Here is a 144,179-nt window from a genome sequence, read left to right as displayed (position 1 = left end):
GAACGCCACGTCACATCCGTTTCCCAATAAACTTTAACACTTTGACACCCCCGATAAAGTTGTATTGCTTAACGGGGATAAGAATTACGCAGGCCAATTTCACGGATAACAGGCGGCCCTTTCTGGATATTTGATGTTTATGCCCCGGTATTAAGGGAGACGGCCAACAAATTAAGAGAATAGGTGCCGAGTACCTTTGGTATTGTCTCGTAGAGGGAATATAGTGGATAGGGTTTCCTTATCCACTATATACTATACTACTACTGTATATAATAATGTATATATGTACTATGATTTACAACTATATACTATACTAAAAACAAAAGTATATTAAAATAAAAACATAATAATATGAAAACCATTTTGTAGGCTGTTGCCTCTTGTGGGTCCGCGCGGGTAGGTACCACCAACCTGCCTATTTCTGCCGTGAAGCGGTAATGGGTTTCGGTTTGAGGGGTGGGGCAGCCATTGTAACTATACTTGAGACCTTAGAACTTATATCTCAAGGTGGGTGGCGCATTTACGTTGTAGATGTCTATGGGCTAAGCAATAAAACAAAAGAAAAGGATCTTCAACTATACACACAAATTATAATTTACATAAAGACATATCTATGTTAGTCTATCAAGCGTTTATAGCGGAGTCGACCATTGCAGCTTAACACTCTATTCGGATCTTCGACCTTCTGATGCCTTGTATACGCTTTATATACATAAAATATTTATGTATATATAAAATATGTTTATACAACTTTATACGTCGTTTCTAATGTTTAATAATATAGTATTGCGAATGAAATTATTTAAAAAAAGCACTCGATTCATCTGTTTGTAATTTATTTCCTAAAGTGATTATTGTCCAGTTGATGGTTATCAGAAAGTGATTGGTCTTAACTATAAGCCCATTATTATTTTATTTTGTGTACTGTCACTTTTGTGATTTTAACTAATAATAAGAGCATATTTTATTGCTACACTTACATAGAAAATAGTTACTCTCCATAGATTATATATATCTATAGAATATATCTCTATATAGAATAAACCTTATAGGACTTATAAGACTTATTACTTATTTATTATCCTCCAAATCGTTATTTTCATGTATCACATTACTCGCTAAAACGTAAGTAAATGTCTAATAAATACTATTTAGATTTTTTTAGTTTACATTATAACAATATTATCACATAATATAACATAATATTAATTTGGTCCCAAAACTTTGTCACCCGTGGTGATGGAAAAGTTATAAAAATATCTACACGTGTAAGAGGTAACGCTCTCATTCTATTTGATGGATTCTGTACTTTTCCACAGGATGTCAAATTAGGGAGTATCATGTCGCTCAACACAAAAATAAGCATCTTACCCGTAACTTTTTGAGTGTTGGTAAATCATCTTAAGATTATTGTTTTCGCTTATATCTTATACCTTTAAACGAGCAATTCTTGTATATACCTATATATAGTTATATATATTATATATAATCTGAATCTCGGAAACGGCTCCAACGATTTTCATAAAATTTTGTATACAGGGGATTTCGGGGGCGATAAATTGATTTAGCTACGATTTATTTTCAGGAAATGTTGTTTTATTCGTGTTTTCAATAATCAACTTTATCGATAATGAACTTTATGACTCTTCCCGACATATATTGGCGAATAATAATACTAGTTTTAAAGACACAACAAAAGGCGTTATAAAAAAAAAACCGAGTAAAGCTCGGTCATCATCTAGTATTGTTATAATTACAACGGTTCCTGCTCATAGAATTTGTTAAAAAGGCTTTAATTCAACAATAAAGCTCAGGAATCTAGAATCATTTTGTAATGAAAACTATAATTCTCTACAAATTTTCTAATTCTGTAAGGCCTTGTTTCGTAAACGTAAAACACCTAGTTTATTCGTAAGAGAATTGCTAATAAAGTGTCAGTTATCTGACGGAGAAAATTATTTTCTAGATTGCTAATTAGCATGTCGGAACGGCCCTTTGAAATATGAGTTCTCGCAGCTTTACAATGATAATAGAGTTGCAATTAGGCGCCTTGTATTTACAGTTTTAACAGAAAAGGCGGTTGGTGGTAATATTTCTTGAGTGGTAATTCTTCAACCATCTAAGCTGGATGGATATAGACGACCTTGAACAAAAAAACGGGAATTAATTAATTTAACTAGCTGCCATTATTTGATTTACATTTATTTCCTTTGAAATTTAACGGCCGTCTGGTGTAGTGATAAGTGACATGGTCACTACACAAGGGGGTCGCAGGTTCGAATCCCGCCAAGAAAAGATATTTGTATGATAAATATAAATGTCTTTTCCAGGGTTATGGATGTATATTAAATATATGTATGTGTATAATAAAAATCTTACATTTATATCCGTTATCTGGTATCTGTAACACAAGTTCTTTACAAACTTATCACGGGACCAGTTAACGTGGCGGAAATCATTTTAACTTTATTTTATTTTATTATTGCTTAGATGGATGGACGAGCTCACAGCCCACCTGGTGGTAAGTTACTAGAGCCCATAGACATCTACATCATAAATGCGCCACCCACCTTGAGATATAAGTTCTAAGATCTCAGTATAGTTACGACGGCTGCCCCGCCCTACAAACTGAAAAGCATTACTGCTTCACGGCAGAAATAGGCGGGGTGGTGGTACCTATCGGTGCAGACTCACAAGAGGTACTACCACAAAACTAAAAGAAAGATTAGATTTTAGCTAAAAGACTAAAGCTAAAGACTTAGCTGTAGCCCCGGTATTTACTAATGAGCTATGGTGCCCTTCAATTTAGATAGGTTGCATGTCCGCCTGCTAAATCCTTATCGATTTTGCACTATATTTTTCTGACACAAATCATCCGGATTTGTTAAAACAGAGACAGGAGATTCAGTCAAAGTTCTCAGATAAAAATTACTAGATGATGACCGAGCTTTGCTCGTTTTTTTTTTGATAACACCATTTTGTTGTGTCTTTAAAGCGGTTAGTTGCCCTCAATTAAGAAAAATAGTATTATTATTCGCGAATAGATGTCGGGAAGAGTTGATTATTGAAAACACGAATAAAACAACGTTTTCTGAAAATAAATCGTAGCTAGATCGATTTATCGCCCCCGAAATCCCCTGTATACTAAATTTTATGAAAATCGTTGGAGCCGTTTCCGAGAATCAGATTATATATACATATATATTAATATACAGGAATTACTCGTTTAAAGGTATAAGATAATTAAGAAATTAACAAAAAGTTTTCTCAACAGTGACATAAATAAAACGTTTCTTTAATTCTTAAAAACAGATCTAAAATAGAGTTGTTTGAGCTCGTATAGCCTATTGTTGTTTTTTTTTCTACAAATCATCTTATCTAAAGGTTATCTTTCGAGTAAATCTTATTCCTTTTTCAAAACACTTACATTATCTGCCGCTATTCATCATAATCTCGCCGTAAAAAGAAGACTGATTCCACATTATCTTATTTTCGATTCCAATACTTTTCGTATCCTATCGGATTAAGCCTTTTCGACATCCATTAAAACAGAGGTTCCATTAAAGAGATTTATTGGATTATTCAACAAATGAACAATGTGTATTTTTTGGATATTTCCACGCTCTCTATGTTAAAGGCATATTGCGTGAATCGCCGTCTCTAAACGTGAAACGGACTTGACACTTTTGCGTTAAAAGAAGGCGAATTGAAATCAATCCCGAGTTATCTAATTATCGTTTTCAGGAATGCAGACCTTTTGGGGTGCAAATGAGGTTGAGATCCATAATTTGAATGATAAGGACACGAAAATTTTATTAAATTATATTAACTTTTAATATTTTTTATAACATCCACACACCCACTCATTACGCACAGAGATTATATTAATGCATTAACACATTAATTTAATTATTATACTTTTTTTAATTGTAATAATAAAAAAATATTGCCTAGATGGGTGGAAGAGCTCACAGCCCACCTGGTGTTAAGTAGTTACTGGAGCCTATAGACATCTACAGCGTAGATGCGCCACCCAGCTTGAGACGTAAATTCTAAGATCTCAGTTTAGTTACAACGGCTGCCCCACCCTTAAAACCGAAACGCATTACTGCTTCATTGCAAAAATATGTGGTACCTACTCGTGCAAACTCATAAGAGGTCCTACCACCGATAAGCTCACACGAATGGAGGAGCATAGTCTTAACAAAAGTGCTCGTAGTCCTTACAAAAGTGCGTAAAGGTCACGACCCTCAGCACTAAGGAACACGACGCATGGAAAAAGCTCACATATTGTCACTTTTAAGAATTTATGAAATTCGGTTTAATTTTTGGCGAAATTTTTGAACTTTTATACAAGTACTTAAATACTGTGCTAATAATAAATAAATAATAATAATAATTATAAGCATAGTCAGATTTTTTTATGATCCACGAATCAACTAGATGTGTCCAGAATACTCTTCATAGTTTAAAACAAACAATTTGACTATTATTTTATGCTTTTCTCTTTACACGATTATCCCAAACCTTTCTCTAGAATTACCATAAAGAATACTAATAAAAGTAGTTTCGATTCTCAACGAAAAACCAATTTCAGACAACGGCCGACCACAATGTAAGACTTCGATTAACCGCGTCCAATTCGCGCCGTCAAAGGTTAACGACCCGTGAAATTGTACCTAAATCAGTTCACCTAATGAACTACTATAAATTATTATTTATTATTGTGAAGGAACTTTAATTACGTAATAATTCTACTTAACAAGCTGAAAATGGAATTAGGCGAGCTTAATATAAAGTTACTGCGTTCAAATTAAATCTTCGAGGCTTTAAGTTATTAGTATTTAAGGTTGGTTTTTTTTTTTTGGTTTATGTTCAGTGATAAAAAGAATTTATAGGGTATGGTAGGTTTGGTTAGTGCAATGATCAAAACATAGGTAAACTCGAGCAAAACGATTTACATAATTTTCTATGCGTGTATTTCTGATGTTTTTTTTTATTGCTTAGATGTGTGAACGAGCTCACAGCCCACCTGGTGTTAAGTGGTTACTGGAGCCCATAGACATCCACAACGTAAATGCGCCACCCACTTGAGATATAAGTTCTAAGGTCTCAAGTTGCAACGGCTGCCCCACCCTTCAAACCGAAAGGCATTACTGCTCCACGGCAGAAATAGGCAGGGTGGTGGTACCCACCCGCGCGGACTCACAAGAGGTCCTACCACCAGTAATTAAGCAAATTATAATTTTGCGGGTTTTATTTTTATTACACGATGTTATTCCTTCACCGTGGAAGTCAATCGTAAACATTTGTTGAGTACGTATTTCATTAGAAAAATTGGTACCCGCCTGAGATTCGAACACCGGTGCATCGCTCAACACGAATGCACCGGGCGTCTTATCCGTTAGGCCACGACGACTTCAAGTGACATGGCGACGATAGGGTTCTTTCAGACACAAAGTAATTTAATAAATGCATATGTTTGTCTCTCTTTAATGTCACTTTGTCAGAGGAAGTGGGAAAGTAGCCCCAGTGATTGACAAATTAAAGTACGGACGGTTAGCTTGGTATGGACATGTGATGCTGCGTAGATAGGAGATGCATGTGACTAGGAGATGTATGGAAATGGTAGTGCAGGGGAAAGAGAAGAAGACATGGATGGAGTGTGTGAATGACGATATAAGAGAGAGAGGAGTGAGTGTCGAGGTAACGGCTGATAGAAGAGAAGGGAATAGAAAAAATCGCTGTGCCAACCCACCTAGTGGGATAAGTTGAGACAGAAGAAGAAAGTCACTTTTTTGTTTCATCGAATTTCAAATCAAAGGAAATTTTCGGCTTCAGAAATAATCAAAAGCCACTCTCGCATTCCGGACTATCGGCTATTGTGTTTCGAAATTCGAACACACATGCACACATGCCCGTATTCAAACAGACGGAGTTTACAGCACACACACGGACTGCGCCACACCAAATCCATGTTCCCGTCACAAACAATTCGCCCTCTGTATTGTAACTGCGCGATTAATTAGCGCAAGCCTTGTTTTTGTAGTTCAAAAATGAAACGGCAAAGGGTTTACGTGCTCACATGATTTTGGAGTTCAACTCCAGACTATTAAAACTACAGTGCGTCTTCTCGCATTAAAGCTGTATAATCTCAAAACTTACTAATTTTACAGGAGAGTGCTATAAAGGTTTAACTTGTGATATTTTTAATATTAATCATCTTTGCAACATTTATTGAAGCTATACTTCTTTAGGCGCGTTTAGAAAAATTTATGAGAGTGAAATTTTACGATGCGCGCGCACCGTGACACAAAATTAACAGAATGAAGTTGCTCACTAAATCGCTCATTACAATACGACCGACGTAACTTGGCGAGTCTGAATATAGCCGCAGGTGAACTTTCCGAACCGTACCGAGAATTACCGAATTTATACGATGTCAAAAAAAGGGATGTCCAATATGCGTGTTTGAGGATGTTGTTTAATCGTTTTTTTTTCAAATTGATTAAAATTTAAATAAAAAAAAGAAATAAATTTAATAAAAATAAAGTATAACTTCTTACGCGCGTACATAAGTACACGCACCCTTTTTTATTTTTTACCAGTTACATTATCTGTCTTTTAAAGTAAGAATAAAATTATGTATTAATTTTGTTATAGTAGTCAAAATGTAGGTAAACAAAAAAAAAGGAAAATAAGGAAAATACTGTTGATACCAAATGTTTACGCATATTAACTCAATTTCGATTTTTTTTGGAAATTGCACACTTTTAATGCGAAAAGACGCAGTGTTAGTTTTTCTGGTACATGAACTTTTTAAATGGCACATGCTTTTCCCTAATTTTAATTTTTTATTTATTGCCTTTGTAGACTGATGAGCATACGGCCCATCGTACGGCAAGTGGTTACCGTCGCCCAGGGACTTCAGGAATGCCAGAGCCAGAGCCAGTCCGCCGCCTACCGTTAATTTATTTATTTTTTCAACTTTATGCACAAAGGTACAATGGCAGACTTAGTGCCAGAGGCATTCTCTACCGGTCAACCAAAGGTTGTCTGGAAGAGATTGCTTTTAGCGATAAGACCGCCTATTGTACAAATGTATCTGCCTATCTAATTTGACTGTTTTTTGAACGTACATTGTGTTTTGGTGTGCAATAAAGTGTATTCTCTCTCTCTTTTTTTTTTATTGCCCTTGTAGGTAGACGAGCATACGGCCCACCTGATGGTGAGTGGTTACCGTCGCCCATGGACTTCAGCAATGCCAGGGGCAGAGCCAAGGCTCTCTCTCTCTCTCTCTCTCTATGTTGTACTGAGATGCGTGAAAAAGCCATCCTCATATCTCACGGTAAACGACACGCCTTTTCACTTTTTATGTATAGTTTTTTATTATTTTATTATTTAGAGCGCTGATTACTGGAGAGAAAATTAGGATGTTCTTTTCCAAGTTGGATCAGAGGACGTCTTGACGACAGTACTGATTGATAAGAGAATATCTTATGATGTTTCGATCAATAATGAACGTGCTTAAATCACGTATGTCGGTTTTAATCGAACGACTATTTTTTCAACCCGAAAATAATTACTTGTCATGTTGGATATGAGAAACGACAGCTGCTAAACTTAATCCTCGACTTTACATCTACAAGGTTGAACGTCTGTTGCTGAAAGTACTAAAATGAACCCTAAAGTATACGTTTAAAAGATTAAATTTCAGTTATATGCCAAATGTGCGTACGCCTTTTTAAATTTCTTTCAATTTCAACGTAATGACGATGTAAATAAAATTTTAATGTTTTTTAATCGTTATGTATTCTGTTAAAGCTGTTATAGTCTGTTTATTAGAAATAGGTTATTACAATTAAAGTCTATTAAGAATGTTTTGAATATTTACAACGGGTGATAAAAACGACCAGTAAAATAGAGGAAAAAAGGCCTAGGGGTAGAGGTCCCAAACGATGGTCGGACCAAATAGCGGAAAAACTGAGGGTACCTGTCAGCGACACACGCTACCAAGCTAGAAAACGGGATCTATGGAGACAGCTGGTTGACGGAATCGGACGGAGTTACGATCCTCAGCAGTGAGGGACCGATCGAAGAGAGAGAGAGAGATATAAAAACGATACAAAATAGAAAGGAAATGTAATAAAAATAGTCAGTAGATTGGATGATTAACTAAACTATAAATTATCTATAGTGAGCGTTTGAAGCTAGATGGCCTAAATGATTACCACATATCCGGTTGTTAGTCCAAGGTATCCGCGCCTAAGGAGTACGCTGGGTATGCGGGACTTGACGCTCTCCAGATGTTGGAAAAATATCGCAGGCCCAAGGATGTAGGAACTTTTTATTTATTGATTAGATGGGTGGACGAGCTCACAGCTCACCTGGTGTTAAGTAAGTGGTTACTGGACTCGGTGGTTAGTTGCCCATAGACATATAGAACGCAAATGCGCCACTCACCTTGAGACATAAGTTTTAAGGTCTCAGTATAGTTACAACGGCTGCCCCGTTCTTTAAACCAAAACGCATTACTGCTTCACAGCAGAAATAGGCAGGGTGGTGGTACCTACCCGTGCGGACTCACAAGAGGTCTTACCACCAGAAACCTACCCGTGCGGACTCACAAGAAGTCCTACCACCAAAACTAAAAGATAATTATGCTTACCCATTTCTGTCAAACGTCACTTTTGCTTTTAGCAACTTACATCCAATATTACTGATTTAATCGCCGTGCCCCTTCTAAGCCCCACGGCATGAACAAAAAGCGAGTTCGCTCACAAAAATACTTCCAACGAAACCGCATCCAATTTCTCAATTTCTAAAATACCAAGAGCGAAGTTACAGTGCGCAAACTTCCCTTGAAATTCAAATTAAATTTTCAAAAAGCCTTCGTAATCAAGCCGGGGCCAGATGTGTATATGTAAAGTAAATTGGGCTGTATTGTCAATGTTTTGCGAATTATTTATTAGCTCCGATACCCACAAGTTTGATTGGTATTATTTTGTTTGTTTAGATGAGCACAATAAAGATTCCAAGCACATTTACATTTTTATTGGACTTGAGAATAAAAATATAATAATATTTTCCGTTAAATTATAAAGATAATTATTTGAAGGATACTTAAGGAGTTGCGTACAGAGGATTTGCCGGTCTCACACCATTTTAAAAATTACTATGTTATATAATAATGCATCGACAACCAATGATTTAAACTTGCAATTTGAGTCTTATGCTTCTTTCATAATCAAGCGGACTAAAAGACAACATTTACCAGTTTTGCAGTGAATTAGCTCGATCAAGATGTTAAAGTATCGAAAAATAGGATAGCAGGAAGACTAAAGGTGCATTTGCCTAATGAGGCAAAAAAACAAGGTTTTAATCCACTAGAACTTCATTGGAAAATTTATCAACAATTAAATCACTACATAGTATAAAACAAAGTGGCTTTCTCTGTCCCTATATCCCTATATATGCTTAAATATTTAAAGTTACGCAACGGATTTCTATGCGGGTTTTTTTTAATAGATAAAGTTATTGAAGAGGAAGGTTTATATGTATAATAACATCCATTAAATAGTGGAGAAATCAATAATAAATTACAGTTTCCGAAGCGAAGCGAGGGCGGGTCGCTAGTTATAAATAAAACATAGATAAAAATTACATTTGAGCACTCGCGAAAAACAGCAACACGAAATACGCCAATGAGATGGGCGAAATTTCCCCCCTCCCCAACCCTACAGGCAGACACACAACTGAATTATGTAAAACTTTTAATTGTCCTGCTCGTCTCACCTTCATTAAAATACGAAATGTTTTGTTTGAACACAAAAACTTACGTGCTACCCCACTTCCCCCTCTCCCTATACGGCTAACTTTATTATGAGAGGTTAAAAAGGCGTTTTTGACAGATAAAGCTGTAAGTACGGATGTATAATTGTTTTAATTTGTCAACGTGTTTGTTTGTAATGTGCCGACTTTTGTAATTAACTTTGTTTGTTTTCGTCTCTGTGAGTTGTTCGAGTGAATTGCCCGTAGAAATTGTTACGATCGCTTTGACGCTTTCTGTTGCTGTATCGCTTTGTTTTTGTGATGATGAGCTTAAAATCAAAGAAGAAAGAAGTTTTGTTGTAAAACATTGTTAAGGAAGAATGCACTGATGTAATCTTCTTTAAGTAATGTAGATCGTCAATAGACTACACTGATTAAATGTTACTGTATTTTAAAACGTATACAGCAATCGACAGGAGACTTGTTATGGACTTTCTTCTCAGTTAACCTATTATTGATGCGATCATACATTCCGGCTTGAAAGGCGGGCAAGCCGCGATACACAATAATTGCGATTTTGGTCTCTGGTCTGAAGATTTTCTATACTAATATTATAAAGAGGAAAGATTTGTTTGTTTGTTTGTTTCGAATAGGCTCCGAAATTACTGGACCAATTTGAAAAATTCTTTTTCCATTAGAAGCCGACATTGTCCCTGATGAACATAGGCTACTTTTTTTAATTTTTTTTTTTTGGTTTCATGTGTGTTTTAATGTTTCCGAAGCGAAGCGAGGGCGGGTCGCTAGTAACCAATAAAAAAATACTCTTCGATTTTACCGGGAGTAAATAGATATCTGTTCTACACTACGATTTATGCTTTAAGTTGCAATGCAGAAAACTTTTGTGAAATTGTGACAAATATTATAATAAAAATATAAGTAAAAATATGTAGTGCATAAAATTTAATTTAAAAAGATTTTCGGGAGCCTGTGTGAACGCTGAATGTTCAAAAATTCATAGTCAACGTTAATCACAAAGCCAAAAGTCATAGTTTCATGAAAATTTCAGCAATACACAACCTGACGTTTGATCGGCTCTGTTCTCTCAATTATTAAACGTGTAAAATGGACTACGGGTTCGAGGTTCGGCATTGCGTATTCACGAGACTGTAAATGCATTAGCTTCCAAAATATACGTTGTGTGATGCGGATAAATCGAGCGGGTCAGCTTACATAAAGGCTTTATTGGACTTAGTAAAAAAATAAATTGCTCTGCTGACCTTTTGTTAGTCTATACGATGCAATTCAAACGTAATACGCCGCTTTCGATGAAATAAAATGTTAAATATTCTTGCTTATTTGCTTAAAAGTTCTAAAATCAATGGGTCCATAATTGATGCATTCTGAACTTGCACAAACAGCTACCTCAGCATCTGAGGTATGTTTTGGAATAAAGATAGCAGACAAATGCTCATATGAACCAGAGACTGCCACATGAAATTCAAAATTTGCCAATACTGTTGTTTGGTTTCTATAGTTCTGGATTAGCTTCTGAATTTTGAACTTACCTATACGTGTGTTGAGCTTTGACTCATGTTTCTTTTTCTCTTTCTCTTTCTGCTTCTTCGCTTTCTTTCATTTTTCTTCTTCACATTGGGTGGGTTTGGCTCAGCACGTCCTTTTCTCATGCTATATAAGGATTTGGCATAAGTTTTACGACTGGTCGCCTGCCTGAAATCAACTCTCCTTGGGTTATATCTTTAGTAGTATCAGGAACCCTTTCTGTTTCTTCTATGCTGTTTTTTACTGCATTAGTTCTTCTATTTACACATTACAACATTTACATAAAAATTAGGTTTGCAAATGCCAAAAAGATTATTTATTACACAATTAGTTAACACCAACCAAAAGTTAACTTTTTGAATCTATTCCAAATATTTTATGAATGATTGAAATAGAAGAAGAAACAGAAACATTCCAGAATTTTCATTTTAAACATCGCTAGAATTGATTTATGTAATTTGGTCTCTATTAAAAATTACGAAAAAAATAGTAAAGAATTCTTAAATAGAATGCACACTCAGCTACAAATTATTTATCATCTGTGTAAATAAAATGACCGAGACAGTGCTCTACGAGCATCGCACAAAAATTACTGGATAGATATTTATTATTTAATATAAACTTGTGAAGCTTTAGTAATCTAGCCGAGCTAGCACAGGCATTCGATAGAGAACTAAGAGCCTAATTCGAACGGTCGAATTCGCAGGCAGGTACGGCTAGTCACAAATAAAATTAAACCAATATTTTATATATACGATATTCTCACTCGAAAGCTGTATTGAAAGTGCACAACTATTCCCCAAGGCGAATATTAGAGGTATGAAACTCACTCGAAGTTTTGAGACTACAAAGAGATAAGCCATTTTCTATCAAGTTTGACGCTATTTATAAAAGGGGCCGCAAGGGCGACGGAACTATTGCGAAACTACTAGAAAGTTGCCTAAACCACATCTACGGTTGATAATGGAAAAGTATAACTTAGAATGTAACAAAATCTTCTAATATATGAAAATGAACTCCGTTCGTGTTTTCTGCATACGATTTACCAGAAGTAACTTTGCTTTTGGCACATAATAATGGTATTTAGCATAATACCCTTAACCGCGCGATAAGTAACACGTTAGTAATTTCAGCAAACCTTTGTTTATATTTCATTTAAATTGGCGGTAGTTATACAATAATAATTGCGGCCATGATCCATTATTCTATTTTAGGGTCGAGTATTTATATGTTGGCGTTCCATCACTATTTAAACTAAAATAGTTAAAGTTAACTGTTCAATTAATGTTACGCATGTCAAAAACCTGTTAAACTGTATTCAAGAGAATTCATGACTAAGCTACCCCCACTTTCTACTATAAATATGAGTGACTATTATCGCATCCAAACACCAATCTGGTGGTAGATTCTGCGAAGCATTGCTCTTGCTAGACTAGCTAGACTTGCTAGACTCTTGCTAGGCTTGCTTGCCAGTGTTAGCAACACTTCCGGTTTGAGCCCCGTGAGCTCATCTACACGTCAAGGAGAAGCTGAAATAACCTCTCAAGGCTATCAGCATATGTAGGGGAAAAAACACTCAAAACAGTCCAGCTCGAGCAGGCGAACGAAGCGGATCTCTCTGATGGCACCCCAGCCCCAATCCGTCATATAGGTAATATATGATTGTTTGAGTACTGTGTTGTGTCCGAGTGTTTTTTTATGTTTTTAAGTTCAAACCTTGTATAATTATTTTACGACGTCGTAGTCATACAATGAGAAATCAAGACTCACATGTAGATAACAAATTACCTAACCGTTGAATAGAATTTTACAAACAATTTTTTTATTTTTTATTAAACCTTTTCAAGATGTAGTCAATCTTCTATCGCCGCCATTCTATATGACAATGAGACTATTTGTAAGCATTCGTTTGCTCGTTCAATTTCGTAAAGAATTCTCAGGTTTTTCCAATTTGTTCAGAAGATATTATAAAAAATAATTTTAGTTTATCTTATTATAATTGTGATGATAAGTCACCAAATCAGGAATGAGAAGATTCGCTGGAGAACTACGGAATACTTCATAACACAAAGGATTGCGAAGTTGAAGTGGTAGTAGGCAGGCAAAAAAGTTTTCTAACGATGATTAGGCACCAAAATACATATAATGACATATAAAGACAAATAGATCTTCACAAGGTGGACCGATCTCTCGAAGATCGCCAGAGATCCATTGGGTGCGAGCAACGCAGCATTGGCTATTTTGGGGAATGGTTGTAAGTACCCAGCAGGGAATTTTTGTAGGCTGATGATGATGATGACAACGTCATGTTAGGTAAGTGTGATGTCATTGATTACTAAGGTATAAATACAAAAATGAAACTGATTATGGTCATTTATATACGAATCAACAGGGCCGTAGATGTATACGGCTATTTAATTTACCATGCCCATTAGAAGTCGTTGATCATTCTGCGAAGTAAAATTATAGGATTATGTTTATCAGGTGTTACTAAATGATTAACTTATATACTGACTATAGTGTAAGCGTTTTAAATTACTGTTACAGTTACCGTTACCGTTACCGTTACCGTTATATTACTGTATGTCAGAAGAATCAGCTACGCAAATCAGCCTACAAGTTTCTATGTTGACTTACAAATCGTGAGTCTAAATGCCCAAAGAAAGGTTTTTTATTGCTTAGACATGTGGAAGTGAATTCATTGACTCATTTAGAATTAAAATATTTCAGCATTTAAACTTAATATAGTTTCATTATCATTGCAAAATTAGAATTTGGAAACACGTAAAATCTATAAGGTGACAAAAAATAGCTTCATTAATATTCTAATTAAAATTCTATTAAAACTCTGTCTACTCCATGATAAAATAAGCAACTCTGATTCTGTTTTGACATTCAAATATCCAAAAAACAAACAAATATCGATAGGGTAAATTAGGTTTCTATTCAAGTCAAATCCGATTGATGGAATCGACTACGAACCGAGATGCTCTATAATCTTTGAGTCTCTTGTATTATATCAGACACTTTGCCGACTAAGAGTCTACACAAAGGCTTCTGCACAATACAAGCTAAAACGTATGTAGGGTATTCATGTGGAGCAATTTACTACGATTTTTCGATACAGTTTAATAACTGAATTAGTGGTAACAGCTCTGGAAAAAAAATTACAGTCATTTTGCCAACAAAGCAGCTTTTTAGGATTTAGACGATCATTGAGTTACTTCCTCAAACAGCTCCCGGAGATTACCAAGTCATGTAGTCCTTCTGACTAAATTATTTCGAGTTTTAAATCTCTAAGGTTTCTAGATCACGGTGAGGAGGCCCTGTATCTCCATGCTGTACTCTGGGTACTTTGAATACAATAACGAATGGTATCTTGGAATAGCTGCAGTAAATACAAGTGTGCAAATGTGACGGCCTACGTGGTAGCTTTTGCCATGAAGTATAATAGGATAGCAATACTAATAATCGAATGGCATCCTCAGACCCTTAACAGATCAAACAACTCTCTGACCTTCAAATTTGACAAGTTTCAGGAATTAAGAGAGTGCAGTATTTTAACTTCCACAAACGGACACGATGAGTCTAAAATAAAACGCAAGACAAACCAGACCAGTCTAACAGAGCCTTATTAAATTATAATCGTATGCGCATATTGAAGGAAGGTTTCACCTTAGCTATATCCGTGTCAATAGATTTCATATCTCGATCTTGTTTTACAGGGTTGAATAGTTTGGCCCATACGTTGATTTAAGTATTAAATCAATAAATTATGACTAGAAATATTTCCTGTTCAGACTTTCAGGCTTCAAGTAGATTGGGCTTTATTTTAATGAAATTAGAAATTTGTTTTCGTGTCTTACGTCCTCAATTGACATTCATATTGTAGTATTTATGAGGTCTGATAAGAGAGGGAAGAACCGCAAGTATATCTGCTAGGAAACTCCTCATCATAGTCAACGTACGTGACGTGAAGTGTTTTTGATTGTGGCCTAAAGTATATGATGCACGTTGTACTCGCATTGAGTGATACCGACGTTCTAATCACGCAGGCAGTTGCTAATATGTCCAATGTAATAAGTATTTAATGAGTGTTCTTCTTGAAAATCATATCTACAACAAATAGAATTTTCCCAATTATTGGTGGCAAGACGCATTGTGGGCCCACATGGGAGGGTAAAATAATATCCTTGCCTATTTCTGAAATGAGATCGTAATACTTTCGCTTTTAAAGTTAAGACAGTCGTTCTACCATATATGTGAGAAGCAGACCTCAGGTGGTTTGACTGTTGAAGCCTGAATTGAACGAATAAAATTTAGTGAACATTTTAGTGATTGCACCCATTTGAAGAACTTTGTGAGAACGTTAAGACATGAAGGTTTAAGACAAGAACGTGTGAAATTAAACTATGAATGTAAAATGGACAGGGATTTTGCAAGAATTTTAAAACAAATCAATTCCCAAGTCAACATTAAATTTATCCGACGATTTAATTGCATCGTAAAATCAATTTGTCTAACATCCCTCCATTGTATAATCGTATGTGCATATTAAATCAAGGGGGTGCCGTAGCTCCGGGTCTGATACTTGTCAATAGATCTTGAAGCTCGCTTCGGAGATTAATAGCGCGTCTAAGCTTGCTTTATTGTATCCACGTCTTAATATTGATACGTAAAATTAGATTCAGGTATTTTAGTGATACATATACCATAGTATGGTAACCATACAAAACATGGTGGTATTCTATTTGGTAGTATGTGAAAATACTAAGTGTCTTTCGCCACATTGGAGTTCGAACTAACTAAAACCTTTTATCGTTCAATAATCGGATTTCCTCCACACCGCCAGGGACAAGAATGGATGGAGAAAGATCGTGCGTGCGAAGGTGATACAAAAGGGTGGTCACGACCGTCAGCAATGAGGAATACGACGCAAGGAGGAGGATTTGAAGACAGATTTGGAAACTGTCACTGCAAAGAAGGACCTCTTTGCTATGGCGCCGCAATTCCAAGGAGTTCCCCTGAAACCTTCCAATTTTTCAGGCGATTTTCAGTTTCGGAGTCATTTAGAAGGTAAATTTAAATTAGCTTCTAAAATGACAGGACTACGTACTTTACTGTCTGTACTGTGATGTACTGTTCCCAAATATGACCGGGGCTTACAAATACCAGCTACTTCCAATTGAATCCATACAGCAGAAGGCCGCTCAGCCATCACTACCGGAGCTCTTGGATTTAGGACTTGTGCAAAAAGAAAAGAGAGATGGAGAGAGAGAGAGTATTCTTTATACAAAAAAGTACATTTGGCGGTATTATCGCTAAGACGATCTCTTCCAGACAACCATCAGGTGGACAAGAATCATTTGACAAATTTGACAAAGACCATCAACACTAGTGAGTGATTGAGCTCTTACAGTACCAAACAGTTTAAGTGTAGTGTAAACAATACAAGAACTGCGAATACTGTTATCAAAGAACATTCAATAAGCCATGATCGCTATTAAAGCAACCTAATCTATTCTTATCAAATTACTAACAACGTCAATTCATATAATTACAAGGCACAAAGGAGCGTGCTTTCGGATCGCGTGTTTCTGCTGATTAAACTATACTCGAAAAAGCTTCGTTCTTTTAACCGCAGGAAGACAGTTGAAAGAAATCGCGGTAGGGTCGAAAGTTGTCTAATTTATTTATGTATTACACTTAAGGATTTTGTTGAAAGTAATATTATCTAGACATTTCTCTATGCCTACTTTTTTCAATTCTTTTTCGTCGTCAGCAGCAGATCGTAGGACGTATGCGGCCTACGATCTGTTGGTAAGTAGACCCAAATCGCTGTCCGTTCCTTAGAGTGGTTTGTAAAGATTTGTGAGGTAAAATTAGCCTTATATATCGCGGGGATCTACTGAATGCAAGCAGCGCGGGAGCAATCGATGTGGCGAGGCTTGGGAGAGGCTTATCTCCAGCAGTGAATGTCTGTGGGCTGATAGAAGGAAATAGTATTGAGCCTAAGAGCATATTACTAAATAGTTATTAATCATCGAAGCGTCTGTGTCGTGTCTCGAAATAGCCAAAAAATGAGGTCAATCAAAATATAGTTGGAAGAGCCTCGTAAGCTACCAATGATTTGGGGAAAAAAATCAATATAAGTTTATTTTAACTACTTAGACATCAGAATATGAACACCAACATCAAGTTAAAATTTTAGTCAGGGTTTATTGTATGGTACTTAAAGACCTAAAGACTCTTCGACGAAGAGTTCTCAAATAGATAAAAGGGTTTAATACGCCATACCGTTGATAAATTTAGAGGTGGGAATCAGGCAGAATCTGGCCTTCACTAGCCCATTTGCAAAGCTAAGGAATGTGATAATAGATTCAGAGGCACATCTACTATTATTTCTTTACACTGTGGCAGCAATGAGTACGTCGTCGGAGCCTTTGGATCGCCCACTTTACTTCGCGTGATGTAGATGCTTCGTTAAACATGACCGTAAAATGACAACCTTATTAGTTTAATGCAGATTTTCAGCAGTTACTGTTGATCGAAAGAGATTTAGTTTCACACAAAAAAAAACTATTACTATCGAATGAAAACTGTAGATCGAGAATATGCGCTTAAAATTATGTCCGAGCTCTGATACAGGATCAATTAATTTGTGGTTATATTATTTTGATTGTATGTATATTAAAATTTATTTACAACCGAATATATAGGTAAAAGAATAGCCAGTACATGCACTAGTAAAATAATTAGTTAGGAAATAGTAATTTTAGATCCTTTTGGGATTGGCTAATTCAGCACTAGAATAATTCTGAAAATCACACATGAAAAAATATGAAGCTTGCTTTTTCCAAATAACTATTTTCCCTGCTCACAAACATCCGTTCCTGGATACAAGCTTTCCCCAAGCCTCACCACCATGACCAGTCCTGAGCTGCATATCCAACGGAGACCCAAAATCTTCAAAAGGTCGTAAGTCTACCTTATGAGAGGCCTACCCACGCTACACTTTTCGGTACGCGGTTGCACATTTTGAATATTAAATAATTCATGGTACGACTACTATGGACAGTCACATGAAATCAATCAATTGAGGAAGCCGAAGTCGAATGGCCGTATTCTGGTCAGTAGCCGGACAGGACATAATCGCAAAGACATGTACCATGTACAAGACATGTTTTTGCCACGTACCATCCGGCTATGGAATGAGCTCCCCTCCACGGTGTTTCCCGAGCGCTATGACATGTCCTTCTTCAAACGAGGCTTGTGGAGAGTATTAAGCGGTAGACAGCGACTTGGCTCTGCCTCTGGCATTGCTGAAGTCCATAGGCGACGGTAACCACTCACCATTAGGTGGGCCGTGTGCTCGTCTGCCTACAGGGGTAATAAAAAAAAACATGTACCTAAATCTGTGTAAAGGACAAATAAATATCTTCCAAACTTAGTAATTATAGGCGTATAATTTCATAGGAATATTTTTAGGTTTGCCCGGTTTCAGAAACCGCTGACGTATTACGCTCGTATTATATATTCACATATTCCATCTTAATCTGAACGCAAAGCGGCTTACTCGCCGAAAATCTTCGTAACAAGAACACATGAAATCCTTTTCTGTACGTAACTCGCTTTCCACAAATGGTACTTTTGCTACAGATTTACGTCAAATAAAATGGGCCGATAGACCTTGTTATTTTTAGATTTGCCGAGGTTTAGTTATTTCTTTGATGTTTCCGTTGATTTCTCGTTCGACTCTTTTAGGTCTACACTACACTTTTATGTAGAGGTCTCTACGTTTTTGACGGAAAAAAACCGTTGCCATAATTACATACAATAAATACACTATTCTTACAAATGCTATTCATTGATCCGTCAGTTTTACGACATTGATGAGAACACTTTTCATTCTTTTGTCGTATTACTTTTGTCAGAGCGGTCGTCATCGTCATTCAGTATCATTGCTGTGGGCAGATGCTATGCGCGTCACGAGCAATCATAAGCGAACACTTAGGGTGAATAATGTATATTTTTTATTGCTTATCTGGGTGGAAAAGCTCACCACAGCCCACCTGGTGTTCAGTGGTTACTGGAATCCATAGACATCTACAACGTAAATGCGCCACCCACCTTGAGATATTAGTTCTAAAGTCTCAGTATAGCTAACAACGGCTGCCCCACCCTTCAAACGGAAGTGCATTACTGCTTCACGGCAGAAATAGGCAGGGTGGTGGTACCTACCCGTGCGGACTCACAAGAGTCACTCACTGCCACTATTAATTACGCAAAATATAATTTTGCGGGTTTGGTTTTTATTACACAATGTTATTCCTTCACCGCGGAAGTCAATCGTGAACATTTGTTAAGTACGTATTTCGTTAGACAAATTGGTACCCGCCTGCGGGATTCGAATACCGGTGCATCGCTAGATTCGAATGCACCGAACGTCTTATCCTTTAGGCCACGACAATTTATAGTAATGATTTAATGCAAATTAAAGACGAATAATAATAATTTTAGTAAGATATCTAAAGCTTACTTGAAGAAACAAATTCTTATGGAATAAGATACATTTTAACCAGGATGAGGGCTGATTGTACTATGATATAGCTAAATCTAAACCAGTGTGCACAAAAAAGACATTGTTTTATTTATTGAGTTTTAGAATTATCTATACAATATCTTAAAACAAAATAAATATACCTCCCATTTTAAGAATTTAACATAATGGATTATTTTCAAAACGAAATAAGTGAAAAATTTGCCATCCAGCGTTAATAAGTGCAGCTCATATTTAGGTAGTAATTTGTGATTTAAATGTGCACATGAATTTTATAACTGTGCACTGATAGATACGGGTAGGCCACACTACACGTTTATACAAGACGCATCTATATTTCAGTTAACCTTAGAATTAACTAAAATATTTAACCGGCAGGTTTCCACAGCTTTAAGCACTAAAGTTATTAAACAACAAAAACTATTGGATGCTAAATGAATAAATAAAATACATATTTTCACAATATTCAAATACAAATATTTTTTCAAAAACACAATACCACAAAAACCCTTACATATCAAGCTCCATTCACAACCAGAATAAATTGAGCAAGTTGGAAATGCAATATCTTGTTTCGTGGTCTGCAGCACTGAGAATTTTCGTATAGAAAAATTACATAGTAAATAACTAAAGCCCTAGTTCGCTGAACGTGAAAATATGGCTGGCCATCGAACCCGCATTCATTTGAATCGAAACGATAGCCCTCAGACAGAATAAGTTATTTCTCCCGATCCTATTGTGATGATGGATCGCAGAGCAGATAAACATTCGCGCTTTTTTTTTTGTTCCCACAAGATAAATCCACACAAAAGGGCCAACAATAGCCTTTGGATGACCGTTTACGCCATTACGCTTCCAGTACCACGAATTTTATTCACTCGATTGTAAATTGAAAAGGCTTTTTGATGAAAAAAAAAATTGAAACCACGTTTCGACTTTTCCATTTTTGTTTTCGACTCACACCAGACGCGGGTTATGAACAGCGATGTTCCATAGGATAAAAGAGTACAGTGCGAGCGTCCATTAAATATTCAAGGTTCCGTACTGTGGCCTCGAAAATCGGGTTTTGTCATTTTGACGATTTGACACGGACGCCGCGAATACAAATGCTACATTGTTCGTAAAGGTTTTATGATGTGGCAGTTTGATAGCGCTCAATGCTGGGTAATATGAAGAGAAAGGTTTTATGTTTATTAAATGTATTTTCAGGCCACCTGATGCGTAATAGTTATTATGGCCCATAAAAGTCACAACGTATGTACCCCCACACAACTTGAGATAAAAGTCAAACTCTCAATGGTATTGTACCATCGCTACCTCACCCTTCACACCAGAATATATAACTGCTTCACGGCGTATATAGGCGGATAGTGGAGCCTATTTTTGAGCACTTACCAGCCCTTAGCACGGGTTAGTAATCGCAGTTTGCTAGTATAGTACTCAGAGAACGCTGTTAGCCTAGAGGTCGTCGCGGCCTAAAGGATAAGAAACCCGGTGCATTCGTATTGAGGGATGCGACTGTGCCGGTATTCGAACCCTACCGAAAAGTTTCTAATGAAATACGTACTTAAGAAATGTTAAAAAATGACTTTCAAGGTGAAGGAATAACATTGTGTAACAAAAATCAAATGGCGCAAAAAAAAAAAATCGTAATATCCAGCGATAGAGCCTCTTGTGACCCCGCATGGGTAGGTACCATCGCCTGCCTATTTCTGCCGTGAAGCCCCTTCGGTTTGAATTGTGAGGCAGCTGCTGTACTGTAGAACTGTAACGTAGAACTCAGGTTTCAAGGAGGGTGGCAGCTTTTACGTCGTGGATGTCTATGGGCTGCGGTAACCAATTGACTTCAAGTGGGCCATGAGCTCATCCATCAGATATAACAAAGCCATTCTCCGGTGAAACCCTTAGTTGTTTTTTAAGATAACCATGGGAAGAGATAGGGTAGTGCTATTACAGGTCGGAGACCAACATGCAGCTCACAGATTTAGCGTTACAGACAAGGATATAATAATATTATGACGAACGTTTCATTGTGGTTTCATTGGTTTTTTTTTATTGCTTAGATGGGTGGACGAGCTCACAGCCCACCTGTTCTTAAATGGTTACTGGAGCCCATAGACGTCTACGACGTAAATGCGCCACCCACCTTGAGATATCAGTTCTAAGGTCTCAAGTATAGTTACAACGGCTGCCCCGCCCTTTAAACCGAAACGCATTTCTGCTTCACGGCAGGGTGGTGGTGCCTATCCGCGCCGACTCACAAGAGTCCCTACCACCAGTAAAAAAAAAGGTTTCTACATAATTAACTGTGGAACAAGTAACGTGAGTAAAGTTTTAAGTCCATCACATCTTCCAGAAAGGTTTGTTTCGTACTGAAACAGATTTTTTCGTGTTTCTGTATTTTTATTAATATCGAGTATTAGGCAATACATCTTCAAGACAACACAAATCTTAACCTAGGTGCAGTAAGGTTCGATCTTGCCTGTAGACGGCCGTCTAGCTAACCAGAAGCTTGCTGAGCAACCCCTCCAAGCCTACGGGCAGAGATCGCCGTCGTATAGTAACTTAGCACACGCGTTCCGCGGCAGACATTCTTTATTAAAAACAACAAAAATTATCCAACGCAAGTCACGCGTAACCATTAGAACCAGCGACAATTGTTCATCGTGTACCAGTCAAGGGACAGACGGTCCCACCTCCGGAAACGACGCTGAGCCCAGGGAGCGCGAGGCAGTGGAAGGAAGGTGAATCGGTAAGTCTTCAGACTTATTTCGTTCCTTACTGTACAAGGTTTCTAGGTGAATTATGAATATTTAATTTGTTGAACCCTGAAATGAAAAAAAAAACCCGCTCGATGGCTTGGAAAGATTCAATTACACAGCTGTCTTGCGTTCGCATTCTAATGGACAACCTGGACTACTCGGTAACAAATCTAATCAAAGTTTACGGGACGGGCGGTTACTGACCTTTCCATATTGTTATAAATCTTACACGTTTTGTAGTTCATTGAACTTTAAATTTAATTCGTGTAGATTGGTGAGTTTTATTATGATTAATGAACTGAAATCTCGGGTGTTCCTGGACGACCGTAACCGATACGATCCGGTTGGTTGTTCGCTTATTTGACTACCGGATAAAACCGTCCCCAAAAGTGAAAACCATAGTAGAGCTAGCGATTCCCAGCACGAAAGCCACTCAGCCAACTCACTGCTGGTTCGCGAAACCTGAATGTGCTAGACGAAGAGGACTTATGCCTAGGTCGATTTTATTTCTTTCCAAACCTTGTCATTGTGGTTCATCTTGTCTACGTCTGGCGACTCCCTTTTAGACCTCATGTCTCAAGGTAATTAGTGGCATTCGCGTTGAGATATATCTGGGTTCCAGTGACGATTTTACACAAGGCAGGTCATAACTTAGTCACCCACCTACACAACAAATAAATAAACACATATTTCATACTGCTCAGAACCTGTATGTACATATTATTATGTACATTAGCGTTCTTCAAATTCATTCATTCAGCCTTTCTTGTGAATGAACTGCTCCTAAGTTAGTAAGGTCGGGTGTGTGTGGTAAGCTGTATAAGGAATTCACCACTTACGCATTTTAATAATGAAACAATTCGCAAAATAACAGTTTACGTGGAATATTAAATTTATTGTGGACATAAACTTACTAGAAGCGGTTTAGTTGGACGTCGATTATCAGTATTTCGAATTTTATTTTAATTACGTTACGCTTAAGGCTGAAACTTGTGAGGCAGCCAGGTTCGCGTGTGAACCTCGAATTTCGATAAGCTTCTGTCTAATGAGTAGACAGAATACAATAATTGTTTACGTAATATCAAATCAGCGTATGAATACACGAGGATGTATCCACTGGTGTTGGATCACAATATTTCCAGTTGTCGATTCTCTGGTGATTTCTATAAACATCCTTTACGACAATCACGGAAACAGATAAAGTGGTGCTAGTCCAGGCAGTCAAAATATACATTAAGTTAAAATTAAGTTTTTTTTTTATATTGCCATTGTAGGCAGACGAGCATACGGCCCACCTGATGGTAAGTGGTCGCCGTCGCTCATGGACGTCAGCAATGCCAGGGGCAGAGCCAAGCCGCTGCCAACCATTTTAGTTCATATAATTACTTTACGCGATATATGTGAGGATAAGGATGGAGATAATATGTATTTAAAAAAAAAGCCATCCAGATGAATTTACATCAATGCACGAAAGAGAACTAACATTATTTACAGCCCACTCCCGTCCACGGTACCACCACAAATGTATATTTTAACGTTCGCTCGAAAACGCTTCTGTTTTTGCATACAGAAGCGTTGAACGCCCTGATTTGCATTGCATGAGAGACCAAACTCAATATACAGAATGGACAAGGGATACAGGATACGCTGATGGGCCGTGCTCGCAATTACATTTGTATCGAATACCGAATAAAATACGAAGGTAATGCCAGCCCGAAATGTAACCTTTTGTAAGGTTTTATTTTCCTAATTTAATATTTTGAAGAAGGTGGCTTCGAGATGTGGCTTTTGAAATTTTATACGTTTTTTATTTTATTTTATTCATTACGATCTCACAGGCCACCTGGTGTTAAGTTACTGGAGCCCATAGACATTTACAACGCAAATGCGCCACCTACCTTGAGATATACGTTCTATGGTCTCAAAGTATAGTAACAACGGCTGCCCCACTCTCCAAACAGAAACGCATCGATACTTCACGGCAGAAATAGGCAGGGCGGTGGTACCTACTCGCGCGGACTCACAAGAGGTCCTACCACCAGTAATAAAAGCGTGGACGACTTCTCCATTTTTAAAACTAAATCGACAATATCTATTTCTAATGTAAACGGTAAACACCATTCACTTACTAAGCAATGCACAAATAAATATGTACTTCGAATCTTTGTGTTCAAGGCATCACTTTCCAAAAAGTTTTTTTAGTAAGCCTGAATAAACAGTAGCTTTCTTTAGGTATTCTATCAGCATACTGTGACCGCTAATAGGCATTTACTGGTGGCGTATTGCTAAACTGTTTCTCCTTTATTCGAGGGTTCCTCTGGGTACGTGGTGTGGTTAGAATGACAGTCTTTTGCAGGATGAATGCAGTTTCGGTATTGGTCCGAAAGCAGACTGTCTGAACCGAAAGTCCTTCTTAAAGTCCGATAAAACAATACACGCTTATATAAGTATGCACGAATTCACCATTTAATTTGATTCTTGTTTTGTTTTTAAAATTTTTATAATTTACTAATTTTACTAATTTAAACCATATTCTAAATATGTACACACGTACCTAGCCTTCATTCCCGCAAAGAACCAAAGGGAAACGGGGGTGACTGAAAATCAGCGCTGTTCGATTTATCGACCATGAACAGCAATAGCTGAGCCACCTCCTTTTGCCTTTTTCTCTTTTTTTTTCTTTTCTTTTATTTATATTTCATTTTTTTTTATTTTATTTGATGTGAAAGGCAATAAATGATTTTTATTATTATTATTAAATATATATTCTTTTATTTCATTTTTATCAAATACTTCATTTTTTTTAATTTTTTTTCCAATGAATTACCGTACCGTACACAAACAACAAATACTACTAGATAACCTTTTGGGATTATTATAAAACTTTAATCCCTAACGGTAGGAAGCTTTACACATAAACTTTATAATAGGAAAGTCGTGATACTTTGGCAAATTACACGGGAGCCATGAAATATTTTGGGCAAGTCAGTAAACGAGGGTCTTACGTAATTTGTCAAGTTACATAGTATACTGCGGGTAATAGTTGGATTGTGAATTTACATAATTACGCTTTGTTTATTGCTCATCGCTTCGTCAGTATAACTTTCGGTCCAGGCTGATTACAAAGGCAGTTGACGAACTTTGATATTGTACCGTGTCTGTGTTCGCAACGAGTCGTAGCTCTGAATATTTTACGCTACGGTATTCAGTTCGCTTTGTATCTCGTTACTGCTGATTTTATGAATAATGGTGACCTTTGTGACCATTTTGGTCTTACCGAACCCTTGGATATCAACAACGTAAATGCCGCCACCCACTTTGAGACTTGTAGTTCTAAATTCACACTTTTTAGTACAGTGGGTGCCGCACCCTTCAAATCGAAACGGATTACAGTTTCTGATATTATTGAAAAATTCTTCCCACAAAAACACAAGTAGGCGGATGTCTATCGTGTCAATAGTCTTATTAATTATTCTAGTCTTATTAACTTTAATTGAACTTAAATTATTGAGAATAGATATGATTATGTCTAACTTAACCGACCGTTGCTTATTAACTTTAATTGAACTTAAATTATTATTAATAGTTAAGATCATGTCTCACCTAACCCGCCGTTGCTTATACTGAGAAGCCTAAAGGCTGCGATGAGTCGAGGTAACATTTGAAATTGTAGAAACTCAACGCAGTCTATCGCAAATATAACATATGATTTGCTGTGGATTCTAGTATTGCAATAGATGTTATTATCAGCTGTTCGAATTGGAAATCTGTTGAGTCTAAAATCGATACTGCACGCTAAGCTAGAAATTGTAAATTTTTGTAAAAGAAATTCAACAGATTTTCAAAAAATCAAATTAAAATAGGTTCAAATTCATCGAACGAAGACTTAACAGAATCGGTGTAATTTTAACGAAGTATTTTCAAACATTAAGGAATCGCCCCGAATCGGGAACCTTCCTCATTTCTTTGAAGTCCGTAAATCTCGTGGCTTCCATTCTGTGTTGGCATTCGTGAATCGTAAAGAAAAATCTTAATCTTGAGCAACGATTCGCTAATTTAAACTCTCGAAAATCTTAAGGAAATTCTCGGGCTTTCCGTTTAAAAAACTTTATGTCGCCATAAATCAGAGAACGCTGTTCACTATTTCTTATTTTTCTCTCACTGGCCATACATCAAATTACAGGTGAAACAAATTGCCCCGTCCGCAATAAACGGGCCGTGTGTTTATTTATAAAGGTCGTTGCACGTGACAAGAATAGGTGGGAACTGTATTTGTGGTGTGCTCTGTGCTACTTGACTGTCTGTACATCGGCCTATTTCACGAACAATAAAACAAATAATTTTAAAACTAGATCGATTGATCTTACTTAACAGAGTCCATGGCTATACCAAATGTAATACATACAAGCGAAGCAGAAAGACGCGCATTGTGGAAAACACATCGACGCTTGAAAGGCAAACGTGACTAAGCGACAATGCGTGAATTTTACAGTAGACTAATTTAAAGTTGAAATACGTGAAAAACATTATATTTTAACGAATCTTGCTGTAGGATTGAAATGATTTGATTAGTGCATTTCCAGAGGTCTTTTTTGCCACGTACCATCCGGCTATGAAATGAGCTCCCCTCCACGGTGTTTCCCGAGCGCTATGACATGTCCTTCTTCAAACGAGGCTTGTGGAGAGTATTAAACGGTAGGCAGCGGCTTGGCTCTGCCCCTGGCATTGCTGAAGTCCATGGGTGACGGTAACCACTCACCATCAGGTGGGCCGTATGCGCGTCTGCCTACAAGGGCAATAAAAAAAAAAAGATTTTAATAGACCTAGAAATATATTTTTTTTGCGCATCGAATATGATTATTGCCTATCAATTATGTATAAAGCAGTTATTGTCGCTTAGTCACGTTTGCCTTTCAAGCGTCGATATATAAACATTTGAAAATATAGTAGGTCAACTCCAACTAAATGAGACATAGTCCACATAAAATAATGTGGTTTTCAAAAATAACAAGCATAGTCGCGATCTCAGGCTAGTGAACACATTATTTAATGACCTTATATTGTTTTTCGTAGGAAAAAATGTAGGACTCCTAGTGTATCTAGACTAGATATTATCTTTCACATCTTGTTTTATTATTTTCTGACAATGTTTGTGTTTAGTAACTGATTTACAGTTAAGCATTAGGCATGCTTTGGGTCTAAGAATTGTTCGTTATTTAGTGAGCATAACTATATTATAATTAAAATAAATAAACTAAATAAATAAACCATTAATTAAATATGTAGCCATATATTATATAAATTATACCTAGTCAGGTCATAAGTATTGTCACACAGTAAAAACTTTTCTGTTAGAATGCTGGCCACAAAAAGCTTTATTGAATTCGAATCTCGAATTGTTCATGAAAATAAAAATGTATACTTTTAGAATTTTACTCATTTTTAAATATGGAGTGGACGCTTAAAGAAGTCCGTGTTGCAGTTATTGCGTTGCATCGTTGCGGTTACGCGCCAATTCAAATTTTTAACATACTGAAAAATTTTAATATAACCAAAAGATTCGTTTATCGTACCATCAAACGATACAATTAAGACTCTAGTGTAGATGACAGGTCAAGAAGTGGTCGCCCTCGGTCTGTTAGGACTCCAGCAGTGATAAAAGCTGTGAAGGCGCGAATTCAAAGAAATCCCAAACGTAAGCAGAAACTGTTGGCCCTTCAGATGGGGTTAAGCAGAACCACGGTGAAAAGGGTGTTAAATGAAGACTTAGGGCTTCGGGCATATCGTAGAAAAACAGGACATCGTTTGAATGTTCGTCTAATGGACCTGAGACTGAAGAGATGCCGCGCTTTGTTGAAGCGGTACGCGGGAAAAAAATATCGGGAAATTCTTTTTTCGGATGAAAAAATTTTTACCGTAGAAGAGAGCCACAACAAAACAAATGATAAGGTGTACGCACACAGTAGTGAAGAAGCGAGCAACCGTATTCCGCGTGTCCAACGAACTCATTTTCCATCCTCGCTCATGGTATGGTTGGGAGTTTCTTATTGGGACTTAACAGAGGTAAATTTTTGTGAGAAAGGTGTAAAAACGAATGCAGTTGTGTATCAAAATACAGTCCTGACGAACCTTGTGGAACCTGTTTCTCATACCATGCTCAATAACAGGCACTGGGTATTCCAACAAGATTCGGCGCCAGCTCATAGAGCGAAGAGCACACAAGACTGGCTGGCGGCGCGTGAAATCGACTTCATTCGGCACGAAGACTGGCCCTCCTCCAGTCCAGATTTGAATCCGTTAGATTACAAGATATGGCAACACTTGGAGGAAAAGGCGTGCTCAAAGCCTCATCCCAATTTGGAGTCACTCAAGACATCCTTGATTAAGGCAGCCTCATGACATGGACCTCGTTCGTGCTGCGATAGACCACTGGCCGCGCAGATTGAAGGCCTGTATTCAAAATCACGGAGGTCATTTTGAATAAACTTTAGTGTCATAAGAATCTATGTTTTGTTAAGTTCATTTTGGTATATGAATGGTTACATAATGAATAAATTTGTTTCAATTATTTTACATTAAACATGTGACAGAATTTATGACCTGACTAGGTATATCCAATCAATCAAACAAAAATACATCTTTCTCGATCTTTTTCAGTGCCTTTTTAGATTTCAGTATTTGATAGTCTACATACGAATTTATTGAACAGTTTCAATTTTAGAACAATCTTGTATAAAACCTCAGAAACGATGCCATGAAATGACGTCACATCCTTCATTAATTTACCCGGCAACTCAACAAGCCCAATTTTCGTTCTGCGTCAATTTACGCTACCAATGCATGATACGGGGATTGCGCAAATCTCGTGCAATGACGTGAAAAATTCAATTACAGGGTGAGCACAATTCTGGCATTCTAATGTACGACACAGGGGCGCGTTACAAAATCTAATCAAAGTTTATGGTCGCCCTAGAGGTTTTTGCTGGTTTACCTTGCGTCTTGGGCTGTTGCTTTGTTACATGAGATAGCGTGCAGCGGGCCAGATATCTATCGCAACAACACGATTGATATCCATGAGGTCAGGTGGTAGTAGGACCCCTTGTGAGTCCGCAAGGGTAGGTACCACCGTTCTGCCTATTTCTGCCGTGAAGCAGTAATGCGTTTCGGTTTGAAGAGTGGGGCAGCCGTTGTAATTGTACCGAAACCTTAGAACTTATATCTCAAGGTGGGTGACGCATTTACGTTGTAGATGTCTATGGGCTCCAGTGACCACTTAACGCTAGGTGGGCTGTGAGATCATCCATCTATCTAAGCAATAAAAATAAAAATTAAAAGAACTAATTGTTACAGTTAATCCCATTTGCTTTATAGAAAGTACTTCGAAAATTACAGATATCATCTAGTTAACAGATCTAATACAAATTAAAAATTACATTGTTCAATCAACAGTTAAATTGAGGGTCACAAATCTTAAGTGTTGGAAGAATGAAACAGCAAAGACTCAGTTGCATTCATTCCGCTAATCTCATCACTAAAACCGAACCTTAGCAGTTTATGCTAAATCACCACAACCAATATAGCTCTGAATTACATTCTTTTGTACAACTTAAAATGTACATGCCGTTTTTATTTGTGGTTTTATACGTCTTAAAGGGGTTTCATTACCGTTTTTTATTTATTTAATTGACTTTTTATTGCTATCTTCTCTATTTTATCTGACTTAACATTGTAGAAATTTGTTTCGAAATTATTTTTAATGCTGTTAGATTGATCTTATTTGCAGGTAGCTATTTATGCTTTGTAAACAATGTAAGCCACAGCCCTTTATGCGGTCATTGATCGGAGGCGCTGGTGGGACATTACAAGGAGTAAAATCCTGTCGAAACCTGATGGTCACGATCCTCAGCAGTGAGGAAACAAGCAGGGGAATCCACTGTTATAGCCTCGTGCTGACGGGCGAGTAGTTAAAAAGTTAGAAGCAGAAGTTAAACGCAATATATTGCGCGGCCTCAGTAGATAGTAATCCGTTTTTTTTTTCAATGTTAAAATGGGGCTAAAGGCAAATCGTTTTCTCGCATTAAAATTCAAAACTTACTAATTTTACAGGAGAGTATTTTAAAGGTTTAACATGTGATATTTTTAAAATTAATCATCATTGCAACATTTTATTTTTTACATTTTAACACGTTCGCTGCGGCAAGTAAAATCTTAAACCTTTGTCTGGTGCGGCGGCGGGCCAAATTGTGCCCCCAATGATTTTTCCGCCAGTGCGTGGTAGGTCTTTTTCGACACGTCAGCACAAGGTTAGATTAAATTGCTATAACTTTGCGAAAACATGATGTAGGTGAACAGTTTTTGAACTGTTGGAAAAACCTTGAACCCAACTTCTTTAGATTTGATTCGCCCCGGGATCTGCCCTACAGAAAATGAGAAATAAACCAGGGAAAGTGGCGGGTCGATATCGACCAGAACCACACTAGAAAGTATTTTTAGTAGTGATGGGAAAGACAAAAATAAGGGGATATCGAAAATAAAACAGAATTAAAGTAAAGAAATAAAATTTTTTTATTTAATTATTTATTAATGGCTGTCTTTAAAACATTTCGCACAAAGATTTTGCTTGCACATTCTGCAGTATGTTTTAATTTTTTTTACTTTCCTTTTCACCTCGGAACTCTTCATGGTTTCCCGCAGTTTTTCATAGCACCCTACACAATTTCGCCGTTTACCGCTCATCTCAAGGATATGATCGGCCGTAGGTGTTACTTGATTTCCTGAAATGATTTTTTAAATTCTGTGATTCATTTACCTTATGAATTTGACTACAGGGCTCTCTGTGTATTAAATAGATTCTCAAATAAAATGAAAAAGTTAACATAGGTCTTGAAATAGTCAAATCTCATCACCATGCGTTGTCAAAGTGCACACTTTGATGGGTAAAATTAAACACAACATGCTACAAGATAAGGTGATACAACTTTGTTTTCTGCAATTTTCAGACCACTCTATTTGTTAAGCTTGTGAAAACAAAATATGTACATATAATACAGGGCCTTATATAGTAGACTTGAAGCGTTATTTTCATGTTAAATGCAGCCTTCTGACCCGAAACAACAACTCATGTGTTATTGAGTAAGTAAACAGAGTGTCATAACATACCTTAATACAAGGAGTAGTGCAATAAACGCCATACATTGCTCGCAGAAAAATAAACGGAGTCAAACCAAAGCTCATGCTCGAAGACCATGCACAGCCACCTAAGCACTCGTAATGTGTAAAAAATAATGACAATAGTTACCTGTTGCAGAGGTAGAACGTCGTCAACACGAAACAGAAGGAATCACCTTCAACATAAAAAGGAATAAAAAAAACGTGACGTACGTCAGTTCCGATAGCTTGCCCAACACTAACTGGCGAGGCGGGCGCTCTGTGCGGTATCGGGCCGCCAACAGCCTGTTGGGACGGCGGGCCACAATAGGCCTCCTCCCGCACCGAGTTGATATTTTTTACCGTCAGTGCGTGATAGGCCGATAAAGGCCTGCCGTGATGTTTTTATAGGGAACACCTATACTTTTGACCACAATCTCAAATATATATTTGTCTTTGTCGTACCTTTACAAACACCTGAGATAATCGTTCCGCACCAGCGAGAGGGACATAGTTTTCTTCGTCCGCACCAGGTGAAATTCCGCGGCAGGCTGATTTGGGCCTGTTCCGCAGTGAACGTGTTAACCAGTTACATTATCAGTCTTATAAAGTAAGATAAAATTATGTATTAATTTTGTTAATACTAGGCTGCACTAAAAGTATCGGGAATGGAATATTTCCACTGTTCCTGTCATATTAAAATCTTTTTAATTGAAAACTCCTTGGTTTTAAAAATCGAATACCATTTATTTATTTAAAAAAAGATTCTCGGTCTTGTCACGAGGTTTTGTCAAACTTGTTTAGTCGTTGAGAAAATGGAATTGACTCGAGAAAATTCAAGAGCGATGATTTATTATGACTTTCGGAGTGGTTTAACACAAAAACAGTGTGTTGACCGGATGATTTCTGCATTTGGTGATGAAGCCCCATCCAAAACCACAATGTATCGCTGGTTTGCTGAGTTTCAACGTGGACGTGTCAAGCTCAGTGATGATCCCCGTCAAGGTCGTCCAAAAACTGCAGTCACCCAAGAAAACGTTGATGCTGTGCGTAAGCTGATTGAGGAAGATCGACATGTGACATACCGCAAAATTCAAGCAACTTTAGACATTGGCATGAGTCAAATACAAATAATCTTGCATGAACAATTAGGTGTAAAAAAGTTGTTTTCCCGATGGATACCGCATTCGCTCTGTGAAGAGCAAAAAGCGGCTCGCGTTACTTGGTGCGTCAGAACTCTCGAAAGATTCCACGCAGGATCCTCAAATGCTGTATACAACATTGTATCAGGTGACGAATCCTGGATATACGCGTACAAACCCGAAACAAAAAACCAGTCACGAGTTTGGGTGTTCGAAAAGGAGTTAAAGCCAACAAAAATTTTTCGTTCACGGAGTATTGCAAAAAAATTGGTGGCCACGTTTGTCTCCAAAACCGGCCATGTTATGACTATTCCTCTTGAGGGACAAAGAACGGTTAATGCAGAATGGTATGCTAGCATTTGTTTGCCACAGGTCGTTTCTGAACTCCGTAAAAAGAACTGCAACCGCCGCATCATCCTCCATCACGACAATGCGAGTTCTCACACCGCGCACAGAACAAAAGAGTTTTTAGAGCAAGAAAACATAGAATTATTAGACCATCCGCCGTACAGACCCGACCTAAGCCCTAATGATTTCTATACTTTCCCTAAAATAAAGAATAAATTGCGTGGACAGAGATTTTCATCACCTGAAGAAGCTGTGGACGCCTACAAAACGGCCATTTTGGAGACCCCAACTTCCGAATGGAATGTTTGCTTCAATGATTGGTTCCATCGTATGGAAAAATGTGTCAAATTTCGCTTTCGCAAAGCAAATTTCGCAAAGAATACTTCGAAAAGCAATAAATAAAATTTGAAACAGTAATGTTGTGTCACTTCGTTAATTCCCGAAATTTTCAGTGCCGCCCTCGTAGTAGTTAAACATAGGTGAATTAAAAAAAAAAGAACTAAAAGTAAACTACGCTCTTTTGACAGTATATGAGAAAAATACTGGTGATACCAAATGATTCCGCATATGAACTCAATTTCGAATATTTTTGGAAATTGTACACTTTTAATGCGAAAAGACGAAATGACACGCGCACGCAAATCACTTTTGTTTTACCTCGCCATGGATAAAGTATGTATGTACATAAACTTGGGTCGAGAAACGTCTCTCATATACTTAAATCTTAAGAGACGCTTTGGGATTAAATGTAAGTCAGAACAAGAAGAGTTTCATAGTTGACTTTTCAGTAGAATAGCTTTTTGTAGTTGCGGTTGTAGCGTGGAACACTGGGTCGAACTCGGGCGTCATCGGATGCGATCGGAGTGCCCGAACGCGCATGTGTCCCGTGACGTCATGCAACGAGATTCGCGCGCGTCGATTTAAGTTTATTGTAAAAAAAAAAACGGTTGTCTGTAAAGTCGGTTTACTGACGATAGTTGAACGTGGCAACGTCATGAGAAAATACTGATGGAATGGTTTCATTTTTCAAAAGGAAATTTTAATTTTATTTGTTTGATAGATATTTTGTATGGACAATTGACACCACATTCACTTTTCACTAAACTCCATACTTGACGAAAACATGTAAATGTATTATTGTATAGCAACTATCCACGCGGATGCATCTCTCACTCAAGTAGGAGAGAGACAGATGTCGAACGCTGCCGAACGCGGAGGCCGATTGTGCCTCTTTGTCGCACGTTGCGCGCTCTCGCTTGCACTTCAAGCCTTAAATGGAACGCCTCAATGAGTCATGTTTTTTCGTGCGTGCAGCCGGCTCCATCGAATTACAAGACGTTGTCACGTCAAAAACGTAATTTTAGTTATAATTCGTATCTTGTAGTGCCTAGCGTTGTTTGCTCTTTTTAGTTTATATCTCAATATATCATAATACATTATAGATATTATGGAAATGGTGTGTTTGACTTTTATAATATGTTCGGAGTTAAATATCCCGCGAATACGAACAACAAATAACAAACCACACAGTCTATTTACGACCTTGGGCGAAGATAGCTTGGCTCGGGATTCTCACGCGGGGCAGTCTTGTTCAAGGAATCTTCTGGACAAGTTTGCTCCTTGTGTGGTAGTATGTATGTTTGTCAAATTTAGTATGAATGTTTTCGTTTCAAAGATCCAAATTCACACGCTTAAATTGTGTACACTGAAAATATTAGTAGGCAATAAAGAAAAAAAAAAATACCCATTTTTTTCTTATTTGGTCTTCTCCTGAAGTCTTTTGTATCTATGTTGAGAGTAGGTCACTTATTTTTTAGCTTTCTATATCTTTGGTTATGGGTATACAGTCTTATCTATGGCTCAGATCAAGTCATCTGTCTATTATTAGTTTGCTTAAAATTTCTAAGTTGAGCAATATTCAAAAGGTTAAATGAAAAATTGCAGTAGTTTTTTTTAATACATTCAAAAGGAAATCGCAAGAAATCGTGCTCATGCTAAAGGCGGTTTCGCGTTTAAATACCTAACGTTCCGTTAAATCTTTTCGGAGAACCTTTAAAAAGAGTTCTAGAAAATTCCAAACCGAAAATCTAGATAGAAACAGAAAGAATGTCGACAATGCGACCGTCGGTCAACCTGCCGCCGGAAGCGAGTTAAAGGCTTACCACACTTTAAATAGAATATAATAAATTTATTTTTTTTCAATTTGAAGTCAGTCACTAATATCACTTAATGGTTATCAATGGAGCTGCATCCATTGGAAGTTTGAGCACAATTTATTACTAAAATGTTAGCTACTGTTGTTACTTTAAGAGCATTTGTTGATAAATCAATTAAGCAGAAAGTTAACTTGAGGATTCGATTGCACAGATTTCCTTTCTTAATATCCTAAGTGTTCTATTTATTAATTAGTCTTAATTAAATGAGCTTTAAGACAAATTTTGATATTAATTAGAAGATAAGATCAGTAAGAAGTATTTATTTGTATTAACTACTTATTTTAATTTGAGCCTCGCATTTCTTCCAATACAATCGTTGGGTTCAATAAACTCAAACAAAATCACAAGCAATTTTTTTTTCTTCTACACCAAAAAAAAGTAAAGAGACATTCATTTATTTGTAATGATGAGAAAAAAAGACAATAAAAAATTAAAATAAATTCATAAAAATGCAATAAAATTAACTATTATATTTATGTCGGAGAAGCCACAATTATTAACACCATCGTCAGACATCGTAAGGGCAGATAGGGTGATCGAGCTAAGAGAAATATTGAGTACACAAATCACATTTGTTGTCTTAGAGCTATTTAGAAATCTTCTCTTGACGTTAGCAAACGAAAAGGAATGACAGTTCTTAGGACGGAGGCACCGCTCTTTAAGAAGGCTGGTTGGTAAGTGTGTAATGGCATCTATGCGCCTCGATCGGCTAGGCTATGTCGTAGCTCGAAGTTAGCCGAGTTCCGACGATACCGCAATCCTGCTGCCATCTCTCGGAAATCGTGCTGCGATTCGTTTACTTACCAAACTTATGACCGTGTCGGACATTTATATCCACGTTGCTATTCAGTCCACGTTGCTACGCACGAGGATAGGCAGGAATGGCGCAGGATAATCCAGGAGAAAGTAGCTAGAGGAGGCCACGACCCTCACCATTGAGGATTATTGACGCCAGGAGGAGGACCTTAAGAAAATAAAGTAAATGTGTTTCTTTGACTTTATTCAATGAAAATGCTTTGTTCAGATATGAGCATTTAAAATCGTAAACACATGCACATTTCTATGTAGTACATTAAGCACATTTTCTGAACTGTGTTCCGTCCTTAACGGCACCGGAAGTGCTGAATCGCGGCACATTGTTAATAAGGGGGCGGATCCCGCTTCCGGTGGGGGTCGTGTTTGTGAAGGAGTACGAAAGATATAATGCTTCCTTCTGGTCCCTTTAAACACGTGTTCGACGAGGTGACCTTTCGGGTAATAAGTAGACGAATTCTATTATTTAGGCCATTGCGTGGTCTACTTTGATTATATCCTTGGAATTTTTTAGGAGGATTTTTGTTGAAGCACATTCTCATGTTTGCAGCCAATGTATGATTTGATTCGTTTTGAGATTCACGGTCCCCTGGTGCTTATTGTGCATGACGGCTGTCCCATCCAACAAGTCAATACCTAGGTACTGTTAATTAGAAGTTCTCAATAAACCAAAAATTACCGGAACTCATAAAAATCTATAACGTAAATGCCAGCACCCACCTTGAGCTGTAAAGGGTTTTACTTTTAACAGTACAACAAGTGCTCCTCCCTTCAAACCGAAACGCAATACTGCTTCACGGCAGAAACAGGCGGGGTGGTGTTACGTACACGTGCGGACTCACAAGACGTCCTACCACCAGTAATTTTGCAAATTATAATTTTCCGGGTTTGATTTTTATTACATTTTTATTTTGTTTTTTAGCGTTCTTGTTTTTAAACAATCTTAGATACTATCTAGCTTTAGCTGCTTAGCTGCGCCCAGGACATACTATTGGAGTATTCATTGTAATGGCTGCCACATCCTATAAATCCGGAATTCAAGATTGCTTCGAGGCAAAAGTAGACAAGATGAATGTACCCACCCGCGGGAGCTTACAATGCGCCCTACCATCACTAAGATAGATAGTGTGACGCGCTGGGGTCCGGGATAAATAAAAATTCTACCGAAGTACAAATAGAAACTGTATTAATACTTAGAACACTTACAGAGCACTTAATAATTCGTAATTCACTTCTTTCGCTTCGCTTCAGGTGATCAGTTTGCTGTTTCGCTTCGATTACTAACTGCCTCCGTGTCATCACTGCAAAGCCTTTTAGTCGGTACGACATCCCTAGAGTTATCGAGAACGTTCTCGATAAGGCCAGATATGTGTTTCCGCTATTTGATAATAGATGGCGTTGTACTTTCCGAGCGTTCTCGATTTTACTAGTTCTTTTGATACTCGTTTCTGCTATTCGACGATAGAGGGCGCTGCTCTTACTGGCGTAACAATACCATCACTAAGTAAATACAGAAAGAAAGTTTTTAATTTATCATAGATAACGGTCTACATTGAAGTGGAGAGAGTAAGAAGAAAAGGCATAAAAAAAGTATTGATAGATATGCATTAATTTGTACTTAATGCTATTATATAATTAAGCACTTAATTTCAGGTACTTTATTTACAATACTTTATTATTAAGAATATTTACATAGTGCGATATAAATACAGCGTTGCGGCAGGAATAGGCATGATAGTAGTGTACAGTGATAATATTATGTCCTCGTTCAGTTTATAACATGCTTACTGTCGTTTTTAAGAAGCTGAAAAAATGGTGATGTACCGTATTTATTATGGATTTGATGGTGCTAAGTTCCGAAGTACTGTGAAAAATTATATTAACAAATAGTAGCTATCTTATGTAACCAAAATTCACAACCTCTGTGGGAAAAAAAAACTTAAATCACATAAATCACATCGTTTTTGTCAACACAACAAGCAAAACGATTGCATTTGTTATTCAAAATTTACAAAACTTTAAATCACCCCAAGTAAGTATTTACGGTTCATTATGAATCTAAAATAGATGCAAATTACAATGCATTCAAATGAAGACGATGATTACAAGGGCTTTGTAATTTTGGTAGCGTAAAGAATCTTGTGAACATTTATACTGGTTAGATAAAATGGAGGCAATAGTGTAAAAGCTTGGCACTCTTTAAGTTTGGTACTAGTATTAAATCTTGGCACTATTTATCTTTGGCACCGTGCGTCCAACTTTATTATTACTACCTACCTGTGATGCAGATCGCATAAGGTCCAATTAATATTGATTGTCGCTGCCGTACATTCAAATTGTAGTCGAGCAAAATCAAGCCACTAAGGAAACAATGAATGAAAGCTCACTCGTCAGCCAGATGATTCGTGGTAAAGTAGACCTATGGAATGTGGATGGACATGTGATGAACGCAGTGGTTTCAGACTGTGGAGATGCTCCAGTTGCGGGAGGTGATATTGTAAAAAAAAAATGACGGAATATTTCTTCAAACTTCCTATCGAAATATGGGTAAGGAACACAGAATGAATCTTGTCCTATGTCAGTACTGCAGTTCCAGCAGTTGGAAACAAATCTTGAATCAGGAAATCAAATGGAACTATTTGGCAATTAGGAGAACTCGTTAGAAGTTAGGTCACTCCACGCGAGACCAGACCTGCCCTATGTAGAACAAAATCATTAGTCCAAGCGTGAAGTTCATCTTCGTTTTGTTGCAGATTCCGAATATCCTCATTGGTTTCTCTACTTTACTACAGCACTACAAGAACAAAGTTCGTACCTACCATCAAAATCAGCTGAACTTCTCCACGGTGACCGAATATGACTGGACGATCACTATCCTGATTAGTCAAAGATACCACATAATTTTGATTTTGAATCACTCGAATACTTAACCGATCGTAGAACTCTCCTCTGCACTGTGGCAGAAATCGAGTAATATTCCAAACCAACAATACGGATATAATTTTACGGAAAACATCACGTTTCCAATTTAGTGAGGGGAAACTCCCGGGCTTCATATTGTTATTATGACTACAATCGTCAATTATTACTTTAGGCACTACGTCACGTAAACGTACCATTGTTCTCTTATGAGTTGAATTTTTCTCGAGTGTCGCAACTGAAGCATTGTTAGGATCTGGCGGATCAATGCAAATTATTTTTTTTATCATCGACGATGAAAAAAAATCAACCCTCTTCAGTTCAGTATAAGTAGCACTGCCCTGGTTATTTTTGTTATGAAACATTCATGTATTCTGGTCGGTAGGATATGGCTTCTGTGCGGCGCCCACGGTGTGTCTCCCGAGACGACGTCCTTCGGGATATTCGCGGAGATGAAATCCCGTCGTATCATCAAGACGTATACTGGCGAACGCAGACTTTCGACGCACACTGCGGTACCGTAGGTTTGGTGCAGCCGGTGTGGTTGGAGCTCGATGGGGTTTAGTCGGTAGTTGGTTTTCTGGGGCAAGCGCCACGCGCGCCTTTATCAAGGCGTAGTCTCCTGCGAGAAATTGGGGAGGTAGTGGACCTTGGCTTTCCTCGTCTCCTTCTCCCTCTCTGGTGGCGCCAGAGTCAGACATAACCCAGACCATTATCCGGTATTCCATTATCCGTAAATGGATTCCCCTGCGATGAAAAAAAAAACGGATAAAATTGCTGAATTTGTTATTCGTGATTCAGCCTACAATTTATCTAAGACGAGCAAGCAATATTTCACTACGTTTTGGCACTAATTAAACACTGGTTGGACTGAAACTGCTTGTATTGCGTTTGAATCTTTGAAATTACGTTCGGATTTTGTCAAATAAAAAATATTATTTCGATTTATAAGTTTCGTTCGACTGCCGCTAGTAAGAATGTCGCGTGACTGAATTGATTATCACACCATAAACATAGGGTAAGTACTCACTACATTTCACTGTATGCTTTTTACGTTTTTAATTTTTCCTGGTGGCTTGCTTTTTTATTTTATTTCTATTGTTATTTATTTCGTATTTTACGACTTGGAAATCGCCTTTTTTTGACACTTTTTACACTTTTTTTTGATCGTCGAATGCGATTTTCACATATATAAATTTCATTTCGCTAAGTAGCACATCACGCGAGTTAGTGTTAAAAGTGTAATTACTTGATTCTTGTATGTTTTAATGTGCTTGGTTTAGTTTCATGGATTTACAGAAAAGTGTTTGTGTTTTTCATATTAATGTTTTCCTCGTACAAACAAGTCGGAAGATTTTAAATTAATAATAATGTCATAGATCCAAGTATTTCCCAAAGTTTTATAAGGATAAAATTGATACCAAAGTACTTTCTAGTAAAAGGTAATAATATGCGTTGAAAAAAATTACATTGTAATTGAAGTAATTGAGTCTTCACAGTCCACCGAAGAGTACATGTGCAAAATAAATAAAAATGAAATGAATCCAGTTGGATCCAATACTGTACAAGTTTATGGACTTATCAAAGACCAGAATAATCAATCTGAAGAGCACTTTAGAAATCGAAAATGAAGACCAGGATATCTCTACACTCTTATTTCCAAAGACTGTAACAAAACTCATGTGAGAGGCATTTGGAGAAGCATGGTAAAGAATAGGGGAGAAGTAACACAAAAGAAGAACCCCAAGTTTCGAAGTGTCGGGCAATTATTTTCCAAGTAGTTTAGATGAGATGAGAGCCTGGAATGTGTATTTGTAGGATTAGCATTTGTATTTGTTGAAAGCTGACGATTAACCCGTAGGGTAATAAGCTGGCATGTGTATTTCGGTGGTCAGTCAACCGAGCCGGTCGTCAAAGAACTATTGCAGTAGCTTTTATTAAAAATATATCCTCGTATTTTTCTGTCAGCTTTCAAAAAATATATTTACACTTTCCGAGTGGATGAAGCACACAGCACGAATCACTGGAGTACATAGACATCAACAATTTAAATGCCGCGACCCAAATTAAGACAAAACTTTTACGCCTCAGTAAAAAAGACTTGTAATTTGCGAAGTCTGTTGTAACTCTAAATGGACGGTGCACTATAAAATGAATTATAATATTATGCTAAAAATAAGAGAATATTTCTCCCATACAGGACACTCTTATATATTAATTTAGTAGATAACGTCTTGACTATGCTCCTAGCATTGTTAACAGCGTCTTTAAGTAACGGTGATCACTAACCAAAGAATTGGTACATATATTTCAATTTTTTTTGAGATGTATTAATTACATTTTGTTGATAAATCTAGAAGGATAAAAACAGCAAGATCCGCTGTTTTTAATTATCTAGAAACGTCTAGTAATTATTGAAGTCTAGATGTACTTCGTAAATATACTACTAAATAATAATATACACTTAGTAACAGATAGAAGCTGAGCATATAAGCTCGTCGAGAGATACAAAAAGACATTCTAATTTCTATTTTTTTTTAACACTGCATAGCTAATGCTTATATTAAACTATTAAATACTAATAACTGCTCATAAATACATAATAATTACTTATGTGCCGTCAAATTTATCACCACCCTAAAACCTTGACCTTTATAAAATATCTAATAGCTTCCATGATGACTTGGCCTTTAAAACTTATGCTTTAATACAGGGGCAGGAGCTGTCAATCACTCTATAATTAATAGATTTAGAAGCTCGTTTACACGCAGATACAAAAATAGTCAGTTAAGTAGAAGGTGTCGGTTTTAATCTATCTATCTATCTAGCTATCTATCTATCTATCTATATATATAAAAATGAATTGCTGTTCGTTAGTCTCGCTAAAACTCGAGAACGGCTGAACCGATTTGGCTAATTTTGGTCTTTAATTATTTGTAGAAGTCCAGAGAAGGTTTAAAAGCTAGATAAATATGAAAATGCTCGGAATAAAAAAAAAATAACAATTTTGTTTTTCCTTTGACATGTCCCTCGTCGGACGGACTCCTGTTGTTTGTTTTAAGTTTATTTTATACAAAAGATTAGTTCTTTTATTTATCGATTGAGGCACTACGAAGTCTGCCGGGTCAGCTAGTTGTTAATAAAGTAAAAGTGTAAAATGAGACATTAAGAAAAAATCATATTTCATTTTTATTAGTATCTATCTCTATACTGTGATCTGGAAATGGAGCCTTATTTATTTTTGAGCTAACAACAATAATACAAATACGCTTTTCTCATATACATATTGTAACGATAATATGGAATACTTAATTGCGTTTTCTGTACAATTACTTCGTTCATACTAAGTTATCGAACTTCGCAGACAAAGGGAGAGATTGAAGTGAGAAAAATATTCAAAAATTGCCTTTTACTGTACCCCTGTGACCTTTGAATACGTGACGACCTATTTCAGTGATTGGATTCAATCGATAACTATCGGGCTTGATAATTGCGTCCCTTTTGACGCTACAAAACTTTGAAAGGCTATCGATCACGCGGAAAGTTAATTTCGTTCGATGTCAATCGAATTGTTAATACATTATTAACCATTCGAAATGTTTGTTGAGTGTTAGAATGTGTTTGTGATTGGATGGAGTTTGGTTTATGAGAATGCTATATATTGTTGATTCAAATCTTTTGGATATTTTAATGAAGATTTATAACAAAAAGACTGCATCGGTGGTGCAGTAGTTGCGCCGAAGGTCATGGGTTCAATTCCCACATCGGGCAAACTTTTTTTTTTTATTGCTTACATGGGTGGACGAGCTCATAGTCCACGTGGTCTTAAGTGGTTACTGGATCTTGTTACCTTGAGATAATATAATTTTTAAGGTCTCAGTATAGTTACAACGGCTGCCCTGCCCTTCAAACCGAAACGCATTACTGTTTAAGAAATAGGCAGGGTGGTGGTACCTACCCGCCCGAACTCACAAGAGGTCCTTGTGATGAAAGGCTTCGTTTGCTCTTTGTCTGGGTGTTTATTATCTATATTTTTATATATTTAAAACGTATATAAATAAATAACGTGTATAAAAACGTCCGTCTGGTGTAGTGGTAAGTGACATGGTCACTTCACTAGGTGGGCCGCGGGTTCGAATCCCGCCAAGGGAAGATATTTGTATGATAAATATAAATGTCTTTTCCAGGGCTATGGATGTATATTAAATATATGTATGTGTATAATAAAAATCTTACATTTATTTCCGATATCTGGTACCTGTAACACAAGTTCTTTACGAACTTATCACGGGACCAGTTAACGTGGCGTGATTGTTAGTAAAATATTTATATATATATTTATATTTACAAATATGTATGTCAGTATCTGCTGTCCCTAACACAGAGAATCCTAATTAAGGGTCGGACGACCGTGCGTGATTTGTTCCCACTTATTTATCATTTATAAGGTTTTTTACCTCACCACCGTAACGTCAGCACAAGGTTTTGAAAGATGAGTATCGGCTGTATGTGAGAATGCTGATTGGTTTCGAATCCCACTCCAAGGTTGACCACAATATAGCATGAGGTTCTATGATATAGATACACACTTCCGTTCCACAAATTCTGAAAAAAAAATCTGATTTTTTTTTCCGAAACTATGAAATTACAATGAACCTAGGTTGATCTTGAGGTTGATTTTTACGTCATTCACGTTGAGACACGAGATCTCAATTGTATAAGCATCCGTTATGCTATTAAATTTAATGCAATAGAAAGTTTCAAGGTGGCAGGCACGTCATGAGCTCATTTGGCTGCGGTACCTTCTTATGATCACGTGGGCAGTTACTACATCGATACTTCTTCTCTAAATTTTGGAGAATGCTGAACGACGAAAGGAAGATCTTCCACCGAGCGGATGATATTGCTCGGTAGACCGACGGTCCGAATGTTGTTGTTCGGAACTTGTATATATGCGCTTTATCTTGAAAATGTCGTAAGCGAGATTCAGGCATCTGTCAATTATCTTGCGTTGTATGATGGCTACCCGCCACAAAATAATGAGTTTTAAAATAAAATAATATAACAATAAGGAAGAAAATTTTGGATGAAAAATCTTTCCCCAATCTTACATTCAGTGATCAAAAACAAATGTTGGCGAAGTAATTACCTGTTACATCTTACGTACAATCTTTAATAAGGTTTCTTTAAAACATTTCCGAGAAAATGTTTCCGAATTTTACACGTGTAAACAGATTACTTATATGTAAATAATGGCTACTAAACTATTATAATTCTCTTCACTATATAAAAAAAAAAACATTGATAAAGTTAGTAGTATAGACTAAGATAGTTCCATGAACAAAAAATTATAAAAATCTAGAGGTAAATTCATACAATATAAATAATACTGGTGGTAGGACGTCTTGTGAGTCCGCACGGGTAGGTACCACCGCCCTGCCTATTTCTGCCGTAAAGCAGTAATGCATTTCGGCTTGAAGGGTACAGTAGCCGTTGTACTGTATAAGCTGAGACCTTAGACCTCATATCTCAAGGTAGGTGTTGGCATTTACGTTGTAGATGTCTATGGGCTCCGGTAACCACGGGTTACACAGGTGGGCCGTGAGCTCGTCCAACCGCCAAACAATAATAATTTAAAAAAAAACGTAGATGTTTTTAGATTGAGAAAATATATAAATAAACATTTAAGCAATCATCATAGAGAAAACCTATAATCATGTTTGTTGTCATAAAGAAAACAAACTCGTGTTTTGTCACCCTAGAAAAGTTTCAGGAGTAATATGTGTAATATTAGGATGGGCAATTTATGTAGTGGACTGTATGATTAGAATGGGCAACTTGATAAATAAACTCGCGAGGATTGTACGTATAAAATTTGTATATTTCAGAAATTTTATAATTCGCGTACAATAGCACGGAAAAAAGAGAATGACAAAACTAAGACATTCCAAAATTCAAATTCAAATGTAATGTCAAAAACCACAACAACAATAATAAAAAAGGTTTTATACCATTTTGTTGGGTTTCCAATAATATGATGAGAAAAAAAAAATACGAGAAATATTATAATAAGTATTAGTTTCGTGAACAAAGCATGAACTATTCGTTCGAGTCGTGCCGTAGACGGAGAGAAAATAATTGAAGTTGATAGGACAGTTCTAACAAGTTCGTCTTGTTTTGATTAAACGCAAGACCGCCGTGGCTTTGTTTGAAACTTATTTTAATATTAATGCACATTATGTATACTTTTCTTTGCTCAACTTGAATTCCGAAAAGTTCGTTTTTTTTATTTTTTATTGCTTAGATGGGTGGACGTGCTCACAGCCCACCTGGTGTTAAGTGATTACTGAAGCCCATAGACATCTACAACGTAAATGCGCCACCCACCTTGAGATATAAGTTCGAAGGTCTCAAGTATAGTTACAACGGCTGCCCCACCCTTCAAACCGAAACGCATTACTGCTTAGTAAGTCAAACATCCTGTTTATTTTTGTCACGATGCATTCAAGCTAGTCGAGTGACGACGGTTTCCAAGCTGTTTCCGTTGCAGCCAATAAAAACATTATTGCAAAATTTTTGTTCTGCCCGTAATAACTTCATTGAAGCAAACTCAGTTTTCTGTCAAAACGCAGACACAAAAACTAAATTAGCTAGGAACTACCGGGCGTAATTAATACTCCAACACCTATAAAACAAAAATTATCCAAACATAAATTAGTGTTCGGAAACTTTGATAAAATCTACATATAAATGACAAAACAGATCTGTACCTTTTTCTTTTCTCTTTATTAACAGATTACCTTAATTGTTTGTTTATTATGAAAAAAGGATCTTAAAAAAAAATCGTCAAGAAAACATGTCAGAACAAAATAAAAAATCGGTTGTCTGTAAAGTCGGTTTACTGACGATAGTTGAACGTGACAACGTCATAAGAAAATACTGATGGAATGGTTTCATTTTTCAAAATGTTTATTTTATTTGTTTGATAGATATTTTATATGGACAATTGACACCACATTCACTTTTCACTGAACTTCATACATGACGAAAACATGTAAATGTATTATTGTATAGCAGCTGTCCACGCGGATGCATCGCTCACTCAAATAGGAGAGAGACAGATGTCGAACGCTGCCGAACGCGGAGGCCGATTGTGCCTCTTTGTCGCTCGTTGCGCGCTCTCGCTTGCACTTCAAGCCTTAAATGGAACGCCTCAGAGCGAGGTGACGCCGCATGAATCATGTTTTTTCGTGCGTGCAGCCGGCTCCAACGAATTATAAAACGTTGTCACGTCAAAAATGCGATAGATAAAAATAAATCCAAGCCTTGAGTTGTCAGTCGTTATGGTCCAATTTCGACAACCTGGCCAAATAATTAATTGAAATGTACAACTAGTAACGACCGAGAAACCTTATAAAGATTCTGTATTGAGATTCCTAATTACCGAATTCAATTGAGAAGGTTAATTGAGTCACCGTTTGGTGTGTCCATAATGAAATATTTTAGAGGACATACTTCTGATCAGCGGCATTACTCTAATGATGACAAATTACTACGTTAGGCAACGGCTTGGCTTTGCCCCTGATATTGCTGACGTCCATGGGCGACAGTAACAACTCACCATCAGTTGGGCCGTGTGCAGGCCTGCACAAGAGCAATAAAAAAATCGATTGTTTTTTTTCACAGAAACTTTTCTTTTTAATACGAAGCATCATCTTCAAGACTAAGCCTTTTTGAATGAATGAGTAGTACGTAAGTATATAACTATATAATCTGTAAAGATTATGTTTTGTTAAATAACGGTGAAGATGGTCTTAGAAAAAAAAGAATCAACGAGATTTTCTGTTAACGAATCAACGTCGCGTCATACATTGATGGCCGTGATTGGCCTATGATGACGTCATATCGCACGAACCAATCACAAATCAGGAAAAGCAATAGTGGCACCAATTGTCAAAATTTAAAAAAAAATAACACGAAGAAAAAAGATGGACGTGCATGTCAATTCTAATTTGTAAAATAATTAAAAACTAGAGGTCCCGCAGTAGTCGAAATTCGACTATAATTAATTGGAATTGTAAGTTTGTATTTGTATGATTGTATTTTATACTTCTATAATCACAGATTTCGCCAAGACTACACTATAAAATTTATTAACAAAGACGAACAACAATATTTAATCTATTCTCAATTTGACAACAGATGTCAAAAACAAATTTTGACAATAAATAGTATGCATGCGTGTGTGCGTCAAATACATGATATGTAGTGTGTGTAATGTTTTCTTTGTTGATTTAATGTATCTTTTATGCATTATTTTAAAAAAATATTAGCATTGTGCACTTCTTCTCTATATTTTCTATAAGTGTGGAAAATTTCATAGTCCTCCGCCCGCGCAATTTTCGTAAAAAGGGATACAAAGTTTTTGCTTCACGTATAAATAATATATAGATAATATAATGAGTATTTGATAAAGTAAACGCATTTATTCATTTTCTTGGCCACCTCAAGATACCTATAAGAAATAGACGCAACATTCTCAACACATTAATCGGAAAAATATATAAGACTCGAGTGTTCTGTTCACTGTTAGCTTAAAGCTAATGAGCTGTTAACGGCTACAAAATGGCTTAGTTAGTTAGCTCTAAACGGCTTGGTTTCCGTCGAAAATGTTAACTACCTTATTATGTTCGCGTCCCGAATATTTTGAATGCAAAGTCATTGAATTTTTTTTATGTTGCCTACACTGAGAGTAAGTTAGCCACTTTGGTGCAATTTTACGTTACCTACATTAGGTTAGTTACAGATGCTGTATGTTCCAGTGCAGGGTACATCGTATAAATGTTTGTAACGTTTTCGCGTATGGGTAAGTTCATGATCCATCTTATATACAAGTAGGTAGGGCTGATAGGTAGGTAGGTAGGTAGGTAGGATATTGGTGGTAGGACCTCTTGTGAGTCCGCACGGGTAGGTACCATCACCCCGCGTATTTCTGCCGTGAAGCAGTAATGCGTTTCGGTTGGAAGGGTAGGGCAGCCGTTGTAACTATACTTGAGACCTTAGAAATGATATCTCAAGGTGGGTGACGCATTTACGTTGTATATGTCTATGGGCTCCAGTAACCACATAACACCAGGTGGCACCAGCAATAAAAAAAGTTACCGAAAGACTTCACGGTGCGAGTGCCGGAATCAAATTTGAGTTCTAAAGTCGAAGCTTTAAATGTATTTAATTTTGTATCTACAAAGTGCAAATTCAGTATATTCTAACCATAGCGGTTCCATGCAAATTAAACTTCGTTTTGGTCATTTTTTGCAATATCATCTATACATACGTGATATGGCCTACCTCGTATGTCTTGCCGATTGGCTACTTAGTACTGTTTAGATAATGGAAACCCTACCTTGATAGTCAAGAAAAATTGAGATATTGAAAAAAAAAAACCGTTTTGTCATTTAATCTGTTCATGGTTACCCTACAATAACGATTATATCATAGAAAGATAAAATTGAAAATTTTAAGTGATTACTTAAGAGTGTTTTCTAAATCAAGTGCTTTCATAAAGGTTAGGCCGTTTCAAAGGAGCGTTGACTTTGACCGAATTCAAATATTGCTATGGAAATTTGAAAGAGCAATTAAAACATCTTTTGGCAATTTGTATGGCAATTCCTAGAATTTCTCAATTTTAATTTGTGCATATTGATTCGCAATGACGTTTCATTATGACTAAGTCTCGCTGTATGAAAAGTACCGATTTCCTTACGACTCACGCGCCATCTATCATGCGTTGACAGTACATCTTTTTTTTTCTTAAAAAAAACTTGTAACAAATTTCATCACAATCGGATGAATGGTAAAAGAACGGATACTAGACAAACATACAAACGTTCGTACCTCCTTATGCAGATTAAAAGTTTTTCTCACTCTTGTCAGTGTATAGTTTTTCGTCCTTATGCCACATTGTGTAGAGTAAATTCAGCATTTCTTCTTTTTCCATTCAGGTCTCTTACTCACTCACACCCTTCTTTTGCAGATCCTCATACATAGAGTCAGTCCAAGTATTTTTAGGATTCCTTCTCCTCAGGTCACTGTCTACTTCCATACCCAGACAGACTAACAATAAAGATACGATAAAGGCAAGCTAACAGAATCAAATCTTCCAGAAAAAGTTTTTGTTAATGTTTCTAATCTTATGAAAACAATGAATAGCATTGATGAATGATTGAATATAAAATATTATAATTTAATGTTTTCTGCTGTTTTCTGAGTCGTAGATACAATTAAAACTATTTTCACAGTTTAATATTGCGTTATTTTATTAGTTTAATACTAAAGGTTTTTGCTACGAGTTAATATATAATATAATATTTCAATGTGGACTAAAAACATCTTAGTTGATCCGTGACTACGAAAACTGTAGAGGTTTTCAAATGTCGGAAGTAAAATAATGATATTTAAAAAAAACGCTTGTTACCTTAAAAAAAACCTTAAAATTTTTTTTAATTATTAAAACTTTTTTTCAAAGCCTTAAAAGCTTACTTTGTTTAACTCTTATTGTTTTAAAATTAAAAAAAAATGGCAAACTATACGAAAATTGCAAAAATATTTTCAACATCAATGTCTTCAAAAGTGTCGTAGCATATTTATTTTTTATTCTAACGTAGTACTAATAAGACTTATTGCAATTTGAAAGCTTTTGATAATAGATCAGTTCTGCCAGCTATAAATGATTTGGAGATAGTAATTGATTGCAATAGATATTATTGATAGAGTAGCGTAGTCGATTAAACTATTTATGTAAACTTATGAAAAAGTTTTTATTGTTAGTGAAAACATATACTAAGTATTATATATGGACACTACTAACACTGTCAAATTAACATTATATTATACGTCATGTATACGAATGAAATAATCGAATTTAAATAATGACGTGTTAGCTATTCATTACGTGCCGGCCTTCTCTGATCCACGTTGAACCAAAAAAAGAAAATAATGCTTAATTATCTGTCAGTCAAATGCTGACCTTTTTGGAATTCGAACAAATTGGAATCGTATTTAAAAGAACTTTCTAAGGCCGGAGTGTTACGACAAAAAATATATTATACCTTAAATACTTTATTTTATGTAGTGAGCTTTTCAAAATGAATTCAATAATTCTATCGGTAGAATGTTTAGGTCTTGTCCTGCCATATTTCAGTCATATAGCTTGCAGGAATCCTGATAGCCTGGAAGGCGAAATTTTACCGGTAATATTGAAGGCAAAAACAACAAAAACAGCAAGAACAAGGGCTAGAAGCCCAAAACGGTGGTCTGACCAGGTGACTCATTAGTTAGATTTTGTTTGTTTTTGTGTGTGCTTATATGCGTGTAAGAACTCACGACCAACCTCATGTTAAGTAGTTACCGGAGCCCATAGACATCTACAACGTAAATGCCTTCATCCACCTTGAGACATGAGTTCTAAGGTCTTCGTTTTTGCAGTACAATGGCTGCCCCTACCCTTCAAACCGACACGAATTACTGTTTCAGGTCAGAAATAGGCAGGGTGGTGGTACCTACCCGTGCGGACTCACAAGACGTCCTATCACCAGTAATTACGCAAATTATAATTTTGCGTGTTTCATTTTTATTACACGACCTTATTCTTTCAACAAGGAAGTCAATCGTAAACATTTGTTAAGTACGTATTACATTACAAAAACTTGTACCTGCCTGCGTGATTCGAACACCGTTACATTGGTTACTACAAATGCACCGGGCGTCTTATGTTTTAGGCCATAACGATCAAGCAGGTCAAGAATCTTCACCAGACTTAGATAGGAATAGGTAGAGAAAAACAGTGAGAAGACTACAGAAGAGTCACGAACTTCAACAATAAGGAAAGAACTGAGTAGAGATGAGGAATAAATATAAATAAGTATAAATATTTACTAACAATCACGCCACATTAACTGGTCCCGTACTAAGTTCGTAAAGAACTTGTATTACAGGTACCAGATAACGGAAATAAATGTAAGATTTTTATTATACACATACATATATTTAATAAACATCCATAACCCTGGAAAATACATTTCTATATTATTATTTATCATACAAATATCTTCCCTTGGCGGGATTCGAACCCGCGACCCCCTTGTGTAGTGACCATGTCACTTACCACTACACCAGACGGCCGTAGAATCGATAATATAACAAATTCAAAATTAAAACGTACAATCGAACGACTAAGCGTTGTCGCGTAAAAATCTTGGGAGCGAGTTCAGCATCTTGTTTTCGATATAACTATTTACCGTACAATAATTCAATACACACACTCCAATAAATCATACCCGAGCTGACTTGTACAACGTCGGTACATGCCTTAAGCCGACCGTATTTCAATCGTCAGTCGCGAACAGCCCTGGTCTGTGTTCGCACCTGAACGTCATTCCGCGTCCGACCGTCGCGTAGAGCAGTCGCGTCGCAGCCCGAATCCCCCGAACCGTAGCGATCGCGTGTGCGTGTAATTTACAATTTTCGAAAACGGTGTTGAAGTTCTAATTCCGTGATTTACACAGACATTTCTGTCGTGAACGAAATCCTGGGACAGTACGCCGATGGAATACGCAATACGTGAGCCTTTTTTTTCTTTTTTCTATTATGCTAATAGGGTTGTTGTTTCCCGCGAAGGGTAAGGCTTTGGTTCGTTAATGTTCGGTATTATTGCGAGTTGAATACGAATACGCAAATGGGATTTTCGTGATTTTTATTCGGAGCCCGGAGCGGGCTATTTATGACGGTTGGATAAACATTTGATTTTGGTACAACTTTGTTTTCAATTGATTGCTCTGGTTTGAGTTGAATACGTTACACATTGTGTTAATTTACGTAAAGCTTATTTTGAATGTAAATTTGATTTATTGTGGATTTCGGTGTTTTCTCGTAGAAGCGCGCCTACGCCGTAGCTCTGTGTTTGTAAAGCTCTACAAATACTACATGTTACTATTAAAATTCTTATTATTTACAAGTATTCGAATATTTAATATAATTGACTACATTAAATATAATAAATGAAATGTTTGAAATATTAATTTAGTAAAGATGTAACAGAATTGCCTCTCATAGAAATTGTTTAGCTAATATCCAAAGACTCAATAAAAGTTTCGTATAAGCCATAAATTTTAACTATTTATCTACGTACCAAACTATCATAGCATATTAAGTATGTTTTTAATCAAGCAAAAATGTATAGCAGGACTCAGTTATATAACTTTGTATGTCTCAGTGATATAAGTCGTATCGCAAGATACAACCCTTTCATCTAAAATTTATTAAGCCTAATTTCGTGCATATGTTTCTTTATTGAATTCGTTCGTACATGCACATATGTGTGCGTGAGTTATATTATCTACACACACATTCATATTTGGCGTACACACGTATCAAGAGTTGTTAATATCACTGATATTAAATTCTGAACGTAAAAATTCTTTGCGGAAACTGTTCAGTTGTTTTGATAATTCAATTAGTGCACATAATATTACATTATATTTAGGGAAACAGCATACGATGTTCAGTTTGATAGTATTTTATCACGCAATATTGCTGACTAAACAGTGATAAAATTAAATTCCTTTTTTCATTTCACAACATTGGTAAATTAATCTATCTAGTTTGTCATGATAGATAAAATAATGACATCAAATAATTTGACATATTATTAGGCTAGTATATATTATTATATTGTATTTATATTATGTAATATTATTAATATTAAAAGAGTAAAGAAAGTTATTTGTTACGGTTTAACCCTTAGAACGTGAACCGTCGATAGATCGATTCTCTATTAATGAGTATAAAGTGCGGACGTCGGAATACTGACTATTACGCACATTACGTTCTAAATTAGTAATAATTTTGAAAACGATCAACATTATGTCAGTGATGAATTGGGACTATGAATCACGCGAAGGACGTTTACCTCTACTGTAATTACTAAATTGATCCAAAAATCAACTAACTATATGTACTAGAGGTCCCGCAGTAGTCGAAATTCGACTATTATATAATTAATTGGAATTGTAAGTTTGTACACTATTATGATTGTATTTTATACTTCTATAATCACAAATTTCGCCAAGACTACACTATAAACAGTATTAACAAAGACAAACAATATTTAATCTATTCTCAATTTGACAACAGACGTCAAGAACAAAAGTTTGACAATAAATAGTATGCATGCGTGTGTGCGTCAAATACATGGTATGTAGTGTGGGTAATGTTTTCTTTATTGCTTTAATGTATCTTTTATGCATTATTTTAAAAAATTATTAGCATTGTGCACTTCTTCTCTATATTTTCTATAAGTGTGGAAAATTTCATACTCCTCCGCCCGCGCAATTTTCGTAAAAAGGGATACAAAGTTTTTGCTTCACGTATTAATATATATAGGTAGATTCTCTTTTTTGAGTATAATTTAATTCGTTAATTATTATCGTTAATTAAATTCGTTCCGTTCGTAGTATAATACTACTTAAATACTGTTCGTTAGTCTCGCTAAGACTCGAGAACGGCTGGACCGATTTGGCTAATTTTGGTCTTGAACTATTTGTGGAAGTCCAGAGAAGGTTTAAAAGATAGATAAATATGAAAATTCTCGGAATCAAATAAAAATAACAATTTTGTTTTTCCTTTGAGGTGTGCCCTGTCGGTCGGATTCACTTTGTTTGTTTTAAGTTTATTTTATACCAAAGCTTAGGTCTTTTATTTATCGATTGAGGCACTACGAAGTCTGCCGGGTCAGCTAGTACTACTTAAATATGATTAGTTTAAATCGTCAAATCACCATTGTTTCTTCTTTATTTCTGCTCATTGTTTTCACTTTGTATTTTTACGACAAAATGGACTCTGTTCTTTTCGAAAAACAACCGAAGCTGGATCCGATTTTAAGATTTGAATTTTGGTGACATTTAGACATTTATTGCTGTAAAAGTTTTTGTAACTTAACAGACGACGACTCTATGAGTAACAAAACTACGTGAGGTGAAAATTAAGCTTTACAGATCTTTTACTAATCTTAGTAAGCTACTACTTACTAGCTTTTTACTAATCGCATTCAATCAGTATTAAGCAATAGTATAAAAAGGTTCCTAAATACGCTTTAGCACCTTATGTGGGATTTTTACTGGTGGTAGGACCTCTTGTGAGTCCACGTGGGTGGGTACCACCACCCTGCCTATTTCTGCCGTGAAGCAGTAATGCGTTTCGGTTTGAAGGGTAGGACAGCCGTTGTAACTATACTTGAGACCTTAGAACTTATATCTCAAGGTGGGTGGCGCATTTACGTTGGCGGATGTCTATGGGCTCCAGTAATCATTTAACACCAGGTGGACTGTGAGCTCGTCCACCCATCTAAGCAATAAAAAAATATCTACCGAAAGGTCATTGTTTGATGTAAGCTAAAGTGCTTACTACACGAGTAAGGTCGAGTGAGGACCCGTTTACCCAAAAACATGGACCACCGAAAACATCTCGTGACAATGATGAATTGTCTAATTATCTCTGACGGCTTTACGCTGTGTCGAACGCAAAAAAAATTATACTACGCTTTATCATCAATCGTTTTGTATCCGAGAGAGGGTATTTGTTCTCTTTAGACGATTTCAGATATTAAACAGATTATTACGACTGATTGATACGTTATTGTCTGTGCTTACTCTTTGTGCTTGGATGACTAGATAATGTAATGAATCCACATATATATATGTTTTTTTTTTATTGCTTAGATGGGTGGACGAGCTCACAGCCCACCTGGTGTTAAGTGGTTACTGGAGCCCATAGACATCTACAACGTAAATGCGCCACCCACCTTGAGATATAAGTTCTAAGGTCTCAGTATAGTTACAACGGCTACTCCACCCTTCGAACCGAAACGCATTACTGCTTCACGGCGGAAATAGGCGGGGCGGTGGTACCTACCCGTGCGGACTCCCAAGAGGTCCTACCACCAGTGATTACGCAAATTATAATTTTGCGGGTTTGATTTTTATTATACGATATTATTCCTTCACCGTGGAAGTCAATCGTGAACATTTGTTGAGTACGTATTTCATTAGAAAAATTGGTACCCACCTGCGGGATTCGAACACCGGTGCATCGCTACACACGAATGCACCGGACGTCTTATCCTTTAGACCACGACGACTTCTATGTACCTATATCTTTTATTTATATATTGTTAACGTCTACGAATTTTTAAAGAGCAATGTTAAATTTTTTATTTGTGTTTACCTACACCATTTGCACACTTCAAAAAATCGCCGAGCCAAAAAAACTTGTTCGCAACATAAAAATTAAGAAAAAACCTGTATAAAGAAAATACAAGCTCCAAAATCGATTTTGGAAGTATTATTCAAGAAACCCAAGCATCCAACATATATTTATAAACAAAAATATGTTGTATGTATATATAAATATATGTATGTTCTCTGTGTGTTTATATATATTTTTTTAATCAATAAGTAACCGCGTGTCATTTTGTTTCCTAATAATTCTTGTCCACCTGATGGTTGTCTGAGAGATCGTTCTTAGCGATAAAACCCCCAATTATATACTTTTTTGTATTTAATGTTTTGCACTTCTTTTGTGTACAATAAAGCATACTCTCTCTCTCTCTCTATCTATACGAGTATGTTTGTTTTCATCGTGAATGACATGAGTCAAAGTTGAACGTCTTTTGTGTAGGCGGAATTCACATCGTGGTATCTATGGCCTCAAAATAGTTCCGACAGTCAATTGAATTCCGATCATTAGACGAATACTACAATATTATAGTGTATGTAGATCATTACAAATGTAAAAATATCCGGAGTAAATAATTATTACGAAAGGAAAATGTACATTGCAAATTGAATATATCGTTTCGTTGGAGAAGTTCATAAAATATTCTGCTCCAATAAAGATAAGTGCCTTTTTGTACTCAAAAAAGATATTGATGTTAATAATTACTGGTATAAAATATCCAGAGCTAAATATCACCGAGAATATGTTTATTTTATTTTTACTAGCAAATACTGGTTTTTACTGGTGGTAGGAACTCTTGTGTATCCACACGGATAGGGACCACCACCCTGCTGCCTATTTCTGCCGTGAAGCAGTAATGCGTTTCGGTTTGAAGGGCGGGGCAGCCGTTTTAACTATACTGAGACCTTAGAACTTATATTTCAAGGTGGGTGGCGCATTTACGTTGTAGATGTCTATGGGCTCCAGTAGCCACTTAACACCAGGTGGGCTGTGTGCTCGTCCACCCAATTAAGCAATAAAAAAAATTATGGTAATTTCGGTAGAGCTTCTATTATTAATTAACATATTATGCTGCAATATTGACAGCCTTATAAACTGACGTGCATTTACCTTATTTTATGTGATTATGCTCTATCCATTTTCTTTTGCTTAGATAGGTGTACTAGCTCAAGAGCCGTCTGGTGTTAAGTGGTTACTGAAGCCCATTGACACCGATGGACTCCGATAATTAATTAATATAAGTAAAAAGCTATACATTACACTATTCAATGATGCGTTTATTAATTTTTTTTTTCCTTTAACTCTTTTGGAGATATTGACATTCTTTATCTTTTATAAATGTCACCGCTATCGTCAGATGTCGCTTCGTTTCGACTCTCGATAGCACATAAAATTAATTTCACAATTTTTTGTGTTTCAAGCTATGTTTTCGAAACACTCACTGATTTACTATCTATATCTATCTATATATACATATATATATGTAACAGCAATTCATTTATATATAAATGAATTGCTGTTCGTTAGTCTCGCTAAAACTCGAGAACGGCTTGACCGATTTGGCTAATTTTGGTCTTGAATGATTTGTGGAAGTCCAGAGAAGGTTTAAAAGGTAAATAAATATGAAAATGCTCGGAATTAAATAAAAATAACTATTTAATTTTTCCTTCGATGTGTCCCCTGTCAGACGGATTCTTTTGTTGGTTTTAAGTTTATTTTATACAATAGTTGAGGTCTTTTATTTATTAAGATTAAGGCACTACGAAGTCTGCCGGGTCAGCTAGTAGTTAATAAAAATCAGACTAATCGACAATTAATAAGACTAGCAAATTGATCACATGGGCACTAAAATGAAAATAAATTCTAAGTATCGTAGTTCATTCAAAATGCAAAATGTACAAGCCCCGTAATCCCGTAAAAGGTGTGTGTTATTTCATAAATTCGTCTAAATCAGTGAATATGATAAATCCGCCTTAATTAAGGATAGACCGCACTCAGCTGGGTCCAAAAGTTCCGGCCTCCATGCCGGGTCCCCGACGAGGGCGTTTTGCTTCAAATATTTCGTGTCTGCACAATTTTTTTTTTTTAAACATGGGTATATTAAATTTTAATAGACTTAATTTTTATTTAGAATTATCTCGTGCATGACGCGTCGACTCTCTTCAAATTGCCTTGGCTCTGGTATTATTATTGTCTAAGATCGAAGGTAACAATCACCAAAGAGTAGGTCGTATTTTTGAATATCCTCTTATACCCGATCCTGCAGACCGAAAGTTAAGCAGACGCCGTCGCCACGTCACATAAATATGTCATTTTGGATCCTTCAGGTCCAGTAGCGGTGCTTTTAGGTACCTCAAGCACCGGTCACCGTTCTCGTCAAATCCATCGCTTGCGACGAAGGACTCAGCGAGCAAATCAACCTTCAGACACAGCTCACTGAGTTTCTCGCAGTATTTTCTCAGTGGGTTGCGTTTCCGACCCGGTGGTAGATTCTGCGAAGCACTGCTAGGGCTAGTGTTAGCAAACGCGTCAGGGCTCTATCCCGTGAGCTCACCTATTCTTGCCCGGTTAAACTCGTATAGCCCCTCGAGGTTACTAACATAGATAGAAAAAAGAAACTACTCCCATAAACAATACAAAGGCGTCAAACAAGGATGGTCGATGAAGGAATTGAAATGTTTGACGTTTGAACGAATTAGAGAATGACAGAGAGAGGTTTAATTGTCCAAAAATTGTTTTTTCTTCTTTCATAATTTACTAACTAGATGATAACCGAGCTTTGCTCAGTTTATTTTTTGATAACGCCATCTTAGTTAGTTGCCCTCAATTAAGAAAAATAGTATTATTATTGGCCAATAGATGTTGGGAAGAGTTGATTATTGAAAACACGAATAAAACAACATTTTCTGAAAATAAGGCGTAGCTAGATCGATTTATCGCCCCCGAAATCCCCTGTATACTAAATTTTATGAAAATCGTTGGAGCCGTTTCCGAGATTCAGATTATATATATACAAGAATTGCTCATTTAAATGTATAAGATAAGATTTATAACTAAAATAAATGACCTCTACTTGTTTATAGGTATGCAATCTGTAACTTAAATTCAAGATCAGACCGTGTGAGTATTTTAAACCTGAAATATGTGAAATAGAATGCAGTATCTTTTAAATCGCTACATTACCTGTCCTTAACGGTAACATGGCCGCTTCCATATTTCTATTTCAACTCCAATTTAAGCAGGATCGTACTAGGATTTCTAACGCCGAGCTTTTCGGAGAAAAATAAATCTTACGTCACGGAAAACAAGTTTCGTATTAGCTCGAGCCGCGACACCGAATACTGTCATCTTTCACAATCGTATCCCAGAGGAAAAACAATTCATCTTCCTGACTTGTCTCACGATTTCTTTTTTGTGCGATTTGTATTCTTTTCATATAAAAACGGACGTCATTTCAAATGTATTGATACGATGGACAGGTCTCGTTTGGACGACAATGCCATTGTTTGTAACGTGCTTTATGATGCATTAATCATTTCAAGAAAATTTCTTTTGATGAAAAAATTCGAACGGTGAAAATAAAATGGTTTTTTACACGCTACTCTACAGCATGACATTTATATTTATTAAACGAAGCCTTTTGACATTGAAAGATTTAAAAAATTCTACATCTCGTAGTTACGTAATATTAAAATATGTTACTGGTGGTAGGACGTATTGTGAGTCCGCACGGGTAGGTACCACCGCCCTGCCTATTTCTACCGTGAAGCTGTAATGCGTTTCGGTTTGAAGGATGGGGCAGCCGTTGTAACTATACTGAGATCTTAGAACTTATATCTCAAGGTGGGTGGCGCATTTACGTTGTAGATGTCCATGGGCTCCAGTAACCACTTAACACCAGGTGGGCTGTGAGCTCGTCCACCCGTCTAAGCAATAAAAAAAAAAAAAAAAAAAGGTAGGACCTCTTGTGTGTCCGCACGGGTAGGTACCACCGCCCTGCCTATTTCTGCCGTGAAGCAGTAATGCGTTTCGGTCTGAAGGGTAGGGCAGCCGTTGTAACTATACTAAGATCTTAGAACTTATATCTCAAGGTGAGTGGCGCATGGGCTCCAGTAACCACTTAACACCAGGTGGGCTGTGAGCTCGTTCAGCCATCTAAGTAATAAAAAAAAATGTGTTTATTTGATTTCCGTTTCTGCATCTAATTATTACATAATAATATATTATTCATATATCATTCTAATATAGTTGAATTGCTGGTTTGTAATATTTCAATATTGATTTTAGTTACATACAGTAAAAAGTATAAAAAGATGAAGCCTCGCTAATTATCAAACGAATAAAATAAACAAGAGATTGAATAGTAAAAGTGGTTTTGATATAATCACGATACATTTTATTAGTAGAGCTTAATTAATTACCCTCGTAGAGTTGGGTTAGAATAATATTATCCCAAACACTCGAGGCTCGGTACGAGTGTATATAAAAAAATGGATATCAGCACACAAAGTGTCTCTCAGAGAAATAATAAAAAAGAGTTCAGTGATCGAACTGTTTTTAATATCAATTAGTGGTGAGTATGTAATCTATAAGATGATTTTAGACACAGTACTTAAGTGATTAAGAATATATTTTATGACTGTAGATGTGTGGTTGAGATCATGTTTGTTATTTAATGGTTAATATGAATGTTAAGTAAGTGCCGCTACTATGTCTGGCTTGGACACAGCCCTCCAATACTAGTTAAGAATTTTAAGTCTTAATTATCTCTTATATCTATTATAAAAAGGCTGGAAGTTTTGGTTCGAATCGGGCAAAATATTTGTATGATGAATAATTTTGTTTGTTCTTTGTTTGCGTCTTTAACATCTATAATATTATAATCTATCACTTACTGGTGGTAGGACTCTTGTGAGTCCGCACGGGCAAGCAACACCACGCTGCCTATTTCTGCCGTAAAGCAGTAATGCGTTTCGGTATGAAGGGCGGGGCAGTCGTTTGTACTGTAAAACTGAGATTTGGAACTCATGGCTCAAGGTGGGTGGCGGAATTTACGCTATAGATGTCTATGGGCTCCGGTAATTATTTAACACCAGGCGGGCCGTGAGCTCGTCCACCCATAGAAACAATAAAAAAATGTATGTTAGTTTAAATATATTATCATATATGTTACTACACATGTGAATCAATCTCTGGTTCCTATAATGCAGATAATCTTAGCTTGGGACCAGATTACCATATGCAAGTTGTCCCCTGTTATTATCTATATCTATACTAATATTATAAAGCTAAAAAGTTTGTTTGTTTGAACGCGCTAATCTCAGGAACTACTGTTCCGATTTGAATTATATTCTATTATTCCCATTTTTTATGGAAGGCTATAAGCTATATAACATCACAGTAAGATCAATACAAGTGTAGCACCAATAAAGAATGTTTCAAAATAGGGGTTTAAATAGCTCCCTCTTCTTCTCCATCGCTCCCTCATTGCTGAGGATCGTGACTCCGTTTTAGCTTGTCGACTGCTCCCTAACATTATATAATTCAAAAATATTTTCACCTTCTACGTAAATGAAGTGGGGGTAAAATTTACCGTTACGCCAAACTAACTATTCCGCGCGGACGGAGTCGCGGGCAAAAGCTAGTGATTAATATACTCTTCCAACAGGATCGTATGGTTGTTTCGAGATGAGAATATGCAGTTGTGTAACGTAAAGTTGTGTACCTGATCAGGATATACTCTAACGCCCGTAAATCACCAATTGTATTTAATAAACAAATCATAGGTTTATCCAGTTTTATAAATTTAATATTACTATTGGTTCATGTTCTATGGATTCGTGTCTTATTTATCGAATTGAGTCAAAACGTTGATTGTTATTGTCATTCCAGAGAACGTACAATTGTATTGTGGAAGTCGACTCATTTCGGAAAATTTAGCGACAGTCAGACCAAAGTATCACCTGGATTTGTTGTTTTTGAAGTAGAGCAATTCAAAGTAATATACATAAGTAAAGGGTTTTTTATTAAGATTAAAACCAACTTTAAAAAAAAAACTGTCTAAGTGATATCGCCACAATTTTTATTATATTTTAAAGGGTATTCGATGACAGTGTGTATGGAATATAATTTTGGTCAAATATCCGCCGGGACTCCACTGTAGGTCTCTTGGTGGACCAATTTTGTATAACATCTTGGGGCTCAATTTCACGAAGAGCGCGAGTTATGATTGAGATTTCAGGTATGTGTTCATGCCAAATTTGGCAGCTATCGCTTTACCAAAATGGCCGCTATGAGCTGTCAAAGTTCGAGCGTTCCTATTGAAAAACCCTATACTAACTTAACTAATAAAAATAGTACATTGCCTGAGATAGAGATGAGTACGGGATGAGATTTCCTACTTTTTTCCCGCGGTGAACATACTATTTTTTCTCCTACTAGGCCGAAAGTTTGACATTGTAAAAAACTTAGCACCCGTGGAGCACCGAGCCGGGGTCCAAGGGCGTAGCCTGGCCCTGGGGGGTATAAAAAAAAATTAACTGTTTTTTAATTTTTAAATAAACTACTACTAATTGAATAAGAACTGTCTGATGAACTCATCTTTGTTTAATACTTAACTATTAAATTTTATTGCCTTTTATTTATTTCACTTTTACACTAAACACAATATTGCAAATTACCCGAACACAACAATGGCGGAGAATTTTAGGTGCGTGAGAGCAGACGTAGACACTAACGCGCATGCGCACTTGTCAGTACCCAGGGAGAAAAAGTTAGACTTTCTTCTCTGTGCAGCGGGACGAAAACCGAACTTTCGGCGTCGGTAGGAGAAAAATATTTATAGTATTCATTCTTCGAATTTTTCATTACCATTGTATTATTTCCGATGTTGTATCACTTTAGTCGTTCGTCGCCACGTAAGATCTACGACTCGCGAAAAGTTCAGAGCTTATTTAAATTCATGAATATTTCACGGCAGAAATATGTAGTGTTGTGCCACTTATCCGTGTATATAGAAATAATAATCACCCACACAATCATGCCAGTGAAGAAATTACCTTGACGCAATCTGGAACAAATTTACTGGTTTAATTAAATGTAACATAAACATTTTGATTTTTGCCTTGTAGGCAGACGAGCATACGGCCCACCTGGTGGTAAGTGGTCACCATCGGTCATGGACGTTAGCAATGCCAGGGGCGGAGGCAAGCCGCTGCCTACCAACTTATTCTTGAATTGTAATCCAACCTTTAGCTACATATTAAATATTGTGTCTAGTCCGACGCTAATGGACACAGAAGGAAGCGACTTAACAAAAACCTAGTACTATATAACTATGAAGTATACTCCCATACTGAAGGTAAATCGTAAAAACACATAAACATTGATCACCGAACAAATAACTCACCTAACTAATAAATGTATCATGAAAGACATTCCCAAAAATCTTATCACAACAAACCTATATCGGGTCCTGTATTTTCATATCAAAGCGCACATAACGAAAACAACGGATTCGCTGTTAACAAAACAAGAATACGCGAACCCCAATATTGAATTCTGCTTTCGTATCAAATTATACCGACGTGTAACTTCGAGAGGTTGCCTGCAATGATCGACGAAGAATCGGATGCGGTATATTTCCTTGAATTATTGAGTTGCGAGTTCAGTGATTCCCAAATTAATCTAAATCGGACCAAAGGAATTATGAGTTAAAGAATTTCACGAGAAAACTAGTATATTTAAGCATACGGTCTATTTTTATGGGCTCCAGTTTATATATAAGGACTTGCTAATAATATTTTGGAATGTAAACAGCTACCGTCAAATAAAAATATCATATAGTCTACTTGTGAGATTCTTCTTCTTCTTCTTCCAGTGCCTCTTCAATCCTGAAGGTTGGCCGTTAGCTTTCTATATTCGTTTTTATCTGCAGCCAGCCGGAACAGCTGTTCGACGGAGGCAATACCGGTCCACTCCCGGATATTCCGGAGCCATGATTTCTTTCTTGTGAGATATTCAAGGAAAATTTCAAACCTTCAGTACCGGGAATGGATGTTCAAAATAGCCTTATCAATCCAATTATTGAAACGTAAAGATAAATCATAAGTATAAATCCTTTTTGATGTCAGATACTTATTTACTGGAAATTGGGATGGGATTTGTAACAAAAGCTCTGCAGTATTTCCAATGAATCGAAGGTTGCAATGCATACGAACACACAAGTAACCCTTTCCGAATAACTATTAATAGCCGAATACTACAAGACGTCTAGTTTCAATATCACATTATACAGCGGCAAACGTAGAAGCATTACAAATACGGAAGTCAATTTATCCGCGGCTGTCACAAAAAAGGTGTAGTCCACACTAACTTCGAAGTCTCGGATACAGGAGGGACAACTTCGGGCAAGTTCCAATGGTTTGGGTGTGGTTACCTGTTAATGCTGTTTTTGTTTAGTTTCCAAGCCAGAGAAAGTTCTAGTTTAGAAGCTAGGTATATCAGATTACTGTAAAGCACGTTCGAGATTTTGTGGGTACTTTAAATATTTATTATATAGTGTGTTTTTGTATTTGTTAGATTTGAATTGAACAAACACGAAATGTCGAGCCAAGTTTAAATCAATATGCCAGTAAAACTAAATTTAAATTTGTTGGGTCACCGCGAGGAATGACGCTTGCGAATTCATAAATGATTATGTATAAATATAGGTATATATCAGCGCAGCACTATAAGCTGTTTGTTTGGCTGGGGTTGACTGTGTCCTTAATGTTAAAGTTGTTGGTTGACTACTGCGGGTAGAACGCGTGTAGGCGATTGGTTGGATCGGTGTTCGAGAGAATTCATGAACAAACTACCCCCCGTTTTCTATTTTAAATACGAGTGTCCATTGTCGCGTCACTCTTTGCCCTGGACACATCCTTACGGATCCGCCATATCCAATAATCCTTGCATTAGACGCCTTTAGCTCTAACACTAGGAGCAGGCTTAGGGACCCCGGTAACCATACTCGTAGAACTCAGCAAAAGTTCGACGTGCAATATAACCTAACCATCAGCCCTCTGAGTTTCTCGCCGGATCTTCCCCATTTGGGTCGTGATTTCAATCCGATAGTAGATAGCAAGTCCCACCGCTGGGATGCCGCTTTCCTTTCAGGCCTTGAACTCGAAATTTTACAAATATTATTAAAATAAATCCTTAATTATGCGAATCGAATTTTAACGCTTTCACTCAATGGTGCAGTTAAGTTGAATACCGTATCCGCTGATTTTTAATCATCCTTGCACAGAAACTTACATAATGTACCATAACGGCTTGCGAATTTGTTTATATTGAATTAATAAGCGAGTCAAAGAACATTGTATTTTTTTTCGATCATGAATAATGCCTTTGAATATATTACTTCCGTGTTTTTGTTACGTGTTTTAATAAAAATAAATCATGAATACAAATATAAATTTACTAAAGGACTGATATATAAATTCGGTTGAAGAGACGGTAGGCTGCAGAAGATATAACGCCCGATTTACACGTCTCATATTTGGTGAAATACGAAACGAACTACAACTCCTAAGCATTGGCTTAGAAATTCTTCCATTCTTCATTATTAGATCCTTAGAAATCCTTTAGCATCCTTCATTGGACCTTTAGAAAACAGACTCAACAAAAACATCGCACGATAAGAATCGGAATGCAAAATGTATTGAAGCACTCATGTGAAACTTTAGCTATTATACAATTGGTTGGGAACAACCATTAGGACGGAGAAGATCTTCCACCGAACGGAGCATTTTTTTCTCGACAGACAACTTGAATGTTTTTTGGGTTGGAAGGTTTGCTGGTTTCACGGAGGCCTTGTGGTCTCAAGTAGTAGATGGTTAAGGTCTCAGCTAGTAGGGTTATGTTTTACGACCAATCTTCCGAGTGCCTTCGAAGGAAGCCTAGCAGCTTTGTGACACTACCCCATTGGAACTGTGATCCACAAAGAAGATCCAACGGAAAAATCGGCGTGTTAATGTCACGTTGACCTCTTCATCGTTGACCTCTTCGAGATGTTGTGTTTATTAAATAAACTTCATCTTGCAAATAACATTAAAGCAATTCAATTTCTGTCAAACTTTCGTTCTATGACCATTTCGAATACAATTGATACATTGACCTCACTTTCCAAGGTTAATGTTTAGTAGGTATAGAATTACCACTATCAGTATGAATTCTATATACTGTACATATAAATACATAATATCTAAACCAGTGAAATCCGGTCAGGCTCCGTATTTATTATCGCGAATGATATGTAATATACTGCTTTGATGAAATTACTCACGCGTCACCACTGTAAGTTAATAATGCTAAGCATATAATCTTAGTGATAAATTAAAAAAGTTACAAAGATGAAGTCCGCTGTCGCAGCAGAATCACAGTGTATAAAATACGAACAAACAAAATTAGGTTTTTGAATGCTAGATTTGAAGTATACTGCATTGTACAGTCTTTGATTATTTTCTATGTAATGGATGTCAAGGAGAAATCGATTTTAATACTGTGAAATAAAAGTCACAAATCGATCGACTTTTTTTTTTACCCTTGTAGGCAGACGAACATACGGCCCACCTGATGGTGAGTGGTTACCGCCGCCCATGGACTTCAGAAATGCCAGGGGCAGAGCCAAGCCGCTGCCTTCTGCTTGATAATAACATTTATGTTTAATGTGTTATATTATTATGTGTTACATATTATGTGTTATTTATTACAAATTCTGATCAAACTGTTTTACAATTTCGATGCAATGACAATGTGTAATTAAAATATTCATAATCATTTCCACACAAATCTTCATAAGAAACACTACAGATGTGTTCTATGGATGGCAATAAATATCGTATTATTTTCTAAATAAAAAAATATCTATGAGCTTCGGTAACCACTTACCACCAGGTAGGTGGGCTGTGAGCTTGTCCACCCAACTATTTATATACAATAGACAACAAAAGCGAGGTATTGAGGGGAAGATTTGTATAAGAACTGAAACAGAAATTTCCTTAATAAGCCCTAATATTTAATTAAATGTACTAAATTGAATTTACTTGCTCTGTATTTTCTATTTAGAACATTAAAATCGAACGTTAAAACTTAATTTCGCGTATTCAATATCATAATTAACGGTCTCACCCCGAAAGTATGAAAGACGAGAATTCATTAACCGGCCGAGTCAATAAGTTAGAACACAAAGGAAACAATTTACTTACACTTTGCTTCACTTATTCGACTGAAAACTAATTGCCTACAAAAAGGCAGGTCAATTTCTTGGAGCTCGACACAGAGCTCTGTACCTTATACCTAATCATTAAAGACCAATTTCGCAAAGTCAATCTTGATCTACTAGGATAACCTTTTTGTCATTACTTGTTTTCGTGAACGAAGCAATATCGCGTTATATTTTCATTTGAAAAGGTTATTAGATTTGAAAGGATAATCAAAATTGGAATATTGCGAGTAATAATGAATAACAATGAACTCTAATTGGAAAGTTAGAAGATAATTGAAGATACAGATAAATTGAATAATAAAGATGGTATTGTTAGGATGGAATTTCAGTTCATTCGTATTGACGATCAAGTGAAAATGTGAAATTAAATTTTGAATTACTGAAATCACTATATTCAATAACATTATAACTTCTATGTGTCAGACCATGCCGCGAGTTATATTGATGCTGTTAATGGAAAATATTACGAGTATTATTACGATTTAATATATTAAATATTGGCATTGATATTTTTAATGACAAATAAATGCTTGCGTGTTAATTTGTTAGTGATCGATTGACATAGTGCTTATTACAGTCTTTTGTTGGCATGCGATTCAACTATATCGGAGCTCGAATTCTATGGAATTATTTTTCTAAATGAAGAATTCATACCTTAATTGGTGGTAGGACCTCTTGTGAGTCCGCACGGGTAGGTACCATCGCCGTGCCTATTTCTGCCGTGAAGCAGTAATGCGTTTCGGTTTGAAGGGCGGGGCAGCCGTTGTAACTATACTGAGACCTTAGCACTTATATCTCAAGGTGGGTGGCGCATTTACGTCGTAGATGTCTATCTTAGCATCAGGTGGGCTGTGAGCTCGTCCACCCTTCTAAGCAATAAAAAAGCCTGACATCTGTTGAAGAATTGCTTCTAAGCTAAAGACTAAGTCGTGTAATAAAATGATTCGTTAAAATATATTCAATTTGCATAATTACCACTTCAATCTCATCTATGAAGCTGTCACTTGTTCGCATTTAAATATTATAAAATACAAAACAAAATGCGTAACTTTCATAAAAGAGAACAGATAAGTTTAACGAACCGTATTCGAAAGATTATAGCATAATTACTAGTTTACAAAGATAAAACAGCAGATAACAATCAGACATAATTGACTTTACCCGGCGACTAAGTTCTCCCCATTGCCATTAGAGAGGGGGTTCCAATCGATGAATTTTGCCCCGGGCGTGTTTTCGAGACGGGCAAATATTTTTTTTCCTTTTGATATCTTCGTCTTGGCAAACATAGAAAAAAAAGTTGTTTACAAAAACATACATAAGTACGTATACTAATTGAGTTATACCGCCAAGATATCAGCAATTTATATCTTAATAAAAATTATTTAATCAACAACTTCTATTTATTTGAGCGATAATAAATTAAATAAACAACTAAAATGGGACTTGATTTTTTTTTATGAAATTGTTTTATTATTTAATAATCAAGTCCACATTAACTCAAACAACGAAGTCGTAGTGTCTAGTGTCGAGCGAAGTGGCAATGCTGATGTTCAAATCCTTCAAGCAAGCATCAATATGGTAGGCACACGATGAAAAAATAATTATGTAATGAAAATTAAACCTGAAAAATGTAATCTTAAACTTTTGGTGTTTGACTGATATAAAATATAAATTATATTGTAGACATTTAAAATAGTAATATAAGTAGGTATAAGAACAGAGGGAAGATCTTCCACCGAGCGGCTGATATTGTTCGGTAGACCGACGGTCCGTATGTTGTTATTCGGAACTTGTATATCGAGATTATCTTGAAAATATCGTAAGCGAGATTCATGCATATATCTTGTGTTGCATGATGGCTGCCCGCCACAATAATATCCAAACCATAGAACCAAAAATGAATTAAGTAAAATAAACAATAAAGAAAGAAACAGAAAATGGTTTTGAAGTGAAAACTTATTTAGCATCACTGTGATTCGAAAGTCGATGTAACGAAAGAGCGATAGTAAAAAGAGACAGACACATAAACTCATAATATTTAACGTGGGAGAAAATGAGATAGAAAATATTAGACAACGTTTCATATATACGTGGTTCTCTTTGTGCTCTACTTCGTACTTATTATTTGTACTAAATACATTCTGAGTAAATCTATGTAATATATACGAATAAAATATAAAATAATTATCAAACTTTGTATCTCTCTCTCTCTCTCTCTCTCTCTCTTCCCAGCTATTTATCCCACATGGTGGTGGGGTCAGCTTTCCTGACTTTACTCCTCCACTTCGCTCTGTCTTCGACATCCTCGTCAGCAACATTGCATTCTCTCTTGTCCTTCAGCACTACGTCCCTCCACCTTGTCTTGGGTCTACCTCTAGGTCTCCGACCGGGGAGGTCGAGCAGTAGCGCCAAATTTCCGACGTAGTCAGGTGGCTTCCTTTGTATCATTATGATTATTACTAAAACCTACAATTCCTGAAATTTTACACTCGTCTCATTATCTTGAAGCCAACATTTTTGAAGGTTTCACTTCTCCCACCTGTGAATTGCACCCATTTATTTTTTTGGTTTGTTGTTGTTGGTTTGTCGAGCTCACGTCATAAACATAAATTTCAATCAACGTAAATATGCAGCTTGAGACATGAGTCTCAGTTCTGTAGTACAACGTCTACCCCGGTCTTCAACCCGAAACTCATTAGTCTCTCACAGCAGAAGTAGAGGAATGGTAGAGTCGTGGTGCCTAACCGTGCGCACTCACAAAACATCCTGCCATCAGTAATTAAACAAATTATATTTTTTATGCATCCCTATAGCACGTTGTTGTGGATATATGGAAATATAACCCAAGGAGGTTTGACGTCAAGACAGGATCGTAAACTCGTGTGAAATCCCTAAGCAGCATGATAAGAATACATATTGCGCCGACCTCATATGATGTAGAAAAATTAAGTCTGGCAAATATACTCATTTCAAATTACAAAAGGATCTTTATAGATCTTTTGGAATATCGTTAGACACAAGATATTTGCCGATTTTTCCATAGGTTCCCTCTGTGTAAATCGTTGCCTGAAAGATCTAGCGCTATTTAGGCTTTCAATGTTAATTATATTTTGGGGCTGAATAAAGTATACACTCTCTTTTTCTCTAAATAGTTCAAACACATCTGGGCAGCAATGTTGATCACTACGATAACATAGTCTGGAATCATGATAATTGCATAACAATTGTAAGAAAATTGTCATCTTTAAGCTGATAACCGTTATCTATACTTCTATACTAATATTATAAAGAGGAAAGATTTGTTTGTTTGTATTGAATAGGCTCTGAAACTACTGAACCGATTTGAAAAATTCTTTCACTGTTTGGAAGCTACACTATTCCCGAGTGACATATGCTATAATCTTTTTTGAATAAAATTAGGGATCCTTACTAAAATTCCAATAATGTAACCCAAGGTGTAAAAAAATTACCTAAAATATTCTTTACATCGCGTGCCCTGCGAAACCTATTGATTATAGAATAAAATAATGTACTACGACTTTGTAGAACACATTATTATTTACAAAAAGTGTCGCAACAGCATATGTGTAACTATTACAGCTATGCCGCAAGAAGTGTTCTTTTATTTAAAAAAATAAAACAACGTCAAATATCGTTGACATTTTTGTTAAAGACCCGAGTGGAGCCGGAGCGTATCGCTAGTTTGTAATATATCTAAAATCTGGCTTCACATCCATCTGGCATATTGCTATGTTTTGTCCAATCTCTTGTAGAAACGTAAATACTCATGGTTTTGAGATGGTATACATCTCCACAGAAGCATATTGAGAAGAACACGGTATAAAGACAAGGTCACAAAAGAGAAAATATTATAATGTGCTAGCCAAAAAGAAGCCGTATTTGACTACATTAAGAGTCGAAATTTCAACTACCTATAATGAACATTCGTAAATATGAGTTGCCCCAGTGGGTAATCTAAAACATCGTACAAGAAAAGGCGAGCTTAGTGAGACGTTTTGTGGTTGAGAAGGTAATGTTTGGTAAAAGCTTGTTTTTCTACAGAGCCTTGTATTTAAGGTTCAAATTGCTGATGTCTATTAGAAGATGACCTTTCAAAAAGTCTACAGACTCGTCTAAGACCTTACCAAGTTTTTAACAGCTTATTCATCTACCCACAAAATATTTTTTACGCGTCTATTAGTAAATTAATATATTATAGCATGTAAAAAAATTAAGACTTAACACTGTCTCATGACGAGTATTCTGAATTTTTTTTTGAAATGATCCCTTCATTTCGTTTTTGTCATCGCACCTTTCATCACCGAAGCAGAGTTCATGCTATCTAGAACCACTCCATTCATACACAGTGCGTTCCAGATATCTTTTTTGCCACGCACCATCTGACTTTGGAATTAATTTCCCTTCTCAATGTTTCCCGACCACTATTATATGCCCTTCTTCAACCGAAGCTTCCCGAGACAACTCAGCAGCTTGCAGCGTCTTGACTATGCCCCTGACATTGTTAATATCCATGAGCGACGGTAACCACTCAATACAAGATGGGCTGTTTGCTCGTCGGCTTAAAAAAACTATTTATTTTACTCAGATGACTAAAAGAGCTTAGAGTCCCACGTGATGTTAATGGATTATGAGAGCTCATGATATAACAACGTGGTAAGAAAAAGGCTTTAGTTCAGCTCTAACACCAAGAATTTTAGTCAATACTATACTAATTAACTATGTTACCGGTGGTAGGACATCTTGTGAGTCCGCACGGGTAGGTACCACCACCCCGCCTTTTTCTGCTGTGAAGCAGTAATGCGTTTCGGCTTGAAGGGTGGGGCAGCGGTTGTAACTATACTAAGACCTTAGAACTTATATCTCAAGGTGGGTGGCGAATTTACATTGTAGATGTCTTTAAGCTCCAGTAACCATTTAACACCAGGTGGGCTGTGAGCCCATCTAAGCAATAAAAAAATAACTAAAGGACTAATGTTATTTGGAAAAGCTGTAAATGTTCTCGGCTAAAACTTTTTATTGTATTCATTCATGGGATTTCGTTAATACATCTCAAGCACTCCCGTTTGTAAACAAGTTCAAAGCTTAAAGGTACATTACTACACACTAGCAGCCCTTTCAACGGACAGGAACTTAATAACAGGTCCCCGGAACTGCAGTTACAAATCCGAAAGCCACGAATTTACCTTGGTTCTAAAAGCCAAAGTTCTACATCGGGGCTTTCGAGTTCCGTCTAATAAGCTCAGCTCAATCGAGCATGTAGCCTATTCGTCTTGCTGAACTCAGTACAAACAAAATGTTAGTTTTTCTTCAGCTTAGATTTATGGCCCGGTCAGCCTGTGGCGTGGACCTTGGCGTGATTTACAACGAAGTTTAGTTTCGTTGTTACGTTAGACTATTAATTCGGTTTAACATGATTTTAACGAATTGTTCAGTTTATTCTTACTGCGAACTTTTGCGTGATAAAAGCGAAAAGTTCTTCCTTTGTTTATATTCTAATTCTAATTAATGTTACAAGACTAAGTATTATGATGAACATTGGAGCTAATTTCGAATATCTGCTTCTAACGAATTTCGAATGAAAATACCTATATTAAAATTGAAAACACGTTTTAAAAATATTTCACAGATTAAAAATAACAAAATTGTTGAAATTTTACAGGACAAAAATATTCAATTGATCTAATAAAACTTTCAACACGCAATTACGAAAACAAAACCGGCCCCAAAAACAAAAGCGAAATACAAAACGAACCTTTTCAATACACAATAAAACAAACAATTGTTCGACAAGAAAAACAGCTAAATTAGTTTGAGAAGTTTAAAATTAAAACTGGCTACCGCTGGCTACGTTCGTAGTGTGCTACGCCGTAGCGGTGCTACGTAGTGTACTCGCGAGTTGGTAAATGGCTGCCATCGAAACTCAAATAAGCGGTAAATAGAAATGAAAGACCGCTATGAAACTGTTAACTTTAAGCTTTCGAAGTTAATGTTTTGTTGGTAAAGTAGAACATAGCCGCAACTTTGTTACAAAACTAGAAAGCGATTTAGAAAGTGTTTATAAGGCTTAGAGTTGTCTTTATGTGTACTTAATTATTTGAACAAGAATTAACAATACAATTTATTAGCATAATTATCACAGATGTCCAGTGCCGGTCATAGGTCTCTCCCAAGTTCACCATAGTGGCCGGTCCTGTCCCGTCCGTATGTACACAAGGGATATCCGCATCCTTCTGCAAGTCGGTTCAATTTGTCCTCCTCAACATGGCTGATACCAACATAATTATAGAATACATAAATAAAATATAAAGTTGATCTCTATAATAAACACAAAGAACAATCCTAAACAGACATAAATAAATTGAAAAAAATACAGAATTTTGCAGAATAACTTGTCTCTACTATGGTTTGTTAGAACATCAACATTAAATACATAAAGCTTTCACCGAAAAGCGTTCACTTTGTGTGAATTTTATTTCATAAGCAGACACAGTCATGAAGGACCTTTGTTGTTAACTGGTAATCGAAGCACATAGATATCATAATAGTTTTGTTTTTTTGTAATTATTGTTTTTTGTTCGTGTAGGCAGACGAGTATACAGCCCACCTGCAGAAAACTTGTATCCTATTATCAGCCTTGAGAAATAACAAACTTAAAGTATCCACTCTATTGTATAAAGGCAAAGCAACCCCGTAAACCAAAACACATAACAGCTTCACAGCAGAGAGTCGTCATAGTGGAATCTAACCGTGCAGCCAATTTTCTCTATCAGATTTTTTTACTACTTCGATGGGTAATCTCATGGGCACCTTGATGTTTAGTCGTTACCAAGGCTCTTAGACCTTATGGTCGAAACCTCAATTTGTTTTAAATAACAACCGTCTCCACCCTTCAAACTGAAACGTGAAAATATTCCGCGGTATAGATAAGGAGGCGGTTATTGTTCGTGTAAGCTCACATTACGCTCTATCGGTATCACATTTACATTTTTTCCATTTTTGTTTTGTTAATCGATGTTATTCTTTAATCGTGAATGTCATTAGTGAAGGTCTAATAAAAATGATACATAAATGCAGCTTTTGTATACAAGCTTAATCGTTTTGTACAACTACAATGGGCTTTCGATGCGTTATGCCATTGTAACTATACTTGAGACCTTAGAACTTATATCTCAAGGTGGGTGGCGCATTTAAGTTGTAGATGTCTATGGGCTCCAGTAACCACTTAACACCAGGTGGGTTGTGAGCTCGTCCACCCATCTAAGCAATAAAAAAAGGCCACGTCATCTTCAAGTTTTCGTCGGCTTATCTTCTCAAACCAAAACTGTACAGTTTATCAGCGAACGCACTTGCTCGTGGCCCTTCCGAGCGTCCTCGACCTAATCCCAACGCAGTGTATTGATATTAATCCCCAAAGATTCGATACAAGTCGTAAAATAACTGTACAACTGTACGGTCAAAGCACGATAAATAGTTGTATAGCTATTTTATGGGGACGGCATCTGGCCCGGATTATGGACGAGTATTTTATTATTATTGTCAATCTCAATGTCAATGTCAACTAGTAGACAGCGGTTTGCCTCTGCCTCTGGCATTGCTGAAGTCCATGGGCGACGGTAACCACTCACCATCAGGTGGGCCGTATGTTCGTGTCTCTACAAGGGCAATAAAATAAAATACAGATTTTTATCAAATTATTATTTCTGAATATAAACATTATGTTAAATAAATTTCATTAAACACTAAGTTTCGTGCGATCAGACCTCATTTTCTAGGTTGCAGAAGCTTATTGGTTATTGAACAAAACGGTGTCATGGCTGACCGTTTTCCGATTCAGTATATTGGTTAAAGATATTTTGTATACGGTATTTTCAAGACCCATGATGGATATCCGATATAGGGCAGTTAAATTTGGAACATTTTATACTGCGCTTTTTTGACTCTACATTGAACTCTACTTCATGATGATGAAAGATATGTGATTTGAGCAATAAGTTTAACTCTCTGTAGCTTATTGTAAATTAGGTTGAAAACGTGTCTAACTACCTACTTCCACCAAGCTGCTATGTATACTAAATTGAAGAATCAATTCAGCCATCCAGCGTCAAGCGTGGTGAAATTCGCTTTATGACTTTGGTTCACGGTAACTAGTTTAGCTATTTACATGATAAAATAATATTTTATATATTTTATTCAATCAATTTTCAATGTATCTATAACCTAGATATTATATACCGTAGATAATGTTTTTATAACAATATTTAACAATTTACATTTTATTTTTTATTTTTTATTGCCCTTGTAGGCAGGCGAGCTTACGGCCCACCTGATTGTGAGTGGTTACCGTCGCCTATGGACTTCAGCAATGCTAGGGGCAGAGCCAAGCTGCTGCGTACCATAAAGCTTATTTCGATTTCTTTGGTATTTTTTTTTTCATTTCTGAATACTGCCCTGCAAACAAAGGATCCACGAGCTTCCTTCACACAACCCTTTGGGCCGTAGCCATAAAATATTCTAGGTTTTACGATCACTGAAATATATTGTGTACAATACAATAGTGACTGCACTGTGCCAATATTTGTGTAAGTCCGTACAAGTCCTATTGTGCGAAATGGGAACATAAGGGACGCAAACTATATTAAATTCCGATGTTAGATCTCGGCTAAGATATTCTAAACTATATCTTATTGTTTTAAGAAATAAGGTTATTTTAGGGTGATTCTCTAGTGACAGTTTCATTTCTCAAGTCCTTGCAAAAATGATTCATATTTTAATAAGGTTTTAAGGTCATATTTCTTTGATTTTTTTCCGTGGCTTGGTACCTTTTAATCGAAATATTCCACGAGGTTTTGGTCTCTATTTACAAAGAAATAAACTGAAGTACGGGACCCGCATCAAGGATTTCGAGCAAAGTTGTTCATAAAATTCAGTATGTCAAGAAAACCTTGTAGAGTAATAGTGTGTGTGTGAGAGTGTATCGTAGTACTTTTCGTGATAAAAACCACAAAATATATACTTTTATTTCATAATTTCACATATCTTAATTCATGTAAGCCCATATAAATCAAAGTGTCAGTTACCTCATAATCAAAGTGCCACATAAATCAAAGGGTCAGTTACCTCGTTTTTCGAGGTCGAAAAAATCATATTGTTAGTTTTACCTATGACCGTGTGAATGTGCTGAGGAAACTTTCTACCCCAACACAGTAGCACGGGTAGGTTCTCCTCGCAGTTCACAATAGATTATACTGCCGATAAATTGTCCGTTATACTAAGCATACATCAATAATTGTTGTTATTGTCCTTCCTCTATTAGATTTTACTTCGATAAAGCGGCACGAAACGAGAATCCTCCCATCGTGGCCGCCGGAAACTAGATAGCCAATCCTGCAGACCAAATGGCAAACAGTCGACGTCGCCCAAAACACGTCATTTCGGATCCTCCCGATCCACTAACGGTGCTTTTAAGTATAGACACAGCTCACTAAGTTTCTCGCCGGATCTTCTCAGTGGGTCGCGTTTCCGATCCGGTGGTAGATTCTGCGAAGCACGGCTCTTGCTAGGGTTTGTGTTAGCGACATCGTCAGGTTTGAGCCCCATGAGCTCACCTACTAGTTAAGGTTACGCTGATATGGTCTCTCTAGACCATCAGCTTAGGTAGGCGGAAAAAAATCTATTAGATTTTTTTATGACTAAGTTAAACGTTTAAAAGATCGTTCGGAGAAACAAGTGTTAACTATAATCCGTCAACTACATAAGCCTCTCTAAAACTTTCATATTATAAGCTTTATACGACGCAAAAACAATCGAGAAGCTTACGTTTCTCGACTGTTTATTTAGCTGCGAAAGCTAAATCCTCACGTTATAAAGAAAAGAAAACAATTATACAGAATTGAACAATAAACGCGAGGCCCGAGCATTATTGTTATAATAAAAGCAAATTTTATTACTTTATTACTAGTTTTAATGTACGCACTATAACAATAAAAGCTTACCGACGTATTTTGTTTGGTGCGAGCTACGAAATTATTCTTGACTCTATAATTATGAGCGATAAAGTTTGTTTTAAAATGTTCTTTCCCTTTTCACGGGTGTTACGTGTCACATAATCAACGTTTTAAATCGGGTAATTAAGATTTTTTTTAAGGTGTATTTCTCTTGACCTTTCACACGAATTGGTGACCCTGTTTAGTTATTTCACCCGAAATATGTAGAATGCAATTTGTACAATGCTATAATTGTAACAGTTCGATATTCCACACGAGTCTAGCAATTTACCGTATAATCAATTACAATTTGTTAAGGTAATCAGTGCGATCCGTAAAAGCGAGTCAATAGAGCGGCTCGTCACAAACAAGTCAGAATCAATTTTGTATCATCATTATTATGCATATCACAAAGTCGTCGTGGTCTAAAGGATAAGGCGGCCGGTATACTCGTATCGAGCGTTGAGACTATGCGGTATTCGAATCCCGCTAGCAGGTACCAATAACTAAACACATGCTTAGATCATATTCCCAAATAATAATAAATGGGAACAAATCAGGCATGATCATCCGGCTTCGATATTAGTCCCTGTTTTATGGATACTAGAGACTGGTTAACATATATATATGTTCAAATATATACATATATAGATAATTAATAAGCAGACCACTGCTGGTAGGACCTCTTGTGAGTCCGCACGGGTAGGTACCACCGCCCCGCCCCCGTGAAGCAGTAATGCGTTTCGGTTTGAAAGGTGGGGCAGCCGTTGTAACTATACTGAGACCTTAAAACTTATATCTCAAGGTGTGTGGCGCATTTACGTTGTAGATGTCTATGGGCTCCAGTAACCACTTAACACCAGGTGGGCTGTGAGCTCGTCCACACATCAAAGAAAAAGAAAAAAAAGAGCAAACATGTTCATCACGCAATATTTGCCCGATGTGGGAATAGAATCCACGACGAATGAAGTTGATTAATATGAAACATGGCATGAAATGAAATGAAATTAGATGAGATGATATGAGATGAAATATAATCTCAGTAAAATGGTGGTCATTTACTGAGTCTTTTTCAGTGGGCTTTTTGGAGGATCCCGAGAAGTTACGTTCAGCGGCTTTGTTTCATTTTCCCACATTTGTGCACATTCACAGATACTAAATCTATACTAAGTATATATAGAAATAAATTGCTGTTCGTTAGTCTCGCTAAAACTCGAGAACGGCTGGACCGATTTGGCTAATTCTGGTCTTGAATTATTCGTGGAAGTCCAGAGAAGGCTTAATAAATAAATATGAAAATGCTCGGAATTTAATAAAAATAACAATTTTGTTTTCCCTTTGATGTGTCCCCCGTGGGATGGATTCCTTTTGTTTGTTTTAAGTTTATTTTATACAAAAGTTTATGTCTTTTATTTATCGATTGAGGCACTACGAAGTCTGCCGGGTCAGCTAGTTCGTTTATAAGAACGGAACACCTTGTTGTGTATCACCTTGAAGTTGCCGTGGCTAAAACGACAAGACGTCTGGTGCATTTGTATCGAAAGATGAGACTGTACTGTGTTTGAATCCCGCGGGTAGATACCAAATTTTCTGGTGAAATACGTACTTTACAAAATTCACGAATAGTTTCTACAATGAAGGTGATACCTATTGGGCCGTGAGCTCGTCTATCTAATGAAGCAAAATAATAAAAGAATTAATGAAAATGTGAACAATGCTTGTGTGTGCTATTATTCGTGGAATATGATATTTTGAATAACCTAAAATGAACTTATGAAATTAAATAAAACGAAGTACCAATTATTGGTGAACGGAGAATTCAGAACAATAAATATATTCTTAAATCTAACCGACTTAATATCTAATATAACCTTGATACCTTTCGTGGAATATTACTTGATGTTATTTTTTATTAATTTATTAATTACAAGTAAATAGATGAAATTTTCGAACGAAATGAAAAAAAAAAAATTAACATAATAATAGGATACCAGATAAGTAACAGTACCGGGAAAAAATACTACAATTTCCTCACAGGGCAGATAAAGGCGCTCCGTTGGACAGATAAATGATTTACTTCACCAAACTGTAAAAAACAAGACGTGATACTTTGCGAATCCATCGCCGGTTCCAAATGATTTACGATCATTTGTTTCGGATTTTTTTCTTGTCTTTAAGAGAACGATTACAAAATACTTTTTTTGGGTGTGGAGGAAATGGCCAGACTGCCGCTCACGCACTGGATCTAACAGAATACGCGTTTCGAAGCTAAATCCACTAAGGCCCTTTATCAACAATCCACTTCCAAACCTAACCTGTATGCGGGGGCAGAGTGTTACATAGAGTAGTACATCTCTTGCCACTGCCCTATCCTACAAGAACCAGCGTTTGTCGTCACTACGACCATCGATCAAAAGCAGTATGGGTCGGGGACTGCAATCTTTTCTCACGCGATTTCTCTTTCGCAAAAACAGCGGCTTCATCGATGTAGACCAAAATGACGAACAATTCGTCTTGTGTCTCCCTCGTATTACACAAACCCCAAGCGTATAGAGCGCAAATATCACCAGCGTCTAGCCAGCTACTTCCGTCCTTTGTATAATATACTTACTGACGACACGAATATGCAGAGGTTCATACACAGCACGGCTCAGTCAAGTGCCCAGTATTTCAGGCTACTACAGTCCTGCTATGATATCCAACTTTAAATATTTTATAGGTGCCTTATCTTTAAACCAAACTCTCTAAGTAATTAATTGTCTAGTAACGGTGATAGCATGTGTGGTGATAGTCAGTATTTTTGTGAAAGTCCACATCGGGGGCCTTGGTGTAGTTTTTCGTGTCTCATATACAAATACTGTATTATGAGTGCTAGAGTTCGTTGTTAGTATCGATAATACGAAATAAATTTTGAGACGTTCAACATAAAAAAATTCATAGCCCGTTTTTTGTTTGTGTAAAACTTCAAAGTGAAAATCTAGAAGCATAAACACAAATTATTTAAAGCCATCCTACAGTTTCACACACATTCTCATTTAATTTAAATACGCCCAAACCTACACAACACATTCGCATTTAAACTGGGGCTAAGTCTAAGAATTACAGCGCTAAGTGTTTTCTAAAATCCATCAGGGAAAAGGAGACTTAAAGTCCATTACAAAAAGCGTTATTTTAGAGAAGCCGGCATTACTCTCGGGAGATTACGCTGAAACGTTTTGACTGTCATTTGGCTGGGGAAAACGTTCATCTCATCACTTATTTTTGCATACCTAATTATCATTTTTATGTCTTTATCTGCAGGGAATTTCGGTGAGAATTTGTGTACTTGTGATTTAATAAGGTCTTGTAGTATGTGGCAGTGTGCCTTTTGTTTTATTCAATATTATAAATTAAAATAAAAAACTATGTCTAGTCGCCGAGAGAATGTAATTAAATAGTATTGAGCTTAGTGCGGAAATTTATGCGGATTTATTTTAAATTGATATATTATTATCGATTTCTACATTCGATATTAAGGTAAATATAGCATAAAAATGGTGTAATATTCGTTACTGAACTGTTATGTCGTCTATCCGAAATGCATTCGATGACCGTACAATTATACTTTCAAGAAACTAAATAAGCTAATTAAGTCTACTTGGAATTCCGCACAGGATCTGCGGTTTGTACCCACAGCGGTAGCCGACTGTCAACTGATTTTGTATTACATAGCGGGTTTGATATATGAAATCGCCACAATTATATTATGTAAGATTATTGATTTTTTAGTAGTTGAAGAATTAGTATTGTTTATGTTTAAGTTATACTTTTATGGCTTTAGGAACTTTGATGAATTTAACATATTATTATCTCATGTCTCTTTTGCATTTTAATAGGCATATAGCAGTACATAGGTCTATTTATATTCTTCAAGAATTCTGTACTATCTTGTGTTTTAATAAGAATATAAAGGCCTACCCGAGGCTTCACTTTATCTCACGAAAGTGAACCTTATACGAAGGCAATGAAAGGGCAGTTTCGTATGGACAAATTTAAATTATGTAGGCACAATGTAATAACATAACTTCTGCAATACTGACGAATTCTTGGGCTTCTCTCATTTATAATAAAATGAAATTTCGGGAGAATCTAGTTATTTTCTATGTCTACGGAACGACGCTTAGTAAAGCACTGATAAGGTTGAAGCAAAAATAACAGTTTTGGAGTTTTAAGATTAGAAAATATGAAAGGGCTAACACGCATGCTTAATATAAAAATAAAATAAATCTACCGTCTCTTTTAAGCATTTTCTGAGAGTGGCAAAACTACAATGTTTATTTTTATTTTTATAAATATTTATTTTATAAAAATATTCCGGAGAAGAAAAAAAACCTTTGAAAAGTTTCGTGAAAAATAAAAACAATATTAAACATAGCATAACAACCCAAAAAATACAAACAAGAAATTTTGCAACAGTCACTTTCTTAAATAAATTTCTTTGTTGATTGTAACTAGAAAATTATTAAAGTAACTTCAGGGCTCGAATGTGTATAGTCATAATTTTACTTTGACCTCTAAAACGTCGGCTGGATAACAGCGCAAGTTTTATGTTGTTTGAGACGAGACCCAAAACCGGGCTTTGTTAGACCTGGGCAGCGTAATTACAAAGTTGGATAGTTCGCAGGCTTAAGTGGTTAAAACAATTTTTTGTTACAAGAATTATTTGAGCAAGGTTGCAAAGCAAAATCGTGTGACGTCACCGAAAAAGATGAAACTGTATGAAGTTATTTCATGAAACTGCTGAAATGTTTCACATTGCAACTCCATATTTGCTAGTCTTCAGTTGACAGAAAGTTTTGTAATATTATACACAGCCATATTTGAAATAAACTAAACGGCTTACTTTCGTGGATGGAAATGGTCACGTCCTCAGATATAAGGAGCACGAAGGATGAAGATAGTTTCATAATTACGTTTAATATGTTTAAAAAAATTAAAAAAAAATCTTTATCTATATATTAATACGTGAAGCAAAAACTTTGTATCCCTTTACACGAAAATTGCGCGAGCGGAGGAGTATGAAATTTTCCACACTTATAGAGAATATAGAGAAGAAGTGTACAATGCTAATATTTTTTTAAAATAATGCATAAAAGATACATTAAATCAATAAAGAAAAAATTACACACACACTTATACCATGTATTTGACGCAACACGCATGCATACTATTTATTGTCAAACTTTTGTTCTTGACGTCTGTTGTCAGATTAAATATTGTTTGTCTTTGTTAATATTTTTATAGTGTAGTCTTGGCGAAATTAGTGATTATAGAAGTATAAAATACAATCATAATAGTGTACAAACTTACAATTCCAATTAATTATAGTCGAATTTCGACTACTGTGGGACCTCTAGTTATTATTAATGCGGGTGAACATGACTTGAGGTCTGCGTCTCAATTGTTCAGTAATTACGCATATTATTATAAATTTTTGGCGAGTTTGATTTTTATTATACGACTAGCTGTACCCGTCCGTTTTGCTGGGCATTTAGAATTAACATTATCATTTCTTCAGCCCCACAAATTTTCTCATCATGAATGCCCCCGCAACTGGTGTAGGGAGTCCAACACTCATATAAATATTAGCCTATCCATTAAGTACATGTATTTTCTACATGGATACCAAGTTTCAAGTCAATCGAATGCACGGTTCAGTAGTTATAACGGAACTTTCATAAAAACCACCAGTAGATCTTATACCTTTAAACGAGCAATTCTTGTATATTCATATATTATAATATATAATCTGAATCTCGGAAACGGCTCCAACGATTTTCATAAAATTTAGTATACAGTGGATTTCGGGGGTGATAAATCGATCTAGCTACGATTTATTTTTAGAAAATGTTGTTTTATTCGTGTTTTCAATAATCAACTCTTCCCGACATATATCCCGGCGAATAATAATACTATTTTTCTTAACTGAGGGCAACTAACCGCTTTAAAGACACAACAAGATGGCGTTATCAAAAAAAAAAAACGAGCAAAGCTCGGTCATTATCTAATTAATATAAATATTAGTATAGATATATTATTCCTTTATCCTGAATGTCATTCGTGTACATGTCTGAAGTACATATTTCATTAGAAAAATCGGTACCTACTTACTATATTGTTTTGTCTATGCTATCGTTGGGCAGTTGAGCTCGCAGCGGGCTTGATGAATGCTCACCGGAGCTTATTGACACACGAACGACATATCTCGTCTTAAGTGCAATGCTCCTTTGTTCCAATGCGACTGACGCTGAAGGTTTATTTTTTATTTTTTTATTGCTTAGATGGGAGGACGAGCTTACAGCCCACCTGATGTTAAGTGGTTACTGGAGCCCATAGACATCTACAACGTAAATGCGCCACTCACCTTGAGATATAAGTTCTAAGGTCTCAAGTATAGTTACAACGGCTACCCCACCCTTCAAACCGAAACGCATTACTGCTTCACGGCGGAAATAGGCGGGGCGGTGGTACCTACCCGCGCGGACTCACAAGAGGTCCTACCACCAGTAATTACGCAAATTATAATATTGCGGGTTTCATTTTTATTACACGATGTTATTCCTTCACCGTGGAACTCAATCGTGAACATTGGTTGAGTACGTATTTCATTAGAAAATTATTGGTACCCGCCTGAGATTCGAACACCGGTGCATCGCTCAACACGAATGCACCGGACGTCTTATCCGTTAGGCCACGACGACTTCACATAGTTTATTTATTATAGTCTTAAAAACTTTTATTGATCACGGCAGACGTCTATATTCTAAATCTATCATTCGGTTTGTTCGTCTTAACTATTTTTGTGCAATAATATTAATATAAGCTGTGCAATAAAATCGAGGTTTCGAATTCACGCTCCTGACGTATTTCATTGTCGAAGCCAAAAATTTCGACGCTACCCAACAAGACGAATAAAATCAAATTGAACACCAGAATTGGACGTATGAAAAATGCCTGCTCATTTTATTTTTCGACCGTATCTTTTTTTTTTGTTTCCCTTCAACAGAAATTTTTCGTGTAACAAGATTAATCCTAATTTGCGTTTCCCGTCTTTCTCTCGGATTAAATTAAATCGTTAGATCGTCCGCCTCGTGACTGCACCCTTAGTGCCTATTGTGAGTCTGTTTTCTTTTTCTTTCTTTTATTAATATCTTTAACGCATCTTGAATTACTATATGTGTCGCAATGTATTCTATATTTGTAAAAGGTTTTTTTTTTATTCCTTAGTTGGATGGACGAGCTCACAGCCCACCTGGTGTTAAATGGTTACTGGAGCCCATAGACATCTACAACGTCAATGCACCACCCACCTTGAAATAAGTTCTAAGGTCTCAAGTATAGTTACAACTTCACGGCAGAAATAGGCAGGGTGGTGGTACCCACCCGCGCGGACTCACAAGAGGTCCTACCACCAGTGATTACGCAAATTATAATTTTGCGGGTTTGGTTTTCATTACACGATGTTATTCCTTCACCGTGGAAGTCAATCGTGAACATTTGTTGAGTACGTATTTCATTAGAAAAATTGGTACCCGCCTGCGGGATTCGAACACCGGTGCATCGCTACATACGAATGCACCGGACGTCTTATCCTTTAGGCCACGACGTTTTTCAAACTGGATACTGAGTTTTTAGTTGTTGGACCAGGAGAGAAACTGTATTCCGAATCAAACAACAATTACATATTTACTCGAATTGGGATGCTAGGTTGATGGCTATAATTGTGGTAGAGGGTTGTTTTTTTAATCGGTTTGTGCGTTCTGTTTTTTTTTATTCCGTTTATAGGCAGACGAGCATATAGCCCACCCGTGTGGTAGCTATTGGTTCAACAGTGCTAGTGGCAGAGCCAAGTTACCGCCTATAATTGTATACTGTCTACAAAATATGTTTTAAGAAGGACATGTCATGGCGCTCGGGAAACATCGTGGAAATGAGTTTATTCCAGAGAATTATATTATGGTAAAAATATATCTCTTTGTTTGCTCTCTCAATAGTTGAGAGCTACCAAATAAATGTTTTGGTATTTCAATATACATTTCTGATTGGTTTTTCCAGAAACCAAGTTTTTTACGTGATTATATGTTTAAAAATTCTTTAGTTAGTAGTTAGTATTTTATGCGTAAATTTTCTCAGCTTGCTTCCTTGCTTGCTTGCCCGGATGAGAAAAGAGGAGGGTTGGCGTCGGTATGCCAATATAACGCCGAGCAGCGGGCGGCAGTCAACTAACTCGAACTAGGGCTTCAGTAGCCTAGAGGAACTAAATCGCCTCTGAAATTCTGCTGTGGAGGGACGCGGGAACCCACCACTAGCGATTTTCCCAAGAAAACCTTTACGTATGTTTTCCGTAAAGGTCACGATCCTCAGCACTGAGGAATAAGGCGCACGGGGCTTCCTATCATAGTATAATAATAATACCTTGATTTCCCGAAAATGTTACGTTATAAACTAACAATTTAAAGTAGATTAAAAAATAATAATATCTATATATTAATGCGTGAAGCAAAAACTTTGTACCCCTTTTTACGAAAGTTGCGCGGACGGAAGAATATGAAATTTCCCACACTTATAGAGAATATAGAGAAGGAGTGCAGAATGTTAATATTTTTTTTAAATTATGCATAAAAAATATACTATTTATTGTCAAACTTTTCTTATTGCTAATAGTCTGTGGTCAAATTGAGATTATATTAAATGTTGTTTGTCTTTATTAACATTTATCTAAAGTGTCTTAGCACATTCCACAGCTTTATCTCTGCTGCTACTCTTATCGTATCTTAGTACTGCTTACTAAAAATTATCTGCGGTTATTGGATACCATACACTTCACCATGTGAGTGCATCGGTCACTTTGAGATACGAAGTTAAAGTCTCAAGTGCTTTGCATAAGAGCTATCTCAGATTTGAAACCCAACTTTGAATCGCTATTTGCGACACCAGAATAGATAGAATAGGGTTAATGCCATTTAACGCCATACAGTCAAAATTTAGATGAATAAGTTAGACATACCGTCCGTATTGTGCAGAGTGCAATAATAGTATTATTAATAGTTAAATCATTATATTATTTTCCACAATCATTATCAAGCATAAATTCATAAGTGGCTAAGTAAGCTAAGCGGACGGTTAGCATGGTATGGACATGTGATGCGTAGAGAGAAGATGCATGTGACTAGGAGATGTATGGGAATTGTAGTGCAAGGTAGAGAGGGAAGAGGTCAATCGAAGAAGAAATGGATGGAGTGTGTGAATGATGATATGAGAGAGAGAAGAGTGAGTGTTGAGATGACGGCTGATAGAAGAGAATGGAAGAGAAAAATTAGCTTTGCCGACCCCACCTAGTGGGATAAGTTGGAGAAAAAGAAGAAGATTATCAAGCATATAATATTACTTACGGCAAGCATTACCAGAATTGCAGCAACAGTAAATATTTACAGCAACCAGATATAATATTAGCACCAAGCGTTGAAGTAATCGTTGTGTGTTTAATGTTTATAAAGCTTTTAATTATAATAACAGCAATCGATTCCATTTTTTCAGCAATGCATATATTTAAAACTTATATTTCAATGAACATAAATATTTTGATTACAATCAGCTTACTAGAATACTGAGAAACAGCACAGAGTAACTTTGAATTTTATTTCTAAAATCCCTTTTATCTCACAGCACATTCATACACATTTCTAAGCAACAACACTGAAACATCATTTTTCACTACACAAAATTCCACGCCACAAGACTACTGTTATATTAACACTAGAACATTCCAAATGTAAAACATACTCTTAAATTGCTTTCCTGGCTTACTCTGAACACAAAGAGGCACTTGTCCTGAATACGAACAAGTTATTGCAGAAAATTTGTTGACATAAAAAATCTGCTTCCGTGGCTCAATGGAAGGTCGTAAGTTTAGGTTTTTAACGTACTTAAGCTAAAAAAAGTATAAGATTAAATCAAAATGAAGTCGTGGTGGCCTAAAGGATAAGACGTCCGGTGCATTCGTGTGTAGCGATGCACCGTCGTTCGAATCCCGCAGGCGGGTACCAATTTTTCTAATGAAATACGTACTCAACAAATGTTGACGATTGACTTGCACGGTGATGCAATAACATCGTGTAATAAAAATCAAACCCGCAAAATTATAGTTTGCGTAATTACTGGTGGTAGGAGCTCTTGTGAGTCCGCGCGGGCAGGTACCACCGCCCAGCCAATTTTTGCCGTGAATCAGTAATGCGTTTCGGCTCGAAAGGTGGGGCAGCCGTTGTAACCACTTAACACCAGGTGGCTCGTCCAACCATCTGAACAATAAAAAAAAAGGTATTCAAAAATCACAACGCTCACATTCCGAGCTGTCTTCCGTGTGTTTTCAAACAACATCATAGCCCGACATCGCCTGCCTCCGCACTTTAACGGCCCGAACCCATTACCCGTCGTTATGTAAATACTTTTAGCTTATGTACATACCTTTACATAATGTTTGTACAACGCCACCTTGTTTTTAAAAGATACATTTCGGGAGCCAGAAAGTTTTCGCTTTAAAACCGCACCGTCGGAAAGTAATATTTGTTTTCGTGTGAAATTTTGGACGGGGTCAGCGCGGTTTAAATGCGAGTAATTTAAAATTTTCTTAATTTTGTAGTCATCGTGGCCTAACGGATAAGACGTCCGTTGCATTCGTGTTGAAGCGATGCACCGGTGTTCAAATCCCGCAGGCGGGTACCAATTTTTCTAATGAAATACGTACTCAACAAATGTTCACGATTGACTTCCACGGTGAAGGAATAACATCGTGTAATAAAAATGAAACCTGCAAAATTATAATTTGCGTAATTACTGGTGGTAGGACCTCTTGTGAGTCCGCACGGGTAGGTACCACCGCCCCGCCTATTTCTGCCGTGAAGCAGTAATGCGTTTCGGTTTGAAGGGTGGGGCAGCCGTTGTAACTATAATTGAGACCTTATAACTTGTATCTCAAGGTGGGTGGCGCATTTACGTTGTGGATGTCTATGGGCTCCAGTAACCACTTAACACCAGGTGGGCTGTGAGCTCGTCCACCCATTTAAGCAAATAAAAAATAAAAAATTCTGTGAATTCGAAAACTTCATCAATTTGTAACATGATTCGTCTTTTCGATATCGAGTCGAGGGAACCCGCTCCTCCCCACGACCTCTCACAGCTGGAGTCCCGCAAGGCTCTGTCCTCTCACCCCTCCTATTTAGCTTAGTCGTCAACGATATTCGCCGGTCGCCGCCGACCCATTTAGCTTTATTCGCCGACGACACGACTGTTTACTATTCTAGTAGAAATAAGTCCCTAATCGCGAAGAAGCTTCAGAGCGCAGCCCTAGCCCTAAGACAGTGGTTCCGAAAATGGCGCATAGACATCAACCCAGCGAAAAGTACTGCGGTGCTATTTCAGAGGGGAAGCTCCACACGGATTTCCTCCCGGATTAGGAGGAGGAATCTCACACCCCCGATTACTCTCTTTAGACAACCCATACCCTGGGCCAGGAAGGTCAAGTACCTGGGCGTTACCCTGGATGCATCGATGACATTCCGCCCGCATATAAAATCAGTCCGTGACCGTGCCGCGTTTATTCTCGGTAGACTCTACCCCATGATCTGTAAGCGGAGTAAAATGTCCCTTCGGAACAAGGTGACACTTTACAAAACTTGCATAAGGCCCGTCATGACCTACGCGAGTGTGGTGTTCGCTCACGCGGCCCGCACACACATAGACACCTTCCAATCCCTACAATCCCGCTTTTGCAGGTTAGCTGTCGGGGCTCCGTGGTTCGTGAGGAACGTTGACCTACACGACGACCTGGGCCTCGAATCAATTCGGAAATACATGAAGTCAGCGTCGGAACGATACTTCGATAAGGCTATGCGTCATGATAATCGCCTTATCGTTGCCGCCGCTGACTACTCCCCGAATCCTGATCATGCAGGAGCCAGTCACCGTCGACGCCCTAGACACGTCCTTACGGATCCATCAGATCCAATAACCTTTGCATTAGATGCCTTCAGCTCTAATACTAGGAGCAGGCTTAGGGACCCCGGTAACCGTACTCGTCGAACTCGACAAAGAGGTCGACGTGCAACCTAACCCATGCATCAGCCCGCTGAGTTTCTCGCCGGATCTTCTCAGCGGGTCGCGATTCCGATCCGGTAGTAGATTCATTCGTGAAACAATTGCTCTTGAGTTGTTAGGTCTCCTTCGGAGGCGCTCGGGCAGTTGTTAGCAAATCCCACCCCTCTTGGCTGAGCCTTTGCTCGCCCACCTGTCCTGGTGAAACTGGAAAGGCCTTCGGGCCACCAGTAAACTTTCAAATAAATTACTCGATAAATATTACTGTTATCATTCATGGTATTGTAAGACAAAAAAATAGTATTTACTAGTGGTCCCCCGGTAGTCGAAATTCGACTATAATTAATTAAAATTATAAGTTTGATTTATAAGTAAGTAAATTATAAGTTATTATGATTCTATTGTCGAACACTTTGTATTTCTATTATCACAGATTTCACCAAGACTACGCTTTAGACAAATATTAATAAAGACAAATCATTATTAATCTATACTCAATTTGACCACAGACTATAAGCAATAAGAAAAGTTTGATAAACAAATAGTATGCATGCGTGTGTGTCAAATACATGGTAGTGTGTGTAATGTATTTTTATTGATTTAATGTGCACATTCTTTATGCATAATTTAAAAAAAATATTAACATTCTGCACTCCTCCTCTATATTCTCTATTTGTGTGGGAAATTAGATACTCCTCCGTCTGCGCAATTTTCGTAAAAAGGGGTACAAAGTTTTTGCTTCACGTATTAATTTAGAGATTAATTCATTGTACGGAAAAACGATCCGAATTTCTGAATTTCATAAAATTAACGTCGCCACCCATCTTGAATCTCGAGGTTGATTGTCTCACTGTCCCTACTGCTATGGAATTGCATAGTAATTAGGCAAATTACAATTTTTTCCGTTTTTATTTTTATTATTTGACATTCTTTCTTCACCGTGGAAGTTATTCGTGAAATTTACGTATTTATAAAAACTAGAGGTCCCGCAGTAGTCGAAATTCGACTATAATTAAATGGAATTGTAAGTTTGTACACTATTATGATTGTATTTTATACTTCTATCATCACAAATTTCGCCAAGACTACACTCAAAAATATTAACAAAGACAAACAATATTTAATCTAAATCAATTTGACAACAGACGTCAAGAACAAAAGTTTGACAATAAATAGTATGCATGCGTGTGTGCGTCAAATACATGGTATGTAGTGTCTGTAATATTTTCTTTATTGATTTAATGTATCTTTTATGCATTATTTAAAAAAAATTTTAGCATTATGCACTTCTTCTCTATATTCTCTATAAGTGTGGAAAGTTTCATACTCCTCCGTCCGCGCAATTTTCGCAAAAAGGGATACAAAGTTTTTGCTTCACGTATTAATATATAAAAATTTATACCTGCCTGTGGAATTTGAATATTAGTATAGTCGTTTGAGAAGAGTATATCGGATGTCTTATCATTCGGGTCACAACGACTTTCTTAATAATAAATACAAAAGCTATTTTTAACTCTAGATTTATTTTCAAATTCAACAAATTTCTTCCATAATTCTTGGAACCCTTTGTTAACAGTAAACGCAATCTTTTATCGAGACATTAAAACCGGATCTGTTTAACATCAATCCGAAAGTGTTAATCCTATCTTAATAAAATCATTTTTAGCTTAATTCTGATACAACGGAATCGCAGCTTTACACAACGGACATAAAGTTGCTATTTTGATATGAGAATCGAGTTCTCGGGGTTAAATCTTTACGATCAACGTAAAAAATGTCATTATTTTTCCGGATCGAAGGAATAAAGGTTTTGGGGGAAAAATGAACAGAACGCTTTTAAGTCTTTTTTAAAATGTTTTTTTTTTTAACGAGATGAATACATTTCCTGGTTATTTAAGTCTTAGGATGTTTGTGAGCAGCTGTTTTGGTTTCTAAGTTGAGAGCTTTTTGGTGACATATATAAGCAGATAAGTTCAGAGTCCAGATGTTAGTCACTATCGGACCTCATAGATTAATATTTTTTTTTATTATTGCCCTTTTAGGCCGACGAGCATACGGCCTACCTGATGGTGAGTGGTTACCGTCGCCTATGGACTTCAGCAATGCCAGGGGCAGAGCCAAGCCGCTGCCTACCGCTTAATACTCTCCACAAGCCTCGTTTGAAGGAGGACATGTCATAGCGCTCGGGAAACACCGTGGAGCTCATTCCATAGTCGGATGGTACGTGGCAAAAAAGACCTCTGGAAACGCACTGTGGATGACCGCAGTGGCTCCAGGTAGTATGGATGAACTCTACACCGGTGGCGGGCGGTGCGATGGTAAATACGAGATGCCGGTATCATCTCGAAAATAAAATAAAATATAAAATATAATATAAAATCTGCGGTCACTTCACACAAACTAGAAGTTGAATATATAGGTATTTACGAATTTACATTATTGAATAATTCAACATCACTAACGTTTTAAATGTTAATTACAAACACTAAACGAGTCCTTGCTGAAAGCTATCTCTTGTGTTATGTACGCAAAACAAACTTACGAGATCAGGTATAAAATTTCCCAAATGCCTTTAAGAAATATTCTGACTTGTCGTAGGCAGCCAAGGCTTACCAATTCAACTGACGCCTCAAATATGCGAAATATATATGTCATCTTAAGCTATTAGTTGAAGTAACAGAAAAAAATGTGTGCTATATACATGCTATGGCATCAAAACTGGCTGGTGTCAATTTGTTATATACGAATGAGGAAAGGTACGGTATTGGGATTTGGGGTATGCTTCTAATTTTACTTGGTTTCGATAAGACTTGAGAATGTTTTCATTTCTTTTTTTTTTGCTTAAAACACAACAAGGGCACAAAAACGAATATAATCTAACTACGTATTTCAAAACGAAGCTGCCTGGAATTTCGGAGGAAAAATTAAAATAATTATTTGCGACAGGCCTTAATACTCCAAGAGAAGGCAAAGCAACACTTTTCTCTATTAACTGCCTTTCTTTGGGACTTCACATTTTTACGATTATTCCGAAAGCACCCAAGGGAAATTCTACTTATAGTGTGTGGTACAAAAATTAATGAATTTACCTTCATTTATTTAATGAATATAAAAGTGAATTAAACAAAAACAACTAGATGTTTTTCGAAAAATTTGTTTGTTTATTTTATATATTTCGGTTCTTACTGGGTTTTTTTTAGAAAGCCTTTTACTTCATTTTCAGGCAAGCTATAAAATGCTTAAGAACATTTATTTTAAATCTGTGACATATTTGCAGAAATGATAATACTCGTAATCGCGCATCAAGGTAACTATTCCGTAAAGATTCTATGTAACGCCAACAATGAGTGTACTACCCGGTCTTTGAAGACTGGGTGAATCGAGGCGGAGGACGCCTCACCTTTCGTCTGGTGCAGGTGCTGACCGGGCACGTGTGCTTTGGGAAGTACCTGTTCGGATAGGAGCTGAGCCGACGACGAGGTGCCACCATTGTGGACACGACCTGGACACGGCGGAGCATACGCTCGCTGTCTGCCCCGCTTAGGAGGTGCAGCGCCGTAACCTGGTCGCAAAGATAGGATCGGACTTGTCGCTGTCTGGCGTCGTGGCGTCGATGTTAGGTGGCGACGAGTACTGGAAGGCTATGCTCGACTTCTGCGAGTGCGCCATCTCACGGAAGGAGGCGGTGGGAGAGTGTGGCAAACCTCTCCTCGCTACGCAGAAATCCGCTGTCGCTGAGCAGGGGTCCGGGACTGGGATTCCATCCGTGACTCGGCCCCCTAAGAGCTTTAGCCTCCACCCGCTTTGTGCGAAGAGGGACCCAGGCGTGGGGCGGCATGCTCGGCACGCCCACCCATAATAGAAAGCCGGGCGATGGTAGGCTGCGTTCCCCCGCCCGCTCTGGGGGAAGGTGCAGCGCGGTGCCTTCAAGGCGGGCTCCCGGCAAGTCGATCGAGGGAACCGGTGGTCGAGTCGTTGGTGGCCGACTGTCTGGCGTCTAGGGGACGGCGGGATGGATGTAATATGCGTCAACCCTGCCCCGCAGTCTCAATAGCCCCGACTGGGCTCCAGCCCGGTCCGGGGTAGGGCGCCGGCTGTGAGCGGCAGGTGTTTTTGTGAGGTTCAAGTGCCACATACCGAGAATACGGTTCTATTTTCACATGTAAAAAAAAACAGTGAGTGTACAAAGTTGCTACTCAATTTCCTGAACAATACTTACAGCAATGAAAAAAAAACCTCACAAATTAATACATGCTCACTAGTTTTTTTTTTTTTCGTTCTAAATATTAACAAATAGTTTCATTTCGTTGAGTTGGGATTTTCTACAGTTGTTAATGGCACTTCAGGGAAACATGTACCATAGATGACGCGCTAGCCTTTGCATATACCTGTCTATAGTTAATGTAACAATTCACTAGTCAACTGAATCAAGCGATACAAGCGCTTTCTTTGCATACTAACTGAGATAAGCGAGTTTTCTGAAAAATAACAATGATTCAGTTAACTAGTGAATTGATTAGCACAATAGTTTAAGTACACAAATTATTATTTTGGATGATTCATTAAGTTATGCTTGCCTTACGAGCTCAAGCTTTAGTAAAAACAGCAACGTCACGAAGCCAAGCCAGAATGGGTTGCTCAACCAAAAAAAAAAACTTTTTTCGTAACCTACAATTTAGCTTCGAAAACAACAGTCATCGAAGATGATGATGCAAAAATTTCGACCGTGATAAGGCTTCACCCGTCGGTTTACAGAAGCCGTACAATTGTTTTACAATTGAGTTGAGCTTGTAAAATTTTTCTCGATTACCTTTTTTTTCTTACGCACACAATGTTTCTTGTTCGAAATAATTGGTAAGGCAGATTGTTGGCCAACCGAAGGTAGTAAGTACCTTCCTACCTATTTCTGCCGAAAAGCACTGATTGATTTGACGGATCTGAGTGCAGATCTCTTTAGATCTCCCTCTCTCTCACTCGAGACTTCTCTCTCTCTTTCTAGACTTCCCTCTCTCTCTAGACCTCCAGATATCCCGAGGTGCGGTTATAAGCTTTGTTATTTAAAACGACCCATATAAGATGATATGATTATTTATGATATGATAGGGTGATGATATGATTATTATTAACCACATTTACCTAAATTATCGCAAAATCTACACATTATTTGTAATTACTCTCACGCCTTAGGCAGTTGATCTTCGATGAAAACTCTCTCATGTCTACCTGCCACCTACAAAATTTCCAATTACCGATTAAACAATCTACTATCGCATACAACACAAGGTATCAAAGAAGCAAAGCTATTAATGTACTCATCATTGATCCTAATCAATGGAAACAATAACTGGTGAAAGTGCGGTGCTGTGCTAGTGGAACTTGGACTAATGGTATAATACTATCCTGACTAATACCGCCATGAAGCAGTCATGCGTTCACATAGTCATCGAGACTTTTGACTTCATTTCTCGAAGTGGTTGCGTTGTCTTTGCAATGTCTACGAACTACGAGATAGTTGATATGACCATAGAAATGAGGCCGTCACTGCAAAAGTGGCCTAAGCTTACCATAGTTACTATGGATATAATGAGGTTTCAATTTACTTTTACACTGCTTCGTTGGCAAAAACAATACGCGCCAAAATAATGTGATTGTTTTGCGTTATCGCGTTCAAGATCACCAGTCAGTTTTTTACTCTTGTGAGTTCAAACGGATAGGTACCACAACCCTGCCTATTTCTGTCGTGAAGCAGTAATGCGTTTCGGCTTGAAGGGCGAGGCAGCCGTTGTACTGTAAAAACTGAAACTTTAGAACGAATATCTCATGGTAAGTGGCGGCATTTACGTTGTAGATGTCTATGGGCTCCGGTGACCGCTTAACATCAGGTGGGCCCTGAACTGGTCCACCCACCTAAGCAATAAAAATAAAAAAGTGAACTTGGGTGTCTTCGTTTTCAGTGATCGTAGCACACCCTGTATATTTTGTTCATGTCAAGCAATGAAGACAATGAAATTGACTCTGTTAGCTTTTTAGGTTCTTATTTCGCCAGTCTCTGTAAAAATAATTTCAAAATTTAAATAATTTAAAACTTTTAAAAACCGAATGAGATCGTTATATATTTTTTTTTGCTAGGAACGAAGACAAATCATAGCCTATTCGTCTGAGTCGGGTTTTCGCTCGTAACTTGCGGCAGACGAGGGTGGGCTTAAATTATAAATCAGGCGGACACAAACACACCTGGGACAGTGGACTTCTCCAGCAATAAAGCTGATGTTTATTTTATCTGAGTTATAACTTTCTCGGTCTCAGTACGAGATTGAGGAAGTCAATCCGTAATCTGACTTTAGATTTCACTGTGTTCGTATTTTAACTTCTAAAAATTTTACGGGAATTTGCAAACTTTATATTGTTAAAAAGGATGTTGTTTACAAAAAGGTACGTTCCCCGAAAAAAAACCTGCAACTTAATTAAACTTTTTGAAAAATCATATCGCAATTGTAACAAAGACCTTTTGTTGGGCTTTTAATAAATTAGAAAGTGCATACAAAGAACTGAGCATTCTTCTATTTTAATTCTGAAAGAAACAATGAAGGTTTTTGTATAGTACTTTCATTTGCCTACGTGAGTTGTTGTTTGCGAAAACGTGCATACATTAATTATTTATTAATAAAACAGTATTTTAGATGATATAAGAATAAAAACTGGTTATGTAGCTATTATTAAGGTACCGTTGACAAAAAATCGAATCGCGCTAACGATTGAAGTAGCTGATGGCTTGACAGAAGATGAACAATGGCGAGATTTAATATTACTACTCTCAGACACAGCCCACTGAGTTTCTCGCCGGATCTTCTCAGTGGGTCGCGTTTCCGATCCGGTGGTAGATTCTGCGAAGCACGGCTCTTGCTAGGGTTCGTGTTAGCATCGTCATCAGGTTTGAGCCCCGTGAGCTCACCTACTAGCCACGGTTACGCTGAAATAGCCTCTAAAGGCTATCAACTTAGGTAGGGAAAAAAAAAAAAAAAAAAAGTTACTTGTATTTGACCGGTCAATTTCACGAATCACATGTATGAACATAAATACCACACGTATTTATATACAAAATTGATTGGAAACAAAACTAATTGACAACAATACTGGCTGTTAATAAAACTTTAGGTGAGATGACGTAGACGTAGATGTCAGCGTAACCCTATCTTGTAGGTGGGCTCTCAAACCGGGAGGCGTTGCTAGCACTGGCCCTAGCAAGAGCAGTGCTTCGCAGAATCTACCACCGGACCTGAAACGCGACCCACTGAGAAGATCTGGCGAGAAACTCAGTGGGGTTACTTGTATAAGTACAAATACACGTACGCTACACAATATTTACAAGATAATTTTGCATTTACATAGCATCCGAACCGCAATATTGGAAACATCCGCTTACAGAGAAATAACGCCGGCTTGGTGCAACACAATGCCCTTCTTAGATGTTCCCTTTTTTTAAATTATTATTACATAGATGGGTGGACGAGCTTACAGCCCACCTGGTGTTAAGTGGTTACTGGAGCCCATAGACATCTACAACGTAAATGCGCCACCCATCTTGAGGTATAATTTTTAAGGTCTCAGTATAGTTACAACAGCTGCCCCACCCGTCAAACCGAAAGGCATTACTGCTTCACGGCAGAAATAGGCAGAGTGGTGGTACCTACCCGTGCAGACTCACAAGAAGTCCTACCACCAGTAAAATTATTATCAAGCCTTTGTTTAGACTGACGTAAATTGAAATACATGATCAGCGTATCTATCTATACAGCATGTATCGTATCCATCCATTTCAATTCTGACGTGTTGTTGGCGTTTCTTGACCAGATCCTCCATTAATATTCTTTATATCATCTATCTTCCACTAAAATAATCATACTTACAGTCAAATACAAACCGTATTTGTAAATATCGATGTTTTTCGAAATAGTCAATCAAAAAATGTCACGTTCCCAAACCGAATTTGGACAAATAAATGTGACCGGCACATGTTTCCATTCCTAATAATTGACGGTAAGAAGGCCAATCAAAATTGAGTAACGCCATGCGCCTTAAACCTAAGGTTCATTGACATCAGGTTGCGTGATAGGTCGCCTTCGCAGTTCATTAATATACCTACAACTAAAATTATTATGTGGGGGGAAATCAATTTTGTGTACACAACAAAATATACTTTATTACGAAGATAAATTAAGTACAAAATCAATAATTGATTGATAGAAGCGATTAATGTTATATTTTTTTATAAATCAAATCACTTTTAGTTGATTTTATAAGAATAAATGTTTTTTTTGTTATTCTCAAAATCTTATGTTACTTCTTCAGGAGTTGCTGTAGCTTAAAGGATGACAATGCTGGTGTTAAAATCCCATGTGTGAATGTTATAGCTTATGCAATATCCATTTAGCTATTATATTTTTTTTTCCCAGTTATTTTGTTATTAATGATAATTTCTCTAAATATTTTTCGTATAACCCAATAATTCAGATGGTCTCGCGGTTTCAAGGCATTTAGATCATTGCCCTTGTCATGAGCTCCTATAACATCTTTACTTAAAAAGCAAACAAAAAATATTGCACTGCAATAAAATCTAGAATTTTTAGAATAGTCACATTAAAAAAATATTTAGTATCTTTATTAATACAATACCTTTATTATAAGCCCTATGTTTTTAGTAAATTAAAACAAAAGAAATTGGACAGAAAATATTTGATTCTCTTTCTCAAGTTGATGGAGCTAATGTAGTCGTAATTTGAATAGGTCATCGAGTTTTAATTGGACAGCCTGAATGAACTTTCTAGAACTTACCTTCGGCTAAACGAAGACTTCAATGTTAAAGGTCCACGAAATAATTGTAAGGTTTTAAAAAATATCATTAATTCATTTAGTGTTATGGTCAACTTAAATTCGGTCTTTCAACTTAAGGCCTGAGGCACTGAACTTTTTTACTGGTGGTGGGACGTCGTGTTAGCTCAGACCACAACTATGTTCTGCCGTGAAGGAATATTACAATTTTAAAGGTGGTACAGTCATTTTACTGTAGAAATGAGGCTTAGATCAAATGTTTCAAGGTGGGTGGAGGTATTTACGTTGTTAACGTCTATGGATCTAGGTGACCAGTTATCACCAGAAGAGCTGATATTTGTCCATCCTTTAAAATTAAAAGATACTAAATTCAAGACTTCATTGCAATGGAATTTAATCAGGCCTTATAGACTTAAGTGCATTATTTGACATACGTGGTTCGGATATTGGGAGAACGCTGGTTCATACCGGTACAGACATCTACAGAGGCCTTCGATATCGTCGCTCCGCTAACCCCGACTCACTATCCGCTAAATATCGCGCATCGCCCGGATATACTCGACATAGCGTTATTAAAAAACGTAACTCTGCGCTTACACTCGATCGAAGTAGTTTCAGAGTTAGATTCAGACCACCGTCCCGTCGTTATGAAGCTCGGTCGCGCTCCCGATTCCGTTCCCGTCACGAGGACTGTGGTGGATTGGCACACGCTGGGCATCAGCCTGGCTGAATCTGATCCACCATCGCTCCCGTTTAACCCGGACTCTATCCCGTCTCCTCAGGATACCGCTGAAGCCATAGACATCTTAACGTCACACATCACCTCGACATTAGATAGGTCATCGAAACAAGTTGTAGCGGAGGACTTCCTTCACCGCTTCAAATTGTCCGACGATATTAGGGAACTTCTTAGAGCTAAGAACGCCTCGATACGCGCCTACGACAGGTATCCTACCGCGGAAAATCGTATTCGAATGCGTGCCCTACAACGCGACGTAAAGTCTCGCATCGCCGAAGTCCGAGATGCCAGATGGTCTGATTTCTTAGAAGGACTCGCGCCCTCCCAAAGGTCTTACTACCGCTTAGCTCGTACTCTCAAATCGGATACGGTAGTAACTATGCCCCCCCTCGTAGGCCCCTCAGGCCGACTCGCGGCGTTCGATGATGACGAAAAAGCAGAGCTGCTGGCCGATACATTGCAAACCCAGTGCACGCCCAGCACTCAATCCGTGGACCCTGTTCATGTAGAATTAGTAGACAGTGAGGTAGAACGCAGAGCCTCCTTGCCACCCTCTGATGCGTTACCACCCGTCACCCCGATGGAAGTTAAAGACTTGATCAAAGACCTACGTCCTCGCAAGGCTCCCGGTTCCGACGGTATATCCAACCGCGTTATTAAACTTCTACCCATCCAACTCATCGTGATGTTGGCATCTATTTTCAATGCCGCTATGGCGAACTGTATCTTTCCCGCGGTGTGGAAAGAAGCGGACGTTATCGGCATACACAAACCCGGTAAACCAAAAAATAATCCGACGAGTTACCGCCCGATTAGCCTCCTCATGTCTCTGGGCAAACTGTATGAGCGTCTGCTCTACAAACGCCTCAGAGACTTCGTCTCATCAAAGGGCATTCTCATCGATGAACAATTCGGATTCCGTACAAATCACTCATGCGTTCAACAGGTGCACCGCCTCACGGAGCACATTCTTGTGGGGCTTAATCGACCAAAACCGTTATACACGGGAGCTCTCTTCTTCGACGTCGCAAAAGCGTTCGACAAAGTCTGGCACAATGGTTTGATTTTCAAACTATTCAACATGGGCGTGCCGGATAGTCTCGTGCTCATCATACGGGACTTCTTGTCGAACCGCTCTTTTCGATATCGAGTCGAGGGAACCCGCTCCTCCCCACGACCTCTCACAGCTGGAGTCCCGCAAGGCTCTGTCCTCTCACCCCTCCTATTTAGCTTATTCGTCAACGATATTCCCCGGTCGCCGCCGACCCATTTAGCTTTATTCGCCGACGACACGACTGTTTACTATTCTAGTAGAAATAAGTCCCTAATCGCGAAGAAACTTCAGAGCGCAGCCCTAGCCCTAGGACAGTGGTTCCGAAAATGGCGCATAGACATCAACCCAGCGAAAAGTACTGCGGTGCTATTTCAGAGGGGAAGCTCCACACGGATTTCCTCCCGGATTAGGAGGAGGAATCTCACACCCCCGATTACTCTCTTTAGACAACCCATACCCTGGGCCAGGAAGGTCAAGTACCTGGGCGTTACCCTGGATGCATCGATGACATTCCGCCCGCATATAAAATCAGTCCGTGACCGTGCCGCGTTTATTCTCGGTAGACTCTACCCCATGATCTGTAAGCGGAGTAAAATGTCCCTTCGGAACAAGGTGACACTTTACAAAACTTGCATAAGGCCCGTCATGACTTACGCGAGTGTGGTGTTCGCTCACGCGGCCCGCACACACATAGACACCCTCCAATCCCTACAATCCCGCTTTTGCAGGTTAGCTGTCGGGGCTCCGTGGTTCGTGAGGAACGTTGACCTACACGACGACCTGGGCCTCGAATCAATTCGGAAATACATGAAGTCAGCGTCGGAACGATACTTCGATAAGGCTATGCGTCATGATAATCGCCTTATCGTTGCCGCCGCTGACTACTCCCCGAATCCTGATCATGCAGGAGCCAGTCACCGTCGACGCCCTAGACACGTCCTTACGGATCCATCAGATCCAATAACCTTTGCATTAGATGCCTTCAGCTCTAATACTAGGGGCAGGCTTAGGGACCCCGGTAACCGTACTCGTCGAACTCGACAAAGAGGTCGACGTGCAACCTAATCCATGCATCAGCCCGCTGAGTTTATCGCCGGATCTTCTCAGCGGGTCGCGATTCCGATCCGGTAGTAGATTCATTCGCGAAACAATTGCTCTTGAGTTGTTAGGTCTCCTTCGGAGGCGCTCGGGCAGTTGTTAGCAAATCCCACCCCTCTTGGCTGAGCCTTTGCTCGCCCACCTGTCCTGGTGAAACTGGAAAGGCCTTCGGGCCACCAGTAAACTTTCAATCATAAAAAAAAAAAAAAAAAAAAAAAAAAAAAAAAAACATCTACAGAGACTCAACAAAGAAAATCTTCTTCTTATATCCCACCACCTTATCCACTTTATCCCACTAGGTGGGGTCGGCACCGCATTTTTTTCTATTCCATTCCTTCTATCAGTCGTCATCTCAACACTCACTCCTCTCTCTCTCATATCGTCATTCACACACTCCATCCATGTCTTCTTCGGTCGACCTATTTCCCCTCTAACTTGCACTACAATTTCCATACATCTTCTAATCCCATGCATCTTCTCTCTACGCGTCACATGTCCATACTACGCTAACCGTCCGCTCTTTAATTAGTTAATTACCGGGGCTACTTTTACACTTCCTCTGATATACTCATTCCTTATCTTGTCCATTCTTGTCACTCCACATATCCATCTCAACGTTCGCATCTCTGCCGCATGCACTCCACTTTCATGCTTCACTCAATAACAAACAATAAGAACACTAAAACCGATGCATCTAAACTAGTATCTTTATAGTAAATCTCATTAAATCTAAATAGTAGCTAAAATAGTATCTTCGGATCAATTTATCAACAGCTATAATTTTTTTATAAATTTTCCCTTTATTTATATACCTAGGTCTAGATAAACGGTTATTGTAGCGCGTTCGTGTAAATATGTTAATACCGCCTTCAATCATAGCACATAAAGTAAAAATCTCAATATATTCAAAAATAAACACAAGATTAAACTAAAATGAGACTTGAAAATCGAATCTAGGTTTTGTTAAATTAAAAACATAGTATAACATTATCAAAACTATTTTTAAGGCTTAGATTCGCGTTTGTTATTGTCCTTAGACGATACTTTTACGTAAACAAAAACATTCGTATTAATACAAAATTCAGAGTACATTCCACTGTTTTTTTTATTTCCTTCCCCCATTGGCTCTCAAGACTTTCTTGACATAAGACGGAGGACAAAGCGTGTCAGCTTAAAAGCTTTTATAGACACAATGCGACAGAAGCACCACGACAATTTTAATTTATACACAGTCTATGTGAATTGCATGGAATACTTTAGACTCAATTACAGAAAACACCGGTGATTAGTGTTGCATAAAATTTTACACGAATCCTTTTAAAGTACCACCAAAGATTACCATGCATTCAATAAATAATATAAATTAATTATTATAACTATTTTATTATAATAATAATTTAATATAAACTTTATTGCACCTACCACTATTTACTCTACATTACCTTTGGTTGACTGGTAGAGAATGCCTTAGACATTAAGTCTGCCAATGTAAATTTTACATGAAGTGTAACAAAAAAATAAAAAAGTATATGTATTTGACATAATAGAGACTCAAATGAAAATTACGTACATGTCCTGACTATCTCTGGATGCTCTTGCCATATTTCAGTGTTTCTAAATGCCTATTATTTGTTCTTCAAACGATGTACTAATAATTATTTGTCAATTATCGCTTACAATGCTGTGTGGTGCTGACGGCAACCCCTTGCCATAACTTGGACCATTTAACTCATTTGCCAATAATGACAAAAGTCTGATTTGAAGGTGATATATCCTGTGCAGAGTGTTAAGGAACTCTGATAACTATTAAATTTCATGCCAGTTGAGTCGTGAGCTCTTTCACCTAAACAAACGCTACTAATTATACGTTAACAGTATTATAGTAAAACTAAACCAGAAGTGATAACGGCCACTCTACAGTACATACAGAAACAGGCTATTCAGATCATCGATAGTCCCGTTCTCGCGGATCGCTTGGAACCTTTGGGTCTACGGAGGAACTTCGGTTCTCCCTGTGTTTTGTACCGTTTGTTCCATGGGAAATGCTCTGAGGAATTATTCGAGATGATCCCCTCATCTCCTTTTTTTCATCGCACCTCCCGCCATCGGAGCAGAGTTCGTCCATATTATCTGGAACCGCTGCGTTCATCGACATTGCGCTTCCAAAGATTTTTCTGCCACGTACCATCCGGCTTTATAACACGTTCTTCTTCAAACGAGGCTTGCAGGGAGTAATCAACGGCAGCGGCTTGGCTCTATCACTGGTATTGCTGACGCCATAAACGACGGTAACCGCTTACCATCAGGCGGGCCACATACTCGTCTACCTGCAAAGGCAATAAAAAAATGTAATGGAATAAGTAAGCCCCTTACTAAGGCTTCATTATTAATGCCCGCCTATTTCTGCCGTGTTGCAGTAATGCGTTTCGGTTTGAAGGATGGGGAATCCGTTGTATCTATACTTGAAACCTTAGAACTTATATGTCAAGGTGGTTGGCGCAATTACGTCGTAGATGTCTATGGGCTCCAGTAACCACTTAACACCAGGTGGGCTGTGAGCTCGTCCAGGCATCTAATCAATAAAAAAAAATTGCTTACTAATGAACCTACTAATGTATGTATCAATAGGTATATTGAAAATAACCAACACGACATTAAACCGTAAAACAGTTTTAGTATTGTTTAATTATTAATGTACATTTAGTAAGCAGTTTTATCACGTGATGCTGGCGAATGAATTGTATTTTAAAACATTCTTCTTCTTCTGAGTCGGTCTCTTCACTGCTGAAGGTCGTGTTTAATTTGAAATGTCAACCACTCGATGCACTACGCTTCCCCACGTCTTCCTGTCCTCGGCGGTCTTTATAGCCTCGGTTATTGGCAGGCCAGTGAGTGTCTTTACCAGATCAGACCAGTGGATAGGTGAGCGTCCGCGTGATCTTCTTCCGTCAGCCTGACCAACTACCATCAGCTTCTCTAAGTTATAGGGGCCTCTACGAGCGATGTTTAAAACATTAGCAACACCGAAAATCATCTTTAAACGAAAACAGCCTCCCGTTTTAATAAGGCGCCCTACGTCTGTATAAGCCCTTATATAATTCTCACAATAGACTTTATTTATACAATTTCCAAACAATTTATTGCCTCTTCACTCTGTGTACTGTTTAATTGAATTTTAAGACGTCATTCTCGTAAATAAACAATTTTATTGTCCACCTTGGACGGTCGATTTTATGAGATTTCAGAATCTTAATTTCCTTTGTATGTTTATGCAAATTAATTCGTTTTAAAAGAACATTAAATAGCGTCCGGCTTTCGGATATTCAAACGACAAAATAACACTTTTTGGTGTGTGTGTGAATTTCGATTCACCTTGGGATTCTTACTGGCGGTAGCACACTTCTTGTGAGTCCGCACGGGTAGGTACAACCGCCCTGTCATTTCTGCTTTTGGTGCCTGCCTTAGGGGCTATTTCAGCGTAACCGTGGTTAGTAGGTGAGCTCACGGGGCTCAAACCTGATGACGTTGCTAGCACGAACCCTAGCAAGAGCCGTGCTTCGCAGAATCTACCACCGGATCGGAAACGCGACCCACTGAGAAGATCCGGCGAGAAACTCAGTGGGCTGTGTCTGAGAGTTAATTTACTCGTCGAGCCCTTCGTCGCAAGCGACGGGTTTGACGAGAACGGTGACCGGGCGTTGACGTTTCTGCCGTGAAGCAGTAATGCGTTTTGGTTTGAAGGGTGGGGCAGCCGTTTTAACTATACTTGAAACCTTAGAACTTAAAATATCTCAAGGTGGGTGGCGCATTTACGTTGTAGATATCTATGAGCTTCAGTAACCACTTAACACCAGGCGGGCTGTGAGGTCGTCCACCCATAAAAGCAATAAAAAAAAAAGATAAAGCCTTCACTCAACCTCAGACATGAGTTGTCCCATGTGTTTTTTTTAATATTTTACTTTCTTAAAGCGTACGTGAATAAATCAGTTCGAGATCTAGTGTTTATCAGATCACATAGACGTCATTAAGTAAATAGGTGACCACCGCCACGCACTCGAAAAAAAATTCGTTCTCCCACTTGTATTATATAACAGCACCCTTCGAACCAGAAGCCATGATTGCTTCGTTCTAGTACTTGGCTTGATGGTACCTTCCCGTACAAGCATACAATACATATTAACACTAATCATTGCTCTTCATAAAACACCTTTTAATCTCATACCGTATATCGTAGTAACTGGTGGTGATGCTACGTACATGTTTACTTAGATAAATTAGTATAGTTCAAAGGATTTGAAGCTTGGTACAGTCATATTGTTCGTTTAAAGAAACACCCACTCAGAATATCAAGGGGACCCGAATCTAATGGTAGATTCATTATGGTGGCAGATGTTACCAAAATTCTCTCGAACTGAGCCCTGTGTGCTCACCCAACAGTCAAGGAGCAACCAGAATAGCTTACTGGTAGTTAGGTAGGCAAATCAAAAATAAATACTAGTACAACGCTCAGAAACTAATTCAAGCTCATAATTGATATATCCAGAGGTCGGAGCAGAAAAAGATGGAGTGACCAAGTGTCCGAGTATCTGGACATGTGACTGAGCCACGCACTTCACTGTGCCACTGACCAACATAAGTGGCTACAAATTACAAAAAAAGGTCACAGGCGGACGCATCACGATGCGCAGCAATGAGCGATCGACTGAAGGAGGAGGAGGATATTATCGTATTTTCTAAAAAAAATTATAGTCGTCATTACATTTATACTTTGTCATTATGTCAACATCAACTGGGTTAACTGGTTGGTATACATGAATATGCTGTGATCTCAGAGTCTCTTTAATGTATTTAACATGTTTTGTCCAAATACGATTCTGCATAAAACACATTCATTACTTGATTCGCCATATAAATTAATTGGGAATGCTGTCTCGAAATTTTGCACTAGGAATTCTGCTTTTCATCTCTTTGGCTTACTACGAGCGCAGTGCTCATTTCAAAGATTATTTTTAGTTAAATTAATAGAAAATTTTCGTCCTATCCGTACGATTTCTGCGGTTTTACTGTTCCACGTTAAAGGTAATTCCTATGAACAATCCTATTTTGCACAACAATGGCCTCTTTAACTGGATCGGAGGTGAACCACTTAAATAAATTAAGCAGAACAGCACTGAGTTACGGCTTTGCCAAAATCGACTATATCAGTACAAAATAGAACACAAAAAAGAGTGACAGAGTGTATGACTTGTAGTCTTAAAAAATTTATTCATTTAAAACAACATTATTCTATTTTCCGACTGCGGAAAACCAGTGAGACAATCAATTACTGTGCCCGAAAGGTGAAACAGAAAGCAGTTTTTTTTTAAATCGGGTAATTTTTAATTTTGAGCAACTTGTCTAACTGACGATAATGTGTAGTGAAATGTCCAAAGGTCTCATTTAAGTTGGAAAAATATATTACTTAGTTCAAATAAATTACTAAATGTAACTTAATCAAAAGTGGATCATAAAGACATCAATAGAAGAAAAACGTTTGATTTAAAGAAACCTATGCTATTACTAAAGGTACTTGCTTTACTTACGGTTTCTGAGAATAAGTTTGTCAGACAGCTAATCGTAAATAAGCAAAAATATTATTTGACTGTTTAAAAAATTGGCAGATTTTTTTCAAATCTGATTAACTTTACTATAATAAAATAATTTTATTAACTTAATACTTTTGCTACCACCATTACACCATAAGGTACCGACTAATTTATTTGTGTCTCTCTCTATGGAAACCAAACCTACTATCACATCATATGAGATGCCCTTTTAAGACCATTTTCGTTACAATCAAAATCATAACGACCTTTATAACATACTAGAGGTCCCGCAGTAGTCGAAATTCGACTATAATTAATTAGAATTGTAAGTTTGTACACTATTATGATTGTATTTTATACTTCTATAATCACAAATTTCGCCAAGGCCACACTATAAAAAATATTAATAAAGACAAACAATATTTAATCTATTCTCAATTTGACCACAGACGTCAAGAATAAAAGTTTGACAATAAATAGTATGCATGCGTGTGTGCGTCAAATACATGGTATGTAGTGTGTGTAGTGTTTTCTTTATTGATTTAATGTATATTTTATGCATTATTAAAAAAAAATATTAGCATTGTGTACTTCTTCTCTATATTCTCTATAAGTGTGGAATATTTCATACTCCTCCGTTCGCGCAATTTTCGTAAAAAGGGATACAAAGTTTTTGCTTCACGTATTAATATAACATATAACCAAGCAAACACAAAGTAACATCAATTGTTTACCAATCACTGTCGCTTATGTTCACATATATACATTGCTCGATACGTCAATCTCACTTAACGACAAATCGACGAAGCGAAATCTCCAAGTTATAAGCGAAAGCGGAATTTAGAGGAAAATTAAAAAAACGCTATGTTGCTTAATCCTATGATATTATTTTGTTTATCAGTTCATTTAACTTTATGAGATTTGTTGCAACGAAATTCATGAATGGCTTAAGTTCGCCTTAATACTATTAATATTATAATATTGTTCCTCTACTCGAGCTCTAGGCTCGGTTTACTGAGCTCCCGCCCCTAGACCCTCAGGGAAAGGGTGACTCAGTTTCCCCTCCTACGAAGACCGTATCTCCCAAGACTTTCGTGATGATGGTGACCGTGTGTATGGCAGCTTGTTTCTGCGTGATGTGTGGGTTGATGTTTGCATCTATTTATCTATGTATTTCTGTAGGCTTTTGGTCATTACTCCGGTTGCACCTATTACTATTGATACTGATTCTGTGTGTGTTTTCCATGATCTGGTTATTTCGGTTTTGAGTGCATGGTATTTACTTAGCTTTTCTATTTCTTTTGCTCCTATATTGTAGTCTGAGGGAACTGTTACATCTATAAGGTATGTTTTGTTGTCGGTTTTGTTTATATAAATAATGTCTGGTCTATTGTGTACTATTGTAACTATTATATATTGAATACATAATATTATATTATACAGATAATTTAATACATGATATTCCTACTATACATTATTCTGATAATTAACAAAACAAAATAATTATAAAACTCCCCTTTTCTTGACTTAGACCACATCCAAGTCTAGTGGTCCAAGCAACCCGTTTCGAGTACCCATTTGTCCATCAAACTGACCGTCCGGAGTGGCGGTCGAGGACCACGTTTTGTTTAGTCCGACCGAGGGTGGAACTCGTTGAGGAACTGTTAGGGTCGTTGCATTTTATGGCTTAATTACTGCTAATAGAAGCAGTAGTTTTGTGGTCAATGAACTCGGGGCCAAGTGTTATGTTGCTTATATTTGTAAGAGCAGGGGATGTTTAGAAGCCTCTCCAATCTTTAGCTCTGATATCAGTCTATGTTATTCGAATTAAATCGTTATAATAATAAGATCAGTTATTATTCAGATGATAATAGTAAAAGATAATTTTCTGCATGATTAGCTGTATAGACATTTAGTTTCTTAGCAAAATAATAATAATAAATAATAAATATTTACTAACAATCACACCACGTTAATTGGTCCCGTGATAAGTTCGTAAAGAACTTGTGTTACAGGTACCAGATAACGGAAATAAATGTAAGATTTTTATTATACACATTCATATATTTTAAGATACATCCATAACCCTGGAAAAGACATTTATATTTATCATACAAATACCTTCCCTTGGCGGGATTCGAACCCGCGACCCCCTTGTGTAGTCAGCATGTCACTTACCACTACACCAGACGGCCGTTAACTTGTCTGTCTAGCAAAAGTTACTAACTTGTCTGATTATGAAAAAAATATACATTCTGGCTTGAAAGTGGTACAATAATTCCATTCAGGACATCTTAGCTAATAAAAAAAATCGGTGGTCTCTAAAGTCGGTTTACTGACGATAGTTGAACGATAGATATTTTGTATGGATATAGAGAAGGAGGTAAATGGAAATCACTATTGAATTTATCGTGACGCTTCAATTTGTCTCATGACGTTTTCAATGTACAAATTAGACTCGAATTGACGGCGTTGCATGATCGCGTCTTTGTTGTCGTCAAATAATTATTGGAGAAATTTATTGCCAGTTTAGCCACGTGATCGTGGAACGCCTCAGAGCGAGGTAACGCCGCATGAGTCATGTTTTTTCGTGCGTGCAGCCGGCTCCATCGAATTGTAAGACGTTGTCACGTCAAATACGGTACTTATTTCTACTACCGCCCTGACTTCAAGCCCTGTAATAAGTTACCGTTGGGCTGGTATGTGATTGGATGTTCTAGAATTTTCGAGTACTTGATAGCCTACTAGTAAATTGATTAAATGATAAATTCCTTAATATCGGTTCTGATTAAACAGCGTAAGCTCTCAGTTTTAATCTATAACATTATATTTTCCTTTAAATCGATTATACTGGAAAAAACCCGTCAACTCTTACATTATTGTTTGTCTTACAAGTCTTAAATAAAAATAAAAATAAAACCTCGTATTAAAAAGATTACCAACAGAAGTTGTTTCAAGCGGGATTCTTAACAAGAAACTTCAATTCGAGGGTTCTATTTAAGATCAGTGGTCTCAGCCGGCCGGTGTTTGCAGACTGTAGATTACTTTGTATTTGTACTGGACCCGGTTGCCTCAAAGGCGCAGTTTACAAAACACTAATTAACTTTTTGAAGTAAGGCTAACTGGTAGGGGTCAGTTTGTTAGCTTTTAAGCTGTAGTTCTGAGACGACGTCCTTCAGGATTTAAGATAGGATTCAGTGATGTGCACTCGTGACATGCAGTGTTTTGTACTAAATGTGGGAATGAATGTTTTTAATCAAATTATGTCAAAGGATTTGATATAGTGACAGTCAGTGACAGATTTGTTCAACATAATGTATCAAATTGTCTGGTAGTAAAGCACATCGTAAACTTATAGGCGTAGATTTTACCATTCTGTCTATTCTTCATACCTTGTCACTTCGAGTTTGATCGAGTTTGAGCTATGTTGTAGCTGTACACAATAAAATTGGGACCTCCAACTCAAGATTGGAGGTGGAATTCACATTATGAATTCTTCGGTGCTAGGTGAGCTCTTTCATATATGTAATTATTAAAGGTGCTTCAATATCCCTTCTTCAAAATACCCATCTTGAATTTTGTTGGAAGATTAACAGGAAATTGCTCTCAATTTCTTGTCAGTCCTACCACTAGACGTTGAATATACCCTCCCACGAATACCTTAGACAAAGGCGTTTAGGATTTGACAGATATTAAAGGTGTCGATCATCATCATCATCATCATCATCATCATCTGATCAACAAAAAGTTATAACCATTCAGTGTCTAAAAATCGTGAGCAAACTTTGTCAAAAGACCGACAAACCAACTAAACTTCCCAACATCTCCGACAAATCAGATTCAGACATTGCAAAACAAAACAGCGCACGATTCAGTCAAACAAGAAATGGAATATTTATATCGGGAACCGTCAAAGAGTCTTGGTCGCTTATTTTAAATCTGTCTCCTTTATAAATAAAAGAAAACTCGCCTGTGTAGATGTTGACTTAAACCGCTTTTTCTCTTAAATATACTTATACTATTGCTAAGGTTAAGAAACGGCAAAACCGAGTTTCCCTTTGTGGTTATCTATTTTCTTTACTTTATTCCTGTTCTTTGTGACAAGTTTTCATTTCTGTGAATATAATGATGGGGTTGTTTTGATTTGTATCATTGTTTTTACAAAGTGTTTACTTTAAGGATACGCATTGCTTTTATTTCATTATTTTAGCCTTCTTTTCCTGTTTTTCTACGCAGTTAATTGTTGAGTGACAAAAGTTTAAAATATAATTCATTTTTTTTTAATTCCGATTTTACGGTACATCTGATGGTAAGTGATTACCGTCGCCCATGGACTTCAGCAATGCCAAGGGCGAAACCAAGCCGCTGCCTACCGAAAATTACCAATACCTCTTAAAAGCCTAGTTTTCTCGAATGTGTTTTTCCGACATTTATATGCTATGGAGCTAATAAAACAAGAGATTTTTTTTGGAACGGTAGCGTAAGATTGCCTTGCAACCTAAAGGGGACAGATGGCTAACGATGGTGGTAAAACCATTCAAATACAGGAACAATCAACATAATATGAACCATATATCCTTTTTCAAAGGAGGTGTGTGGAGACTCCTTAGCAGTGGGCCATATGCTCATTTGCCTACAGTGGCAATAAAAACCTCAGATTACAGAAATCTCATTTATTATTATTATTATTGCTTAGATGGGTCGACGAGCTCACGGCCCACCTGATGTTAATTGGTTACCGGAGCCCATAAACATCTACAACGTACATACCGCCACCTACCTTAAGATATGAGTTCTAAGGTCTTAGTATAGTTACAACGGCTGCCCCACTCATCAAACCGAAACGCATTACTGCATTTATGGATGAAACGCATTTATGAATGAAATGATATATTAAAATGCCCAATACAAATGCGTTGGAATAACAAATGATAGTATGTTGGATTCAATTTATATTTTCTTCTGCAGATTATGTAAAGAAAAATGGACAGCAAAACATTAATAGCTGCTTACGAAGAATGGACTTCATGTAATCCTGTAAAATGAATTTAAGCAGCTTCGCCCTCTACATCACCAGCCTGTTGTGGCTTAATCTGACAGATGCTAAAATCGGTATGTAAACATTTCGATTATAAAAATCATTATATCGGTATAGTTGCTGAAGATAAAAGAAGGAAAATCAAATGAAACAATATTCATTGAATAAGGTACCCATTAAAATTTTTCCACTGTAACGCAGCGTTCCGTTTCGCGGGGCAACAGTAGCCAAAGGGAATGTGACTCAGGTCCGTGTCGCGACGACCCACCCCGCGCTACCCGCGCCCGCGCATCTGTTGCATCATTCGCACCCCCGTTAGTGCGCGCCAGACTTTGAAGCGGAATACACGCGTCCCCGGTCGATACCGGAACTGACAACCCGAGAGTCTCATGCCAGTCGGGCACCTTTTTTTTTTTTATTTTTTGCAATTTCATGGATGGTGTTCTTACGTGTAGCATTGGTTTGCGCACGTTTAAGAACAAGATAGACTACCATAGCCATATTAGAGCGCATAAGAGAAGCGGCAATTCGCTTTTAACTTATTAAACAATGTCCATCTTCAAACGAGGCTTGTGGAGAGTATTAAGCGGTAGGCAGCGGCTTGGCTCTGCCCCTGGCATTGCTGAAGTCCATGGGCGACGGTAACCACTCACCATCAGGTGGGCCGTATGCTCGTCTGCCTACAAGGGCAAAAAAAAAAAAAACAGTAAATCTTGGTCGCCGTGATTGAAACCGGAGTGGGACCATAATGATGAAAAATGTTCAATGTCGTTTTCGTAAGTATATATTTCGTGAAAGAGCGTGCGTTTTTGGGACATGATTATTTAATTGTTACCGTCATTGACATGACCGCTTTTCTTATTTACGAAGGTGATAAATATTCAACGGTAGGCAGCGTCTTGAGTACGGGCTTTACTGGCGTTTTTTTATTGCCCTTGTAGGCAGACAAGCATACGGCCCACCTGATGGTGAGTGGTTACCGTCGCCCATGGACTTTAGCAATGCCAGGGGCAGAGCCAAGCCGCTACCTACCGGCGACCGACTGTACAGAGACATTTGAAAAAGCGTATCTAAAAATTTTGAAAGTATGTGACTCAAGTAAATTGGATTTGGAATTTATATTTATAGATCTTTAATAACAGTAGATACAGTCATGTGAAGTAAAGAGGATCACGATAACTTCAACAAACCAGTTCATCCAAAATTGTGTACTTAGAATACAACTTTACTATTTATATTACTTGAGAATATATGTTTCATAGAACTTAATCGTCTTAGTCGTATCTTGTTTTACGTATGACAAACATCTGACTGCAAATACGGTATCCGTTTAATCCAAGCTTTGCAGGATTGTAGACGCGAAAGGGTCAGTTTCCTTTGAGTCCGAACCAAGATTAACTACGTTAATTGTAATTAATCCGTTTATTTTTGTTCCAAATTGAATCTCTGGCAACGTCGTAGGGTTACAAAAACTTGGGCATGCTAATTTAAATCTTTGAACGTAATTAGTTTTTTTTTTTTTACCAAAGTCATTTTGGCAGTATCTAATAATTTCCACACGTGAACAATTCACGAAATAGAAGTGGCCAAAATGCCTTGTTTTTTTAAATATTAATTTTTATGGTTTTTGTTGTGATTTAAATTTCTTAAATGTAATCACTTTTTGAAAATCTACCTGTCATTCATTAAGATATATCTATAGCTAGGGCTAAATCTAAATTCGCGTTCAGTTTATTTTACAACGTAGATAATTGGTTTCGTAAATTGATCCCCTAGAGATTTTCACAAGCTTTGGGTCTATTAACGTATCTTGGGTATTTATTAAATACATAATGTAATTCCTCTCAGAAACCTAACGGTGCATAGATAAAGATAGAGGATAGGCAGAAAAGTATTTTAGAGAAGTGAATGTTATCTAGGAGTCTAGTTTAATATCAAAAATGTCTGTCAAATATGTATAACTGTAAATAAACTAGATCAATTGAGTTGATATAGTTTATTCTCAAAAGGTTTCTGAAAAGATTAAAGGTTGTACGAGCAATATTATACAATGTTATATATGTAAATTTTTGTTAAGATTACTTATTCAACGAGATAGCATAGAATATTTTATTTCAATACTAGCTGACCAGACTTCGTAGTGCCTCAATCGATAAATAAAAGACCTAAACTTTTGTATAAAATAAACATAAAACAAAGAAAAGGAATTCGGCCGATGGGGCATTTTTATTCAATTCCTAGTATTTTCATATTTATTTACATTTCTATCATCCTTCTCTGGACTTCTACAAATAATTCAAGACCAAAATTAGCCAAATCGGTCTAGCCGTTCTCGAGTTTTAGCGAGACTAACGAACAGCAATTTATTTTTATATATATATGTCGGCACTCGTCAGGGATGGCTGAGCGGTAGGTTCGTCATCACTCGTATTCGATTGAACTCAGTTTAGTCAATAAAACTTTTCAATAATAATTATTGAAACTCAACACACACAACTTTCACAATGACAGAATAAACCGACAGTTTCGTTGCACATACCGACAGACCGACTGACTGACTGACTGACCGTCAGAGACTCACTGCTGAGACGGACGGAATCACTGTCTGACACGAATGCCACGACTCTGTCCACGTACCGCCATTTTATACTGTGGCGTTACGGAGTCTACCCTTCATTTTGTGATATTTATCAAAACAACATTTCATCATTTAAAATAATAATCAAAACCACCGTCTTAATATTACTAAAAGTCGTTATCCACGACAACTAAAAGTCGTTATCCACGACATATAGATATAGATAGATAACGAATTTGTTACGAATTACATGGTACAGAAATTATTTTCTTAAGTATTCACTAGCCATAAACATAATTGAACTTAAATCACTTTAGCGTTTTAAAATCGAACGAATTTAATTTTTAATAATTTCTAACTTTGGGCTTTCGTGGTCATAGACAATTAAAATGTTGTAGTTTGAAATTTACGTTTCGTAAGCTTAAATAATAATTTTATGGCAGCCCTATTTACTTTCGGTGCCTTAATCGATCTATTCTAAATTACTCGGATAATTTCAAAGCGGACGTTTACAGGTTACGCCAACTACTCGTGCTTTCTTTGTTTAATAACTCAAGTTTAACCAGAGGTTGTCTTGTTCAAAGCGCCTTTGGCGATAACAGTCTATTCTGTTAAAACTCTATTCATAATATTATCTATACTAATATTGTAAAGCTGAAGAATTTGTTTGTTTGAACGCGCTAATCTCAGGCACTACTGGTCCGATTTGAAACTATCAGCGTTAGATAGCCTATTTATTGAGGAAGGCTATAGGCTATAAACATCACGCTAAGACCAATACAAGCGGAGCACCAATAAATAATGTTTCCAAATCGGCGTATTTTTACCTTTTGAGAGCTTCCGCTGCGTGCGCTGCAGAAACGGTTAAAGTTTCGCTAAAATTATGTATAACAGAATTGTTCTTCTTTAAAAGATCTAAAAAAAGTCCGCGACAGCACATGTCTATAATTATGTTAAGGTTGGCTCACTATAACGTTTTTTATGCTAACCAAATTTGTTCTAAAATAAACCATTATTTGTGAACTATTCCACGCGGACGAAGTCACGGGCAAAAGCTAGTATAATATTACATTTTAGTTTGAACATAAAAAAAACATTTTTGGATACGTAGTAAGGGACGAACGTATCTCAAAAGGGTGGATGCCGTTTTTCAAAAGGTTCCAAAAAACCGGCGTAAACAAGGTCCACGTAATGTGAAATATTATCACTATCTTACGCATTACCAGTATCCCCCACACCTTCATAACGTAAGGTACAATGTTAATATTTTGTTTCAGGTTACTTTTGGCACATCACAGATCTTCATTACGACCCCTTTCACAACTCCCCGGAGTTTCATAGAGGTACAGATATTTGTCGCTTTTCATATTTTATGTTGTTTTCCGGCTGTACATTATTTTCGTGTTTAAGTAATGAATGGTGCTTGTTTTCAACTGACTTTGTTTTAGAATATTCTACGATTGATTATAATTTCATTGTGTTTTTTTTAATTAACAGAACTAAACATAAATAGTATTTTTATCAATCTGTTTGAGCTATGTGTACGTTTTTAAGTTAAAAGTCTAAAGTAATAGGCAAAGTAAAGGTTTTTATTCGGAATTTATGATTTATTATTAATTAGTTTAAGTTTCCGAAGAGTGTGTATGTGTGAGTATAAATTTAAAATTTCCAAAGTCAACTCCAAATATTCTACTGCAAAAAAGAGCTACCTGCCTAATACCTGCTTAAATTTATAATAAAAAAGATGTGTGGTGCCGTGGGACGCCGGATAGGAACGAAGTTGCTTATTATAAAAATATTAATTTTAAGTTCTATTCGAGGTATAAAGAAATTAAAACTGGAGGTTTTTTCCCGATTAGGATACCCCACCGTATCATCCCATAAGAAACTTCGTTCCAAAAAACCTATTAGTGTTTTAAAATCATACTTTGCATAACAGGCAATGTAGCATAAACAAAAAATATCTGTTTTCGCGTTTCATTGTACGTTCGCGGAAGTATAAAGAATCTTACACCTTATTTATAACTAACTAATAAGGATTGTTTTTGCATTATAAATATGATCTTGTATTCAAGGGACTTAGGAAAGAAATTGCCTGACACTTCGACCCATAAAGGCCTTTTGTTTTAAATATGATTATACAGTTTATATAAAATTTCACAATTCATTGGTTCATCGACAAAATTTTAGATATTAGCTTCTCAATATCTCAGTTTCTCATGTTATTTTTGATCATTGGAAATTTATCTCTCCTCTGCAGATTTTAAAGCATCAAATAACTTTTTAGGCCATTTGAGCGAATAAAATTTTTGAAAATTTAATCTATACTAATATATAAATCTACAGTGGTTTTTACGGATGCTCCGTTATAACTACTGAACCATGCATCCGATTGACTTAAAACTTGGTATTCATGTAGAAAATACATGTGCTTAATGGATAGGCTAATATTTATATGAGTGTTGGACTCCCTATACTAGTTGCGGGGGCGTTAATGATGAGAATCTTTGTCGGGTGAGAAATAGTACTATTAATTTTAAATGCCCAGCGAAGCGAACGGGTACAGCTAGTTATTTATAGGTTGCAGACACAATAGGGGCAGCAGCGATCACAGCCATCGGAACGGGAGGCATCGTGACCACACCTGCGACAGTTCTTGGCCTTTGATTCAAAGTGCCGCGTCGTTTATGCACGAGCGTCATCCTGAAACCCTCGAATTCGTGTTATGGACTGGGTCAGTATAGGTAGATATAGAGATATATACGAAAAATAGATTCTACTGCAATAAAACTAAATTATTCATAAATGATACTATTGAAAAGTAAATTTGAAAATTTTGGAGTCCATTTTTGGAAATATACAAATACACTAGTGACCGTCGTTATTTATTAACCAGAAGATTTGAATTCTTATGTAATCAGATTTGAAGAAACTATAAATAGTGACTTGACCAACATCGACATAAAACCGGCCATTATTTCTTCTATCTAAGGTTAGAATAACAAAAAAATATTAATGTAAAAATTAAAATAGTTTTCACTTTCTCTGACCTACCTCTAGAAGGAAAACCCTCAAGTTTCTTTTAAAATAATAAACTTTCAAATTATGTACGACTTTAGTTTTAACTGAATATGTCTTTAATTCATGCAGGGATATATTATCATCATCCATGGAACACTTGAGTGACGAAATCAAACTGGAAGCCGTCAGAAATGTAACATATGTATTGAGCACAACTTTTAGTAGCCAATTCGTTTTCCCTGCTCTGGGGCACAATGACCCACCGCCCTCGCGCAAACTTGTCGAAATGTGGAGGCAGTGGCTACCCACAGAGGCTTTGCAAACTTTTGAAATCGGTGAGTAGGCGTAGCGTGCATGATTATTACGCGTGACATAAAAAACTGAATTGAGACTAATTTATAAATAGATTTTTCATCGACATAATAATATAAGCTAATGCGATCGTACTAATATCGTGTAATAAAAATCAAACCCGCAAAATTATAGTTTGCGTAATTACTGCTGATAGGACGTATTTTTTTTATTTTATTGCTTAGGTGGATGGACGAGCTCACAGCCCACCTGGTGTTAAGTGGTTACTGGAGCCCATAGACATCTACAGCGTAGATGCGCCACCCACCTCGAGATATAAGTTCTAAGATCTCAGTATAGTTACAACGGCTCTTCTCTTCTGAGTCCGCACGGGTAAGTACCACCACCCTATTTCTGCCGTGAAGCAGTAATGCAATTTGAAGGGCGGGGCGGGGCAGCCGTTGTACTGTTACAAGTGAGACCTTAAAACTCATGCCTCAAGGTGGGTGGCGGCATTTACGTTGTAGATTTCTATGGGCTCCGGTAATCACTCAACAGCAGGTGGGCCGTGAGCTCGTCCACCCGTCTAAGCAATTTTTTTTTGTTAGTCTAATACAAACATTTATTTTCGTGTAAATTAATAAATTTTATCTGAGTTGGAGGACTTGATTGGATTGGATTTATTTTAGGAGGATACTACACTATTGAGCAGTCACACAGTAAGCTCAGGATCATAGTTCTGAACAGTGTTCTTTGGGCCGGTGGAGCAGCAAGAACTGACGGACCTAATGTGGGACGAGCTCAGTGGGAGTGGTTAAATCAAGTACTCAGTACAGCTAGAAAGAAAAGCGAAATGGTAATTATAATTTTCAAATAAAATGTTCTTCAAATTTCAAAAAAATATTATTATATTATATAACTTTGTGTATTAATTGTATGTATATTTACGGAGATATGTATGTGTGTATGTATGTGTATATGTATGTGTACATATATGTATATGTATTTCACTGGAATGGTACACCGCGCGTAATTCATTTCCAAATGATTCTTGTCCACCTGATGGTTGTCTGGAAGAAATCGCTCTTAGCGATAAGACCGCCAATTGTACTTTTTTTTGTTTGTTCGTTTCTTATTTGTACACACTACTCTCATTAGTGGTCGAATTTAATATAATGAGATTATTGTGAGATATTTAAGAATAGTCTTCGACTGCCATTGACTGCCTATTTAGTTGAAATACATTGAAAGAAAAAAATAATCAAAAATTGTTAAAAAATTCAAAGATTCAAAATTCAAATCGTGATAAATATATATTAGGGCTTAGGCGTTCCTAAGCTCAAGTAAGCCCTGATTTTTTCCTCAAAATAAAATAAAACCATTCTTAAAAGACTACAGAAATAAATTTAACAATTTAATCTGCTTATAAATAGGGATAATAGGAGATCTTACAATCTGGTATAAGTTGAAATCTTATCTGTTAAAATGAAGTAAACAGTGAGCTTGTCAAAAATATATTGATTTTGTTGTTGTTTACATAGTTGGACGAGCTCACGGCTCACTTGGTGTTAAATGGTTACGGACGAAGATTTTAGAAAACACCACGTAAATGGCCACAATTCTGTAGAATAACGCTTTTTTTGGGTGAAAATTATTCGTGAACATTACTCATGTTCGTATTTAATTAGGAAAATAGGTTCTATAGCTCTGAGAGATTTGAGCTCCGGCTTAGTCGGATCGTTTGATACAAGTACACTGGCCGACTTATCCTTTAGGCCACAACGACATTATTTGCACGTGTAAAATCTCAAGAACGTTCCCATTTTTTATCGGCTTTCACGCTTATCCTCTGTAAGGCAATGTGTTTTTAATGTTTTTGAAAACAAATCGGTGGTGTTTACCCGTACTGATACTGCTTCGGAAATATAATGCGATTCTGGGATATGTAATCTACTTACAGATGTAAATACAGTCAAAACCGTTTACTGCGACATCGTTTAATACAACATGCCGGTTATAATAACCTAGAACAAAGGCCCGGCTGAATGCCATATGACCGCCTTATTAAAAATATTGCTTTCTACGACATTGGTAATAACGACATACCTCATAAAACGACCACATTTAACTAATATTTCGGAGAATTAGATCTGTTAGAACGACCGGCTAAGCTGTATTGTAAACAATTTGAATAGGTATCCACATTTGACTTCAATGGCTTTTAAAATCAGGAAAGAAAACAATAGGATTTAGTTTAGTGTAGGGTCTTTTCTGATTCTTAGAAACAAAACACGTGCATGCGGTAGTCAAAGCCCGCTTCTTCATATCTCTTCAGTTAGTTTGTTACTTATCTATACACAAGACGCACCAAAACTTTGTGGAGTTATTCGTGAAACTTTCAAAATGTCGCAAAGAAAAATAAAACAAATTAATATTGAAGAAAAATCGCGTATTATATAAATATATTTTTCCAATAATTCCATATCGATTTGTTTGTACTTGCACGATACACATTAAACATCACCGGTTGTTACGACTATCGGTTTTTACGACTGAATATGAGCAGTCCCTTCGATGTCGTTATAACAGATTTTGACTGTAATAATAATAAAGCCTTTTTTCAGACAAAATATTTTTTTTTAAATGATAATGTTTTTCTCGAAGGTGTACATAGTTGCCCACGCCGGTCCAGGAGTCGAAGACAGACACAACGCCGGCAGCTCGTCGGCTTCTGGTGGTGGTGAATTGTCTCCGTCTGCTAATGCCAGACTCTTACACATAATTCGATCGTTTAGCGATGTAATCGCTGGACAATTTTACGGGCATCGCCACTCTGATACGTTTAGACTGATTTATAATGAAGGTAAGGTTTTATATATTATATAAAAAAGTAAAAAAATACAATATTTACAATTAAATAGAAAAGAAAAACTTCCTATATTTTTGGTACCAAAATCCAATGCAACATTATTTTTTTTATGATTGATGACTTACCGGTGGCCCGGAGGCCTTTCCAGTTTCACCAGGACAGGTGGGCGAGCAAAGGCTCAGCCAGAAGGCCAATGCAATACTACAGCTAGCATTACATAACAAATAGATCCAGATAGCAAATACCTCAACTTTGGATCCGGATCCATTATTTTATCCAATAAAAAATTGTTTTAGACATATTTAATTTAAATCTATAGAGCTCCGTCTTTGCAAGAACTATTTCATATTTCATGTTTGTGTATATTTTTTTCTTTTACATTTATTACATTCGTTTAAAACTTTTAGGTCATCCGGTTTCATGGGCACTTTTGGCTCCTTCGTTGACTCCGAGAGGTGCGGGCAGCGTTACCAATCCCGGTTTGAGACTTTACAAGTTTGAGATTAACACTGGAAAAGTAAGTTTTCATACATATAAGTAGAAATGTTTTTTTTAAAGTAGAGAGATCGGGTTTATACTGGTGGTAGGGCTTCTTGCGAGCTTGGACAGGAGGATACCACCACCTTGCCTATTTCTGCCTTGAAACAGTAATGCGTTTCGATTTGAAGGGTGTAAAAACTGAGACTTGGAGCTAATGTGTCAAGTTGGGCGGCAGCATTAAGGCGGTGGATGTGTATGGACTTCGGTAACCACTTCACATCAGGCGGACCATGAACTAGTCCATCTATCTTAGCAATAAAAAAAACCAACATATGATAAGTAGCATAAGGATATCAGTAACATCAGGGGTACAGCAAAGCTACCGTTAAGGATTCTTTTCAAAACTCGTTTGAAGAAGAAAGCACTGGAAGAGAATCAAAGAGTTGAAAATTAAACTGTTCATGAACCCATAAGGCGACAGTTCCCCATAGAATTATTAAAATTAGTATCAGAGGCGAGAGGTGCGTTGGTGAAAACGGGATTATTTGAACTTTTTTGTTCTTCAGAACGGTTAGTGGGAGTTGCGTTCCATGGTTTGCTACTTATTGGTTTCACTGTAGACATTGATCAAAAGACTTGTTTAACGATACACGTCACTAAAATACACTAAAAAACAATATATCTTGGCTGTTGAAAGCTCAACAATTTTTTTTCTCTCGCAACAGGTCTTAGACTACACCCAATATTATTTGGACGTGACCAACCCGAAAGGTGAAATCCATTGGTCTATAGAATACAATCTAACACAATACTACGGGCTGCGAGAGATAAATGCTGCGTCTCTACACGCTTTGGCTGAGAAAATCCGGAGTCATCACGATCGTAGCGTTTTTAATAAGTAAGTAATTTAATGATACACCAAAGTCTACTGTTAATCGCAAACTGATCATCTTTAAATATCTAAAGTAAGCTATAAAGCAAGATACATAAGTGTTTCCAAAATTTTATCCCTTAAGAGTTACTCTTACCGATTTTGGATAATTATCGAATGGGGCTCTGGATGAAAATGTTTTCCACCGCCTTCCCACTTCGGAGCGCCAGAAAACCAAACTAGGCTACATTTAATGCTAGCAGAATGATTATACCACTTACCTGTTGTTGCCATGAAGCGTATTCAGGATTATACGGGCTCTGGTAATCAGGTTGATCGCGAGCTCGTTCATTTGTCAAGGGTAAACAAAAAAGATGGTGTTTGCAGTGGAATAGTTCTATTTTCCGATTACGCATAAAGCTGCAATTTCAACCAGCGATAAAAGTCCATCAAAATACGCTTGGAACACTATCATAATTTCCCCGATTGACACTTCTAAAATATAACCCACACCAACATAGTAATACAAATGAATTGAGGATTGTTAAATAGAAGCATAAAGCTCTTTATTCGCGGGCTATACGTTCTCGGAATATGCTGCGAATACAGAAACCGTGAATTTGGAAAAGCGAGTTTACAAAGGATATTAACTTGATGATACCTATATGTTAGAATCATTTTTATCAATGTACCGATTAAATCTGCAAATAAAAAAAACTTTAGCCGCGAACATAGGACTTAGGTTGATTTTTTTTTTATTCGCGAATAGTGAAAAGGCAAGTGAAGGAACCGCGAAATTGAAGTTTTTACTGTATCAATGTCTATGTACAAAATGTATGTATAAAAAAATCTTTAGTCGCGAACATAGGACTTCGGTCGAATTATTTTAATTCGCGAATAGTGAAAACCCGACTGACAGAAGCGCGAATAAGGAGTTTTTACTGTATTAAGAATAAGTTGATAGTGTTTCTAAAAAGACTTCTTCCGATTGTGTTTATTTTAACATTTTCTTCCGTTCTTTTGACAAAATCCTTGATTTCCTTTATAAACAGGTATTTAACCGCACTACGCGTGCGACATTCGACGGACACGTCTGACTGTGACGCGTCGTGTGCCCACGTTCACTACTGCGCCGTCACGAGGGCCGATTACTCCGAGTTCCGATCGTGTGTCCGGAATCCAGCCTCGGCACTAGCATCACGCGCAGCTCAAAACACAACCGCCATTATTCTGTACGCGATTTTGATTTTTATGTCGTCTTAACTTTAAGGACCTTTATCGTGTGTATATAGCGACTGTTCCAATATTAAGTATTAAGGGTTTTGTATGTGTAATCATTTAGGGGGTTCTTTGACATATTTTTACGTTTTTACGCTAATGAAAACTGTTTATTAGAGTATGTCGAGCAGTAACTGTATTCGCAATTTTCACATCAATTCAATGTGGCAGTTTTCAAATTGTTAAGATTTTTTTAAATTATAAGTTTCAATAATCTACTAACAGTATCTACGTCTAGAATCTAACATAACATTGACAGTAACAGTAACTTATTCTATTATCAGGGCTGTCTAGTCATCATCCCTTGCCCCCACAAAAACAATGACAATTCGTCGACTAAAAATTGTTTTTGGTTTTATATTGACTAAACAGTATTAATATAGCCTAGTTCGTTACATCAGTAGGTATTTTAATACATATCTTACAAAGGTATTTCGCTTCATTTACGTACATCATTGTAGTTATAGAAAAAAATATATGTATTAATGTATAGAAACTTTTCATTTTCTGAGCCAAAGGCTTTAATACTCATTAAATGTATGATACACTTTGACGTTTCCATTTTGTGTAAGATAATTTTCGTAGGAACGAATTTCTACTAATTGCTTCTTTGTCGAATGTTCTGGAATCAAAGATGGCGACTAATAGAATCTAAAAGTTGCATATTCTACTAGTTAAAATACCAATAATGTCAATGATGATGTTGGTCCCTCCGTGTTTTTCGTCAAACACGAAAATTATGCAAGGGTCTTTTTATGGGAAACTCTTCCGGAATTTGGTCCGGATGGAATTGTGTGATGTCGAGATTCAAGAAGTTTCGAGATTAATAAATTGTTTTTGCATAAACTTCGTCCTTAAAAAAAAAACATTTTCATTTAAATTATCTGGGATTATACATTTTCTTTTTTCGAGGTCATTGTACCCGTCGCAAGTCTGCGGTCTTTAGTTGAAATTCGCCTATGAGAATTTAATTCAACTATAAATAAAATACGATAATTAGTGAATATTTAATGTGATTCTTCTCGCTGATTTGATTGTGATATGATTAAATTTTTGTATGTAAATAATAAATGAACTGATGAAAATTTTATGTAAGTGAATAAATACATTGAATCGTAATTGTTATGTTGTTTTATTATAAAATAATTAGTGGTCTCCCAGTAGTCGAAATTCGACTTTAACTAGGTAATTTAAATTATAAGTTTGAACATTATTATGGTTCTATTGTCAAATATTATTATACGTACAGATAATATACAGAAAAATAATATCAGAGACAAACAATATTCATCTATTCTCAATTTGACCACAGACTACAAGCAATAACAAAAGTTTGACAATAAACAAATAGTATATTTAAATGTGTTGTGGAAAATACATGGTAGTGGGTGTAATGTTTTTTTTATTGATTTAATGTATTTTTTATGCTTAACTAAAAAAATATTTTAATATTCTGCACTCTTCTCTATTTTCTATAAGTGAGGAAAATTTCGTACTCATCCGTCCGTTCGTTGTCCACCTTTATGAATGAGGTTGTAGTCTCATTTGTATCAGAGTGAACGCTTATTAAAAGTGAAAGGTAAGATGAGGAGAGGATGCTTCGAAGTAGTCGTAGGAATGGTCGGCATTCTTCATCTGGAGTCCAATTAGAGAGCCCTTCCTTACAGAAACCACTAAAACTTTTGACCATTCAAAGCTTACATCAGATAAATAGGGCAGATTGGGAAAAATAACTTCCTCTCTAATGACAACGAAAATATCAATTCTAATACCGATATCGGAATGTGTATTAATTTGAGTTTGATATATCTGATGCTGGACCAGTTTGATAGTAATTAATCATCTAAAAAATAACGAGATGATTGTACCCGCAGAAAAACTGTCAAACCAATTGATAAGTTTATTTATCAATAAACTACGGACCGCTGAAATTTCTCAGGAATGAACAAAACAATAGCTATATGTCGTCGTGTTAAAAGCTCGAATATCTCGCACAAAAGCGCTTTCGATATAAACAATAAATTAGGACAAGCTTTTAAGGGCTTTTGGTACGAAGAATGAAAGAAAATAATAAAAAATCTCCCTGAGTTATTGTTAGTAGGAAGAAATTAAGGAGAGTTATATTCTTTTGTGAAGTAAATTATCCGAAAATTTAACAATTACTGACAAAAAAAAACTTTGTCGTGAGATATATATAGCCTTGGAAATTTTATTGTTTATTAGAAACTGCTTTAAGAATACTTTGGAGGATTGAGATTTTCTTTTGACTGACTATATTATGTAAGCAAGTTTTAGTTTCTCAATATACATTTCATAAGCATGGGCCTTTGGACCTTTATAGGCGTCAAAAGCGATTACTTGATAGTAATTTGAAAATCTTGGTTGTAGGTATCGTTGTTTTTTTTTATTGCTTAGATGGTTGGACGAGCTCACAGCCCACCTGGTGTTAAGTGGTTACTAGAGCCCATAGACATTTACAACGTAAATGCACCACCCACCTTGAGATATAAGCTCTAAGGTCTCAAGTATAGTTACAACGGCTGCCCCACCCTTCAGACCGGAACGCATTACTGCTTCACGGCAGAAATAGGCAGGGCGGTGGTACCTACCCGCGCGGACTCACAAGAGGTCCTACCACCAGTAAAAAAAAGAAGATCGAAGATGCGTCCTCTGGGACGTTTTCCTTCTATCTTGTCTGTCATCATCAGGCATTTGAGATCGTAGCCCTCTTTTCGAGCAATGTATCTAAAAAACCCAAGTAAAGTCGTCGTGGCCTAACGGATAAGACGTCCGGTGCATTCGTGTTGAAGCGATGCACCGGTGTTCGAATCCCGCAGGCGGGTACCAATTTTTCTAATGAAATACGTACTCAACAAATGTTCACGATTGACTTCCACGGTGAAGGAATAACATCGTGTAATAAAAATCAAACCCGCAAAATTATAATTTGCGTAATCACTGGTGGTAGGACCTCTTGTGAGTCCGCACGGGTAGGTACCACCACCCCGTCTATTTCCGCCGTGAAGCAGTAATGCGTTTCGGTTCGAAGGGTGCGGTAGCCGTTGTAACTATACCTGAGATCTTAGAACTTATATCTCGAGGTGGGTGGCGCATTTACGTTGTAGATGTCTATGGGCTCCAGTAACCACTTAACACCAGGTGGGCTGTGAGCTCGTCCACCCATCTAAGCAATAAAAAAAAAAAAAAAAAAAAAAGTACTCTGCGAAGTCATATAGTGGAAAGTTTATGATATTCTGACGCACGCTTTATTCGCGTGATACAGCTATGTCGATGTTAAAATCCTCTAACAGGCATCGGTATTTCTAAATAAACAGGGGCTTATGAATTTCGTTGCGAAGGAACGGAGAGCATCATGTAAAAAAGGCGGTATGTTGTATTGTGAACCCACGCGGGTTGGTTGCACTATATTTACTAAATCTGACGCTAAGCTGTCGTATTAATTAAGGGGTCGGGACAACTGTTACTGTTAGTGTGTCACTGGCCGTCTTGAGTATCACTTGTCCCCATACACGCTAACACAACATTGGCGACGAGGTACCCACACCAAAAAATAAAAAATAATGTCTTTCGGAAATTTAAGTAATTTCGATCATAACATGCAAACTTGGAAGACTTGGAGATGCAGACTCACACAGTGGTTCATCGCAAACGATATTAACGTGGTGAAAGATCCAGCAGGAGTCAAAAGACGGGCCATATTGCTTAGCACACTCAGCGAATCTACCTACAAACTGGCAGCTGATCTCGTGCTGCCTAAAGAAGTTCAAGAAGTACCATACGAAGATATAGTTAGTGCCTTGGACAATCATTTCACTCCAAAATCAGTGGGATTTGGCGAGCGTCATCATTTTTATGCCGCCACACAACTACCCCAGGAGACACCATCACAGTGGGCTGCGAGGTTACGAGGTCTCACTTCTCAGTGTAACTTCAGCAATGTAGAAGAAGCATTAAGAGATCGATTCATTATGGGTATGCTGCCGGGCGTGGAGAAAGAAAAAATGTACGTGCAGGAGCTGGCCGGGCTGACCTTCGCCAGGGCTGTGGAGCTGACCGAGAGCTTGCGCAGCGCCCGCGCGGCTGCTGCTGCAAGCGCTGCTGCCGAGACTGTCGTTACAGAGCTGTACAAAATAGGCAAACGTTCTCCGACTAGTGTACCTCAAAGTGCAAAAGTGAAGTGTTCCGTGTGTGGTTATTCGAATCACAAAGCCGCGGAGTGTCGTTTTGCGAGTTACACTTGTAGGAAGTGCAACAAAAAAGGACATTTGCGTAGAATGTGCAAAAGAATCAATTATGTTGTAACGGAGGAGAACGATGAAGGTGACGGTGACGACGGTAAAATTTGTAACATTCGATCTTTGCGAGGTGAACCATTAATCGAAGCCGTGTGTGTCAATGGTATCAGAATGAACTTTGAGATTGATAGTGGGTCAGCTGTTACCGTTATGTCCGTAGATACATATAACGAACATTTTAAAAACATTCCCTTATTTAGCACAAATAAGAAGTTATTAAGTTACTCGGGTGACGTGTTAGGTTGCGCCGGTCGCGCTCAGTTGTTAGTGGAGTGGCGGGGTCGCACGCGCCAGCTCGACGTGTACGTGGTGCGCGATGGCGGACCGCCTTTACTGGGCCGCGACTTCATCGCACAATTTGAACTGCAGCTAGCGCCCGTATATAAATGTGCCACTACCCGTGACACGTTGAAATTAATACAGGAACAATATCCCGCCGTGTTCTCGGACAAGCTAGGTAAATTCAACAAATATAAAGTTAATTTGAAATTAAAAGAAAGTGCTCATCCTATATTTTTTAAACCACGGCCGGTCGCATTTGCTCTGCGTGAAAAAGTGGAAAAAGAGATAAACCGTTTGGTGGGACTGGGAGTACTCCGACCAGTCGAGCATTCCGACTACGCGTCACCAATAGTCCCGGTACTGAAACGTGACGGTTCGGTCCGTATCTGCGCGGACTACTCTGTTACTATAAACAAGCAATTAGTTGTAGAACAGTATCCGTTGCCTACCGTAAACGAGTTGTTTTCTAAACTATACGGGGGCCAGAAATTTACTAAATTAGATTTGTCTATGGCCTACGGTCAGTTTTGTCTGGATGAAGAATCCCAAAAGTTAACTTGTATCAATACGCATAAAGGGATCTTCGCGTATACGCGTTTGGTGTTCGGGTTAGCTAGTGGGCCATCAATTTTCCAGCGAGCCATGGATACAGTGCTAGCGGGCCTGGACGGCACGCTGTGTTTATTGGACGATGTGCTCATAACGGGTCGCAATGACTCTGAACATCTTGAGAGATTGCATCAGGTCCTACAACGGTTGCAAGACGCAGGATTTGTTCTACAAAAGTCTAAATGTCAGTTCTTTCAAGATGAAATTAATTATTTAGGGTCTACCATTAATAAAGAGGGGCTAAGGAAATCACCCGATAAAATAAAAGCAATATTAAAGGCACCGGCGCCTACGAATGTTAGTCAACTACGATCTTTCTTAGGCTTAGTAAATTATTATAGGAATTTTGTACCGAATGCATCTTGTATTCTCGGACCATTATACGAACTTTTAAAAAAAGAAACAAAGTGGCGTTGGTCTAAGTTACATGATAAGGCGTTTAATGAAATAAAAAAAATGTTAGCATCCGATAATGTATTGGCCCATTTTAATCCTAATGCAAATATAATTCTCACTGTAGACGCGTCGCCCAATGGATTAGGTGCTATTCTATCACAGGTGAGTTCCGATGGCCAGGAAAAACCTATCTCTTTCGCTTCGCGCACGCTCAACGACGCCGAGAAAAGGTACTCACAAATCCAAAAGGAAGCAACCGCGATTATATTTGGTGTTCGTCGATTTCATCAATATTTGTACGGCAGGTCAAATCCATTTATACTAAGGACGGACCACAAACCGCTGCTCTCAATATTTGGCCCACAACGAGGCATCCCAGAAGTCTCGGCAAACAGACTTCAAAGATATGCAATTTTTCTTAGTGGTTATAATTATGTAATCGAGTACGTGAAGAGTGCAGATAATAGTGCGGACTATCTGTCTCGTGCGAGTCTACCGGCCGGCGCGGGCGCGTGCGGTGGTCGAGGCGGGGGACCAGGCGCGGAGCGGGAGCGGTCGATGTCGATGCGTTCGACAGCGCCTCTTATGTTTGCTTCGTAGTGCAAGGCGCACTCCCGATATCGGTGACTGAATTACGTAACGCAACCAGCAATGATAGCATATTACGTGAAGTCATCAAATATATTCAAAACGGATGGCCTAAAAAAATTATTAACGCAGAAGTTAAGCCTTACTACTTATGTAGATTGCAACTGTCCGTTGAAAATGGTTGCGTTATGAGGGGTTATAAAGTGGTGATACCAGGAAGTTTGCGTCACCGTATTTTAACAGAGTTGCATACCTCACACATGGGCATAGTTAAAACAAAGGCTGAAGCTCGATCTCGATGTTGGTTTCCAGGCTTAGACGACGCCTTAGAAAATATGATTAGCTCATGTGAGGTGTGTATGCAGCTACGACCGACTCCGCCGCGCACTCCGGTGTGCCCGTGGGAATACCCCCCACAACCCTTTTACCGTGTACACTTAGACTTTCTAGGTCCGCTGAATGGTCGGATGTACCTGGTCCTAGTAGACGCGTACTCCAAGTGGCTTGAGGTGTACGAGATGGCTTCCACAACTACTAGTGCGGTCATTGAAAGAATGTATGAGTACATGTCCAGATACGGATTGCCTCATACGGTAGTTACGGATAACGGTACTAATTTTTGTTCTCAGGAGTTTCTTAATTTTTGTACACTAAACGGTATATCTCATATTACTTCGCCGGCATACCATCCGGCAAGCAACGGACAAGCCGAAGCTTATGTGAAAATAGTAAAAAGGGGTATCAAAACTTGTTTGTTGAGTAGTACAAATGCTAGGGAAAACAAACTGCGACTATACAAATACGTTTTCGATTATAGAAACTCGGTTCACTCGACAACAGGAATGTCTCCGGCACAGTTAGTGTTTGGTCGCAAATTACGTTCACGTTTAGATTTAATGAACCCGCGTTCGCCACCGTCGCCTTCATCTGCTTCGTTGACTGATTATGTTTTATCTAAACAGTGTACGCAAAGTAAAACAAAAGGAGGGAAAGTCAGAAATTTTGAGATAGGCCAAGTAATTATGTACAAAAAATATCTTGTTAATAATAAATATACGTGGTGTAAAGGTGTGATATTAAAGAGAATTGGTAAAAACGTATACATTGTAAAAGACTTTAAATCTTCAATACAACTCAAGAGGCACTCTGAACAGCTGTTTTCGTGCAAAACCAAATGTGGTGCCAGTCAAACCTGGGCGGATGACTTGAGCGGTTCTATTGCTCCAACCGTTGCTAGTCCGGCAACAGGGATGATGTCGTCGCCTTGTGATGATAGTAGCGGCATCGGACCTCACACACATGACGAAGGGAGTGCAACTGAGGAGAGGGAAGAGGAGAGCGGCCGCACTGGAATCTCTAGTGCATGTGACAATCAGCCGAATCGGGAGTCACCGGAACCGAGTCACGTAACTGTCACGCGAGGAGTGCGTCGACCCGCGCAGTCTGAAGACTCTGAAGAAGGGGATCTGTTCTTCGAGGCAGAGGAGGCGAGCTTGGAGCCCCAAAATATTAGGGAGCCCAGGTTTCCTAAACGTAACCGTCCTAGGGTTAATTATAGACAGTTTTATTAAATGTGTAGCTTGTAATTTTGTTTGTCTTAATAGTGTTAATGTGTCTTAATAGTTAATGTGTCTTGAACTGATAAGGGAGGAAATGTTATGTTTGTAATAAATGTTAGTGTGTCACTGGCCGTCTTGAGTATCACTTGTCCCCATACACGCTAACACAACAGTTACATAGGGAGTTAAAGTACCAGCCTAAAGAACAGGGTATCCAATGTACTCCTATAGAACTATGCGATCATGCTCTTGTTCACATCCCGTAAGCAGACACCGAATATTCTAATGAAATACGTCTTGAACACGTGCTCACGAACGACTTTCGATTCCATTGTGTAATAAAAATCAAGCCCACAAAAATAATAACGCGTATTGTCTATTTCTGCGGCGAAGCAGTCACGTATTAACTGGTGGTAGGACCTCTTGTGAGTCTGAGCGGATAGTTACCAACATCCTGCCTATTTCTACCGTGAAGCAGTAATGCGTTACGGTTTGATGGGTGGGGCAGCCGTTGTAACTATACTGAGACCTTAGAGCTAATATCTCAAGGTGGGTGGCGCATTTACGTTGTAGATGTCTATGGACTCCAGTAACCACTTAACACCAGGTGGGCTGTGAGCTTGTCCACCCAACAAAGCAATAAAAAAAACCTATTCTGGTTTGAAAGACCGTCTTTTACCATAAAATTGAGATTAGACCTTATGTCTCAAGGTGAGTGGCGGCATACACGTAGTGATGATCAAATGCTCCGCTAACCAATCAACAGTCTATGAAACGTAAGCTGATTCATTCGTATATGTAATACAAAATAAAATTGAGAAGCGTCGACGGCCATATTCACTTTAGGGTGTCCACGAGTCCATACTTTAAGTGGATTCAAGTTTTTTTTTGGAACGAAGTTCCTTATGGGACGATACGGAGGGGTATCCTAACCGGGAGAAACGTCCGTAACGTAAGATTTTTATTATACGACTTAACTTTGTAATAACGTACAAAAACAACATATTTTTTTATTATACGTCTTTTATAAATCATTGTGAATAAAATAAAGTTGATAACTTTGTAAAGTAGGTTTTTTTTTATCAATAAACAAATTATATGAAAAATGTATACCCGAATAATTATTTTCTTTATACCTCGAATAGAACTTAAAATTAATATTTTTATAATAAGGAACTTCGTTCTTATCCGATGTCCCACGACACCACACATCTTTTTTTTTGTGTAAATGTGGATAACAGAAAAATACGTGAAAATAACAGTGGAACTCAAATACTAAATATATTTCATAAAGTTATTGAGAGGAAAAAAACACATTTAACAATGTTTTATTTATTAATATTTTAATCTTTTTGATATCAATCCATGTTGACGAACATTATGTAACAGATTACATAAACTAATGAACTAAAATAAACTAGTGTCCATTACAACATTGGTTTATTATCGTTTAAGAACATAAAAATGTCATCTTAGCTAAAATGTTATGGAAGTTATATTGAAACAAAAAACCGCTCTAGTTACGGAAGCATTCTTCACGAAACAACAGCCCTATTATCAAAGGCAACCCTATTCGTTATACTCACATTTCAAAGATAAAGATCAGACATCGAATACCCCTTTACTTCCCCTTGTTACGTAGTAAACCTTATTCTCTTGCATTCCTCCTTAAAAATTCCGAACGTTATCCATCCATTGGATATTTGAATAATATCGAAATCCGGCATGAATACCCCACTCATAACATGAATGTACTTCCAAAACGCACCGTAGTGTTGCTAATCTGTGGCCACCCTTAAAATGAGCGAGAAAAATGGGTCACCCTGTACCTTTTTCAGCAAGGCCGCCAAGTTCCCAAATCGCAAGACCCAACCACGCATTTACCTACTACACGCTCGGAGATCAAGTTGTAACGGGCATGAATACGTAGTTTTATGTCTTATGAATACTTTTTAGTATGGCAGAAGGGTTAAGTTCGCGTAGAAAAGTGCTAAAATGCTAGTGAGCATTTACGGGTTAAGAGGGAGATTGAATGGCGTCACTTTTGGGCGTCTATTGTATTCTCCGTGTGAATTGTGGCTTTGTCGAGTAAAGAGCCCTGGGGTTTTAGAATAGGATTTAAGCGTTTTTAGATACACTAGTGGTGTCCAGGTAGTCGAAATTCGACTATAACTTATTGAAATTATAAGTTTGTACATTATTATGATTCTGTTGCCAAAGACTTACTTACGTCTATAATCACAGATTTCGCAGGTGAATCTTTAACTTCTTTTCTTTTTTTTTTTAAAACATTTGTTCGTTCTTATTTTTCAGATGTTGTTCTAAACTCAAACCATATTTTGTTTCGTTATATCCAACTAAAGATTTAGTGGGATCGGAACGAAAAACAGAATGGTCATTAATTTTATTTTATTGTTACCATTTAAAGTTTCCTAGTACTGTGTAGTGTCTGATATCACTAAATAGAAACAAGTCAACAAAATTTGGATCGCGCATATGGCGTATACTGAGCATCTTGCATATTTATGAGTTCATAATATGATCCGCCAAATATTAGGGGTTAAAACACGATTTTGCTAATTTTTACTGAAAATTGAAATTCGTTTTTTTTTTCATTTAACAGACTTATTTAATTAAAATATCTACCATTATTATCTATACATTGCTGCCATCTAATAGGAAGGTCATTTATACCTTTGCGATAGAACTCTGGTGATCTAGATTCTACAAACTGTGTGCAAGCATTTTGTACTGCCTCCTGGGAAGAAAACTTTTTATCACGTATAAAATTGTTCAAATCACGAAAAAATGATAGTCTATTGGAGCAAGGTCTGGCGAATATGGAAGGTGACGAATGGTTTCTAATTGCAGCCCCTGTAGAGATAAAACGGTTTCTCGTGCTATATGAGTTCTCGCGTTATCATGGAGCAATAATGGTGAAGATTGATTCATGAGTCGGGGCTGTTTCACTGCAAGTTTTGCTTTCATTGTTCGGAGTTCGGCACAGTAGACATCTGATATTATTGCTTGATCAGATCGGAGAAAGCTATAGTGAATAACACCATGCTGAGACCACTAAACGATTACCATTACCTTTTTATTGGTAAGCTTTGCTTTAAGACACTGTTGCGGCGTTTCACCTGGGGGCAGCCATTGCATTTTTTGCTTACGGTTATCGTAAAGAATTCACTATTCATCACACGACACAATTCGATCAATATTCCTTCATTTCTGTATCGATTCAACAAGGCAACACAACTTTAATACGCGTTTGTTTCTGCAGATTAGTCAAATCATGAGGCACCAATTTTTCTTAATTTTTTATTTTATTAATGTAGTAAGTAGTTTGGCTCGGGTCGGCTTCCACCATCTCCTTCAATTCATTGTCATTCACGGTCTTCTACGTGGTTCGTTCTTCAAATGAAAATTTCCATCACAAAAGCGTTTAAACAAAAATCACACGGTGCGTTAATTAGCAGTCCCCTCTCCAAACGCAACATTGATATTGCGTTTTTTTTTTTCAGCGATAGGTCCACGTCGGAACTCTTATTAAAGAAAAAAAAAATAACTCTAATTTTCAAAATATCCATCTTACTTGTCTAAGGTAAATAAAAAAAACAACTGAAAGTCGATAATCGAATATTGCATATTTTTTTAGGAATTGTTCGAGTTAATCACACCATCTTCTTTTTATCACCAAGACCATCTGAACAGAGTTTATACCTACTATTTAGGACCGAACTTCTTGGAACACATCTGATTATGGCTATAGAGCCGATGGCAGATAAATATAGAGAAAAAAAAAAAAAAAAACTTTTTAGGACCACGGCATTTATCTGTAACGCATCCTTAGAGAATGATTTTATCATGTACTATCCAGTATTAAAATAGCCTTTCTTTCGCAGTGCTTTAGTTTATTGCAGTTCAGTTTAGTGTTACATTGTCTTCTTCAAAGAAAGCGTGAAGATAAACATAAGACGCTGTTTAGCTTTGCCTCTAGCATTAGCTTACTTCTGTTGGTCGATGACTACTAACAGAATGGCCATACACTTGTCTGTTTATCATTAAATTATGTTCAAAAGGATTATATAGACAGTATAGCGGCGTCGAAAATATTTTGCTACTACATCGGTTCATAGACGTACCGGTCGTCGCATTTTTACCGATCCACCGCCACCAGTCTTGACTGGTTGACAGTCTTTTTTACTGCTTAGATGGGTGGACGAGCTCATGGCTCACCTGATGTTAAGAGGTTACTGGAGCCCATAGACATCTACAACGTAAATGCCGCCTCCGACCTTGCGATATGAGTTCTACGATTTCAATAAAGTTACAACGGCTGCCCCACCTTTCAAACCGAAACGCATTACTGCTCCACGGCAGAAATAGGCAGGGTGGTGGTACCTACCAGTGCGGACTCGCAAGAGGTCCTACCACCGGTATGTAGCTAATAAAAGCGTATTAAAAATGATAAACAGAAACATTATTAACTCAAAATTCCTAATTAGAAGGATACCTTGTCGACCGCAACCTTATTCCTTCATTTGTAATTATGCCTCCAATACCTTTTACCGTTTCATGCGAAAACAATTGAAGCCTCAAAAGTTTTTGAGCCCGTGCCGCGGTCGGAACAGCGAGCCCGTGCCGTTTTCATGTTTATTGCGTTACCCGACCTCGCCCAGTCATTCTGTAATGTAATTTGTTGCAAAATTAATGATATTCGACCCGCAACGCACTCTAAGGCCGTGGGATTTTCGGCCCACAATTAAATTAGGTGCCTAATGATCTAAGAAACGGTCCGCTTGTTAAGGCCTCTCCCTGCGGCTTTGGATGTCCGATGTATTTTCTTTTGATAATTATTTATCGATGGCTTGAATACGTTTAGTTTTGTTTGAATTCGTATTATATAGATTCAAAATTGATATGTGATTGTGATTGTTATTTATTAAATTTGAAGCATCAATATGTACGGGGAAGCCTATTGTGATGATTCAGAGAGGATAAAAATAGACATCTTAAAGAACAAAGATAAAGAAAGAAGCTGAACACGCTATTTTTAAATGGTAAATGGAACATAAAAGGGTTTTTTCTGGTATAATTTCTGGTAAAAACACAGAGAATAATATGTTATTTTTTGGAACGAAGTTCCTTATGGGACGATGCGGAGGGGTACTCTAACCGGGAAAAAACGTCCGTAACGTAAGATTTTTATTACTAATGCACACAGCGTACGACTTAACTTTGTAATAACGGACAAAAAATAACATATATTTTTTATAAGTCATTGTGAATAAATAAAGTTGATAATTTTGTAAAGTAGTTTTTATTATTTTCATCAATAAAAACATCATAATAAAAATGTATACCCGAATAATAATTTTCTTTATGCCTCGAATAGAACTTAAAATTAATATTTTTATAATAAGGAACTTCATTCTTATCCGGTGTTCCACGACTCCACACATCTTTTTTTATTGCTTAGGTGGGTTAGGACGGCCCACCTGGTGTTCAGTGGTTACCAGAGCCCATATAGGTACATCTACAGCGTAAATGCCGCCACCTATCTTGAGATATAAGTTCTAAGGTCTCAGTATAGTTACAATGTTATGGGGTAATATCGTACGTTTATGAAAGGAATGAATATCTAATACAACTTGGAATGCAAATTATAGTAAGCAAAGTCACGCCGTCACAGCGAGGAATCCGCGCTGTCCTGATTTTAGCAAATTTCTTTTTTGTTAGTAAAGTTCACGCATCGGTCTCCTCAGCGGATTTTGTAGAATAGCACCGCTGAAATTCTAGGCACTGCAAGTCATGCGGTATTTCCTGTCGGTAAGATACGATTTACATTCAATTGCGTGATTCCAGTCATTCACGTCCGATAGTATTGCAAATCACTCCCAAAAACAACGTTCGACTATTCTCATAGTGCAATTATAAAGTCACAGTAGCTTTTATGTGTTTTGTAAGTTAAATTGTTGTTTTAATCTGCGTAGTAATAAAAAAAATCTTATAACATTCGTGGCAGTCCTCACCTTAAAACTTCGCTTTCCGAGTTACTTGTTAGGTTATTGTGAAAATGTAAACATTTAGGAAAATAACGAAAGAAAAATGTAAAGAGGCGGGATTAAGTGTTTGTTGGCCCGTTTCTGAGTTTAATGTCGGGGCCAAGCGAAGAGTGGGGGTCGCATTGAAGTAATATACATTTGAAGGCCTTCTTTACGATTTTTAATGACTTCAGGGATTCTGATTGAGTGCCCGTTGTCTCATATTTAAGGCGACAAGTCTTCAACTATTTCCAAGGCGTTGTCTCTCTCTCTCTCTGTCCCTCTTTCTCTCTCTCTCTCTCTCTCTCTCTCTCTCTCTCTCTCTGTGTGTGTGTCTGGCTCTCTCTCTTCCTAGCTATTTATTCCACACGGTGGTAGGGTCAGCTTTCCTTACTTTACTCCTCCAGTCCGAATCCAGGGGCAATGTATATGCGCTTATATGAGTGTGCATCTAGAGGTTTAATGATCAATACGCTACTAGTGGTAGGAAATCTTGTGAATCCGCACGGGTGGGTACCACCCTGCCTATTTCTGCCGTGAAGCAGTAATGCGTTTCGGTTTGAAGGGTGGGGCAGCCGTTGTAACTATACTGAGACCTTAGAACTTATATCTCAAGGTGGGTGGCGCATTTACATCGTAGATGTCTATGGGCTCCAGTAACCACTTAAAACCAGGTGGGCTGTGAGCTCGTCCACCCATCTAAGCAATTAAAAAAATAATACACTTCTAAGATATAATTCTCGTTTTTAAACACTTCAATTTCTATTTATTTACAGTTTCCTCGGTCGATGAATTATTTTAAACTTTCATCCGTCCATCACACCGCCCGCCACTGGAGTAGAGTTCGTACTATCTAGAACCAATGCGTTCATCCTCATTGCGTTTCTAAAAATGTTTTTGCCACGTACCTTCCGGCTTTGGAATGAGCTCCCCTCCACGGTGTTTCTCGAGCGCTATGACTTGTCCTTCTTCAAAACGAGGCTTGTAGGGAGTACTTAACGGTAGGCAGTGTCTTGGCTGTGCTCTTGGCAATGGTTGATAGCATCCATTAGGGACGGTAACCATTCACCATCAGATGGATTGTATGCTCGTCTGCCTAGAAGGTTTTTTTTTTTTTTTTTTCCTACCTATGCTGATAGCCTTGAGAGGCTATTTCAGCTTCACCCTAACGTTAGTAGGTGAGCTCGCGGGGCTCAACCGGAGAGTTGCTAACACTGACCCTAGCAAGAGCAGTGCTTCGCTGAATCTACCACCGGATCGGAAACGCGACCCACTGAGAAGATCCGGCGAGAAACTCAGTGGGCTGTGTCTATGGGTTAGTTCGCTCGTCGAGCCCTTCGTCGCAAGCGACGGGTTCGACGAGGACGGTGACCGGTGCTTGTGGTGCCTAAAAGCACCGTTAATGGATCAGGAGGATCCGTAATGACGTGCTTAGGGCGACGTCGACGGTTTACCATTCGGTCTACTGGGTCGGGTATGTAATTTCCAGCGGCTACGATGAGAGGGTTCTCATGTCGTGCCGCCTTCTCAAAATGGCGCAGCGATGCCGACTGTAGGTACTTACTAAAAGAGTCGAGCTCCAGGTCGTCGTGGAGATCCACATTCCTAAGGAACCAAGGCGCTCCGACGGCTATCCTGCAGAATCGTGATTGAATAACCTGAAGTGATTTCAAGTGGGTGCGGGCTGCGTGAGCGAACACTACGCTTGCATACGTCATGACGGGGCGTATACAAGTTTTGTAGAGAGTTACCTTATTACGGAGGGACAGTTTGCTTCGACTACAAAGCATTGGATAGAGTCGTCCTAGAATAAACGCGGCGCGGTCGCGTACCGTTTTTATATGGGGACGGAATGTCATCCCTCTGTCGAGGGTGACGCCTAGATATTTGACCTTCGAGACCCACGGAATGGGCTGGCCAAAGAGAGTGATGGGACTAACGGCGGAGGTGTTTGCGCGCCTACTACGGAGTGGGATGCTCGAAGTGATGTTCGGAGGGCGACCCCTTTTGAAGAGCACCGCTGCGCTTTTCGTGGGGTTAATGTCTATTCGCCACTTCCGGAACCACTGTCCCATGGTGGCTACTGCGACCTGGAGTCGCCGATGAAGCAGCGACATCTTCCTACACGAGTAGTAGATAGCCGTGTCATCGGCGAAGAGCGCTAGATGGGTCTCCGGAGACCGGGGTATATCATTGATATACAAACTAAATAATAACGGGGAGAGCGCGGAGCCTTGCGGGACTCCGGCGGTCAGTTGACGGGGACGAGAACGAGTTCCCTCTACTCGATATCGAAACGAACGGTTCGACAAGAAGTCTCGTATGATGAGCACGAGTCTGTCTGGCACTCCCATATTGTACAGTTTATAAATTAAACCGTTGTGCCAGACTTTGTCGAACGCCTTCGCGATGTCGAAGAAGAGGGCGCCGGTCGGGATTTGTTTACGCCTATTTAGTCCTATCAGAATGTGCTCCGTGAGGCGGTGCACTTGTTGTACGCACGAGTGTTTAGAGCGGAATCCGAACTGTTCGTCTATGAGAATTTTGTTCGCGGTAGCAAAATCCCAGAGGCGTTTCCTAAGGAGCCGTTCGTAAATTTTTCCTATCGTCGAGAGGAGACTAATCGGACGGTAACTGGAAGTTTCGTTTGTCGGTTTGCCCGGCTTATGTATACCGATAACGTCCGCTTCTTTCCACACCGCGGGAAAGATGCAGTGCGTCATAGCGGCATTTAAAATTGTAGCCAACATTGCTATCAGTTGGACTGGCAAGAGTTTTAGCGCGCGGTTGTGGATGCCGTCGGAGCCGGGTGCCTTCCTAGGTTGTAGGTTGTGGATCGCGTCTCTAACTTCGTCAGTGGTAATGGGGGGTAACGCGTCCGAGGGCGGCAGGGAAGCTCTGCGATCGACCTCCCTGTCGACTAACTCGGTGTGTTCGGGGTCCGCGTGTTGAGTGCTGGTGGTGCACTGCTCTTGCAGTGCATCGGCCAGCAGCTCAGCCTTGTCATCGTCATCGAATGCCGGTGGTTGGCCTGAAGGGCGTACGAGGGGAGGCATAGTAGCGGTAGTTTCGGATTTGAGAGTCCTAGCTAGTCGCCAGTATGCTTGGTGGGAGGGCGCGAGTTGTTCTAAATAACTATGCCAATTATCGTTACGCGCGTCGCTTAAGCGGGAGTGGACTTCGCGTTGTAGACGACGCATCCGAATCCGGTTTGAATGCGTGGGAAGACGATCGTAGGCCCGGATTGCCGCGTTCCTAACTCTTAAGAGATTCCTAAGATCGGGGGACAGTCTGATGCGGTGGAAGCTGTCCTCCACATCGACTTCTTTTGAAGATCTAATGATCGCGGAAGAGATGTGATCGGTAATGATGTTTATGGATTCGACGGTGTCCTCGGGGGATGGATTCGAATCCGGGCCGCAAGGGAGGATTGGCGGAGCGGCGTCGGCTAGGCACGTGCCCAGCTTATTCCAATCCACCATGGTCCTCGTAACAGTGACTGGGTTGTGAGGGCGACCGAGCTGCATAACGACAGGTCGGTGGTCTGAGTCGAGCTCTGACATTGCTTCGATGGAACGTAAGCGCAGAGTTACGTTCCTAAGCAATGCCAGGTCTATAGTGCTCGGACGGAGCGCGATGTTATACGGATAACATGTTGGAGTTGGGGGACCGACTATTTCAAAGGTGAGGTCGTCTATAAACGCGTCGAGACGCCTACCGTTGACGTTTGTACGATGGCAGTTCCACCTAGTGTGGTGGCAATTTAGATCGCCTGCCAGGATGACAGAGTCTCCCATGCCGAACAGTGACTCGATGTCACTGCTCAGAAGGGGCTTGTCCGGGGGGAGATAAACGGATGCGATGACGATCGGCTGGTGTCCCGTCAGCGAGATACGGCACACTGACGCCTCGATATGTAAGAGCGAGGGAGTATCGAGAGGGACAACGTGCAGGGCCCGTCTATAGTAAATAGCAGTCCCGCCTTTGGAGGCGGTGAGTCTGTCATTCCTAACCATGACGTAGTTCGCGACGCGAGGGCTTCAGACAGGTTTCCTGCACTAATAGAATATCTACAAGATTATCGCGGAGGAATTCAAAAATTTGATCGCGTTGCCGCGCGAGTCCGTTAGCATTATAGAATGCTAACGTAAGGGAATACGGTTTTTCTCTACCTTTTTGCGCCATTGATTATCGGTAAAGATTTTATAACGTACGCGACACGGACTCGTAGACGTCCATGTGATCGAAAGCGGCCGCGAGCCGCTGTTCGGGGGTTACCGACCTACGTATCGCGTCTGCGAACGATCGCAGACGGTCGAAGTTGACTGCGGTGACGAAGTCACGCACGAGCGCGAAGTCGTTGACGGCAGAGGGTTGCGGGGGACGGAACGCGGGCGCGGGGCGAGGTGCGAGCAGGGGCTGGGGCGCGGGGCGTGTCACGAGCGGGGGCGGGGGTGCGGTTTCCGTTCCCGCCTTCGTATACGGCAGCGGTTTTTTCCACGCCGACACCGTGGGAACTGCAGCCGGCACGAAGGCGAGTTTCGGCACTGAAGGCGCCGAAGTCTTTGGGCCGACGGTTCGGGGGGCTGGGTGGGTCGGACGTTTTCGCGGAGCCCTAGGACATCCACGGTAGTTCGCGGGGTGCCCTTGCTTAAGGCATAGGACACAGCTTGGAGGTTCGGTCGCGGTTTCCCTAACACGCGAGCAGTCTAGTGTGGCGTGGTCGCCGAGGCACTTTACGCAGCGGGGGCGCGCGTGGCAATTACGAGCCGAGTGGCCGTAAAGCTGACATCTGTAGCACTGCCCGGGAGTGCCACGTTTATGGGGGGCTTCGATGGAGACCCCGGATAGGCCGCAGACTGTCGAGAGGCATGAGATCTTTTTCTTGGCCTCCGGGGTTGGCTCCAACGCGACGAGTATCATGTTGTAGGGCTGCTTGCCCCGCCCGCTGTGCATCCGATGCACACTAACTATAGGGAGTGCCTGAGCGATCAGGTCCTCCTTAACGTAGTCTATGTCTAGCTCTTTCGGTACTCCGCGTATTACTACACGGAGCTCGCGGTCCTCCTGAAGAGCATAGGTGTGGAAACCTATGTTCTCCTTTCGGAGGTATGCTGAGAGGGCCCTATGGTCGCCCGGCGTTGCGACCTTGATCTGAATCCCATGCGCGACGTTACGCGCATGGGTGTAGTTGATTTTATTTGCCTGAAGGGCCTGGGAAACGCGGTTCCACGCAGTTTTTTCCTGGAGAATCAGCGGGGGCGGGGCAGCTGCTTTAGGAGCGGGCGCGGGCTTGGGACGCGGCGGCGGGGTTACGCGGCGAGCGGAGTCCGACTCCGGTGTCACGACTACCTGCGGGCGGGAGGCGGTCGCGGATTTTGTCTGCTTCGTCGTGGAGCTCCGGGACTCCACGGCGCGAGTACGCTTTTTACCGCGCGTTACGGTTTGGAACCCATCCGAAGTTCCAGGCTGAGGGCTTGACGCGGATTCGAAATCCATCTCCGATTCGGTATCGGAGCCTGAACTCGAAACGATCGAGGTCGCGACGGACGAGACGCGCGATGACGTAGTCGACGCGGGCGCGGGGGTGGGGGTAGCGCTAGGCGCTTCATGAGTCGCATCGTCGGAACGTGCGCTCGAACTTAACGCGGCGGCGGGGGGCGCGCGGCGTGCCTCCGAGGCACGTTTGAAATACGCGGCGACGGACGCGGGGGGGGAGGGATTGCCACGGGCGGCCCTATACTCTAAGTACTCGGCCCTAATTGACGGGTACCTATCCCGGAGGAACCCGACAATATCCCTAACATCTTCTTGCTCCATTTCTTCGGTCTTCTTGCCCGGGGGGGGCGGCCCCGGGACTTTTGTTGAACTCGCCGAAAGGCGAGGCCCCGGATAGGATTTGTAACCCCCCTGTGCTGCAGGACAGCAAGGAGCAGGGGGGGGGAATGCCTATGCCGTGAAAACGGCAATCGGCGGGGAAAAGGAAAGGAACCCGCTCGGGCTGTATAGTGCTACAGCAGGCAGAATCGCGAGCGGGGGTCTAGTCTTGAAAAAGACTGTTGTTTTGGGAAAGGTTAGGAAATCGCTAGCCTGTGAGTGCCACAGGAAGCCTGATCGTAGCGATTGGTTTTGCCTTGAAAAAGGCAGTTGGTAAAGGGTGGGTTCGCGGTTACAACACTTTAGCGCACAAAAATGGACTCCGAGACGCAGATCGCAAGCAACCAACGGATCGGAACGTCCGCACTACCGAATTGTAAGCACGATGTATTCACGGTCACTACACTGTCGAGCACAACTGTGAGTTCAGAGACGCAGCTCGCAAGCGGGCCACGGATCGGAAAGCACGTCCGCGCACGACCGAGTCGTGAGCGAGAATGTTTTGTTTTTTTGTGCCTAGAAGGGCAATAAAAAATAATATAAAAAGCTTTTCCTTCTAAAATACATTATAAGCCCTATTGTTTAACGAACTCTTACTACAATTCTCACAGTTCATGAGTTCTCGATATTTAGGCTTATTGTGAGCTCCGTGAGCACACGCAGACTAGCAACAGCGCATCGAGGACTCATTTAATAAAAAAAATCATGGTACAGTGGCAGTCTTCAGTGTCATGAATTTTTCACCTTTGTAGCTAGACAAAGAAGTATCAAGACATCACCAGTGTGGGGGGTAAGCCAATTCTACCTAGCTGTAAGCTCTACTAAGCCCTACTGTAAGTAGTGTTGACACTATACTTTATTGTGACTACATTTGACGCAAAGCCATTTATAAATTTTAGTATTATTTCATTTCGTACAGTACCAAAAATCGTGACTAAACACAATTTAAGAGCTTCGAAAGCTCCGTCGTTTTGTTTATTAAGCGGGACCGAACGTCTACCGTTGTCTATTTACAGTAGCAAATTAAATATCTTTTCCCTACCTATAACTGTCGGCAGTAACGCGAGAATTCCATTCTTAATGAAACAAAAAAATTGAAAAAAATTGGCCTAAAACGCAATTCTGGCTTCAGTACGCGCGGCTTTAGGCACGGGTAGGCATCACCGACATACCTATTTCTGCCGCGAAATAGTAATGCTTTTAGGCTTAAGGGTGTGACCTCCGTTCTAAAATATTATATATTAGCAAATCTTTACTTCTATACTAATATTATAAAGAGAAAAGATTTGTTTGTTTGTTTGTATTGAATAGGCTCCGAAACTACTGAACCGATTTGAAAAATTATTTCACTGGTTGGAAGCTACGCTATTCCCGAGTGAGATAGGCTATAATCTTTTTTGAAAAAAATTAGGGATCTTTACTAAAACTCAAATAACCCAAGATGTAAGAAAATTACCTAAAATATTCTTTACATCGCATGCCCTGCGAAAACTATTGATGATAGGATAAAATAATGTACTATTGTAAAACACATTATTATTTAGAAAAAGTGTCGCGACAGCATATATCTAACTAGTATAGTTATGCCGCAATAAGTGTTCTTTTATTTAAAAAAAAAAACAACGTCAAATATCGTTGAAATTTTTGCTAAAGACCCGAGCGGAGCCGGAGCGGGCCACTAGTGTATTTATAAAGGACGTTTATATAACATAGGTCTCTGTAAAACTGGAAATAGCCCGAGCAAGACCTCTTTCTAATTTTCTGTTGATGCAATAACATCCTTTTAGCTATATTCTTGTGATCGCAACATGCCTTACGGCCCTATCAACAGTAGATGGCATTTT

At 38.0% G+C, this 144,179-nt stretch overlaps 2 protein-coding genes and 1 long non-coding RNA gene across 3 annotated transcripts; 2 read left to right on the top strand and 1 right to left on the bottom strand.

Moving 5' to 3' along the window:
* Nucleotides 1–31,200: 31,200 nt before the first annotated feature.
* Nucleotides 31,201–32,259, bottom strand: LOC119628913 (uncharacterized). The gene is made up of 2 exons (XR_005245044.2): nt 31,952–32,259; nt 31,201–31,427 (listed from the first exon to the last, which is right to left on the bottom strand). It is a non-coding gene; the product is annotated as an uncharacterized LOC119628913 (long non-coding RNA).
* A 19,358-nt stretch (nt 32,260–51,617) lies between these two features.
* LOC101737031 (acid sphingomyelinase-like phosphodiesterase 3a) lies at nt 51,618–123,780 on the top strand. The gene is made up of 10 exons (XM_038012978.2): nt 51,618–51,856; nt 111,204–111,347; nt 115,129–115,194; nt 116,432–116,585; nt 117,002–117,207; nt 117,853–118,019; nt 119,828–120,026; nt 120,440–120,549; nt 121,238–121,410; nt 122,436–123,780. The coding sequence occupies exons 2-10, from the start codon at nt 111,278–111,280 to the stop codon at nt 122,644–122,646; spliced, it is 1,356 nt and encodes a 451-aa protein (XP_037868906.1). The 5' UTR covers nt 51,618–51,856; nt 111,204–111,277; the 3' UTR covers nt 122,647–123,780.
* Nucleotides 123,781–126,278: 2,498 nt separating this feature from the next.
* On the top strand, nt 126,279–129,795 carry LOC119628937 (uncharacterized protein K02A2.6-like). The gene is made up of 5 exons (XM_062670281.1): nt 126,279–127,434; nt 127,570–128,052; nt 128,389–128,426; nt 129,218–129,445; nt 129,670–129,795. The coding sequence occupies exons 1-5, from the start codon at nt 126,279–126,281 to the stop codon at nt 129,793–129,795; spliced, it is 2,031 nt and encodes a 676-aa protein (XP_062526265.1).
* The last annotated feature ends 14,384 nt before the right edge of the window (nt 129,796–144,179 follow it).

This window comes from Bombyx mori, chromosome 9 (genome assembly GCF_030269925.1).
Source record: "Bombyx mori chromosome 9, ASM3026992v2".
Lineage (NCBI taxonomy): Eukaryota > Metazoa > Arthropoda > Insecta > Lepidoptera > Bombycidae > Bombyx > Bombyx mori.
This window is presented reverse-complemented; position numbering and strand designations above follow the sequence as displayed.

Excerpts from the sequence above, each read along its gene's own strand:
- LOC101737031 (XM_038012978.2), top strand. The coding sequence starts at position 111,278 with ATGAATTTAAGCAGCTTCGCCCTCTACATCACCAGCCTGTTGTGGCTT. Across the intron at positions 117,208-117,852 it reads TTTGCAAACTTTTGAAATCG|GAGGATACTACACTATTGAG; the intron begins GTGAGTAGGCGT and ends GATTTATTTTAG. Across the intron at positions 120,550-121,237 it reads TTGAGATTAACACTGGAAAA|GTCTTAGACTACACCCAATA; the intron begins GTAAGTTTTCAT and ends CTCTCGCAACAG.
- LOC119628937 (XM_062670281.1), top strand. The coding sequence starts at position 126,279 with ATGCAAACTTGGAAGACTTGGAGATGCAGACTCACACAGTGGTTCATC. Across the intron at positions 127,435-127,569 it reads CGTGTTCTCGGACAAGCTAG|TACTCCGACCAGTCGAGCAT; the intron begins GTAAATTCAACA and ends TGGGACTGGGAG. Across the intron at positions 128,053-128,388 it reads TGTTCTACAAAAGTCTAAAT|ACGCGTCGCCCAATGGATTA; the intron begins GTCAGTTCTTTC and ends TTCTCACTGTAG.